At 46.5% G+C, this 144,179-nt stretch overlaps 1 protein-coding gene across 1 annotated transcript; it reads left to right on the forward strand.

Moving 5' to 3' along the window:
* Nucleotides 1–28,472: 28,472 nt before the first annotated feature.
* On the forward strand, nt 28,473–95,097 carry ZNF831 (zinc finger protein 831). The gene is made up of 5 exons (XM_021677841.1): nt 28,473–32,168; nt 33,250–33,371; nt 49,741–49,892; nt 93,367–93,530; nt 94,258–95,097. The coding sequence occupies exons 1-5, from the start codon at nt 28,473–28,475 to the stop codon at nt 95,095–95,097; spliced, it is 4,974 nt and encodes a 1,657-aa protein (XP_021533516.1).
* Nucleotides 95,098–144,179: the final 49,082 nt, after the last annotated feature.

Genomic DNA, 144,179 nt, shown 5'->3' on the forward strand with positions numbered 1-144,179 from the left:
GAGGACGTTATCTCAGTGAAGTTCTGCCTGGTATCTTTCGAAAGACCCCTTTAAGAAAGCATAATGCTTAGGGAGTTATTTTAATGGACACCACAAAAATAGATGAGGCCCGTGTCCATTAGGAGTATTATTATTATAGTAATGATACTGTTTGCGACACATTAAGTGGTAAAAGCAAGTCAATCTGAAGAAATGTGTTGTACCTATAAATAAAGGTGCCATACAGCTTGGTGCTGAGGTGCGCTGCTGTCCAGCCCCCTCCCATCACAGCCCCCTCCCGTCACAGCCCCCCTTGAAGGGAAGGGCGTTGTTCCACGCCCCCCAGAAAGCCAGTCACAAAGTCCTGGCCAGGGCCGGGATGCGGCCTCCAGCCCAGCGCCCCTTCCACAGTCCCACAGCGCCTCTCTCCTCTGCGGAAGGAAGGAAGGAGGTGGGGGAGAGGGAAACTCTCGGTAGGAATCAAGTTTCCATTTCAATTATTCAGCTGATCCTTGACCCCCATTACCATGGATAATCAAAAACTGGCTGGATGCATCATGTTTTAAATAAAAACATTGTTTAAGTGGCCCCGAGGACGTGCAGACAGATAATTGCATGGGGCACTCACACAGTTACCCTTCGGGGGGGCCCTTTTCTATCTGCACAGAAATGAGAACCGCAGCCATCAGCATGAGGTCACACATCTGTGGAGTGCTCCTTTCTGAAGGGGCTTGACAGGTGCACCTCATTTCCCAGCCCACATGGGTTGTGATTACAAACCTCTTCTGACAGTGAGGACAGCGTGTGGAGGATACGGAGGGAGCTGACCCCCCAGACGACCGGACTTGAATGCAAATCTGAGTGCGTGTGTCGCTGAGGTGACTCGTTGTAGAGCTCCAGAGCTGCCTGTCCCACCGTGCCCCCTGCCCCCGGAGAGGCCAGCCTCGCGCTTCCCATGTCAGGCGGGTTCCGCCTGGTTTGTACGTTTGTAAGGCTCTTGGTGCGAGGTCTGCGTTTGGTCCAGGGAGCGAGGATTTGACAGGGCTCGTCACTCAGCAGACGCTGCCTGAGGGCTGCCTCCGTGCCCAGCACTGCGCGGGCTGTACGGCAAGGCGTGCGTGAAGGCCTGGCAGGGAGGCTGTGCTGGCGACACATGGGGCACGCGGCCAGAGAAGGGCTGCACGTGCAGAGCAGGAGGTGGGCCGTGCGTGTCCATCTTGGGAGATTCTGCAGAGAGGAAGGGGTGGTATCTGTCTTGCTCGGCCTTGTGTGGCCTTGGTTCTTCACGTACTGTGTCCAAACAAACAAACAATCATGGATTGGGTGCATACTTTTGGGACTGTGACACTGTGCTAGGTGGGCACTGTTCTAGGTCCATCCAGTGCTTTGAAGAGGGCCACCGGAGGTGGGGCTGGAAAGGCAGGTGGCAGGACGTGGGGACCGGTCTGGCAGCTGCTATTGACTTGACTCAGGAGGCAGCGGGAATGACTTCTTTGTGCCCTGCTTGCTGGCGAGGCCGGGCCAGCCCCCAGGCAGTCTGGGGTGGCGGGCGGCTGACTGCAGCCAGTGCCTCTCCCTTCCTCTTTCTGCCACCGGATGGCACACTCGGGGACTGGGGAGGGTCCCGGGGCCGAACCCCAGAGGCAGGGGCTCATTCTGCTCCTGGCTGCGGCTTCTCAGCAGGAATGTATGTGTGTGTGTGTGTGTGTGATTCTTCCCGGCCCAGTCTCACTGGGACCCCCAGGGCGCCTGGCGTCTCCTCCTGGTTCTGCTGCCGCTGCTCTGTACCTGCACAAGCTCGCTTTGTCGCAAGAACAGCCGTGGGAGACTGTGGCGTTGCCAGGTGAAACTAGCTCCCGGCAAGGGAGTGATAGATCTTTTCTATTTGTTTCCTTGGGAAAAAAAAGGCTGGAGAAAGGAAGTTCACCATTCTTTGGAAATTATGTTTCTTTTCTTTTTTTGGTGACTATAGCCAATGCTGAGCTCCTGGGCTATCTGTTGTACCCGCTCTGGAGAGTTATGTTCTGGCGCTCAAGAACTTGGCCGGGGACTGATTATTGTTACATCGAGGTAGGAGTCGCACACCATAAAATCCATCCTCTGAAGTGTACAATTGAGTGTTTTTTAACATAATCACACATTTGTGCAGTCACCACTATGATCTAGTTCTAGAACATTTTCAGCACCCCCCAAATAAACCTTGTACCCATTAGCAGTCCTTCCCCCCCCAGCTCTCCCAGCCCGTGGTGGCCACAAATCCACTTTCTGTCTCTGTGGGGGTGCCTGTTCTGGACATTTCCTAGAGATGGAAGCCTGCAATGTGGGGCCTTGTGTGTCTGGCTTCTCTCACTTAGCATAACGTTTTCAAGGGTCCTCCATGTGATGGCAGGTATCAGGACTTCATTTCCTTTCTGTTGCCTAATGACGGTCCATTGTATGGATGTTTGGATGTTTATCAGTTCATTGTCGACATACTTATTTTCAATCAACTCCAAAAGTTGTTTTTTTTTTTTTGTTTGTTTGCTGTTACTGTTTTTTAATCAATGTTTTAGCTCTTGTACAGGAAACTTCTTCACTAATTTATCTTAATGAAGTGTGTTCAGACTGTAACTTTGGAGAAAAAAGGCAAATCAAAGTCCTTTTAGGATATAGAGACAAATTTGTCCTTGAGGACCTTCTTAGCCAAGCTTTTGGACCAGGCCTCTCAGAGAATGGGGGTGGCAGTGTCCCAGGGAGCCTCACCCCTTTCTGCTTTGGTCCTTCCTTTTCCACAGCACTCAAGCTGCCGGGGCCCTCCCCCGCCATGGCCGGCAAAGCCCTTGTCTTCACCATGAGAGCTTGGGTGTCTATTGGCTCATGCCAGCTTGTGTTTCCAGTAGCCCCCATGCCCCCCTTGTCCATGGCTGCCCGTGGCCCTCTCCCTGTTGAGGCGGTGGAGCATGCAGAAGTCTGGCCTTCGTGAACTTTCCGGCCTTCCCAGCTTGCCTCTTGCTGCCACTTCTGCCCATCAAACTTTTCCACATCCGGCAGTGCCCAGCTCATCTGTCATTTTCTCCAGGAAGGCTCCTGAAACCTTCTTCCTCTGGGCTCTGGCAAAGTTTTGTTTGTATGTCTGTTGGGGCCAGGGGTGTTTCTGACAGTATTTAACAACGGAAGAGGTGCAAGCACCAACAAATCAGAACGGATGGTGTCAGAGCCAGGCAGGTATTTACTCCTGGCTTCTGGGTTCTGGGGATGTCCGGGGGGCTTGGGGGACAGGAGGGGACTCTGAGGTGTGGCTGTGCCACACATGCCAGCTGAGTTCTGTCTCACGCACATGGACCGGTTGCATCAAAGCTGGCTCTGCATCAGTCACTTTCCCATTTTCAACTGCACGTTCCCTGTGGCCTCTGGCACAGCCAGTGAGGTGCCTGCTCACTGATGCTGGGGGGACAGGGAGTGGAAGCCACGTGAATCTGCATCATTTGGTTCTTCCAAAGCCTAGATCACTCAGCCAGATGAAATTTGCCCCCAAACCCAACCTAGCTGAACATGAGTCTTAGATACTTGACCAGCTGGACATTACTGATGGCAAAGTGGGGCAAGGAAGCCTCCCTCTCCCAGTGAAAAACTAGCACAGTCAGAGCAATGGGACACCGGTCTAAAGGAGTTGATATGCCCCCAGTCCGCATGGCCAGAGTCGCATCTGGTCAACCCTGTCTTTCTCTTGAATGCACTTCTTCCCAGTAGCGCACCCCGTTTTGCTCTCAGCCTCCACCACTTAGAACAACTGTATTTTTCCCCCTCTATCGCTGTCATGTTTGCTCCTTCCAAAGTTGTAGGGAGAGAGGGCGACTCTGGGTGCACAACTTAAGGGGCACCTGAAATGCAGTCATCGGGATAATAGTTCACTGCAATGTGTTACAAATAAAAATGAATGGAAACAGTTCCAGGTTGGACAAACTATCAAAGTTGTAAGTGGGGACAGCACCCCAGAGATCCTTGTGAGGTCTCCCGCCATATCACCCATAGTGGAAATGCTCATTCTGGGCCCTCGGGAAGCTCCGGGTATGCATGTGAAGGCTGTGCCCATGCTCTTTCCAACCCCACAGCCAGGAAGAGGACCACACTGGCTCTACTTCTTACCAGCCTGCCCAGAAAAACTTCCCCTGTGGTGCAGGGGGCTGAACACCCTCATTTCCAGGGGGCAGGCTCTGTTTATGGGTTGTTAGATCAATAGTCACAATTATTAGACTCGAGCTGTGGCTCTGTTTTTTTCCCCTGTCTGTGTCTAGCTCTTCCTCTTTTCTAAGGGCTGCTACTGTGACATTAAGTAATGTATAGAAAATAACATACTTCCTATTTCTGAGCCAGCTTGGGTTTCGTCTCTGCTTGAGTCTCCTCCATGCTGCTCAGAATGGTGCTTTTCCCAGTTAAACACAGAGTTGCCTCAAAGGCCAAGCAATGGGGGAGCCATCCTCTTTTGCTTTATTTTCTAAGATGCAGGGAGCATCTCTCTGTGCTTTGAGATGCTGCCTGCAGAGTGGGGATGGTGGAAGATGCCTCAGACACCTTCTCAGCAAAGAGTTGCAAACTCCCTACGTGGAGTGGGAGGAGGGTGTGTGAGCCCCCTCTGTCCTTGGTGGGGGGGGGGGGGGGGGGGGGCCCCGGGGGTTCTTTCGGAAACTATGGATATCTTCTCAGTTTCTGGCCAGGTCATTTGTGTTTGAGTTGGAGCATCATTGGCTGAAAATCATCACGCTTCATAAAGGTATGTAACATGTCCCATGAGATAAACATATAGAAGAAGTCAGCTTAAAAAAAAACAACCTTTTTTTTCTTTTTACCCTGTGTTCTTAATGATATATTTATTTTCAAGCATGCAGTTAAAAAGAAATACCACGTAAAACTGGGTCTGACCCAGTTCAGTAATTCTCTTGTGTGCTTAACAGCACTGTTGCTTTTGTAAAAATATTTATTGCAATTCATAATGGCTGTCAGAAACCAGGTCCACAATCCATGTTTGACTAAACATAAAAACAACCTATAGGAAATTTGTGGCATTGTAAGCAGTTTTTTCCAATGATAGACCTAATTAAAATGGAGGTATGAATTGTTTAGAAATATTAGTTATGTTAGCCTAAGAGTTTGCAAAACTAAATGTACAGTAGATTCTAAAATGGTATTTGATACAGATCCTATTTATAGCACTTGTACTGATCACCCAAGGGTAGCATTTTTCAATGAGATTTACAAGGGACCATGGACCCTGGGCCACGTATTTACATACATATTTGGCTTCCCAGTGTCCAAAATAGCTGAGAGCTGCAGGGTCTGTCAGATAAGCCATGGAGCCATGCTCTGAGAGGTAACGTGCCTCTCTGTTCCCGTAGCAAATCTTTCTGTAAGAATGAAACCAGAGATGTTATCTGCCAAAATGCAGCGAGGGACAGGATGCGAGCTAGAAAAATGATAGCGTTGGGTGGCTGGGAAAAGCAGAATCAACGTCAGGGCCAGTTTAAAATAATGTGCCTAATTCTACTGCCCCAGATAAGAGCAGGCATTTTGGACCACAAGGCTAATGTCAGAGTGAGTGTGGAGGTTCTGCAGCCATCTTTGGGGCTGTGGGAAGATCCTGAGAAGCCATGGGATGAAGATGGGCTTCCTCAGTTGCACTTCGGCTGAGAAGTCGGGAAAGGGGTACGGTCACGGAGGAGGAGATCCACGTGATCGGGGTCATCCAGAAGAACCTAAATGATCACTTTGTGGTGACCTATGGGAAATGAGGCCACCACAAGAGGCAAGAGACCAGGCAGAGACTTTTCTCCTGGTAGAAATTGTAAACATGTACGCAGAGAACCAAGCTTGCAGAAGGGAGGTGGGGGAGTTCTGTTTGATTCAGAGGGAAAATCCTAACACGTGGAGTACCTGCTGTGCACACACCAATCACATCTATTGTGTTTCCAGTCTTTTGAGAAAGTGGACATGAGCCCCACTTCTTACATCAGGAACGCTCGGCTTGGAGAAGTTGGGTGGCTTATTCGAAGTCACAGAGTGTGTCAGTAGCAGCAGACTCAGAGGCAGGTGTTGTGTCTGGAGTCTGGGGATCCCAGCACCCCCATGGCCCTCTGGGTGTGGTGCTGTGGTGGTGGCTGAGCGGCCCTGGGATGGCTGCACTGGGGGAGTTTCTGCAGGGTCTGTTTGGGACGTCAGGAGGTAGCCTTTTCTCTGCCTTGGCTTGCAACCAAGTGAGCGCGGTCTTTGCAGACCTTCATTGCTCTAGCTGTGGTTTCATGATGACCACTCGGTATTCATAGCCATGGCGGAGCTTTTCTGTATATGGTAGTGATGTCCTGTGTCCTTCGAATATAAGAGTACATAAGGACAGACCTGTACCTGTGAAACAAATAATACATTATATGTTAAAAAAGAAAAAAAAAAAGAAAAAGAAGATAGTAGGAAGGGAAAAATGAAGAGGGGGAACTCGGAGGAGGAGACAACCCATGAGAGACTATGGACTCTGAGAAACAAACTGAGGGTTCTAGAGGGGAGGGGGGTGGGAGGATGGGTTAGCCTGGTGATGGGTATTAAAGAGGGCACGTTCTGCATGGAGCACTGGGTGTTATACGCAAACAATGAATCGTGGGACACTACATCAAAAACTAATGATGTGATGTATGGTGATTAACATAACATAATAAAATAAAATTAAAAAAAAAGAGTACATAAGGAAAAGGGGTTGGTACAAAGAAGACCACGTCAAGGAAAATGATGCACGTTGAGTCCGTTTCTCCAAGGGGAGCCTTGCGGCACTCCCGACTAGTGACCTGGTTTTAGTTTAGGGAAACTACGGGTGCTGCATCAAATACATTGACTCACGCACTGGAAAGGTGGTTCCTATTTCAGTTATTTCTTTATTTACTATTTTAATAAATTAGCCTTTTGTTTTGAGATAATTGTAGATTCTCATGTGGTTGTAAGAAAACCAGAAAGATCCCCTGTAGCTTTTATCCAGTTTCCCCCAATGGTAATGTCTTGCAGATCACAACTAGGATATTGATGTTGGTATGGTCAATTTGCAGACCATTTCCATCATCACAAGTATCCCACTCTCACAGTCATGCTCACTTTTCTCCTGCCCTCCTCCTCTTAACTCCTAGTAACCACCAATCTATCTTCCAGTTCTAGAATTTGTCACTTTAAGAATGTTATATGGAGGGGCGCCTGGGTGGCTCAGTCGTTGGGCGTCTGCCTTCAGCTCGGGTCATGGTCCCTGGGTCCTGGGATCGAGCCCCGCGTCGGGCTCCCTGCTCGGCCGGGAGCCTGCTTCTCCCTCTTCCGCTCCCCCTGCTCGTGTTCCCTCTCTCGTTGTGTCTCTCTCTCTCAAATAAATAAATCTTTAAAAAAAAAAAAAGAATGTTATATGGATAGAATCACACAGCATGTAGCCTTTAGGGATTAACTTTCCTTGCTCAGCATAATTCTCTGGAGAGTCATCCGAATTGTTCTGTATATTAATAGTTCACCCCTTCGGGATGCCTGGGTGGCTCAGTCAGTTAAGCCGTTGCCTTCGGCGGAGGTCATGATCTCAGGGTCCTGGGATAAAGCCCCACATCAGCTCCTTGCTCAGCAGGGAGCCTGCTTCTCCGTCTCCCCCCCCACTTGTGCTCTCTCTCGCTATCTCTGTCTCTCTCAAATAAATAAATAAATAAATAAATAAATAAATAAATAAAGTCTTAAAAAAAATAGTTCACCCCTTCTTATTGCCGAGTAGTATTCTATGATGTGGATGTACCACAGTTGGTTTAAACATTCATCTGTTGAAGGACTTCTGGGCTGATTCCAGTTTTTTGCTCTTATAAATAAAGCTGCTATGAATATTTGTGTACAGGGTTTTGTGTGGACAGAACTTTTCCTTTCTCTGGGATAAATGCCCAGGAGTGCAATCCCTAGATTGAGCGGTAGTTGTATGTTTGACTTTTTTTTTTTTGAAACTGCCCAACTCTTTTCTAGAATGGCTGTACCACTCCACACTCACACCGCCAGTGTATCTAGTGAATCCACACCCTCACCCGTGTTTGGTGGTGTCACCGTTTTGGGTTTTTGCCATTCTGATAGGTGAGCAGTGATATCTCACTGTGCTTTTAATTTGCATTCCTCTGATGGCTAATAATGTTGAACATCTCACGAGCTTGTGAGTCTGTAGGTACTCTTTTCACTTATAAATAGGGGCTTTCACAGAGCAAGGATTTTTCATCTTCAGCTCAGGTCTGAAAACTTTTTTTTTTTTTTAAGAGAGAGAGAGCACAAACAGGAGGAGGGGCAGAGGGAGAGGGAGAAGCAGACTCCCCATTGAGCAGGGAGCCCGATATGGGGCTGCATCCCAGGACCCCAGGATCATGACCCGAGCCAAATGCAGGTGCTTAACTGACTGAGCCATCTAGGTATCCCTGAAAACTCTCCTATGCCCTAGATCCTGAAGATTTTCTCCAGTGTTTTTTTCTAGAGCTTTCTGATTTTACATTTTACATTCAAGTCTGTCTCACATTTTGAGTTAATTTTTGTCTACATAAGGTGTGAGGTTGAGGCTGACCTTTATTTTTTGTGCCTATGTATGTCAGTTGCTGAAAAAGTTACATACTCCCTCCATTGAACTGCCTTTGAACCTTTGTTCACAATCAGTTGGGTATATTCGTGTGGGTCTAATTCTGTTTTTTAAGAAAATTCTTTTGATCTGTGTGTCTGTTCCTCTGTGAATACAACACAGTCTTGATTACTGTAGCTGTGTAATCCATTTTCAGATCAGGTAGACTGATTTGATTCTTTCCATTTTATTATCCTTTTTCAAAACTGAGTTATTCCAGTTCTTTTACCTTTCTATATAAATTTTAGAATAGTCTTGTCTCTGCCCATAAAAAGTCTTGCTGGGATTTTGATAGGAACTGACTTGAGCCTGCGTGTCAGTCTGGAGAGAATGGACATCTTTACTAAGGTCAGTTTTCCAATCTGTGGACACAATGTCTCCTTCATTTAGACCTTCTTTGAGTTCTTCCATTAGTGCTTTGCACTTTTCAGCAAATAGGTCCTGTACAGGTTTCATTAGATTTATACCTAAGTATTTCAATACTGTTGAGTGATTGTAAATGGCATTGTATTTTAAGCTTTGGTTTCCAGTTGCTCATTGCTAGTTATAAAAGTAGAATTGACTTTTGTATGTTGAACTTGTATCATGTGACTTTGATGAATTTATTCTAGGAATTTTTTTTTGTAGATTTCTTGGAATTTTCTACATAAACAATCATGTCATCTGCAAAAAAGGGACAGTTTTATTTCTTCCTTTCCTATCCATATGTCTTTCATTTCCTTTCTTGCTTTATCACACTGGCTGGAACTTCCAGTACTGTGTTGAATGAAAATGATAAGAGAGGCATCATTGTCTTGTTCCCGAACTTAAGGAGGAAGTATTTCAGTTTTTTGCCATTAAGTGTAATATCAGCTGTAGATGTTTTGTAGATGCTCCTCATCAAGTTGAGAAACTTTCCCTCTATTTCTGTGTTCTGAGAGATTTTATCACGTGTAGGTTTTGACTTTTGTCGAAAGCTTTTTCTACATCAGTTGGTGTGATCATGCGACTTTCCTCCTTTACTGTGTTACCGTGGTGGATCCCATCGGTATATCCTTGGAACCCTTGGCCATGGTGTATAGTTCTTTTTATGTTGTAGAGTCTGTTTGCTAATATTTTTGTGAAGGATTCTCCCTCTATATCCAAGAGGGATGTTGCTCCGTAGTTTTCTGTTTTGTGCTGTCTTTGGTTTTGGTGTCAGGGTAACGCGTAGATTCCTAAAATTAGTTAGGAAGTCTTCCCTTCCCTTCTATTTTCTGGAAGAGGTTGTATAGAATTGGCATTGATTCTTTTTTAAACATTATGTAGAATTCTTCAGTGAAACCATCAGGGCCTGGAGACTTCTTTTTTGGGAGTTTTAAAATTACAAAGTCAGTCTACTTAATAGAGTGCTATACAAATGATCTCTTTCACATTTGGCAAATTGTGGTAGTTTGTGCTTTTTGAGGAATTTGTCCATTTTATCCAGGTTATCAAGTTTATCTGAGTATCACACTTATTCACAGAATTCCCTTTTTATCCATTTGGTATCCACAAGGTCTGTAGTGATATCCCTGCTTCTTGCCTGATACTGCTAATGCATATCTTCTCTCATTTTTCCTTTCTCAATATTTGTAGAGATTCCAAAGATCAATTTATTTATTTTCTGGAAGAACAAGATTTTTCCTTTCATTGACTATATTATTTTTCTCTTCCAACTTTATTGATTGCTTTCCTTTTCCTTATTATCTCCTTCCTTCTGCTTGCTTTGGGTTTATGATGCTTTTCTTTCACTAGGTTCTTGAAGTAGGAGCTTAGATTATTGCTTTGTGGCTCTCTTGTCTAATACAAGCCTTTAGTGCTCTACATTTCCCTCTGAGCACTGTGTTAGCTACACCCCACAAATTCTGAGATGCTGTATTTTCATTGTCATTCATTCAGTGTTTGTTGTTGTTGTTCCTACCCTTGATATTTCGTCTTTAAACACATGGGTTACTTAGTGGTATGCTGATTCATTCCAAGTGTTTGGAGATTTTCCTGTTACCTTTCTGTTATTGACGTCCAGTTTGATTTTATTCTAGGCAGAGAACACACTTTGTATGATTTCAGTTCTTACTAAGGTTTGTGTTATGGCCTGGGAGATGGTCTCTCTTGGTGTGGCATTCTGGATCCCGGCAGGAAGTAGAAATTATACAGGTTAAACAAGAGAAGGTTAAAACAAGAAGTAATACCTTTGTAGAGAGTGACTATAAGATGTAAGGAAACTTTATAAGGTACTTTAGGATTGAGAAGAAGGACAAACTTGGAAGAGGTTCCTACCTCATTGGAGAGGCTATGGCCTGACTCTCGAACAGCAGAGAAACTGGCTGGTTTAGCCAGACTGGAGCTTGCCTGGAGTTACTGGGTGAATGATAGGCCACATTCCAGAGTGTAGGCAGTCAGCAGGTGATGGACAATAGGAGACATGGGTCTACACTGGGAATCTGGGCACCAGTGGGGACAGAGGCCTTTGGAACTAATGGGCTGCATGGGTGGGAGGTGGAGTGGTTCTCTGTGGATGCCCACCCCAGCCACAGGTGGGCTGTGCATAGGATACAGAAGGAGCTACACAACCATATGACTCTCTGGCCATAGGCAGGCTATACACAGTCCGAACAGGAGCTTTGGTTTCCATGTGTGGGGCTGCAGACAGCTTAGTGTCAGGCTGAGGTTGCAAGATTGCAGGGGGAGTATATCTGGGGACTTTGGCAGGGGTAGGCTCCAGCAGATGTCCTTGCACCCACACCACTGACCCTCTCCTTGGCCCCTGCTGAAAATTGCAGGAAGCCTCTCCTTCCTGGAACGTCCCTTAACATTGTGCCCTCTTTAAAATCTTAAAGGAATTGCACTGTTTATCCTATAGCATATGTTGAAGGGTGCATTTGGCTCTGACAAGCAATAAATTAATAACTGACATGGCCTGCCCCTGTGGCCACTCAGCTTCCATGTACATATTGGGACTTCCTTAACACAATGAAACAACTCCATATTTCTGCCTAACAAGATACATCTTTCCTTCCTACAATTGAAGAAGTTTTAACTCTTTCAAAATGAGAACAAACAGTCATTATATCTGTCATGGGCTATATTAATTACTACTCAAATTCAGTCAAGGGCTTCCTGAATGTTCTCTTCCCTAAAGGCCAAGTTGTAAAGTTAACCTCCAATAAGTCATGCATAAAATCTAAAAGTATGAAGAAGGAGAAAGAAGTAGAGGATGATTAGTATATGTAAACAGGCCCATCGGTACAGTATGCATAGAGATCACACATAAAGCTATTCTAGTCCTCATTTCTGCAGTTTGCCATGAAGTTGTGGTTCATTCCAGAGTTTCCTTGCCCTCAGGGCAGGACCTCAGCCTGCTCTGGGTTCTTTACCCTTGGATTATATAGTATTCCCTGGAAAAGTTCGAGTATTTACTTTTTTCTCCATCACTCTAGTATGTGGCCAAAGGTCCCTCTGGGGGGAAGGCTTAGAAGGAAGATCGAGAGTGTGTCTTTGTGGCAATAGCAGGGGGTCCTCTTTCAGGAGACCTGGCACCTCTGTCATTCAGGGGCTTCTGGCCTGTGAACTGACTTAGGTCTGAGAACTGGATGAAAGGCCATGATTCTCCGTTTGGTGACTCGAGTCAGGTTGTTTGCTACCACACTTAGAGTGTTTCTTGCCACGTAGACCAAACAATGTCCTAGTAGGCTGACTACCTTTTTGACTCCTTTTTTTTTTTTTAAAGATTTTATTTATTTGACAGAGAGAGAGAGCACAAGCAGGGGGAGTGGCAGGCAGAGGGAGAGGGAGAAACAGACTCTCTGCTGAGCAGGGAGCCCGACACGGGGCTCCATCCCAGCACCCTGGGATCATGACCTGAGCCGAAGGCAGACACTTAACTGACTGAGCCACCCAGGCGCCCCTACCTTTTTCACTCTTAGGGACACCAGGATTAGGCAGCCACTGCTAAAGATCTCTGAGGCTCAGAGAGTTCTGATTACTGACACGTCCCTACTGCTATGTGGTTGACATGCCTACTTTGCCTTTGACAATTAAGTGCTGCCGCTTGGCCTCTGCAATACTGGGATTCAGACATCACATTGAAATAAGGAGCCTATCCCAAGGGTGGCATCCCCTACAGTCATACTTGGCCTGAATAAACAGCAACCACAAAGGCCTCCAGTTTTTTTGGTGGATAAACTGTTTCCTCCTGGGTCACAGTGTATACCTGTCCACCCAATCGTGCTGAGACTTGATTCTCGTTAGGGGTCTTCTGGCAACAGGGGGTAGTTAGGGTGGGTTCAGAGAAGAAAGAGCATCCCCTTTCAAGGTGTCTTCCCCAAATGAGGGTATCACAGGGCTTTTAAGCTGGCAGAGACAGGTCTTGGACATTGGAGGGGAATCTGTTGCTGCTGCTAAGAGAGACTCAGGATGACCCAGATGTCAACATTGTCAATTTCTTGAGGTCCAATAAGATGTCCTTATTCCACGTTTCAAGGATCTCATTTTTTCCCCATTAGTGACCTAATTTTTACATGAGAAACTTGGCAAGACTGTGAATTCAGCTGCCATTTTAATTCAGCAACTTACACCATTCCATTTTGTGTTTGATTTTCAGCAATGTCAGCCCTGCGGCTATGAGAAAGAAGAGATTCTTTTAGGGCTGTCGTGGAAGCTGTCTGCTTCTTAGACCATGACTTGAGGTGGGAGTTAACAGACCTGAGCTTGTCATTTTCTCTCCATAAGCACTCAAGGGCACTCAGAAACATTCGTCCCACACCACAGCCCTTGTAGTCATCATTACTGCCAACGCGGCAAGAGCAGAAGCTACTTGAGCTCCCAAGGCACGTGCTGCACTTGGCACTTTATCACAGTCAACCACAGATGATAGCTTGATTAATTGTGATGCCACTGCATGTCAGGGGTTACAAGCAACACATTTCTCATTGGCAAGGAGCTCCGCATCACACTCAAGTCCAGGGGCATGATCAAATCAGTCCCTAGATCCCATCTTTAGGGATCTGTGTCCCGGGACCATTCCTAGAATTCTGTAGTAGTCTGTGTCTAATCAGGAGACAGAAACCACAGTAGTTGACACTCTAGAAGTTTAACATAAGAATGATGAACTGTAATAAAAGACCAACTATAAGATATAAGGCAACTGTGTGTGGTACCCTAGGGTAGAGAGATTACCCAAGAAAGGGCATACTTGGAAGGGGTTCAGACCTCATTGGAGAAGCTGTGGTTTTGCCACTGAACAGCAGAGAAGTTGACTGGGTTAACCAGACTGGAGCTTGTCTGGAGTTGCTGGGTAAACAGTAGGTAAATACCCTGGAGTGCAGGCAGGAAGCAGGAAATGTGGGTGTGCACTGGGAGTTTGGACACCAGTAGGGACAGAGCTCTTCAGAGCTCATGGACTGTGTGGAGGGAAGTAGGTCTTGCTGAGGGAGCAGCCACTTTGTGTAGATCCCCCCAGCCACAGATAGGCTGTGCTCTGACTGCTGGGCCCCTAGTTTCTCTGTCAAGAAGGCTACAGACACACCATCTCTGGTCTTAGGCTGTATAGTTGCAGAGAGACCACCTTTGTGGCCCATGGTTTAGGCAGACTCCATTGGTTATCCCCATATTGAGTATGTGGTTGCTCTCTGTATGACATCGTAGACATGTAGTTCATCAGAGTCCATTGATGTCATTATTTTACCATTGGGACTGAAGTGTAACAACTTTATCTCCACTTACCCTCTCCCACTTATGGTTATCTTATATATTCTACATGCATTTAGAACCATATCAGACAGTGTTGTTTTTGTTTCAACCATCAAACATCATTTTAAAAGTTCTAAGGGAAATTTAGAATTTACCTATATTTTTATAGGTATACTAATATTACCTGTATTTACCTATATTTTTACTCTGTTACTCTTTTTCCTTCTTTTTTTTTTTTAAGATTTTATTTATTTATTTGACAGAAAGACAGTGAGAGAGGGAATACAAGCAGGGGGACTGGGAGAGGGAGAGGATGGCCTCCCTCCAAGCAGAGAGTCCGATGCTGGGCTCGATCCCAGGACCCTGGGACCACGACCCGAGCTGATGACAGACCCAATTACTGAGTCACCCAGGCGCTCCCTCTTTTTCCTTCTTGATGTTCCAAGTTTCCTTCTTTTATTATTTTCTTTCTGTTTAGAGAACTTCCTTTAGCTATTCCTTTAGGGTAGGTCTGCTGGTGACAAATTCTCTTGGTTCTCTTTTATTTGAGAATGTTTTGATTTCCCCTTCATTCAAGGAGGGTATTTTTTTCTGGATATAGAATTTGGGTTGACAGTTCTTTTATTTCAGCCCTTTCAAAATGTACCATTTTCTTCTGGCCTCCAAGTTTCTGATGAGAAATTTGCTATCATTAGAATGGTTTTTCCCCTTTAGGTAAGGTATCATTTCTTTCTCATTGTTTTCAAGATTTTTTTCTTTGTCTTTAGAGGTCAGAAGTTTGACTCTGGTGTATTTTGGTGAGGGTTTCTTTGGCTTTATCTTGTTTGGGGTTCACTAGCTTCCTGAGTCTGTAGGTTTTATGTCTTTTGCCAAATTGGAGTTTTCAGCCATTATTTCAGTACTGTTTGAGCTCAGTACCCTTTTACTTCTCCTGCCAGGACTCTGATGACATGAATGTTACACTTTTTGTTAGTCCCACAGGTTCCTGAGACTCTGTTCATTTTTTCAGCCTGTTTTCTCTCTGTAGTTCAGACTGGGAATTTATTTTATTTTATTTTCAAATACATTGATTCTTTTTTCTGTCCCTTCCATCCTGTTCTTGAGCCCATCCATTGAGTTTTTAAAATTTTGGTTATAGCCTTTTTCAGTTCTAAAATTTCCATTTGGTTATTCTTGTCTTTCTTTTCTTTTTTTTTTTTTTTGCTGAAACTTTCTATTTTTTAAATTTGTTTTAAGCATATTCGTAAGTGTTCATTGAAACATTTTTATGATAGCTGCTCTAAAATCTTTGTCAGATAATTCCAACATTTCTTGCATCTTGGTGTTAGCATCTGTGGATTTTGTTTTTTCAGTTAGTTTCTTCCTGTTTCTTGGGTATGGCAAATGAGTTTTGATTGAAATGTAGACTTTTTCGGTACTGTGTTATGAGAGCCTGGATTGATTAAACCTTCTATTTTAGCTGGCTTTCTTTGATACTGCTCAGCAGGAGAAGCAGGTAGATAGACGACCAGGTTGCTCACTCCGTCTCAACCCCCAAGGAGGAGCTTCTCATTAGTCCTTGGGGAGGGTGGTAGTTTGGCTCCCCACTGGGCCATCACTGATACCTCCCTGGGAGATAGCAGTGCCTGGAAGACATCGGATGCCTTGTCATTTACTCCCCACATGGCTTCCACTGCCACCGTGGACAGGGGTGGCCTCCTTGCTGTTAGGCAGTGTGAATGTCCTGACTTTCTCTGGGGCTTCCTCAGACACCACCCAGTAGGTGGGGAAAGTAAATAAACAAACTGTGGCCCACCCACATACTGGAATACAACCCAGCAATAACAAGGATGAACTAATGAAGCACGCAACAACCTGGATGCATCTCAGAGGCATTATGGTGAGTGAAAGAAGTCCGACTAGTAAAGTTACGTACTCTGCAGTTCATTTGTATCACATCTGGACAAGGCAAACCAACAGGGACAGAAATAGATCTGTGGTTACCCGACTAGGGGAGGGGAAGGGGGTGATCAGAAGAGGTGTAGGGTAACTGGGAGGAGGAGGTATTCTTCTGTATCTCCATTCTTATGGTGGCTACACTACTGTGTCTGCTTATCAAAATTCATAGAACCATATACTAAAAAGGTAAACAGTACTGTATGTAAATTGTAGCTTAATTGAAAAAACAAAGTTCAGTACAGCCTGGCACTGCCAAAAGATGGAGAAGTTGGAGGAGTACCATCGCTTGTCAGCCAAAGCATCATCTTTGTGGGTCCTAATTGACATGCCTTTAACAAGTAGAGCCCACAGGCCCCTGTAATGTGGATCCGTGCATTGCATTCAGTGCACACAAGGTGCATATGTACAAAGAATGCCTACCCATATGCGGCATTCCCAGAGTGGGCAGTTGAATAGGTAGGGGTTAACTCTTGTAATCTTCTGAATTCCATCAATATTTGGGACCCTCTGTCCTACTCTGCTTTGAATTCAGCACCACATCTGTTTGCAGTTTTCCTGCCTAATTAGTATAATCATAGATAACAATAACCATCTCCAATACCATATTCTGAATTATGTTATTTCATACCATAAACACACAAATCTGTTTATAGCCTGCCAAGCGATTATGAATTATGGTGTTATGTACCATTTTATTTTATGTGTCCTGAGCTGCAAGAGGTCATGATAAGCCTCCAGCATGGCCAGGCCTGTGGTGCGGAGAACTGGTGTTGGGATGCACAACAGCTAGCAAAGGTGACCTTCAAACTCATGTTCTGTGGATAAAGGGAGGTGGTCCTGGAGGATGGTTCTCCCCTTTGGGTTATCCCCATCTCTTGGCCAAAAAGAGAGCTCTAAGCTGTGCTTTCTCCGTCTGCCATAGAGGAGAGTAATAGTGACAGTGGTGATAGGGACAGGCCTCTTGTCATCTAACTGGGAAGAGTACCTCTATAGCTACAATTGTAGGTCACTTGGTACCTAGACATTTTTCTCCCTGCTTTGCAGTTGAGGAAACAAAGGTCCAGGGAAATAGACTTTCCCTGAAAGAATCACAAAATATAGTTGGGCAGGTTGGTATCTGTGAATGAATTTCCTTTTCATTTAGTGTATCATGTCTCAAGCATGCCGAACACATTCCCACCTCAGGGCCTTGGCCTTGATACCCCTGTGCCTCACTCCATCACTAGCTTCCTGTGTTTGTTTAGACATCCTGACCCGTCCCATTTAAAATGGCAACCCTCCCTCCTTGCCTGCCTCCTCCCACACCCCCCCACCTCACTCCTACCCTTCCTTACCATGCTCTATTTTTTTTCCATGACACTTATTTTCTGATGCATTATATAATTTATTTTAAAAAAAAGCTCTCTCACCTGTCTGTGTACTGGTGTATCATAAGGGAAACCAGCACATGAAATAGCACCTGACACGGAGTACATGCTCCATAAACATTCGAATGGATGAAAAAATGTATTTTCAATATGTGAAAGCTAAATTGGACTCCTCTATTTAATGTCATCCTGAGCAGTGCTAATAATGTACATTCTACCACTTCTTGTTTGAAATATTTTACTAAATAAATTGAGTGCTTTGTTAATGTGAATGCCCCCATCATTTTGGCATAGCATCCAGCTGATGAGACCGAGTGTGGCAGAACCTACAGTATTTTCTAAGCCAGGTAGAGTGGGATATCCATGCTGCCAACTCTCTCGGCCAGTGAGAGCTCTCCTGTGTGTCCTGTGGCCTCTCTCCTAGCTGTTTCTTTTGCATTCTAACAAGCAGTGTTGATCTCAAATGGATGTCAAAAAGCATGCGAGTACTTGAGCTGGATTGCCTTAAGAACCGGTGGAAGGTAATCTTGCTATGGGTTAAAATGCTAATTTTAGCTATCGAGGCCCTTCAGAGAAGTGGGCGAGAAAACAGAGGGCAAGGATCAGACACAGAGGCCATCGTCAAAGCTAAGTTAGCCTGGAGGGTGACCAATGATGGGAGAAGGGAAGCTGAAGAAACTCTTTGTCAAGACCTTTCAATATTTGAAGAAAACAGAAAGTACAATGCCACTACCAGAGGACCTCATCAATTCTGACCCCTTTCAATGCTGGTTCAGTTGTCTATCCCAGCAGCGGATCCTGGGAAAAGTGGGTTATCGTGGAGTTACAGCCTATGAGGGATATGGTAAGGCAAAAATCACCACTGGTCAAAATTACCCTTCAAATTCCTCAGGTAGGCACCATGTTGCTATCAAACTACTCAGTTAGCTCTTATTACCTAACAACCCCAAACATAGTGGCTTAAAATGACAGCCATTTGTTGAGCTTATGATGCTGAGGGTCAGTATCTTAGGCTGGCCTCAGTCTAGTGGGTCTTGTCTTGGCTGGGCTCACTCAGGTGTCTGTGGGCAGCAGCCAGCTCTGCTGGGCACTAGCTGGACTAAGGTGGCCTCGCCAGGAAGGCTTGTCTTGGCTCCACGCGGTCTCTCGTCCTCCAGGCAGCTAGCTGGGGCTTGTTCTCATGGCTGAGGCAGAGCAGAAGCATACGGAGTTCTTGAGTGCTAGGCACGGAACCAGCTCATGGTCATTAATGCCACCCTGTCACCCAGAGTCGAGGGGTAGAGAAAAAGTCCCCTGATCTTAATGGGAAGAGCAGCAAAGTCCCCTTGCAAATGCTGTGGAAACAGGGAGGTGTGAGGGATTGAGGCCGGTTTTTGCAGCCTGCTAACAGTATTTCTCAGTACCTCAAACTCAGTCAGTTTTTCCTTTGGTGTTAAAGCTTATCTTATTTCTTTGTTTGATCACCACATGCAGCAGGGGACTTGTCTAGTCGATGCACGGTGCATGAAAAATACTGCTAGCACTGGGATTATGCTCAGCAGTGAGGTGCTCATGGCATGAGAACCAAGTGGGCTTCAAGTCCGCTCATTTTACCCTGCTGTTTGCTTATGGAGTTGACTAGGGGCATTGCCAATATATTGAAATGATCATTTTCATTTTTGCTCAACCTCCCCACACGTTGTGGCTCTGTTGTATAAACCTTTGGGGTTTCTGAGAGATGAGAGACTGGAGCAGCACGGCTTGGTCCATGTCAAGTGAGGAGTCTCTTTACACTGGAGTTTCATGGACACGAGTCTCACCTGCCCCTCACGCCTGACTGTGTGGGGACATAGGAGCTGGGGGTGTCCTCTGCTTTCATTGGGATCTGATTACGGTTGACTTCTTTCTTGTGGGGGGGACAGGGTGGGCAGTCACTGGATGGGTCACCAAATCTGCCATGGGGCTGACATAGCTCCTCATCCAAGTTAGGCCATTTCTTTATCTTCTCCAATGCTGCACTGATTCAACAGTTAATTTATTGAATACCTACTATGTGCTGGGCCATGTTTGGGACACTGGGCCATCTGGGCCAATGGTTAATAATATACAGCCAGTAAATGTAATGATTCTGGGAGAGTTTCATGGCATGAAGAAACAGAGCTCACCCTGCCGCTCGGACACACATAGAACAGAGCGCTCCTTTCCTTTGCCTGTGGTTGACTGGCTCTTCTCTAAAGCCCTATTCTTGGTTAGCGGGAGGCAAGAAGAAAAGTTAACATGTATTTATTGACTCTTGAGCTGGTACTTTAGGCCAGGCGCACTTACAATCCATGTAACTCTCACACCACCCTATGGGGGCGGTATTACTGTTTCCCCGTTTTACAGTGAGGAAACTGAGTCACAAGGAGGTTGTGCAGGTCATGTGAGGTCACAGCACAAATAAGTGCAGGGTGGGATTTGGACACTGCCTCTCAAGCCCACTCTCTAACCACTCTGCAGAGCAAATTAAAATAAATGTCCAGTTCCTTTGTGTCCCCTCATCTGGTATCTTTTTGCCCCTCCTCCACCCACAGCATCTCCAAGATGGCATCTGTCAGTCTGCTCAGTCTGTTCGGGGGTTTTGTCACAGAGCTGTTCTTCCTACCAGGTGCCCCCCTTCCCAGCACCATGTGAGCCCCAAGCCAGACCCTGTCCAGCCTCCAGGAAGATCTGTGACAGCTCAGGATGGCTCAGCCCCAGGGTCCTCCCTCTGCCCAGCCTTGCCTTACTCCGGCCACCTCCTTGCAGAGGGCTTCAACAGAGAGATGGGGGACAGCCTGGTGTTGCCCAGGCTTACACCTTCTCTTGTCCTGCTTGCCTTCCTCTTCTGGGCCCATGCCCTCCTCACCGTCTTCCAGGGCCAGGATTTGGAGCATTTTCTTCTGTTTCCCATATGAGTGTCCTGGAGCTGCTGTAACCAAGTTCCCCTGGGACACTGGGAGGTTTAAAACAATGGCAGTGTGGTCTCCCATGGTCCAGAGGCTAGAAGTCTGAAATCCAGGTGTGAGCAGGGCTGGGCTCGCTTTGCTGGCTCTTGGGAGGCTCCTTCCCGACTCTTGGACTCTTGCTGCTTCTGGTGGCTCCAGGTGCCCCTTGGCTTTTGGCTGCACCCCTCTGTCTCTGCCTAGTCGCATGGTCTTCACGTTGGCTGTGTGTGCCTCTGCATCCTCCCTCTTCTTACACAGACACAGATCATTGGACTTAGGGCCCACTCACCTCCAGGTGCAGGTCCTCTTGTCTTGGAGCCCGAAACGTCAAATGAAGATAGAAGGTAATTGTGAAAAACCTTTTGCCCTCAACAGCAGTGTCTGCTCTCAAGATTATTGTCTTACCAGAAATCCTGTTGTGCAAGCGGGAAGCTGAAGCTTACTTACCTTGTTTCTCTGTCTGTCTTCCTTTGGGAGGGAGCACGCTTCCCGGCAGCTTGCCTTGGGAGAGCAAGTCTCTCCCTCCCTCAACATCCCCCTCCCCTGGAACCGCAGCAGCACCTTCTGAAGCGGAAGCCTGGTGTGTACTGGGCAGCTCAGAGCCTGTAAAGCACCGGGGCTGCTGACTAGCACATGGCAGGCACTAAATAAGGCTCAGCTGTGCCTGCTACCAACCTGTAAAGATTCTCCTCTCTTTAGGCTGATAGACATAGATGCCTTAGGCTGACCAAAGCGAAACTGATTAACTTGGAAAAGGAAAAAAGAGAGAAATGTCAGTAACTGTTAGCGGATTGTTCCCCTTTTGCACTTATGCTGTGATAAGAGCCTGTGGGGAGTATCTCTCTTATCCTCCATGTTGATCCCCATTTTACAAATGAGAATCCTAAAGTGAGAGGAACTTGCTGCAACCAGACAGTGGGTAAGTGGCAGAACTGGAATTTGAGCCAGGAAAATAGGTCTTTCTTCAGCCGGGGACCCCGGGCCCCAGGGATAGCTGACCAGAGATGCCACCTGGCAAACGTGCAGCCTTCAGCAGAGGGACAGAGCTCCCTCAGAACCAGTTCTGGCCTGGCTCTCTTCCTTCTTGCTCTGGGAGCCGTGGCTACTCCCTTGGGGACACAGGGCAGAGGGAAGAAGATCTGCTTTATCTGGAGGGTCTAGCTGAAGTTGTCCCAGGTCAAGATCTTAAATTAGAGGTACGTTCCCCAAAGCATGGGACCATACCACTTGGTTGTGCAAGATCATCTGAGGGCCCCACAGATACACGTTTAAAAAGACTGTTACATATTTTAATAATAGTTCGAAGAAGAAATACTCTTTTTTCTCCAGTTATTACAAGACTGTATTTATTCATTTAATTTACTCTGATAGGCAAAACATGGCATCATGTATACACCTTGGATTTCTTGGCTGATAAGGGTAAACGTCTTTTCACGTGTCTTTTTAAACACTGTTCTGATTTTTTTAATTTTAAAAATGAATAGCCTTAGTTTTTTTAGAGCATTGTTAGGTTTATGGAGAAATGAAGGGAGAATACAGAGAGCTCCCGCATAGCACTCACCCCCAGCCTCCTGTCCACTTTGGCCTCCGTTTAACGTCTTGCATTAGTGTGGGATGTTGTTATAGTTGACGAGCCAGTATTAATATGTCATTATTAACTGAAGTTCAGAGTTGACGTTAGGATCACTCTTGGTGTTCTGCATTCTGTGGGTTTGGACAAATGTATAATGATACATACCTGCCATCACAGCTTGATAGCTCATTTTGTTTTAGTGCTGGATGATACTCCGTTGTCTGGATAGACCACAGTTTATCCATTCACCTGCTGAAGGACATTTTGGTTGCTTCCAAGTTTTAGCAATTATGATGAAAGCTGCTATAAATATCCGTGGGCAGGTTTTTGTGTGAGTGTAAGGTTTTGGCTTGTTGGGTAATGATATAGCACTCCCCCTACCCCGTACCTTTTTTTTTTCTACCTTTTGAAAGTTGTAAGATACGCATAACATACAGTTTATCATTTCAACCATTTTTAAGTGTGCAGTTTAATGGCACTGAGTACATTCACATTGTTGTGCACACAGCTCCCCTTTAAAGTAACCATATTCCACGGGCCCCTGGCTGGCTCAGTTGGAAGAGCATGCAGCTCTTGATCTCAGGGTCATGAGTTCAAGCCCCATGTTGGGTGTAGAGATTACTCAAATAAATAAACAAACTTAAAAAAAAGAGAGAGAGAAACTTAAAAAAAAAAAGTAACCATATTCCAGCAAACCCCAGTTACCCAGGGATGGGGAGGAAGTAAGGGCCTGAGGGGTCCCCACATGGCACAGCAGGTGACACACTGTGGCTTGGGAAACTTTTCGCTAAAACAGTGGACTTAGCACCAGGTTCTTCCTGAAAAGTTCAATGTGTTTAACACGTTGGGTACATTTCTCCATAGCCTTCTCTTTCAGGGCCCCAAACATGCATTTTTTAGAAGCTGTTTGTGGCATTTCCATGCTCTTTCTTTGCCCAGGCCCCGTTATGGGTTGTTTTTGAAAAAAGGGATCTTTGGAAATAGTCACTTTCTTACAACTTTCTGCCGCCTCTCCCTGTAAAGCTGCACATTCACACCAAAGAGTATTACGAGCTTGGGGGGCTCAGAGGAGGTGGGGGGTTGCACATGTGGCAGAATGGAGGCGGTGAGGGGTACTTCAAGCTCTCTGCGTGGTAGACCCTCAGGATGGCAAGGAGGCGAGCACCTGGCAATGAGTCTTGCCAACCAGGTGGTCTTCCCAGAGCCTTCCCTGACATGCCTGCCTTTGCCACCTTGTGCCTCAGTTTCCCCATTAGTCCAGTGGGGATAATAGGACCTGCTACCGCCTTGATTCAGAGTGAGAAAAATCAGTGGCGGCCCTTTGAGGTTTCCCTGAGAAAAGTGCCATCTCCCTGGAGGAAGGTGTTAGTTGGCTCATTATCTTGCCGGCAGGGATCAGCTGCCCCTAAAGGGTGTCGATTTTACTGTGGTCACAGAACAGGCTGCAGAGAGAGCAAAATAATCATCGTGGCGGGTGTGTCAGAGATGTAGCACTCTTTTTCTGGAATTTCTATCTTGAAGCCCTGTGCTTCCCTGAGGCAGTCTGGGCTGCTTTTCTCCTTCCCCCAAGGGTGGGCTGATTTCAGGGGGCATATGGTGCTCAGCCCTCAGCTCCCCATGCAGGACCCCCAGGGCCCAACTGGAATTTTCCTGGTCCCTCCAGGGCCCCTCTCTGGGGCTCTGGTATTCACTCTGGAGCATGGGAACCCCCCAGGCTTCCTCCATCCTGCTAGCCTGGACACGCACAGTGGGCTGTTTTTGCTCTGCCCTGGGCCCTCACCTGATTGCCCCAGGGAGTGGGGTCCAGGTCGCACCTCCACCCAACTCCCCCTGAAGCCAACTTTGGAAGGCTTCTTCCTTTTCCTCCCACCTCTCCTCCTTCCCACCTCCTCCTAACTCAGGGACCATCATAACTGAGGACTGGGAAATGGATTTCCGACTTAGGGTTTAGGCTCTGGAATCCGGAAGACTTTACTCTTTTTCTGCCACAACAACTCCAGCAAAGCCCTGCCTACCCATCTCCCCCTGCATTTGTAGGAGCCAGCTTCGGGCAGCACTGCGGGCCTGACGGCGCTGTGGGACCCCCAGAGCTGCCCGGTGTGTGCGCTTGCCCAGCTGCACAGCCAGCATCTCACTGCTCTCAGGAGGACCCTCGGTGCATGACAGCTTCCTCACTATGTGGGGTTGCTGAGATATGTGTTCTGTATGGTCTCTGTATTCCCCCTCGGGGTCAAGCTCTACCTGCCCTGTGACACACACTTTGTAGCTTCCTTCACCTCGTCTTTCTCTCTCCCTTATGACTGTTTCCTAGGGTCACGTCCCAAATAGAATCCTTGTGATGACATCTCTTTTTGGGGGACCCAACACGAGACAGTCTCTCTTCTCAGGAGCAATGAATGGGGCCTGCTGACTGATGGGGGAAGAGACGGGGTAGGAGGGAAGAGAGGGTGGAGGAGGATTCACTAGTTAATAGTTCAAAATACCGAGGCATATGTTTGGAAACCCAAATAAGTGGAGCGCTTACTCCATGCCTGGCGCCGCGCTCCATATTCTCACAGACTGTTTCAGGAGATCTCCCTGTAGCTCTGCCCAAGTGACCTGTTCTCAGAGCTGAGGGATCTGGGTCTCAGGGATACCCACCAGCAAGCCAAGTAAGCAGGGACAGAAACTCAGTCCGATGGTTCCACTGGGAAGCATCTCAAAATTCTTCAGCTAGCAGGAGGTACGCAGTGCCTTGAGGTAAGCCATTGTCTTTCCTTGACGTCAGCTCTGAGGAATTCCAGTACCTTCTTCTGATCTCTAAAGATTTTTGTCTTTAAATCTTCCCTTAAAAAAATTATAACCTGTCAAATGTTTTGAGGCAGCTGGCATGGTGGCATGAGATCTGTAACGTTAAATAGGTCTACGAGGAGCAGAGAATGGGAGAGTTGGTTTCAGGATTGAAAAAAAAAAGACTGGCTTGTGGCATTTGCTGATTTCTGTGGTGTGAATAGCCCCACCATGGCCAGTCCCAGGCTATGAACATGACATCACTGAACCCAAAGTCGGGACGATACCAGGATATGGAGTGCTGCACCATCATATGGCATTTCCATCATGCCGACGCAGTCAACAAAAAGAACCCCTAGAGTACCGATAGTGGTAAGATGAAATAAAATGATTAGCAAGTGATGAGCTTTAAGTATTTAGTACCTTTTTATTTTTTTAAAGATTTTATTTATTTATTCATGAGAGACAGAGAGAGAGAGAGAGGCAGAGGGAGAAGCAGGCTCCCAAGGAGCAGGGAGCCCGATGCGGGACTCGATCCCAGGACCCTGAGATCATGACCTGAGCCGAAGGCAGACGCTTAACCATCTGAGCCACCCAGGCGCCCTTTAGTACCTTTTTTATTGAGGTAAAATTCACATAACATCAAACTCACCATTTTAACTATTTTAAAGTGGACATCTTGGCAGCGTTCAGGTACACTGATAATGTCGTACCACTGCCAGAACGTTCTCATCACTGCAAGAGGAAGCCCTGTGCCCAATCAAGTGGCCACCCCGTATTCTCCCTCTCTATCCCTCACAACCATTGTAACCCGCTTTCTGTGCCTGTGAACTTGCCTCATCTGGGTTTTTCATATAAATGGAATCACACAGGATGTGACCTCTTTGGTCTGGCTTCTTTCACTCAGCATCGTGTGTTCAAGGTTTGTCCTGTGGTAGTGTGTGTCAGCACTTTGCTCTCGTTATGGCTGAAGAATATCCCATTGTATGGATGGCCTGCATCTTGTTTATCCATTCATCCGCCAGTGGACATTTGGGTTGTTCCCACCTTTTGGCTGTGTTGAATTGTGCTGCTGTAAACATTCATGTACCAGTTTTTATATGAATTCTATTTTCAGTTCTTTGGGGTGTATACCTAGAAGTTGAATTGCTGGGTTGCATCATAGTTCTATGTCTGACTTTCTGAGGAGCCTCCAAAATGTTCACCATCTTATATTCCCATAAGCAGTGCTCATTTGTTATTTCCAGCTTGTTGTTATTGCTAAAGACATGCTGGTGTGAATTCATATCTCATTGTGTTTTTGATTTACATTTTTCTAATGACTGATGGTATCGAGCATCTTTGCCTGTGCTTTTGGCTCTTTGTAGATCTCCCTTGGAGAAATGTGTATTCAAGTCCTTTGTTTATTTTTTAGTTGAGTTGGTTGTCTTTATTGAGTTGTGAGAATTCTTTATGTATTTTGGACATACCAGATACATGATTTGCAAATACTTTCTTCCATTCTGTGAGTTGTCTTTTCACTTTTTTTTTATTATGTTCGGTTAGCCAACATATAGTACATCTTGGTATCCTTTGATGCACAAAAGTTTAATTTTGGTAAAAAAATTTTTTTAAATTGGTATAGGGGTGCCTGGGTGGCTCATTCGGTTAAGTGTCTGCCTTCAGCTCACGTCATGATCCCAGGGTGCTGGATTGGAGTCCCGCATCGGGCTCCTTGCTCAGTGGGGAGTCTGCTTCTCCCTCTCTGCCTGCCACTCCCCCTGCTTGTGCTTTCTCTCCCTCTGTCAAATAAATAAAATCTTTTAAAAAAAATAAAAAGTTGGTATAAAGTTAGATTTAAAAAGTTAGTATAAAATTACATAAAACGTGATTAAAAATTTTTTTTAATTGTTCGTGCTTTTGACGTCATATCTAAGAATTCATTGCCAAATCCAAGGTCATGAAGATTTACTCCTACATTTTCTTCTAAGAGTTTTGTAGTTTTAGCTCTTACATTTAGATCTTTGGTCAATTTAGAGTTAATTTTCGTATATGAAGTGAGATAGGGAGTTCAACTTTATTCTTTTACACGTGAATGTCCAGTTGTATACTTTTGTTTTTAATATAACTTATAAGTTTATATGATTTAACTCTTAATTAGTCCACGTTTAACTGGCTTGCAAAATTCCTGAAAATCAGCTCTCATGAGCCGGCGTGAACTGATGTGAGCCGTTAGGAGCCGGTTCCCGCATATGCCAGTGCTTCTACCTTACCCAGCTTGCTGCAAAAGCCTGCAGTGTGCATTGTTTTTCGGAAGGAGCTGAGCTGGAGGATGATCAAAGCGTGCTTATGGAGCTCCTAGGGGATGGGTGTCTGAGCAAGAAACCTCTGGAGACCCCGTTCCTGTAACCATGGGCCTGTCCTGCCTCTTCCCATTGTATTTTTTTTTTTTTTTAAGACTTTATTTATTATTTGACAGAGAGGGAACACAAGCAGGGGGAGTGGGAGAGGGAGAAGCAGGCTCCCTACTGAGCAGGGAGCCCGACGCGGGGCTCGATCCCAGGACCCTGGGATCATGACCCGAGCTGAAGGCAGACGCTTAACGACTGAACCACCCAGGTGCCCCCGTCCCCCGTTGTATTTGGCTTTCCCTCCCATGGTTTGAAGAACATGGCTGGGTCTCTCTTGCTGTCTTGCCTCATATTTGCCCAGCTCTTCCCTCTGGCTGAGAGGGAACGGATTGTGTCCCAGTTGGATCTGGAGGGGTTTTGGAAGCCCCACCTTTGAGCAGAGACCCAAGCCTGATCCTGAGGTTGAGGAAGTGCTCCTTATCCTGGTGGGGTAACCAGATAAAGTACAGCCTGCCATTACATTTGGATTTCAGGTAAATAATACATAATTTTAGTGTAAGCATGACCTGTGCCAGATTGGGATATACTCATACTAAAGAATTATGTATCGTTTCTCTGAAATGAGTTTAGCAGGGAGTCTTCTATTTTCATTTGCTGAATCTGTTAGACTTCCCTTCAGGTCAGTCTTCTTCCTTATTGCCTCCATCCAATAGCAGAGGCTAAGAACTCCAGAGTGAAAAAGGTCCTAGGGAGGTGCTGATTCTCTTCCTCTTTTATAGATCTGGAAACCAAGTCCCAGCATGGAATCACTGTGGACTTTGAGGACCTTGCTAAGCTCCGTGACTTTTCTTTTTCATGAAGGCAGCACATTTTCTAAGTGTCCCCTCTGCACAGGGCACTGTGCTGGGTGTTGAGGGATGACAGTAACAAGCGTACCGTGTGTAGAGGGCAAGGGTCAAGAGTTCCCTTAAGGCATGTGAAATAAGAGGCAGGATTCAGACAGACCTGGGTCCAAATCCTGCTTTGCCATGTATTAGCTGCATGACAAGTCACTTCTCTCTGAGCCTCTGTCTCCCCTTTAATAATGTGGGGATTACTATTTCTATTGGGGGATTGTTACCAAGGCTCCAGTGGGGTGATGAAATGCCAGGTGGGGGCAGGGAAGGGTTTACTGCATGATGAGAGAAGAGAGGTGCCCCCAGTAAAGTTTGGTGTTGCCCACAGGTCGCCAGGCATCCTGAACCACCCAGATGATGCAGGATGGAGGTGCCAGAACTCACTCGTGCTTTCTCGCCCACCGGGGGCCAGCTGGCTCCAGCTCCTGGACACCCAGGAGCCCTAGGTGGGCAGGTCTCACCTCACCTGACCCTGGGCCCTGTCATTCTGCCACCGGAGCAGGGTCTGGCCTCTACCGTGTTCCTGAAGGCCCTGCCCATCCCATTGTACCACACAGTGCCTCCGGGGGGCCTCCAGCCACGTGCCCCCCTAGTGACACACAGCCTGGACGGGGGCAGTGTGCCCTTTATTCTCAGCCCCCTGCTGCGGCCTGAAGGACCTGGCCCTACCCAGACGGGGAAGCCAGCGGCCCCAGCACTCACCATGAACATTGTGGGCACTCTGCCTGTCCTGTCGCCGGGCCCGGGGCCCACGCTGGGGAGCCCGGGCAAGGTACGGAATGCCGGCAAGTACCTTTGCCCACACTGTGGCCGGGATTGCCTGAAGCCCAGTGTTTTGGAGAAGCACATCCGGTCCCACACGGGTGAGAGGCCCTTTCCGTGTGCTACCTGTGGTGTCGCCTTTAAGACCCAGAGCAACCTGTATAAGCACAGACGCACCCAGACCCACCTCAACCACTCTCGGCTGTCCTCGGAGTCTGATGGCGGTGGGGGCAGCCTCCCGGAGGAGGGGGACAAGGCTGGAGAGAGCTCCAGAGCGGATGGCGTGGGGGACGGCAGCAGCCAGAGGGTGGGTGGTGGGGCCCGATGGGAGAGACCCCTCTCTCTAGGCGCCCAGGGTGCTGGGCAGTGCCCAGCGCCTGCCATGCCCCTGTCTTCTATTGCCAAGACCCTGGCTCTGAAGTTGGAAGCTGTTCCCTGTCCAGGGTCCGCATTTGCTGACAGAGAGACCCCCGTGGACTCTGCCCGCACGGCCTCCCCTGGGCTTGCCCTGGCTGGCTCCCAGCCGAGGAGGAAGCTGCCAGAGCAGATGTCCCCGACTGCCGGCCGGCTGTGCTCCCTGCAGCAGCAGCAAGCGGCCACGTCCTCGGAGAAGCCCTGGGACGCCAAGGCCTTGGAGGGCCGGCTGCGGAAGTGTGAGAGCACCGACTCGGGCTACCTGTCCCGCTCTGACAGCGCAGAGCAGCCGCCGGCCCCCGGCAGCCCCTTGCACAGCCTGTCGGAGCACAGTGCCGAGTCTGAGGCGGAGGTGGCCCTGGGGCCCGGGGGGCCTAGCCTGCAGCTGGAGAAGAAGCAGCTGGAGGAGCGCATCACCTGGCTCATCTCCCACAATCAGGCCGTGGTGGATGATTCCCAGCTGGACAATGTGCGGCCCCGCAAGACTGTCCTGTGCAAGCAAGGCAGCATCGACCTGCCCATGCCCTACACCTACAAGGACTCCTTCCACTTTGACATCCGGGCGCTGCAGCCAGGCCAGAGGAAACCCGCTGCCCTCAGCTCGGCCCGTTCCACCTTCACCCCCCCAGACAAGGCACGGCCACTCTTCTTTCACTCTGTCCCCGCTCAGCTCTCCACCACCGTGGCATGTGTGCCCATCACCAGGAGCAACTCACTGCCCTTTGTCGAGGGCACCAGGATATGGCAGGAGCCCTCGGGCCCCCGGGCCACCTGCCCCAGGAGGCAGAAGCCTCTAAGCCCCAGGCCTGCCCCCGCCCGACTGGTGGATGTCCCCAGCGGCCACCCCCGGGCCCTGGTCAGACAGGCTGCCGTGGAGGATCTGCCATGCCCCCCCACTGGAGACAGCCTGGTGCCTGCAGAGGACACGGATAGAAACAGAGCTGCTGCTGGGGAGGGGACAGCCAGCAAGGGCAGAGCAGGCAGTAAGAAGTGTAGCCAGAGGAAGCTGAAGATGTTCTCCCAGGACAAGTGGCAGGTGTATGGGAATGAGACATTCAAGAGAATCTACCAGAAAATGAAAACCAGTTGCCACAGAGGGAAGAAGGCAAGGGAGATGACCCTGGGTAGTGGGACAGAGCTGGCCTTTCCTCTCCAGGAAGAGTTAGCAGGGAATGAGGGCACAGTCCCGTCCCAGGACAGGAGGACCCCTGTCCATGGGGACACAGCTGTGGGGGTCAAGCCAGGGCCTTGCCAAAGTCCACTGGCCCCGGAGGGCTTCTTGGTGATGGAGTCCCCCAAGCAGAGGGAGATGGTGGCCAGAGCAGGAGGCAGTGACCAGCCTAGGGTGAACAGGGCCACCTCGCCCCCCACCCTCAGCTGCAGAGAACCCCCCTGTTTGGGCAGCAAGAGCCCCCTGCTTTCTCCAAATGGGAGGCTGGAGCTGGGGTGTCAGCTGCCTGCAGCACCTGGTCCCCTCAGGGGAGGTGACCTAGAGGCTCCCAAGCTGATTTTGCCAGACCCTAAGATGGAAGAAGGCACCCGTGGTGGTGGGGACAAGAAGGAGACCTGTCAGTGGACCCAAACTGTGCCGAGGCGGCCCAGTGGTAGCTCTGGGGAGTCCCAGCCCTCAGAGGACAAGCTCCCCTCAGAGAGGAAGAAGCTGAAGGTGGAGAAGCTGAGCTGCCAGGAGCAATCAGAGCCTCTGGGAACAGAAAGAGAGGCCCCAGGTGGCCCCGTGCAGGCCACCTCCCCGCCATCTCAGAACCAGGACTGTGACCCTGGGGATAAGCCAGGGGAGCTGCATGAGAGTGCTGATGGCGTGGCCAGGGGCAGGGCTGGGCAGCCGGGCAGGCCCTTGGAGCTTTCCGGCGCCCCCTCTGCTGCTCCTTCTGTGGCCCTGAGGCAGGTGGGGCTGAGGGAAGAGATCTTGCTGTGTCCTAGAGCCGCGTCCCGTGGGCATCAGTCCCCCCTGGCCACTCAGGCTCCTGGTGTCTTCGCTGCCCTGGCAGACACTGCCTTCCCTCCCAAGTACCTCCTCAGGCTGCCTCAGGAAGAGACCCACCCACCACCTCCCGTCGCCCTGGGGCCGGGACAAGGCCAGGACCCTGTCTGCAGGAGAAGCTGGCCCGAGGAACAGGCATCCTTTGTCGGGTCAGGGCTGGGGACCCTCCTGCCTCCCTGCCCGGCTTCAGGCTTGGCCCCCGGTGGGGCAGACACCTTCCAGGAGGACCCCAGCTACTCTAGGCCATGGGGCAGGAGAAAAGGGGTGCAGGGAGAGGAGAAAGGATACTTGGACCCTGGCACCCCAGCAGCGGGGCAGTCCTGTGGCTCATCCACCAGCAGCCCCAGGGAGACAGCCTCCTTCTTGCCCACCCCAACGTGTGCCACCTGGAAGAGTGGGCCCCCTGACACCCGACACCTCTGCACGGGCAGCACTGTGGTGGGGTCCAAGCCATCTGGGGGTGTCCTGAGTCCCTGTGCACTTAGCAGGGAGTTGGGACCTCCTGAGAATGCCCCGGAAGACCCTCCCTCGGGGCCTCTGGCTGGGCTCAGTTCCAGCCGCTCCTTCCTCACAGCCCCCACGCCCCCCGGCTGGCTGGAGCTGGCCTCGTGTACCCACTCAGAGACCCTGTGGAGCTTCAGGGCCCACGGCCCTTTCCCGTCATTGAGGGCCGAGCCCCGACTCACATGGTGTTGCTTGAGCCGAAGCCTGCCTCTGCCCACGGAGCAGAAGGAAAAGGCTGCTTCTGTGTACTTGGCACTGCACTTCCTTGGTGGCAGCGCCCAGGACAAGGGTCCAGACGCCCGGCCCGTGAGCAGGGCGGTGGTGGGAGGATGGACGAAGACAGGCCTGGGAGAAGGAGGGCAGGTCCAGACACCAAAGGTAAAATCCTCCTTTGCCTAGGGCCCCAGGGCTGGGGGAGTGTGCTTGGTACACTCGTAATGATGGAGAGGGGGCGTGAAGCCACCCCGGGGAACACCTGCTCTTTGTGCTACAGTCTTCTCAGCCTGCTCCCAAGGGAAGTGGGGCTGCCACATACACGGCGGGATAGGATAAAGGCCAAAAATGCAACACAAAACAAAATAATGAAAAAGTACATTTCAGAGGAAAGAATTATTGTACCAAGACCCTAGATGAGATACTTTTCATCACTAGATGTTAAATTTAGCTCTGAGCTTCCCGGTAACAGCAGCAAAAAGTGAAATGAACACTGCCCAGGAAAGCTCTGTGGGTGACAGAGGATTATAAACTGGAAATTGTTACTGAGAGACTCCAGGTGAAACATAATCTCTTAGAAGGAGAGAATTATTGAGGCACCTGGCTGGCTCAGATGGTAGAGCATAGGACCCATGATCTCGAGGTTGTGAGTTTGAGCCCCACATCGGGTGTAGAGATTATTTAAAAAAAAGGGAGGGAGGAAGAGTTATTATACCTGGAACTCGGGAAACAATTACTATGATCAGATAACTTAACGTCCGAGTTCCCTGGGAGCGGCCAAAAGGGAAGGGGCCGAGTGCTCTGGAGCTCTCACTTGGTGACTAGTAGTAAGTTTGTGGTCCCATCTCGAGAGCGAGTCTGTGCATCTGGATTGTGTCCTGCTCTGGGAAGTCTTGGGCCAGGGCAGCTGAAGAGGGTCCCGGAGCCTCTGTTCTGACATAACCGTAGGCAACAGTGGCAGAGCCGGGACTCCAGAGCCTTACAGGCTGTTCTTTGTCCCGAGAGTGGTGATTAATAAGGAATGTGCTGAGTCTCAGACGGGGGTGGGGGGGTGGGTGGGATCTGAGACCCAGTTGGGCCTTCCTTCCTCCAAAGACAATTAGGTACCAGGTGCGGGGGTTCCTGGAGAGGTGGAGTTGGGGGCTGGGGGTGGGGGTGGGGAAGACCTGGCCGCAGTGTTCCCTGGGCCTCCAGTTAACACCATAGGGCTTTGACAATATGATGCCAACATGCCTGGTATTTTCAGCTCTTCTGCCCAGTGGCCTCAGGGATGGTGTCCCAGCCTGAATGGAAGAAAGGACCACCGTGGAGGAAGGCGAAGATGTTTCGGGGGAGTGGCAAACAGAAGCTGAGCATCCGCTCCAGAAGGTAGGGGTTGTGGCCACCTCTGTCTGGCCCATGTGTGCTCATCCTGTCAGGAGCTGCCAGGGGCGATTTGCTAACCCCAGGAAAACTTCACAGGGGTTCCAGAGGGTCTGTGTAGGAGTGAGGGTCTGGAGGTTCATGGGCAAGGGAATCGGTTTGTTCCCCATCAGCCCATCTGCACAGCATCCTCCCCCGACTGTGTGCTTTGCGGGGGCACCTCTCCAAGGCCAGGAATCCAGTAAATATTTGAAATAACTGAGTTGAGAACACATCCACCCGTTTAAGTCCCGAGGAGAGAGTGCATTTATTATTTACAGCTTTTATTGCTTTTTTATTTATGCAAGTGGTACATGTCCTTTGCAGAAAAGTTCGGAAATACAGGCCAGCAAAGAGGAGATGATAAAGCATCCTGGTACTTCCTCTGTTCTGGGGAGCACTACTGGTGTGCAGGGCGCTCCCTTCCAGACTTTTCTCTGTGACACGTGCATGCACAGCATCTCCTGACAGACGGGACACACAGGTTTTACTAATACCACTCTTTCATCGTTGACGGTCTTGCCCGTTTGCTCAAAACCCTTTAGCTGCTGGGGACGAGGGGGCAAGGCCACTCTTTCACCAGGCCCCACCCCTCTGTGCCGCCCGAGAAGCTGTTGGGTCTGATTTTCCCGTGGCCTTCTGTCCTGCTCAGGGTGACTTCGTGTTGCCTCCCTGCCTCCTGTTCTCAGATTCACACGCTGAAGCCAGAGCCCTGATGCTTTCCCGAATCCCCCCTCCACATCTAGGCCCTCTAATCTCCCCTTCCTGGAACACGCCTGCCTTCTCCCCTCATTGTTGGTATTTGACCCAAAGCTGAGATAGTCTTCAAGAGGCAGTGCAGATTCCTAATTCTTCCCTACAGCTGCTCAGCACCTCCGTGGCTAGAGGTGATGTGCCCTCTGGACAGGCTTCGAGATGAGGCCCCCGCCCGTTTCAGCTGTCTGCCGGACCACGTGTCCAGAGCTGGCATCACTGAGGGCTTGCTATGTGCCAGGCACTGTACAGTGGCCCCCATTTTTCCCCTGAGGAACCTGAGACACAGATAGGGCAGCCTCTCCAAGGACCCAGATGTGAATTAGCAAGTCTTTTTTTTTTTCAAGATTTTATTTTATTTATTCCAGAGAGAGAGAGAGTGAGAGAGAGAGAGCACAAGCAGGGGGAGCAGCAGAGGGAGAGGCAGAAGCAGGCTTCCCGCTGAGCAGGGGGCCCGATGCGGGGCTCGATCCCAGGACCCTGGGATCATGACCTGAGCCGAAGGCAGACGCTTAACGACTGAGCCACCCAGGTGCCCCTGAATCAGCAAGTCTTACTGCAGAGCCTGTGTGTAGATAGCAGCTTGCCCTGTGCCCCCCAGCCCGTGACGGGCATGAGAGTCACCTGGAGTTGTGTGGGTTTTCTTGGGATGCTGAGACACATTCCTCAGGTCTGGGGTGGGGCCTGAGACTCTGCATTTCTAACAGGCTCCCAGGTGATGCTCAGTGTGCCAGGCCCCGGGAGCACTCTTGCAGGAGCTGTTCTTCATGCTGTCCCAAACCACATTTCATCCTTCCCCAAAGAAGCCTAGCTGTTCATAGCTGAATGAAAGAAGGGTCACTGCCTGTGTGACAGGGACATCCAGTCCTACTGCAAACCCCTGAGCCATGCAGAGTGGGGGAGGGATGGCTCCCTCAGGGAGAATTTGCGTGCTGTTCTCAGATGGAATGAATGCTAGCCACACCAAAGAGAAGCTGCTCATGGATTCAGAGAGCACAGGGATGTTGGCAGGTGGCCATGTGCCCCGTCAGTATCTCCCACATTGGACTGATGTGGAAGAAGCACTAAATTGCATGGACTGACAGCTGCAAGCCTGTTTCTGGGCCTCAGTCATGGTCCCAGGAGAGGTGGGGTGAGGGACAAGTGTGCGTGCCTCCTTGACTGCTCCCACCTTCCCCAGACTTCAGCTTAGCTGATACAACAGATCATCACCATGCACCTGCGAGGTGCCAGGTGCCACCATGGACACCAGAGGGGAAACTTCCCCAAACCAGGCTGGTGGTGCCTGGCTGATGCTCCAGGAAGCCTGGAGAGGCGTCTGCAACAACTCCTGGGCAAGCATAGCCTGGGTGAGACTCTCTTTAGGTCTGACCATATTTACAAGTTTTGACTCTTAGTAGCCAAATAAGCACCAGGAGATTTCACATAAAAGTCTGCATTTCTAGCTTGTCTTGAAATACCTGAAGCTCTGGAGAATCTGGGCCTGCCCTCCGGCATGGCAGCAGCTAGCTGGAGCTGAGCAGTGGCCGCCCCTGTGGCCAGCACCTGTGCTCTGCCCCTTGCCTCAGTCCCCGCCCCTCCCTGTGGTCTTACACTGAGCTCGTCACACTGAGCTCAGTCTTACCATCTGGCTTTGCGGGAGCTAAAAACTGCCTCCGCCATCAGCGAGCTTCTCAGCAAGAGCCCGTGGGTGGGAAGGTAGGTGAGGGGGCATTGGCTCAGGGGTAGAGCAAGGAGGGGTCTGAATCCTGGATGAGGATGAGGCCACTGAGATTTTTATATCCATCGAGCATTTATCGGGCGACCATGACTGAGCCATCATTTGTGCCTTTATTGGCTTGTGACTGTCCTTTGAGTTCATTCCAGCTGCCTGGAGCTTCCAGCGTTGGCACGTGCAGATCCTCCACCTCCTCCTACACAGCTCACCTCTGGCTCATCAGACAGCTGGCTCCCCCGTCTCAGCAGAGACAGCACCATTGCAGTGGGACCTCCCTGACCTTTGTACGTCAATGTTCGCCCTCCCGTCATTTCCCTCCCACCATCTGGTTTTATTACCTTCATGGCGTGTTGGCAGAATTCGGTTTTTTGAGGCACAGAGTTCATGGTAGCTTGCTTCTTCCACACCGGCAATGGAGAGAGAATGTGCCTCTGCTGCCTTAATAAGTCTCTGACTTCGAGGTCTTCTTCTGAAGGACTTGCCTGATTAGATCACGTCCACCCAGGATAATCTACTTGATTAGAAACCTTCATCGCATCAGCAAAAATACCTTTACCTTTGCCTTATTTTGTTAGTTAGGAGCGAGTCACAGTCTCCACCACACTCACACGAGGAGAGGATTATACAAAGGTGTGACTTACAGGATCACCCTAGGGTGTGTCTGCCAGAAATGGGTTTCCCTGGCTCACCCAGCTTACGGAATTAGGGCTGCAATCTGAGTTTTCTGATCCAGTGTCTTCCATTGTACCACTCATGGTGAGTGGTTGCTAAGACTTGTCCTTTTAATGAAGGACACACATCTCTGGGGAGGTGTTCAGAAGGGAATACGATGCTGGGCTTATAAGAAAAGAGTTCCCTTTAATGGCATATTCCTTACTAAGCCACTGGTTCGATAGCATTTGGCCTGCAAAGATTTGATAAAGGAGATGACTGATTTGTTTGACTCACATGAGGTCTCAAACTCAGTTCATTTTCTGGTGGTGGATGGCATAGTTGGATGATAGAGCTTCTTGGAGAAGTGTCCTCTCCATTTCTTTCATATTTAGTCCATCTTCAGAAACAGGGATGTAGTGCCCAGTCTGAGGGGCAGTGTTGGGAAAATGCTGAAAGGTAGTGCCTAGTCTAAAGGGGCTTCATGTTCACTGTTCAGGAGGCCATTTCACACAGCTTATTTTTTCTCTTTAGTATATTGAAATCCATCCATTTTTCACATAGTAACTTATGGCCAATTTACAACGGAAGTTAATAGTAACATAGGATTTGTTTAACATATATTTACTTTGCAGATAACCAAACAGGAAAACTTTTGATGAAGGGTTTATCTATCATCTATCATCCATCATCCATCCATCTATATCTATATCTATATCTATATCTATATCTGTATCTATATCATCTATTTATATATCTGTCTACCCACCCACCTACATATGTACCATCTACCTAATTAGTTTTCTGTTGCTGCTATAACAAATTACCAGTTTCATGTAAATTTTGTTGTGAACAACACCAATTTATTATTTTCTAGTTCTGTAGATCAGAATTCAATATGTGTCTCCCCTGACAAAACTCAAGGTGTCAGCAGGGCTGCATTCCTTCTGGAGGCTGCAGTGGAGAATCAGTTTCCTGCTCACTTGGGTGGTTGGCAGAATTTGGCTCCTGGCGAGTGGCTCCTCTTCCATATCGCAAACCAGCAAGGGCAGGCTGGGTCTCTTTCACACCTCAAGTCTCTGCTCCTTCTTGTTCAGTCTCACTTTTCAGACCCAGTCTTCTGCCTCTTCTTTCATTTTTAAGGACTCATGTGTTTAGATTGGGTTTACCTGGATAATCCAGGATACCTCATCATCTTGGGGACTATGCCCTTAATTATATTCATGAAGTCCCTTTTGCTGGGGATGTCACATAGTTACAGCTCTGGGGATTAGGGCACGGACATCTTTGAGGGTAGGGGGCATTATTCCACACCATCTATCTGTCCATCCGTCTGTCCACCCACATGTGTATGATGTATATGTACACGTATGCATCAATTTACGTATCTGTCTACGCTCACGTGTGTATTTGTGTGTGTGTGCGTCTCTCTGTCATTCATCCACTCGTGTGCTCTCTCCTTGAGAGAGGCCTGTTTTCTTATTCACGTTCCCATTTCACTTCAGTTGTCTTCACATTCCCCAGAAAATGAAATTCTGTAGCAGAGAATTCTCCATAGGCCTTAGCTCCCAGCGCATGTGGTAAAACCTATGTAGCGGAGTATCTTTTCTCTTTTACTCTTGTTTTGAAAAACACTTAAAAATGCAGAACAGTTCAGAAAATATGTAACAGACTCTTGGGTAATGATCCAGAATTAGTAATTATTAACATTTTGTCATATTTGTTTCTGAGCCTTTAAAAAAATGAAATAAAATATTACTTTATATTTTATATATGAAGTGTATATTTATATTATACATATATATTATATATATATACACATATACATATATGTTATGTAGTTTTACATATTTGGCACTGATTCAGTCTGTGTTTTCATACTTTGCAAGTCAATGTACACACTAATAATATATATAATTATTTTGAGTCTTTAAAGCATGTGTGTAAATACCATACTGAATTAATCTTCAGTTTTATTTTTATTTTTATTTTTTAATTTTTTTAAAAGATTTTATTTATTTGACAGAGAGAGACACAGCGAGAGAGGGAACACAAACAGGGGGAGTGGGAGAGGGAGAAGCAGGCTTCCCGCTGAGCCGGGAGCCCGGTGTGGGGCTCGATCCCAGGACCCTAGGATCACGACCTGAGTGGAAGGCAGACGCTTATCAGCTGAGCCACCCAGGCGCCCCGTCAGTTTGATTTTTAAACTCAGTATCGTGTTTTTGAATATCTAGCCATGTTGGTCAAATTCATTGATTGTAAGTGCTGTAGAGTGCTCCTTCCCATGAGGATAGCACATTTTATTGTCCATTCCCCTGTTTATGGGCATTGAAATTGGCTCCAATTTTTTTTTTTTTTGCTGGTTTGCAGTGAATGAATGCTTATACATACATGCCTCCTTAGGCACAATGCGAGAGGTTTTCTCAGAACTATACCCAAAGTGGAATTGCTGGGTTATAAGGTAATCACATTTTCAACTTTACACATTATTTCTGAATCGCTCTTCAGAGCGGATGTGTCACTTTACATTTCCTCCAGCTGTGAGTGAAAATATGCCCTGCTCCCATATTTCTTCGAAGGCTTGTTATTAGCAGATTTGTGTGCTGTGCCCATCCAGAATTTGTAGGTTTTGGTATGTATTCTAGGTTTGTGTATGTGCTTTGCCATTACACACGCTGCAGATATTTTCCCAAGTCTGTTCTTTTGTCTTTTTAAGCCCATTTCTGTATACTTTACCCACATAATTGCAAATGTCTGTCTCTTCTTTCTTTTTTGCATATCAGAGCTTACTTCTGGGATTGTTTTCTTCTGTCTGAAGCATATTTTTAAGAACTTCTCTAAAAGAAAAAAAGTCTCCATTCTCATTAGCCTGAAAATACATTGATTTCTTCCTTGTTGTTGAAAAATGTTTTTGCTGGGTATATAGCCTTAGGCTGAGAGTTACTTTCTCTCCACAAATCAAAGCCATTACTGCACTCATTTGGCTTCTATTTTGTGGCAGAAAAATCAGCTATTAGTGTACTCATCTGTCTTTCGAAGGTCTCTTATCTCTGGCTACTTTTAAGATCTTCTTTTAATTTTTGGTGTTCCATAGTTTTACTTTGATGTATACAGGTGTATGTTACCTTTATTTATTCCATTAGGAATCCATTGGGCTTTTATGATTCTTGGATTGATGTCTACCTAGAAAATTCTCAGCCATCATTCTTCAAACATTGTCTCTATCCCATTCTTGGTCTTCTCTTTCTGGAGCACTAAAGTAATGTATCTTAGATCTTCTCTTTTATGTGTCTTAACCTCTATTTTCAGTAACTTTGTCTTTCTGTGCTAAAATCTAGATACTTTGTTCAGATCTATCTTTACTAATTTTCTAAACCCCCTGAGTTATTCTTTTTAAAGCTCTATTAAGGTATACTGAATGTAATGCCTATTTAAAGTATACAATTTAATAAGTTTGGGTGTATGTACACACCTGTGAAACCAATAGCAGCATCAAGGTAATGTATCAAAAATCCCTCAAATTTCCATGTGTCCTCCTCCCTCCTGCCATCCCCCAGGTAGCCAATGATGTGCTTTCTGTAACTATACAGTAGTTCCCTTTTTCTAGCATTTTATAGAAATGGAATCACACAATATAGGCTCTTTTTTGCGGCCGGGAGGTCTGGCTTTTTTTTACTCAGCAAGATTATTTTGAGGTTCATCCATGTTGTTGCATCATTCCTTTTTTTTTTTAAAGATTGATTTATTTATTTTAGAGAGTGTGAGAATGGGGGGAGGGGCAGAGAGAGAGGGAGAGAGAGAGAAGCAGACCTCCCAGTGAGTGCGGAGCCCAACACCAGGCTCCATCTCACCACCCTGAGATCATGACTGAGCCAAAATCAAGAGTCACATACTTAACTAACTGAGCCACCCAGGCACCCCAATAATTCATTCCTTTTTATTGCTAAGTACTAGGCCATTGGGTGGATATGTCATAATTTGTTTATACATTTACTTGTTGGTAGACATTAATGGTTTGTTTCAGTTACGGGCTGTTACAAATAAAAACTACTATAAATATCCATACACAAGTCTTTGCATGGATATATACTTTATTTTCTAAAATTCTGAGTTGGTTATTTCTGTTGTTGTTCAAGTATAAGTAACATACAGTGTTATATTAGTTTCAGGGGTCCATACAGGGATTCAACAATTCTATACCTTTCTCAGTGCTCATCAAGATAACTGTGCTCTTCACCCGCTTCACCTATTTCACCCATCCCCCACCCAAAATGAACAAACAGAAGAAAAGAGACAAAGGAACAGACTCTGAAATGTTTGGATATATACTTTAAATTCTCTTGAGCAAATAAGAGTGTGACGTCTGGACTGTGTAGTAGATGCCAGACTGTTTCCCAGAGTGACTGTGTTATTTCATGCCCTTGCTGGCACTGTGTGAAAGTCCCATCTTCTCCACGACCTGCCGGCACTTAGCATGGCCGTTCTTTTTACTTCAGGCATTCTAATAGGTGTGTGGTGCTGTCCCACAAGCTGGAATTTGCATTTCCCTCACAACTAATGATATGAAGCATCTCTTTTTGTGCTTATTTGCCTTTCATGTATCTTCTTTGGTGAAGTATCTGTTTGAATCTTTTGGCCATTATAAAAATGGGTTGTTTTCTTATTATGGAGTTTTGAGAATTCCTTATGCATTCTGGTTTTAAGTCCTCTATCAGATACGTGGTTTGTAAATATTTTCTTCCAGTCTGTGCCTTGTTTTCTAACTCTCTTAACAGGATCTTTTAAAGAGCATATATTTTTAATTTTGGTGAAGTCCAACTATCATTCTTTTCTCTGGATTGTGCTTTTGGCGTCATAACCACAAAATCTTCGCCCAACTCATGGCCACAAAGGTTTCTCTCCTAGGTTTTTTTCGGAAGTTTTATACGCTTAGGTTTAACGTTACAGCCTGTGATCCATTTTCACCTAATTTTTCTGTATTGAGTGATGTAGAGATGAAAGTTCTTATGTTTGCATGTGGACATGTAATTGTGTCCGTACCCTTTGTCCGTCTATTTGTCTCTTTTGATGCAAGCACCACACCATCTTGATTACACAGCCCGACTTTAAGACTTACTATAAAGCTAAAATGTTTAAGACAGAATGGTATTTGCATCAAAGTAGACAAATAGATCAATGGAACAGAACAGATAGTACAGAAATAGGCCACTTGTATTTGGTCAATTGATTTTCACCAAAGGTTCAAAGGAAAGTATAATCTTTTCAACAGATGGTGCTGGACCTGGTAAATTCCTTCACCAGGAAGCTGAGCAATTACAGGGTTTACCTCATTTGTTTCTCTACTCTCAAGGGATCACTGCTTTCATTACTTGATGTCTCCTGTCCTGAAAACCATTGTTTTATATATTTACCTAGTTTTTTCTTTGGGAGAATAAATCCAGTTACTGTTAAACCATCTTGGTCAGGAGAAAAAGTCCCTGGACTATGGCAGTGGCCTCTTAATTGCCCTCCCTTAACTATCCCCCTATTATTTATCGAGCGTTAAATTTGATTGTTAATGTATATTATGCTTTATTTCCAAAAAGTTCCACTTAAATATTTTTCAAATCTGCTTGATCATTTATATAATCTCTTGCTCTTTAGTCTTTTCTTTATTGAATTATGATTGACATACATAAAAGCTGTGCATATTTAATGTATACATCTTGAGTTTGAGGATAAGGATGCACCCATGAAACCATCCTCACATATGATGTCCTAATCTTATCTGTAATTTCTAGAAGCTTCCTCCTTTTTTTTTTATCAGAACACTGACAGAAGATTACCCTCTTAAATTTTTAAGTATACAATACAGCATTGTTAACTATATGCATTGTGGTGTTCAGTAATTCTCTAGGATTCATTCATTTTGCATAAGTGAAACTTTGTACCCTTTAATCAACACCTCCTGATCCCCCTTCCTCTGGTCCCTGTGGCAACCACCATTCTCCTTTCTGTTTTTTTTTTTTTTTTTTTTTTTTAAAGATTTTATTTATTTATTTGAGAGAGAGAGAATGAGAGAGAGCACATGAGAGGGGGGAGGGTCAGAGGGAGAAGCAGACTCCCTGCCGAGCAGGGAGCCCGATGTGGGACTCGATCCAGGGACTCCAGGATCATGACCTGAGCCGAAGGCAGTCGCTTAACCAACTGAGCCACCCAGGCGCCCCTCCATTCTGTTTTTATGAGTTGACTGTGTTCGATTTCTGCTATCATTGGGGTCAGGTAGTCTTTGTTCTGTATCTGGCTTATTCTACTTCCAAGTTCATGTACATTGCAGCAAATGGCAAGATTTCCTTCTTTTTTAAGGCTGAGTAATATTCTGTTGTGTATATACCGTATCTTCTTTATCCATTCATCCATTGATGGACATTTGGGTTGATTCCATATCTTGGCTATTGTAAACAATGCTGCATTGAACATGGGTGTGCAGTTGTCTCTTTGAGATTCTAATTTCAGTTTGTTTGGGTATGTACCCAAGGGTGTGATTGTTGGATCATAGGGTAGCTCTATTTTTAATTTTTTGAGGAACCTCTATACTGTTTTCCATAGTGGACATACCAATATACATTCCCACCAACACAATACAAGGATTCCTTTTTCTCCACATTCTTGTCAATACTTACTATCTTTTATTTTTATTTTTTGATAATAGCTATCCTAACAGATTCATGTGAGGTGATCTTTCATTGTGGTTTTGATGTGCATTTCCCTGATGATCAGTGATATTGAGCACCTTTTCATGTGTCTGTTGGCCATTTCTATGTCTTCTATGGAGAAAGGTTTACTCAGGTCTTTTACCCATTTTTTTAAAGTTGGGGTTTTTGTTTTTGTTTTGTTTTGTTTTTTGCTATTGAGTTACATGAGTTCCTTAGGTATTTTGGGTATTCACCTCTTATCAGATAAATGATTTGCAGGTATTTTCTCTCATTCTGTAGCTTGCCTTTTCATTTTGTTGATAGTTTCCTTCACCGTGCAGAAGCTTTTTAGTTTGATGCGGTCCCAGCTGTTTATTTTTGCTTCTGTTGCCTTTGGTGTCATATCCAAGAAATCACTGCCAAGGCCAATATCGAGAAGCTTTTCCCCTGTGTTTTCTTTTAAGAGTTTTACAGTTTCAGATCTTATGTTTAAGTCTTTAAACCATTTGGATTTGATTTTTGTGTGTGGTATAAAATAAGGGTCCAATTTCACTGTTTTGCATGTGGATATCCAGTTTTCCCAATGTCATTTTCTCATTGCGTATTCTTGCCCCTCTTGTTGAAAATCAGTTTATAATAAATGAGTGGTTTTATTTCTGGCCTCTCTATTGCTCTGTGTTCTGTCCCATTAGTTGATATGTCTATTTTTATGCCAGTGCCATAATATTTTTATTACTATAGTTTTGTAATATATTTTAAAATCAGTAAGTGTGATGCTGCCTGCTCTGTTGTTCTTGCTCAAGATTGCTTTGGTTATTTGGAGTCTCTTGTGGTTTCATATGAATTTTAAGATTGTTTTTTAAAATTTCTGTAATCTTTACTCTTGTTCTCAACCTTTTCTAAAAACACACTTAATATTTTACATCTGATGATGCCAACATAGGAAGTCATGGCACATCTGACTCTATTTTATGTATTATTAGCTCTCACTTGTAGTAACCTATTTCCTTGTTTGTTTTTGGATTTTTGATGGTAAGCTCAGATTTTTGGAACTTTGAGACTTGTGTTGGAGGTGGGTTTCTCCAGTAATGATTTGTTTTGCTTCTGCTAGGTGCCTGAGGGCATGCACTGGGCACTATTTTAAATAAAATTCTTAGTTTTAGGCTTTTTCGTGTCATGTGTATTGTGAATTCAGATTACAAACCCATGAGAAGACTGCCTTATTGTTTTTTTTTTTAAAGATTTTATTTATTTATTTGAGACAGAGAGAATGAGAGAGACAGAGAGCACATGAGAGGGGGGAGGGTCAGAGGGAGAAGCAGGCTCCCTGCCGAGCAGGGAGCCCGATGCAGGACTCGATCCAGGGACTCCAGGATCATGACCTGAGCCGAAGGCAGTCGCTTAACCAACTGAGCCACCCAGGCGCCCTAGACTGCCTTATTGTTATAAAATTAACAGAAGAGACTTTTGCCTCCTTCACTGAGTGATAAGATTGGAGTTTTTGAGTGTCCCCTGGGAAGGTGGTGGGGGTAGGGTGTATTATTTCTAGTTCACCTATATATTGAGGGTCCTTCTGAGGTCTCAGCTTTTGCAGGAGTAGAGGTTCGGTCTCCCACTTGATTTGCACCTAGGGTAGATTCTGGGTTTGAATCCTGCTCCCTGCACCCCACCAGACCATAAAAATGGAAGATCAAGCTCACTTGGTTTGACAAATGCTCTCAAAATGGAAAGCCCTCTTACCTTTTCAGGTTTCAGTTTTCACTTGGTTTTTTATTTTAAATATATCTCACTTTCTAATCAGAACATCAATACATTTATGTAGAAGTATTGAACATTTTTATATTTTAATCTGTATTTTTAGTTGTTTTCAATATAAGGGTGAGTACAGTGGTAGACAACCAGAGTAACTAGTCAACTGTTGGAAATGGACTTTTTTATCATCAAGAAGGTGTATATTTTGATGTTGTCAAGTGGAGCTGCCTTTTCCTTTATGATTATTACTTTTTGGTCTTGTCTAAGAGATCTTTCCTTACTCTCAGTCTCCCAGTGTCACAAACACAAAAACATATTCTCTTATGTTCTGTGTATATTAATGTAAGGAAAGATTTATTTTTACTTTTGTCCATATGGAAAACTATGGACCATGGATCAGATTTGACTTTTGACCTGTTTTTATATGCCCTTGTGAGCTAGACAGGGTTTTTACATTTTTAAAAGGTTATATATATATATATATATATATATATATATATATATATGAAATATGTGGTAGAGATGGTATATGGCCTGTAAAATCTAAAATATTTATTATCTGGACCTTTATACAAAAAGCTTAACTTCCCAGTTATACCTGGAGTTTATTTCTGGGCCCTCCATCTGATTTCATTTGTCTCTTCATTTGTTGCCAACTCCGAATACCACACTGTAATGAAAATGGCTGTTTTCATTGATGAAAGTACATGAGCTAAAGGAGAGGGATTAGAAAATGCAGGATCCATTTTCAGAGTGGAAATGGAAAAATGTAGAAAATTCATACTTGGATGCCTATTTGCCCTGACATTAACTAGAGGCGTGGAGATTCAGAGTGCCCACGGACCACGCCTCTGTGTGCCCAGAGCAAGCGCCGGACCGTGGAATTGGATTTTATTGATTAATTTGTAACTGTGTACAGCGCTGTATGAGGCATGAAACTTGTGACACATGGAACAATGAGTTGTGAAGTCCCAAGTGGATCAGAATGAGCAAGGAAGAGATTGGGGGTCACATGGGAGAAGCCTGCGTGGTAAACCCTAAAATATATGTTAGTCTTTGAAAGTGGGGGAAGGAGGGTAAACCGGGTCCTGGGAATAAAATCTTTCCCTCTAAAGTGGATGTCTGTCTGAGGTATGTGTCTGCTTACTTTGGTCATGACACGGTTTACCAAATGTTCAGTGAGGTAGCATTCTCAGGGATGACGTCACAATCTCTGAGGTGAGGTGGAGACACACATAAGAGAGACGGTGGCTGCCACCACACCTGGCTGAGACATTTGTCACATTCACCAAGGCACTAGAGGCTTTGACCATAGTCCTACATCCTGCTTAGTGGGATACTGAAGGTCTGCATGCCTCCACTTTGCTTCCTTTTGCTTTCTTATTCCCTGTAGGATCAAATGGGAGGAACAGTATAACAGCACATGTCGTTCCCCCCACCCCCCCCACCCCAGAATAAGCATATGTGAAGGGGCCTGACCCTCTCCTTGGATCCACCTTCTTCCCTCAGACTTGGCTGATAAAAGGAGGAGTGAGTGTGTGTGGGGTGGGGAGGGTGCGGCTGGAGTAGGCAGGGTGGCCAGTGGCTTTCTGCCAGCCTCAAAATACAGGACAAAAACTTCACCCTGCCTCCCTTCAAGAGCTGCTCACGAGCTCTAGTTAAAACCAGTGTCTCCTGAGTCCTTGACCTTGGCCAGCCAGTCACTGGTGCTGAAGCTCCTGTGCGGTAAGAAGGCTTTGTTCTGAGCAGTTTTCCATGAGGCCTATCAACAAAAACACTGTGCTGATCTTACGTAAGTGTCGATAACGCAGGCTCTTAAAGGAAGACCTCTGGAGAGATACGGAGAGTGCAGGGGGTCCACTGAGTGTAGGAGTTAAATTTAAAAATCTGGACTTTCAGTGGCAGTTATTAAAAACCCTGTGAACCACTCTACAGGTCAGCTCACAGTGAATTAGACATAAACACGGAAACCTAGATTGATTGTAAAGGTAACCTCCAGTAAAACTACCGTGAGAAAAAGGACGGCTCTGTGGGCCAATGTCACACACAAAGGACACCACGTATTTATAAGGATCCTTGCATTTAAGGGTGTTTGTCAGACATATCTGAGGGAGCGTCTCTGGGGAAGATAGGCCAATGGGACTCAGAGGAGAAGGGAAGCACTTGAATCGTGTGTCTGGGGTCGGGCTCCCCAGAAGCAGAGCCTGAGATGGGCATTCTTGGACAGGTGATTTACAGAGGGAGGGCTCTCAGGAGTGAGGGAAGCAGACCAGGGCACAGAAAGGACTAAGCACAATTTGGCATTGAGTATCCAGTCCTGCCTGATCCCGTGGGAAGGTCTGGAGTGTGAGACGCACCCGAGATTGTCCTGCTCAGAGAGAAAGGGGCTGAGCTGTCACCCCCTGCAATTGTCAGTCAGTGGCTAAGGGCCCTTCCTGGGGGTATGTACAAGTTCCCCCAGGCCTCTTCAGACAGGATGGCTCCCATCAGCCAAGAGCAATCCTCTTGAGAAGGGGATAAATATGAGTCATTAGCATGCAACACCCCAGTATCTGGAACACAACATCCAGCCGGGTGAAGGCAGTTGAGACGGGTCTTCGTGGCATCTGCTAAACTGCAGGAGGCCTTGTTTGGCTGGTGACGGTGACAGACTTTCCTCCCCTGCCACACCCTGTGTGTTCGTGCCCAGAGGAGGATCTTCCAGGAGGGGCTGCATACAGAATGTTCTCAGAGAACCCAGGAGAGGCAGCAACAGACCCTGCCCATGACTCAACAAAACACTGCTTTGAAGGCAAGGCCAGGATCCACTTGGGCTCCCCCAAAGGCAAAAGGGCCCAGATTCCACCTTCCTAAGACCTGAATTCAGGGGCTGGGACTCTCCTACAGTCTCCTAGCGGTTTTCATTGAGTAGAGTCCCTCACTAGGCCATTTTCCAAAAGCAAAACCTCCCAGCAGTTCAAACTGCGCCGTTCTTAACACCTGCAAGCTTGTGGCAGTCACCCACTGACTTGGGGGTAAAGGTGACCCAGCAGCACATAGAGAAGAATTCTCCCCATACCCCCCTCCCCCTTTGTCTCTACACTTTGAAATCACTCTCTGCCCAGGCTCAGCAGGAGCCCTGACTGGTTCAGGGGCTTGTGATTAGCTCCCTACCCTGGCTCAGATAGCTCTTTCAGGAACCTGTGGACTTGACAAGCAGGGACGACTGCTTCAAAGAATAAAGCAGGCACCCCTGGGGAATGACAGCGCCTGCCCCAGGCTGGGGAGGCAGCAGGGCCATGTGAGTGGGGCCTCTCCCAAACACGGACTCCAGAAGAGATGAACACAAAGTCACTTTCTCATTGTTTTGATGCCATAAAAATCAACGCATAAGAGAATAGAGCATTCTGCAGATCTTATTTAAAATTCTGTGAGCAGCCCTGGTGATTAGGGGACTGCAGCTGGAGGCTGGCGGCGGCTCAGACAAATGAGAAAGGAAAATGGCCAAGCAGGTCGCCTCACCTTACCCCCAGGCTGAAGAGCGTCTGGGAGTAGAATTCTTGTAAACTGAGGTTTGTAAAAGAAAGGGCGTCCTTGTGGCTTGACTAGGCAGAGAGAAGCAGTGCAAAGGTCTCTTCAAAGAGCTGACCGCTGGTGGTGGCCTGTCGCAAAATGGTACAGAGCACTGGACCGAGGGTCTAGCTCCACCTGGCTGCACGGTCTAATGTGTCTTAGGGCTCTAGCAGCTGCTCTGTGTCTTGGTTCTTTGGCCACAGCATGGTGGTACTAGAGCAGCTCGCTGGTCTGTCCTCGGAGGCACGTTTGGTTGCATATCCTAGTAAGTGCGTAATTGTTTACTCAGAAATTGTACACACGTTCTACTCTGCTAATGTGTTATGTATATTATAAAGGGCATACAGCAATAGATACAAGAAAGTCTAGAAGAAAGTAAATATAAATATAAGCTCCAGTATTTTCCTTCTCAACTTTGCCATGCCTTCGCACTGGGATGTGAATACTGTTTCGGAGGTTAGACCAGATGATCTGGAAGGTCCTCTCTAGATGGAGAAGACCCCCCCTTTTTTTTTAAAGATTTTATTTATTTATTTATTTATTTATTTATTTGAGAGAGTGAGAGAAAGAGAGAGCACGAGAAGGGGGAGGGTCAGAGGGGAGCCCGACGCGGGACTTGATCCCAGGACTCCAGGATCATGACCTGAGCCAAAGGCAGTCGCTTAACCAACTGAGCCAGCCAGGCACCCGGAGAAGCCCTTTTTTTCAAAGTAGATCCTCTAAGCCTGCAGTGTCCAATACAGTAGCCATTGGCCACATGTAGCTATTTAAACTCATTAAAATGAAATAAAGTAAAACTCAGTTCCTCAGAAACCCTAACTCTGTTTCAAATGCTCAATAGCTGCACATGGTCAGTGCAGATTATAGAACGTTCCTGTCATTGCCGGAAGTTGTATGGGGCAGCATGTTTATAAGTGGCCAGGAGCGTATGATTCAGGATTTCATTACAGCCGCCAGCCTTTAGGGAACATGCAGCACGCGCGAAGTAGCACGGAGAGCCCTTCCTGTGCACCATCTCATGTCGTCCCTCCAGCGGCCTTGCGGGTTAGGTCCCACTATTGTCTCCATGTCCTAGAGGGGAAAAGGAGGATAGGAAGTATGAGGAGTTTCTAGGCTGACCCAAGGGGACTCGGGGGTTTATTGTCTGAGTGTTGCCTTTGTAAACGTGTGTGTGTATGGGCTTCTGGGCACATATTCTCCAGGCAGGTGACTGCATACGTGCTTCTCTGCCCCACAGGTACAAAGGGAGTTTCTTACAGAGCCGCGTCCAGCCGAGAGGGGGTGGACCGCGCAGGCCTCCCAGAGTGCTGAGAAAAGACCGCCACCTACCCCCACTCGAGGGGCTGGGCTCACGCGGGACCTGCAGGCAGCCTTCTTCAGAAATGGCAGGTAATGTTCTTCTTGTAACCAAATCCAAACTGGGCACACCAAGGCACCGGGCCCCTCATAGAGGCTGGGGATGCAGGATGGGCGGGAGCCAGCCATCCTTGCCCTCAGGAGCCTGAAAGTAGGGTGACAAAGGTGGGACATCTATGGGACAGTGTGACCCCAAACTAGTGGGGAGAATACTGGGTGAGAATATGGAGAAGTCAGGACACATCCTTCAGTCCTGGCCACGTGTGCTGGGCCATGTGCTGGGCCCTGCGCCAGGTACAGATTTCCTCCAGGACCTCGGGAACATGAGTCAGAACTCTTGGTGCCTCCACTCTCCCCCATCTTTAAAAAGGAAGTTCACTTGATTCTTTCCACAGGGCCATTGCGAGGCTGCAGTGGGTCAGTGCGGGGCTTGAGAGTCAGTGTTGGAATAGAAAGATGAGCAGTTAGTGCGCGTGGGAGCTGCAGGGAACATTGCTTACATGGAAGGCGTCAGAGGTGCATGCTTTGTCATGCTCAGAAATAAATCAAGGATGAACTAATGCAGAGCGCTTCCTGGAAAAAGGACTATTTTCAGCTGTAATCACTGGGCAACCAGGGCAAATCGCTGTACTTCTCCGGACCTCCATTCTCTCCCTCCGTTTCTTCTCCTCCCCAGCAGCAGTGGGCTCAGCCTTAGCCTCCTTTGCAAGGTGTTGACTGGGAAAAATGAAGAGCATCCGTGGAGAGGCTACAGGGTCCCATCTGGCCAGCGGTGACTGAATTACCATCCTTTTGTGGCTGATTATTGTCTGTTTGGCTCAAGGGCTGACCCTGGGCTGTGTCTGATGGCTGAGGTTTGGGTCCCTGGGGATGGTTGGCTAGGGCACCTCGCCCTCCACCTTTATGTAGCTCCAGTGCCCCCTGCAGGCAGATGGCTCTTCCATGCTCCCCCTCCCCACCCCTCCCCCACCCCCTTCCCTCCCTCCCCCCACTCCTGTAGGCATGGACAGGGATTTGTCTTTTGTTTCTCAGTGAGAATTTAAATCAAGGTAAGTATTTGCTCTGCGGGTTGGCCAGGAAAAGCATTGTTTTTGCTAGGACCCTGGAGGTTTAAGATGGTGTCGGGGAGGCTGGGATGAGATGGAGGGTGGTAGCCTGCAGGCCCCAGGGAGCCCAGCTGATCCTTTCTTCACTTCTGTGGCCCACATCCTCAACTCCATGACTTTCCTTCTTCTCAAATAGATACAGCCAAGGGAACTGCCCAAGGGGTTGCATGGGTGATACCCGCCCCCCAGCAGAACCAACTGGAAAGCTTCCAGTTGTCCCAAATGGCAGAACCTTCCCACCAGCTCTCTCCCCAGTGCCTTAAAGAGGGCTAAATAAGGCTGCTGGAAGCTCACGGCAGCTGCCATGTTTATATTCCTAAGCATTGTGCTGTGCACTGAAGAGGAGAGAAATAATCCTGCTGTGGTACAGGGTGAAGTCCGGACCGGTGGACTATCTCTTCACCCTTTGCTCAATCACAGCAGGTCAGGTGGCTGCCCCCTCGGGATCTGTGTCCCCACAGCGAGGCTGTGGATAAAGGTTTTACCTGCCCAGGGGCTCAGTGTGCGTGTGCAGATGCCAGGAGACCCTACTGCAGATGATAGATGTTGATTGTTACTATCTGTGGAGCTCGATAAGCATACCTGCATAAAGACAGGCAGGTGCTGAGTGCCAAGTGAGTGTGGGGCATGTGGTAATAAGTGTTTCTGTTGTTGGCAGAGGACGAGGTCAGTGTTTGGGGAGGGACCCCTGGGGGAGTTTTCTTGAGCGACATAGGGCTTCGTCTGGATGTGCAGAGGGGGGGAGAATAGAACTGAGGCTTGCTGGATTGGGCAGTGGTGAGGAGGGGCTCAGGGGCAAGAATGCAGACTCTGGAGCAGGCAGCTGGAGCCCAGATGGGCCAGTGTGCACTGGGACCAGTGAGGGACAGGGGACAGCCACTGAAGCCGGTGCCCCACTTGGCCACCACTGGTACTAGTTCCCTGTGGCTGTGGAAGAAATTGCCACAAACTTGGTCGTTTAAAACAACAAAAATTAATTTTCTCATGGTAATGGAGGCCAGTTGTCTCACACTCTCTCCAAAGGCTTTAGGGAAGGAGCCTTCCTGCCACTTCCAGCTTTTGGTGGCTCCAGCCATCCCCTGGCTGGTGGCTGCATCTCTCCAGCTTCTGCCTCCTGCACATGGACTTCTCTGTGTATTTCTGTGAATCAGATCTCCCCCTCTTTTTCCCTTACAAGTATACTTGTCACTGGATTTAGGGTGATCCTAAATCCAGGCTGATCTCATTTTCAGTCTTAATTTAATGACATCTGCAAAGACTCTTTGTCCAGGTACGGCCACAGCCACAGGTTGTGCAAACTAGGACTTGGACATAGCATTTTGGGGGTCACAGTCCAATCACTGTACCACTTTTACAATTTTTCCCCTCTCTGTGAACCAACAGAAGTGACCTAAAAACGTGTTTCTAAGTGAGAAAAGCAGTGGCACACGTGGACATTCAGTGTTTGACGAGGCACATTCTCTGTGCTCTTATTGTGTGCACACAGTTTGGGTAGGAAAGTTCTATTTGAAACCAAACCAATACATAATCATTAAGAGTCACCTGGCCCACCACCAGCAGGACATGTTCCACACTTGCAGCAAGAGTTTACGAGTAGCTTCAACACCAGGATGGGTGTGTTGGGCTAGGGGACCCATTAGCTTCTCTTTAGGGAGAAGCCCAGGGGCAGGTGGGGTAGGGCCCACTTGGGCCCTTGAAGGTATGGCTGTGTGGGATTGTTTCCCCTGGGCCTGTGGTCCAGTTCCCATCTGGTTTGTCCAGCCTTGCCCTCCGACTATGGGGCTGTCAGCCCAAAGCAGGGAGCCCTGGCTCTTCTCTCCTTTCACTCTCCACTGTGCGGCCTTCCGGAAGTGGAAGTGGGTGCCTCTTCCTAATGTGCACAGGTGACCCGTGTGAGCAGAGACCAGGCGGGAAGACCTCTCACCTGTCACTGTCCTTTGCACCCCCTTCTTCCCTTTGAAAGCGTCTCTTGGCCTCAGGGGGGTGGTCCTGCTCCCACCCACATGGATTATGGAGGACATCTGGAGACCCCCTCCATGTTGGGAGAAATCCCACTTCCATCTACTTTGTATCTCAGCAGCAGCCTTTCATACCAAAGCCTCAGAGCAAACTGGGGCACAGTGGATGGTGGATAAAAACAGACCCAAACAAACAAAAAAATCAGAAACACAATCTGAATGTGGAGCTAAGAAAGGAGAGGCTATCCGTAGTTCAAATGCCCCCTGGGATGTGGCCCCACACAGGGGTATTATAATGCCCGAGGAACAGCAGCCCAAGTGGTGACAAATGTCTCTGCTTTCGTGTTTATTATTTGAGAAGCGGATTGAGCCAGAGGCTTGGGTCACTGGTGCCCATTTTCAAAAGGCTCTCTCCCCCGCAATTAGGAAGAACATGGAGGATGTCCATTAAGAGCAGGTGTGAGCCTGCGGGATGTGGGCTAAGCATTGGCCCAGGAAGTATTAATCACCCCTGTCCCTTACTGAAGTGTCAGAGTGGGAATAGGCTGGCTGGTTGGGTAAACCAGCCAGCCCAGGGTGGACAGGTCATGATGGACACCAAGTCGGAGGGTGGTAGAGTGCATTAAAATAAATTCCTCCTGGAAATCAAAGGGGCTCGGGGATTTTATTGCCACTGCTTGCCCATACCAGTATTTCACAGTGGAGTGACAGGCACTCTGAGTGTTGGGTGATTGAAGACAAAGTGCTGTTACTTCAAAGGAACCTAACAATGGGCCTCGGTCACCCACCATCTACAAACAACTTTCTTATATCCTTTGACCTGGCAGGTCCTACATGGAGAGATCAGGGCTGGCTTCTGAGTGAGGGAGCTGACCTCGCCATGGTGTGGTGCGCGGGCCTGTGCATGAGTGTGCCTGTGAAGGCATGCAGCTGTGTATATTTTTTTTGTGAGGGATGTTTGTGGGGGGAGGGCCTGTTTTCCACAGCAGGACAATGATAGAATCATCTATTTTGGGTGACCTGAGGGGCTGTAACTTTGGGGGAACTTGACGAAATGCAACAAAGAAATTGAGAGTGGTCTTTGGGAGGAACTTCCCAATTAAGATAGGGAAATCCTTTGTCCCTGATCCTTAGAAGTCAACTAGAATCAGTAACACCTCTTCAAATAAGTAGGCATGAATGCTTGTGTCTGGGGGCTGAAAGAGGGTATCATAACTGATTCTTTGTCCTCTTCAGTTTTGGTGAATCTTCCTGTCAACAATTTATAAAGATGAGAGGAAGAAGATGTTTCTGAAAAATATTTTTTAAAAGGCTGCTTAATTTCCCTCTTCTTTAAACTATTCTGATAGCTTGGTACTAATCATTGCAGTTAACAGATGGCTTGGCAGTGAAGTCATCTGCAAGCAGAAGGCCAGAGGAGTTAGGAAGGATAAAGACCTAATTTATAAGATTTTAGAGTGATTGGAGTCTTTGAGACTCTCCTGAGAACTGGGTCTGTTTTTAAACCTGAATCCAGTGGTCCATCCCATCCGAGTTTCCAGCGAGGGGGTCGGAGAAGCTGGAAGTCTCTTTTTAAATATCAAGTAGCAATGAATTCCCCATAGCAATGGTGACTATCCGTCGGCAGGAGTGTTGCTATTCTGGAGAACTTCCTTCCTCATTCATGCACTTCAGGATCACGGGGGAGGTATGGTGTTAGGTGGCTTTAATCTCAGAAGTTCAGGGTTCTTCATTGAAGGGATTCATAAGAAGATGCTTTTTAAGATACCAGTCATTGAATATCCCAAGGAGAGCACACATCTACTTGAGGGAAGACCTTGTAATCCAAACTTTCTTTATGGGACACCCCAGTCAGCCATTGCCCGGGGAGGCGATGATTGTCACAGGATGAGAACATTCTCCAATAAACTGACGGCTTATAAATTTAGACCCCTTTTAAACACCACTTTATCTCTGTCTCTCTCTCTCCTTAGCTTTAGCTTTCATTCCTGCCCTTCAGATTAATTTTCACAATATAATGTAAATTGATTGCCAAGTGAAACCACAAATCATGCTCAGGCCATAGAATTTCATGAAGTTGATGGAAGTGACCACTGCGTTGATTGAAACTCATTGACAGAATCTGACTAGGTGACAAATAGATGGAAGAAATCCAAGGGGGCTTATTCCAAGAGAGCAAGGTGCTTATTAGAGAGTTAGGAGAAGCCCCTTGGGAAAATTGAGGAGGCCCTATAATATTGGGGAAGGGGAGTCCCTCTTGATCTTCCTGTGAGAGTAAATGTAAACTGAAGAATAGCTCACAGAACAGCTCTACAATTTTGTGTAAAAATGTACTCTCCCTCCATCAGCACTGGATTAACCTTTGTTGATTTCAACAATTAGCTCACAGTTTGCCATGAAGGCTTATTTTTATTTTATCTTTGTTGGTTTATCAGCTTACTTTCACAGCTTTCGGTTTCAAGATAAATTCTCAGAGTCCTTAATTCCCCACTATTTACTGTGCAATTTTGGTCCCCATGGTGAATGGATTCATTTTAGGTGGCCTTTCCCCAGTGGCAGTGATCTCAGTTAATAAGGGCCCTATTTACCAAGCTGATGGGTCATCTCTGCTTTGTACCCATGCCTCGCATGGTGTCAAGTTCTTAGTAAGCATTTATTGAATGAACAACTGAACGAACAGAAGGAAGTCGCCTTGAAGCTCAGCCCAGTTGAAAGGATGATCAAAATCAACCCCCAAGGCTTCTTTGAGAATGAAGGAAGGGGCAGACAACCGATAGATTTCATTTCTGATTGTATTTTGGAAGGGCATCAACAGAAGAGTCCAGTGGGTGTCTAGTTTAGATGGCAGTGAGCTAAGCAGCATAAAAGAAACCTTATCTTTATTTTTCTTCATAAAAGAAACTTCTTCATCAAAAAGAAACTTCCATCTTCCCCTACCTTTGCTGGACTCAGTTTTGTGGCACCACTGTCTTCAACCTTAAGGATCATCTGTCTGTCTAATGCCACCTCAGGTGTACAGATGGAAGCTCCGGAGAGGTACAGACAGTGACTTTGAACCTGAGGATGCTCACTTTGATGTTTTTTAACCTGGGATCCTCTCTTACACAGTGCTGGGACCAAATCTTGAGTGGGAGATTTGCCAAAGCCAGCACTTTAGTTAAAACAACCTGTGGGCAACATTATCTTTGAAAATTCTATAACTCAGTTACAAGAGTGTGCTTGGTATCTATAGTTCTGAGCAGAAATTCTCATGCACAAGATGTTTAAGGACCACTGAGGTAAAGGAAGGAAAGAAAAGAGGCAGTCTGTCTGTCCCGGCTGTTCTAAGATCAACAACAAACCCTCCCTCTAAGGAGGGGAATGAGGAACTCTCTAGTGTCCTTGCTTTGCCATGCAGTGTACACCATTTGGTTTTAGCATTAAGCCTCTAAAACTGTTATACAACATCTTGATGGAGTGGTTTGTTGTGGTGGGGATTAAGATATTGGAGTTGTGTCCTCTGGGCGGTGTGGAGAGCAGCGTCTCAGAATTCAGGGTGTAGGTGAAATGTGTGGTGGGACCCTGCTGCGGGGGGTGGGTGGGTGTTCTCATCTGGTGCCGGCTTAGGACTTGGGGGCAGTTCTCTGTTTGGCAACTACTCCATGCCAACTTGAACCAGCTGGTGTAGGTCAGCCAAAGACCATCTCTTCTGGTGTAAGGGGAAGTTCGCCACCAGCCCTTTTCACGACAATGGTTTCTTTACTTCCCGAGCTGGGGTCTTATTTAAGAGAAGTTTCACAGGTGCGTGTGCGCACGTGTGCATGCACGTGTGTGCAGACATGTGTGCACGTGCTTGCACTCGGAGGTCATTTTTCCATTAGAAAAAGCAATCGAGAAACCCACACATCCATATAAAGTGGATGACACCACCTGAGCGAAAGCAGCTACTGATTCTCTTTTGTTATGGTTACCCAGTTCCTGATGCCTTTCTCCTGATGAGGTCACTGCTCTGAAATGAATACTTTTCTTTTCAGAATGGGGGGCACAGTGGAGATGAACACATCATTGAATTCTGTTTGCATTTCAAGTGGGACTTTCTAGTCTCTGGGAGCTTAAAACCCATGAGCATGCAGCCCTATTACTGGTTTCCTAATACCACAGTTATTGACCCTGGGCTGCAAAAAAGAATCTCATAATTAGGTTTGCCCTGTTTTCATGTTTATATGCACATCCCTTTCTCTCTAGCCGATGACATATCAGTTTTTATTTTTTTATTATTAAAATCTTTTGTGTTAAAAGGACCTGCTCCATTAACTGAGACCTCTTCTATTTACTCTGATGCTGGGATACATTAAAACATTCCGTGGTATAAAGAGTGCTCTTACATATTTCCTTAGAAATGCATTTTGCAGAACTGAATGGGGAACATCGATGTGGTTGAGGTTAATTATTCGGGTTTTGCTGGGCACGTTGGCAGTCGTGCCACTTCTGCTGGTACACAGACTAAAATTGGGACACTGAAGAGGGGCCGAGCATGGCTCTGTGCCTGGATGACACATCTGAAGTCATATTGATTGAGGGGGATGTTTTATTGAGCCATAAGAACTATACCGTGTTTCTGGTTTTGCAATCTCCTGCAGCTGGCATGGCTTCAAACCATAAACACGGAGGAGTTTGGGGCTATGTTTCACAGTGAGATTTTAGAAACTCTCCCAGTAAGCTAGTGATAAGGGACTCTTCATGTCCTTTGCAACTGGAGAAACGAAGACCCAGACAGGCATCAGTAACTTGCCCGGGGCCGCCCGCGTGATAAAGCTGGTGGTCAGCAGTGTTCCCTACATTCACATGGTTCACGTGCCGCCTCTAGAAATGTTGCGTCTGCATGTCGCCTGTGTGAATGTTTGCTCATGTTATCCTTTAAACTCACTCGCCAAAAACACAAATACATTTATTTTAAGGAGAAGCTGTTTCTCCCCACTGAAAATGGAAAGCCAACATCATGTGCCATTAAGAGAGTGCCACAGGATAAAAACACTCTAATGTTCTATGGTAAATAAATTCTAGCTCCAGTCTGCTGTGGGCAGAAGGCCAGGAGACCTAGGAAGGCCCCCTCTGCTGGAAAGAGAGTGTGAAGTCTTGAGGGGCATTAGAGTTCCATTAGCACCCAGTTGCGACTTTCTTCTTTCCTTGATTAGAGGGATTCCAAGGGCACTGCTCTCTCACTGTGTGATGCAGTTTTATTTAACTCTAAGCTGTGAATCCCCTCTCCCTAGGACTTTGCTGGCTGCCACACCCTTTTCTTGATAAAAGGAAAGACCTCCGTCGGCTTGTGTTGCCCTAATCTAGTGTTTTCTTAACTTTTATAAGGCCTTGACCTGTATAGATTTAAACTCTGTGTTCACCAGAGTTGGCTGCAGAGGCTATGGGATGACCTTCTGCACAGACCCTCCTTGAAGCCCCTACCTTCTCTGCCTCCTTGGGGGTGGGAGGCAGGGGCTGCCTGGGGCCTCCCAGGCAGCTTCCAACTCTGCATTTCTGAGATTCCCAGACAGCCTCCCAGAAGCTGCCCTGGCGCTGTCTGCTGAGCAAGGGGGTGGTGAGAAAGGCCTGGGAGCCCAGGTACCATGAGAGGACGTGGGAGAGGCTGGGTGCCCTTTCGGGCTTTGCGGACATTCGGGTGGGGGTTGATCTTGCTTCTGAGGAAGATGGGGACCCGCTGAAGGATTTGGGTGCAGAGAGGAGGGCAGCGGGGAGACCGTTCACTGGAGGCGTTAAAAAGATCACTAAAGGCGCAGAGTGGAGCAAGGATTGTGGTAGATGGGGTGGACCCCAGGAGACTGATTGGAAGGCCCTGGAGACAGGCTGGGCACATTTGTGTTTAAAAAGATCTTGGGAAAGTTGATGCTCCACCTAGAGGTATAAAATAGTGAATTATTAATTTTTAATTATGTGTGTGAGCATGAATGATACTTCCTTTAATGCATCAAAGTACAGTAGATAAGGCTAATGTTTGCTTTGACCACCTCCCCCCCATTCCCAGTACCCCCTCAGATGAAACTGCTGTTTGGAGTGCATCTGCCAGATGGTTATCTGTGCACGTGCGTGCATGTGTGCTTAATGCAACGGCCACACGTACGTCTCATTGTGCAACTTGCTGCTTGTTTTACTCAACCACATTTCATAGTTTTCCATACCGTTAATAAATACACAGAGCCCTATGTCAACCTTGCAGATAGGGACAGAGCCTCTCTGGGTGGAAGTGCTCTGAGTTATGGAGCCATGCTAACCGGGGGGGCTGGCATTGCTAGCCTTACCTGCTGTATCCCGCTCCTGGGACCTGCTGTTCAAACTCCTTGACCTGAGCAGGGGATTTCTCTAGGTTTCTGGGTGTTGTGTTGCACATTTCTGATCGATCTCTCCAGATTGCTTCCCCATTTACATTCCCAGCTGTAGCATTTTAGAGTACATCTTCTTTTCCTTGATATTCTCCAACTTCAAAAAAAAGTCCCTCTGATGGGTAAAAGATGCTACCTCCGGCGCCCGTGGACAGTGTGGCCTTCCCACCCCACCCAGCAACTCACTGGGGGGCCACTGCCCAGATGGGTCATGTGGAAGGCTGGCCTTATCCAGTGGGGGAAAAACATGGAGGGATGACAAGACTGTTTTTGTTTTTGTTTTGTTTTGTTTTAAATCACAGAGAAGTGAGTTTCTCTTGACCAAACTTTAAGTCTACTGGGTACGATTTGATGTTCTCTCCCAATATTAATAGATTTGTTCCTCAGTCAAGGCACGACGTCTCAGTCTGCTCTGAGAGAGCTCTGTCACTGCAAAGGACACAAAGCCACGCAGGACTTCCTCTGTGCCTAGCCAATTCATTAGACCCGGTTAGCAATTTGCAGAAGAGATTAATTGATTTGCAGGCTGCTGAGCCCTGAGTGTTATACTCAGCTACCTCCCAGAAAGCTCAGGCCGCCCGGGAGCTCAAGAGAGCAAACAGTAATATGTGAGGGCTTTAGTGAGGGGCCGAGCAGCGTCTTTGCTCTGCATTATAAACAGAAGGCAGAGATGGATTTCTCAGTCCTTTCTGGTTTAGTGTGGGATTTGGGGCCACAGTCCAGACTCCCAGGATAAAATGAGAAGGCTCACAGAACTGCGTCTGCCAATGTGATAGCGATGTTTCTCTTTGCAAGCTTTTATTATCCCCAAACAGACACCCTGGCTGTCTTATTCTGAAATGTTGCCACTGGAGGTGGAGCTCTACACTCTGCATGCGGTGCTCGGAAGGACTCTGGGTGTAGGGAAAAGGGACTCCATTGAAACTGGCCTGAGCAAAAACCTTCATTATCTCATGTAAGACAATGGCTGCAGGCTTGGCCGGGTCCAGAGGTATGGGTGATGGCATCAGGACGTCGTTTCTCTCCATCACTTGGCCCCTCTTACCTTTTGGTCCTCAGCTCCCCTGGGAGCTGCCCAGCCTGTCCACACTTTGCCTGACTCCTAGCCCAAGTCCCCATACTGAATTTTGCTGGCCTGGCTGGGGCCGTGTCTCTCTCCTGAGCTAATCACTGGGGATTTGAGAGGCCAGGTCTGGATCACGTACCTGACCTTGTACGGAGGGACGGGCAGGGGCCTCCTTTGCCACAGCAGTTAAGGGTCAAGGAGAGCTGGTCTCCCCAAAGAAGAGGGGGCACGGCAGGTAAACTGTACAGATGTCCAGATGATCTCTTAATCATGGTTTAATGCAGTTCAGCATATGCTTGTGAGCAGTTGAGTCCCCTTATGCCCCTTGAGGGGGGAGGGGGCAGGTGACGTGTGCCCTCTTCTCAAGATGCTTGGGGACTGTGTGGTGGACGGAGACACCTTTGTGGCACAGCCTGAGGTTCACATGCAATTACTGGGGCCTGCTCTGTGCCAGGCAGTGTGTGGGAGCAGGAAGAGAGGCGAATAAGAACATGACGCGGCCCTTGTCCTTAGGGAGAGCCCAGTCTGGCAGAGGGAGCCGGCACAGACTGGTAAACAAGTCATTACAAATGCAATGCGGTAAGCTCGCTGATATGATTAAGCTTCCAAATGAGGGACTCTGACAAGGCCGGCTGGAGCGAGAAGGGAGAGTAGGCTAGCATAAACAGGAACATAATGAGGAGGGGCCGCCACGCTTCCGACACCCATCCCGAAGGCCCCTCCATCCGGGCCCCCACCGCAGAGGGGAGGGATGGCAACACACGGCCGACTCAAAGGCTGGCACTCTCTATCATCCCTCTTTTCCTCCTTGGATCATAAAGAAATTTTGCCATATACACTAAACTGCTGGAAATGGAGGCGCACAGCACTTAACTACTATTTACTTATTTATCTAAAATGCTAAGTGTTTCCCTCGGCAGTTACTAATAGATTCCTGTAGGAACGGAGTGACACGTTCTGAATTCTGATTTCTGCGCCAATGGAAGGTGAGAAGGCAAAAGTGGCTCATGCACTCATGGTTGGTTGGTTCAGTCAGGGAGGTGGGAGGGCAGGATGATATAGTCATTTAAGGAGAGGTTGAAATATGGGGTATTCGAAAGATAAATGTGTGTTTATATTGAGAGTTTGAGAGAGAGAGAGAGAGAAACATACCTTCAGTCCCAAACCTGAAATGGAAACTGTTCTGCTTTTGAAGGAACTTCTGAAAACCATTCTCAACCTTGAGTTGGAAGAGTCCCTTCTTAGCAGATCCCACAAAAAGAGTCTGAGTCTTGTTCTAGAATTTTCTATGTGAAGTGCTGAAGCCAGTAGCCAAATGGAGTCAGAGGATGAGGCAGAATGAGAAGTGATGATCTCTGGCATGGTGTTCAACAGACCTCCAAATGGGGTACAAAATTATCAAGGATTCAGAGCTCACCTTGTTGGGTCTTTCCCTTCCCACTTCCACGTCATACCTGCTTTTCAGGAGGGGTGGGTTTTGGAGACCGGTGATCCTTTAGGATTAATTCTAACTAAGGTGTTAGTGGCAAATTGAGGCACCAATGGTGAACCTAGAGGAGGAATAATCCTAAGTGATATGTAGAGTAACATTAAAATACATCAATCTTAATGAGAAGGTAATTCTCTTCTTAATTCCCAAGTCTCTTGATTACATCATGGAGAAAGTCTTGTTTTGATGCTACTACTTAATACTTGCCTAACCAACTCTTTACTAATCTCCCCTTTAAACAGAGAGAGGTTAGGTTTCAGATCTAGCTAGAATTTGAGAACACAGTTCTGTTTTTATTTTATTTATATTTTATTTATACTTACAGGTACCCTTTTATGCCAGACATCTCCTCTTACCCAGCTGCCTTGTACAAAAGACCTTAGAAAGCCAATAATCCCAATACCCTCTTCTTAGCCTTTTTTAGACCAAGACTGGTACAGGGGAAGAGATTTTGGTTTTGGATTCAGAAGAATTTGTTTGAGTCCTGACTTTTCCTCTTACTGCCTTCTTGGGCAAGGGTCATCCCTCCTCTTTGCTTCAGATCCTCATCTGTAAAATGGGGGTGTAGATAGATCTCAGAGGTGTTCACCAGTACTGATTCATTTCACCTGACCCTTGAAAACCCCATGAACCTGGTCTGGGAATCTGCCCACGGGGCTGTTGAGAGGCTCAAACTCTATGTGATGGTGAGTAGAAGGGTGCTTTGTCAACCATAAAGGACTTTGTAGGTATGGTGGCTACCATGACCGACAGTGGGGGGCTGTGTGCTAAATTTCCACCCCAGATCTGGAGAAGACCTCTACAAGTCACATGAGTCAGTGAATGGTGAATTTCATTGGTATTGGGGAGATATTTGGGGGCACTTTATGCCACAAGGTGCTCCCTCCTGCCCCAGGTGAGACCCTTTGAAGGTAGAAAAGCAAGAAGGATCAGAAAAACCCTCTGTGCCCCAGCCCTACCCCATCTCCCTGGCAACCCCCAGCTCTGCTTAGGGGTGCCGCCTCCTTCCGAAGAAGTGCATCCACACTGGCCTTCACCCCAACATTGGATGCTGGCAGGGAGCACAGGAAATCTGCTCCAGCAACAAGCATTGCTTTCTGCCTGAGCATTTGGAGAGTTTCCTCCAAGTGTTTTTCCTCATCTTATTTTCAGTATGGCCCCTTGGGGTCAGGAGGGGGGCGTTGTGGCTGTTCTCCATCCCAATTAGGAGTCCTGCCCAAGTTCAGACATCGAGGACAAGAAATACAAGTTTAGCTCCAAGGTTTTTCCTTTGCTAAAACTCTAAAAATTTTGGCTTCTTTATTTCCATAAACTTCCAGAGACGTGAAAAAGTAATTGTTGTACCCCTCCACATAGACATTAGTGATCATTTTCAGTCATTGTCAGCTCTCCCTTTTCTGCTACAAGGCACCTGGCGTGCCAGGAATGGACAAAAGCCATTTTTCTAAGTACTTGCATTTGAAATTATTAAGTGTTCATTAAGCACCCCTGGGTGCAAAGCACTCTCGGAGATGTTTGTTTCTCAATTTTCTATAATTTCCTTATTTTTTTCCCCCAGCTAAAGGCAGATTGAAAAATGAACTCAGAGCATTTGAGTCTCTGAATCATAGATAATGTGCGACGCCCCCTCCCTTAACTGCTCTGTTTTCCTTCTGCCTCCTCTTGTCTCCTTTGATTTCTTATGAATCCGATAAAGTTCTTATTCTTTTTAACCCCTACTCGGGGACTGGAACTTTTGCTTTATTCCTGACTACCTGCCAGGAAGAAACGAGTGCAAAAGCCCCAACCAGCCCTTGCCCTGGATTGCGGGCGAGAGCAGTGGAAAAATCAGGAAGGCGGCACCAGCAGCCTTGGATGGGCAGTCTGGGCTGCAGGGGCTCGTGGCGGTCTGAGCCCTGGTGCAGGATGAGCTCAGCTAGTCTCCTGCCTCTGCTCCCCCCCTACCCCCCCTCCTCACTGATTGGTATTAGAGGGCGGGGGGCCCCACATCTCTCCGTGGACCCTTCTAGAAGGAACAAGAAAGCCCAAAGCCCCCCTCCTGTCCGCCCTCTCAGGCTCCGTGATTCGGGTTCTCACATGAGCAGAGAGAAAGGCTCTGTTTTTTCTTTTTCTTTCTTTTTTTTTCTTTTGACGACAACCTCATATAACCTCCAAAGTTACCCATGAATTTACCAAAACTTTTTATGAAACTATTTTAACCTCTGGTGGGGGTTAAAAAACAAGCTCTGCGAATTTATTACCCGGAAGAAGCGAAGCACGACTTTTTATTTGATGTGAAACCGTCTTCCAAACTTCAAGGGAGCCCCCTAGCGCTGGTCTGCGAGGAACAGGCAGGCACAGCAAAGGTTTGCAGCTCTGCTTCTGCCCCGGCACCCAGCGCCCGATGGCACCCAGGTGCAGGTCTGGACGTGGACCAGACTTCGCTTCACTGGGGGGCCTGGGCACACGGAGGGCTGCTCTGAATACCAGGGGGCCCCTTACCACAATTTGTCTCATGCTCTTAGGAGTTTAGGTGGCTCAACTAACGTGCAAGGCTGCAGCCAGAAAAAGGGAGAGGGGGGTTTAGAGACAGGAAGCCCTGGTGCTTCTGGAAACAGGTTGGACCCCTGCTGGAGAAAGACTCCTGCCATTGTCAGAGCAGGAAGACCCCCGTTCTTCTATGTGGTTCTGTGTGTGCAAGAACAAAAATGATTGCCAGAGGAGAGGAAGCAGAAGCCCCAGCTGAGAATGGGAGGGTTAGAGAGGGGAGGAAAGGGAGAGCATGAGAAGATGGGGGTAAGGACCACACTGGGCACTCAAGCACCGAAAGGTCCTATTCAGGGCTCAAGGACCATCCTGAGGCATGTGATGCAGAATCCAGGATTCTGCTGTGAGCTCAAGCTCCCTGTCTTTGTATACTGAGCAGGACCTCCAAAGTTTTCTGTGCCAAGTAGGAGACGTTTCTATCCTTCCCAACTAGGAAACACACCAGCTCTCTTTCAGAGTTGGCCGTGTTTTTAAAAAGCACATGCAATAATGTTAAAAGCAAACCTTCTAAAACAAGAGATGCAGGAGAGGAGAGAGGCTGCAGCTGCCTGCCTAGCAGGGGCCACAGTGCCAGAGCAATCAGGAGGGCAACCTAGGGGCGGGGGTGGAGACGCCCTTGGTCACATCTGGTGGCCACTGCCCCCCTGCCCCCCCCCCCCCCCCCGGTGTTGTCTGCTTTCTGGAATGGGTCTTAGCTCCTCCATATCTCAGTTTACCCATCCATAACATGAAGCTCAGAATAACAGTAACTGTTTGCTGTTGAGTTACCATTTATATCATATATATAATTTAAAATTTAATAATTATGATTTATAATTTAATCATATAATTTAAAATGGAGCTGTATGGTGAGCATGCCAGCTCAATATTACTAATCTATCTTCACAGAGAAGCCAGAGACACAGAATTTTCCATTAAAGAAAATCTCCCAATTTTTACATGGTGGTAATGAATTCACATTCAAACACATGGGCATGCTGGTTTGGACGCCACATGTCCTCAGGTAGTTTGAGACCTTTACCATACAGGCTGCCAGGAGGAACAGGGAGAGTGGGGAGGAAAGGAGGGGAGGCTGGCTTCCATCTACCGCTCTGGGCATCCAGGACCCTTGAACCAAATGCTGAACCCAGTGTGGTCACACTTCTATTGGGGTGAATGGATTTTGAGGAAGTGGGCCCACTCCACTCCCCCGGGGAGAATATGGAGGGCACCCACTGTGAGTACAAGAGCATAAGGAAATCTTCAGGAGCCACTATGGAAATGCGATGGTATGACCTCGTCCTCGTCCCTGGAGACTCTACTCCCTCCTGACAGGTGCATGCTTTTTGCCAGCCCACACACCTTGGTGCTTCAAGGCTCCTCTTGGCTTCCGTCAGTGGTATCTCTTCCCAGGCCGGCTTCCCTAAGTTCCATGGGGCAACACTGTCCTCCACCTTGAGAGAACACGGGGGCCGCCCCTTCTGCCTGCAGTCCCTTCTGGGTTTCTTTTGTCCCTTCCTGATTCTTTATTGCCCATCCACTCTTGCTGCCCTGTCGTTGTGATAAGTCTTGCTGCTCTTGTACCTGGCCTGGCCCTGGCAGAGGCAGCTCCCTTCACTCGGGCGTCCACGCGCTCGTGGCTGTTTACTGAGCATCTACTGTGCATCCAACATCGTTTCCCGAAGGGCCGATCAAGCACACTTCACTGCGTTCCCACAGTCTCCTAAAGCGTTGAGACTTGCAAGCTTTTCCAAGTTGAATAGAGGAAACAACAGAAATTGCATGCTCTGGTGATTCCAAAGAGCATTCTAGTGAGCACTACTGAGAACCAAGGACACGCATTCTCATTTATCTTCATTCAACTGGATTAAATGTAATACATTATTGATTTTTAAAAATCCACACATTAGTGGTTCAAAAGAAATCAGTTTTGTATGTTTTAATATGAAAACAATTATTTTCCTTTTAAAACTGCTTCCTGTGTCTGCAGGGCTCCCCACCCTTTCCACTCTGTAGACCACTGCTTTGCGCTGCTGGGGGGCGGGGGGGCATGTATTTCCACTTATTAATCTTGATCCGCTTTGCCTTTTAAAGTCTGTGTTGTCTTTAATTTCAACTAATTTGGATTCATTTAAGTAACATTTCATTCTAGATCAATGCATAAATAGTTTTTTTAATTTATTTTTTTATTTTTTTTTTAAGATTTTATTTATTTATTTGGCAGAGAGAGACACAGCGAGAGAGGGAACACAAGCAAGGGGAGTGGGAGAGGGAGAAGCAGATTCCCCGCTGAGCCAGGAGCCCGATGTGGGGCTCGATCCCAGGACCCTGGGATCATGACCTGAGCCGAAGGCAGATGCTTAACCATCTGGGCCACCCAGGCGCCCCTAAATAGTTTTTTTTTAAATTAAGAAATGGGGAACGTTTTAAGTGAATTCTAAGTAATTTCTGCATTAATGCTAAGAAAACCTGCTTAGCCTGGTTTTCTCTAGAGCCTCCTTGAGGAGGAAGAGGCTCTTTCCAATGTTGTGTTTGCCTGTCCCTGCCTCTGCTTGGATGTACCTCAACTGGCGTAGCCCCGCTTGCTTTGGTCCTGACACCTTGAGGCTCTCGATGCTTTTGAGGACACAGGACATATTTCTTCTTTGCTTCCAGTTTTGCCCCTCAAATTTGAGGAGTCACTAAGCAGTCATCTGTGTAGTTAGATAAGGAAGAAAATGATGATTTCTCTATTATTTTGCTTAGAAGAATGGGAAACTAGATTAATCAATGTCTGTTGGAAATGTCTCTTTATAAAAAAGACTGGCTTCTTTCATCAAAGTCATGATTGCGGCTCTTAGGCGAACACATTAGATGGTTTTCCAGGGGCTGGGAGCAGACAATCAAGGTTTGAATTTTAAATCTGTCATTAGGTAACGTGAAGTAAATCTGTAATCCCACCTTTAATATGGTTAAGAGGGTGTTCAGGGTCAGCGGGTATTCATGGCACCCGCCGTTCTCATCCTCTGGGGCACAAAGAAGGTGAATAAGTCTGTACGAGTCAGGAGGACGTTTGGGTATGGGTCACAGTTCTTTGTAATAAAGGACTGAAATCCCAACTCAGAAAGGTTTAAGCACCAGAAAGGCTTGCCTTGCTCACATAATGCAAAGCCTTGGCTGGGACTCCAGGGATGTCACCTGGGCTCTGATTCTCCATCTTCCTATCAGAGTTGGCTTTTCTCTGGGTTGCTTTCATCCCATTTCATCCCATTTGCTGGCCTCCAGGTGCCCTAGCTTCCATCCTCCCCACTTAATGCTCGTGGTAGAAAAAAGAGCACTCAGACTGAAGCCCCGGCATTGACTCTAATTTAGCGAGGTTTGGGTCCCGCGCCTGGCCCTGAACCTTCTGTTTGGTCAGATGGGTAGAACATGCCCGTAGCTGGAGATGGGAGAGGTGGTAATAAGCCAGCTGACTTCTATTGGGAAGGGATGTTTCCAAAGGAGAATTGAGGTGGCTGAACTGGCCGCTGAACTCAGAATGAGCTCAGATATTTGTCACAGCTTCTCTTGCTTCCTTGGTGCGGGAGGTCAGAACCAAGAAGTCAGCTTTGTTCTCTGTGAGGGGAGCTACAAGTTAATGGTGGTGGCAGTGGTGGTGGGTGCCGGTGGTGGCCTGCCCAGGTCCCCCTTTAGGCCAGGCACCCACCCATCACCACATGCTCCTTCCTGCTCTTATCTATGCCCTTCTGCAGAGGATTGCCCTTGGCTGATGGGACCGCCTTCCTGTCAACAAACACACGGCACTGCCTGATGGGGGTCAGGCCACGCAGCCCTTGGCCCCCCGCTGGGACACACTACAAATGCAGTTCACACTGCAGAGCTCCCTGTGGGCTCAGGCAGAGGCTAGTCTTCTCCAGAAGTCACAGTGCTGTCTAACTTCTTCCTGCTTCTCCAGCTCCCTGTCAAGTTTCTCCTGGGAGCACCCTCTCCAGAAATCACTTACGCAAGAACCCAAGATAGCAGTCACCCACAAATCATGTGATGCATGTCCCCACCACTCATGCCCTAATGTCAGGCCACCCTGTTTTCTCAACACAAAGATCAAAAGAAGTTTGGGACCCAACCTGAAATATAATAAGTAAAGATGTAGATGAAGCAGGTAGTTTGTCTTTACCATACTCAGTTTAAACCACCCATGCCGTGAGCTATTAACTTAGCCGTCTGTGTCTTCTGCTCCCATTGCACGAGCCATTCTAGCCAGGCTTGCGGCATGCGTCTTTGTGTGGCCGTTGTCACTGCCAGAGCCAGGCAGGAGTTTCCAGGGTGCAGCACCTGCACTTTCACCCGGGCCCCTGGTGACTTGGTGCTTCCAGAATCAGAGCACGATGCTGTCCCAGCCGTCTGCCCACCGCCCCTTTCGTTTCTCCTGGCCCATGACATTTGCGGTTTCCACTAAATCAGTGGGGCCTGTTTTGCTTTTTAAGGCAGTCCTCAAGAGACTTATTTATAACCATATCCAGTGCTTATAACTCTGTCCCAAGTGCCCAAGAATAACGACTAGATTGGTGTTAAAGTTCTGTCCTCCCATGGCCTTCGTCACCAGTTTTATCAGTGCTCCTGTCAGGGACCCAGACTGCCGGGGGCCGGCACGGTGTCAGGCCAGTGCGCCTTCCTAAACAGTATTTTGTAATAAAACATGAAGTAACTGGGTGAGCTCTTCATATAGTGAGAGATTCCATAAGGATTTGATCATAAGGCAGCTCCATCTTTTCTGAAGGATGAGCTGGGGGCAGCCTCTACTAGTCAGGCCTGCGCAGTCCTCAGCATAACGTGTCCTCTGTGTGTTCAGCAAGGGGCTGAGGTGGGACCAGTGGGTCTTGCTTGACTCAGATGTGACATTCTGAAGGCACAGTATTTCAGTACAAACAGATACAGAAGAATACCCAACATCTGAGTGATGAGTCAGTCAGATGGGGACATTCGCGTCAATTCTAGCTTCCCATGCACTATCGTGGAGAGTCACTCGCTTTTTAGCCTTCTCTAGGGTGAACATCTCTATTCCCAGTCTCTGGTTCTGCTCAGTGCTTGGTCACATTGTGATTTGCTCATAAAGTCTTATGTTATCTAATAATCATCATAGGGGTAATCGTAGCTTGTATCACTGGGGCACTTACCGTGGACTAGTCATTATTCTGAGCCATTTTATCATCTCCTGGAAGCTTCTGGACAGAAACACAGGTGCTGTAATTATCCTCATTTCACAGATGAGGAAGTAGGCACAGAGACGGTAACTGACTGGTTGGCGGTCATATGACAAACAAGCAGCAGGAATGTAGGTGGTCTGACCCTCATCCCAGGTCATGAACTACTGTGCTGCTCATTCTAAACTTCACTAGTTGTCACTGGAAGCCCCGAAGTATAGTGTGTTTACCTCTGTGATTTATAAACAAATATTCCAAAAGAATTTTAGTTGTCAAAAAATATGCATATCAATCATAAATATATACATATATCTTATTTTTGTCAGTTATGCATCTTTTAAAAAAACTTTTTATTTAAATTTTGCTTAGTTAACATACAGTACAATATTGGTTTCCAGGGTAGAATTCAGTGATTCGTCACTTACATACAACACCCAGTGTTCATCACAAGTGCCCTCCTTAACGCCCATCACCCATCTAGCCCACCCCCCAGCCACCTCCCTCCTGCAACCCTCAGTTTGTTCTCTATCATTAAGAGTCTCTTATGGTTTGTTTCCCTCTCTTTTTTTTTCCCCTTCTTTTCCCCATTCCCATGTGTTTGTCTGTTTTGTTGCTTAAATTCCACATATGAGTGAATTCATATGTAATTTTCTTGCTCTGACTGACTTATTTCACTCAGCATAATAACTCTAGCTCCATCCACATCATTGCAAATGGCAGTATTTCATTTTGATGGCCGAGTAATAGTCCACCACACACACACACACACACACACACACACACACACACACACCCCATAACTTCTTTATCCATTCATCAGTTGATGGATATTTGGGCTCTCTCTGTAATTTGGCTATTGTAGATAATGCTGCTGTAAACATCGCGGTGCTTATGCCCCTTCGAATCTGTATTTTTGTATCCTTTGGGTAAAATACCTAATAGTGCAATTGGTAGATTGTAGGTTATTTCTCTCTGTATGTTACATCAGAGGTAACCATACATATATTTACTGTACAGCAGTAGCTAACTTATATCAAATATGTTTACCTGTGATTTAAGTTAGCTATTGCTGTGTAACAAAACACCCCAAACTCAGTGGCTCATAGCAGTGAGTCTTTGGGTTAGCTGGGCATTCTGCTGACTTGATCGTGCCTGGGCCAGCTTTGCCAGGTTTGCTCACACATCTGTGGGGTCAGCTGGGGGAATGTCTAGGAGATTGGAGGGCTTCACTCACATGCATGGAAGTTGGTTGGGTGTCAGCCTGGGGAATGAGGGTGAAGGAAAGAATATGTCTCCAGACCTGCATTGATTTCAGAGAGAGCAAGAGAAAGAGAGCAGATTCATACCAACCTCTGGGGACCTAGGTTTGGAACCAGCACAGTACTTCTGTTGTATCCTACTGGCCAAGGAGAATCACAAGACCAGCCTAGATTTAAGCATGAGGAAATTGACCCTACCTCCCATGAAAGACCTTAAAAATCACATTGCAAAGGGTGTGGATACAGGAAATGGTGAAGAATTAGGCTGTTTTTTTGTGTTTTGTTATCAGCCAACCATACCTTCTATTTAGAACACATGTAGCAATTTAGAACACATTTGTCAGGAGCTCTGGAAAAAAATGGTTCATCTTTTCATATAACAAGTAGGCTAAGGATAGGAGGTCTGAGCTAGTACAGCTGGCCGGGGTGCCCACCAGTGACTCAGGATCCTTCTGTTTTTCTGCCAACCTGTGCCTTTATTCTGTGGGTAGCATGATCTCTGCAGTGCCTGATCTGATTGCACTGCAGGCAGGGAAAGGGCCTAAAGCCCGAAGGGGAATGCCTCCAAAACTTTCTTGAGGGCTGCCAGCAGTCCTTACCTACGTCTCATTGTCTCCGGGTGGCTGGGTCACAAGGCCACCCCTGGCTGCAGGGAGTCCAGGAAAAGAGTATTTTAGAGGTGCACTAAACAGCTTTGGGCTTCCATGGGTAAGAGAGAATGGAGAATAATAGTGGATAGACAACACACAGTGCCTGCCCAAATGATACCAACATCCCATCTGAGGCAGTAATATAGTTTATTTTAAAAAATAATCTAGTTTAAGTGAAAAAGGGAGTTAACCAAACATTTTTATGTAATTAATAGTGTAGGTTGGGAGTCTGCAAACTTTTCTCTATAAAAGGCCAGATAAATTTTTTTTGTAATTTTTTAAAATTTTGCTAGCCACGCAAGCCCTGTTGCAACTACACAACTCTGACACTATAGGGCAGAAACAGCCGTAGATATTAGGTAAATACATGGGCGTGGCTGTGTTCTGATCAAACTTTATTTATAAAAATAAGTGGAGGGCCAAATTGGCCTGCAGGCTGTGGTTTGCTGACCCCTGGTCCAGATAATCTGCAGATATGGCAAAATGATGAAGGCTTAATCCTTTCTGCAGTCTGCAGACATGGCAGATTCACCAAGGTTGTATGTGGACAATCAAAGTTTAGACTTCTGCACTATAGTGTTTTTCATCACCATAGTATTAGCACAATAAAGCTTTGGCTTCTCTCATGAATACTGAAAGTAACAATGACTTTAGAAGATACGTAGTTTATTTCTCTCACAGACAACCATCGGTGTAGGTAGTCTGGTCTCGCAGGGTGGCTCCGTGGTGTTCTGGAGACCCAGGTTGCTCTGCTCTCCTCGCCATAGGTTTTCCTTCTGTTGTGGCATAGGATGGCTGCTCCAGCTCCTGCCATTAGGTCTGCACTCCAGCCAACAGTAAAGGGAAAAGAGAAAGGAGAAGGTATTTTACCCCCCTCCCCCCACTTTAAGGGCATGCCTTGCAAATTCCATGGATCATGTCCTCTCACATCTCTTTGGCCAGAGCTTAATTACCTGGTCGTACTTGTCTGCAAGAAAAACTTAGAAATGTAGTTTTTAAGCGGAGCGGCAATGCACCTCACCTAGAAAGTGGGTTCTTGTTACTAAGTAAAAGGATAAGGAATAAGGAGGCAACTTCCATGCTCTGCCACATGAGCTAGAGATACAGACAGGCTGAAAGTCCAAAAATCTTTTCTTTGTAAAGAGAAATTTCAGTTAACATTCATGTAGTAATGCCATTTTCCATGTTCTATTTACAGGGTTAGATTTCCCTCTGTGCCCTGACCATGTGCCTCCCTAGGCAGGAGTAAGGTCTTGTTCGTGATTATATTCTCTATCACAATAACAAGTTGAGTTAGAAAAAAAAATTACAGATAGAACTTTGAAATGCTCATTAGAGAAGAGCATGTTTTTGTCTGTTTATCTGCAGAAGGCAAGCGATCCTGCTCAAGAGTCTTGTTACTAAACAGCCATGTGCATGTTTACAAGCTTGGGGATGTGCCTTTCTTTCCTGAGCGTACAAACAGAAGCGTAAATGCTTCTGTTTTGAACCCTTTTTGCATGCTCCCCCCCGCCCCCCGATTGTAAAACAGGGAACGTTTTCCTCCTTTATCCCCAAGATTCTAGGCACCTGATGGTGGTTGGTTTCATCCTTGTCACTTCCATTCAGTCCTTGCTGTTTCCCACTGTCGCCCACTGAAGAAATCCCAAATTATATGGTGAGCTTCAGCAGTAGCTCAGAGTAGTGGAAACACCTTGCTGTTATTTACACAGAACAAGGCGTGAGCCTGTCATAACTGCAGGAGAGTGTCCCATTATCTGTACATATTCCACTGTTCCTTCCTGGTGCCCCCCACCAATCACCCAGGGAGAGCCCATGGGTACACCTGTATACCCTCTAAAAGAAAATTAATATCACGTGTAACTGGGAGGAGGGAGACGCTCTGGAGCTGGCTCGTAACCAAGGATGCTGTGCTTCCCCGCATGGCTAGGCTCCTTGTGGGAACATGGCTGAAAAACATGGACACCTTTAATCTTCTTCAAGCTCCCTTCAGACATAGGGCCTGTCACCTTCGAAATTCAGATTTAGCTGTTAAAGAGCACTACCCCTTTAAAGAAAAACCCTTGATGAATGCAAATTGACACTAAATGGAGTTTAAGAAAATGATCAGGGTTTTTAAATATGATTATAATCAGTGAGAATAGTAGAGCAGAGTCAAATCATTATTGATCTCACTCGTGGGGGTGGGAGGGAAGAACTGCTGTGAATTAATCAGACGAGATTTTCTGGAAAGCCTATCCAACTGTGAGTCCTCCCTGGGGTCCGCCTCCGCTGTAGGCCCTTCCCCCCTTCCCCCAGGATGCTGGACACTTAGTTAACCCTTGATGAGCCTCCCCCAGGATCTGCAGTCACATCAGAGGGGCAAGTCTGTGCAGATTTATATTTGTGATCTTGAAGAATGAAGTGAAAAAGCAGGGTATGGTTTGAGTTTGCAGTCAGACTAGTTTTCACTCAGCAAGTTTATATTACAGATTGTTTATTGAGCACCTTTTATGAGACGCTCACAGTGTTTTAGGTGCTGGAAAAACCTATGATTGGAACAGACCAGGTGCTGTCACTCATTGAGCTGACTGTACCGGAGGGAGATGGGCCCAGGCCACAAAGCTGTGAGTCGGATGACACACACACACAGATGTCCCAGTGGTGCGGTGTTGGCAGCGCTAAGGGCCCCAGCAGCCCCACATGGTTGAGGTGTGATGTCCCAGGCCTGAGCATGGTGTGTGTGCTGTCGACTCATTGAATTCTCTCCACCACCCTTGCAGGAAGGGCTAGAATCGTCCCATCACATACGCGAGGACCCTGAGGCACAGAGTGGAAGTGGGAGCTGACACCTTCCTTCACAGCTCTGAGGGGCCAGGCTCACTGGCTGTCACCTCCTCCTTCCTCCCTCTGGGCACGGGCAGTGGCTTTCTCAGTGAGCTGCCATTTTGGCCAGGGGTCTCCCCCCAGCATTGGCCATTGAGCCCCTCTGCTGCAGTGGGGGCCACGTGCGTAGCAAGGACACGGGAACTCAGGTGGCGTCTGCCTGCACAATGGACAATGGGAGAGCCAAACAGCCAAAACCAAAACCAAACCAAGCCAAACAAAAAACCCCCCAAATCTGATCAGGAAACAGCCAAGAATTTAAATTCTACCAAAGCCAAGGCCTCGAAAACAATCCTTTCTGAGGAAGAAGAGCGGCTACCCATGCCTCGCTTCCACCCAGATCCCTCCGGTTCAGTAACTGCTAAAGTACCATGTGCCCCTTTGGGGCCTTGGGTTGGATGAGAGGTTTATTTATCAGACCTAAGCCACTCCTCTCTTTTATCCCAAAGACATGACAGGAATCGGGGAGACACCTTGAGCGATTCTCTGAAGCCCCTTTCTAATGTGAGCCCAACACCCCCGCCCCCCACTCCACTCCCACCTTCTGGGAAAGAGTAAGAGAGAAAACAACCCAGATCACCATCCCACCCTCACTGCCACCTCTGGTCATGAGTGGCTTTTCCCACTGTGGGCTCTCCAGTTCCTTCCTGAGGTCAGCTGGGGGTCTAGGGGTCCCTGGGGAGTTACAGGACACACAGGTATGTGGCTCCTTCAGCTGGTATACCCCCTTCCTTACACATCAGGCTTTATAAGACTCCATTCTTCCTCTCTTCTGTCCTCCAGGCACTGTTCTGTGGGTTGTCAGTGCTGGTACTAAGAACAGCTTCATGACAAGCTGTGAATACCTTCTACCACGGCCCTCACTGTGTGTGACCCATGCGGCCACTCAGAGGGCCCCACGCTGCGACCCGGGCTCTGCTAGGAGGCTTGAAAGGTTCAATCCTTTTGAACAAGAGCCTGCATTTTCATTTGCATGAGGCCTGCAAATGAGGCCATGTGTCTGGACAGCATAGTACCATGAATTCTGCTGAGGAAAGTGGTTGGACAGGAGAATGGCGGCAAGGCATATGTTTGCTTCAAGGCCCATCTGGGAGGAAAGAGGCCCTCGTGTCAAGTTGTACAAGCCCTGGAGAGTAAGGGAGAAGGTGCAGACTTCCAGAAGGTTCTCAGATTTTGTCTAGGTCGTGAGACATCTAGAGCAGTGGAAGGGAAGACCACCCCTTCTGCCACAAAGCTCTGCCCCCAGGAGACAACACCTGGCACACTGGCCTTTTCTTTTGTTCCCAGTAAACCTTTTATTTTAGAATAGTTTCAGATTTACAGAAAAGTCGTAAAGATCATTCAGAGATTTCCATATAGCCCACACCCAGTTTCCCGTTTTTAACGCCTTACATTAGTATGGCATATTGGTTACAACTAGTGATATATTAACTATGGGTAAAGAATTATTAACCAAACTGTATAGTTTATTCAGATTTCCCTATTTTTTTTTCTCATGTTCTTTTTCCGGCCCAGGATCCCACCCGGCACCACATGGCATTTATCATCATGTCTCCTTAGGCTCCCCTTGGCTGTAACAGTCTGCCAGACCCTCCTGTATTTGATGACCTTGACAGTTCGGAGGAGGACTGGCTAGGTATATTGTAGGATGTCCCTCTATTGAGGTTTGTCTGATGTTTTCCCCATAATTAGACTGGGGAGATGGTTTGGGGAGCAAGACTCCAGGGGTGAAGTGCCCTTCTCAACCCATTGTATCAAGGGTGCATGCTCTTGGCATCACTCACCGCCATTAATGTTGACCTTGACCCTCAGGCTGAGGTCTGTCAAGCTCTCCACTGCAACATCACCTGGCCCCTATGCCCACCCTTCGACTTTTTACCTGCAGGAACTTGGCTTCTCTCTCCCATTCCCTCATTTTCCCATGGGTTTCCTTTCATTGCAGACTCTGCCCTCTGCCCTCAAGAGTCTCCCCATTCACCATATTCTGTCTCCTGTGATGCATGGTGTAATTAGGATTTCTTGAACAAAGATAACCCAGAGCTGCTCTGTGAGACCAAGTTCACATAGTCTTTACCTGAACCCAAACATTATTGGAAAAGTAAACTACTTTTATTTTCCTTGAAAATATTGGATAGGAACTGCATTAGAATCCTCACTGAGAAAACATATACAAGACCTATAATCAGAGGAGAGATACTAACTATAAAATAAATAACCGTAGGGTACATTTCCACACTGAAACCTACTTTAAATTCTGTTATTTACCCTTTGCTATTTCATGGACTCCCATTTCTACTCCTTGAATTTATTAGCAGGTGGGCAGAACCCTCTTGGCCTCAGTGACCTTCATGATCCTGGAGTGCGCACTTCCGATTCCCTTCCAGGGAGCGCACGGCAGGCAAGTAGGGCGATGTTCAGTGAGAAAAATGGATAGCCTTGGGTCCTCATATATGGGGGAGAAATATTTCTGAGGTAAATAGACTAATAATTTTTTAAAATAGAATTTTTGAAGGCTGTTTTTGCGCAGTACGGTTAAAAATGTCTTGAACTGACAGGAAGCCTATGAGATACTGATTTTTCAGCCTGGCCATCCATCAATCCCTTACTTTCTGTCTGTGTATTTTGGCCTTCTGGGTCCATTTGAAGTCCTTGTAAATTCATTCCTCCTTCCGGGCCTGCCCAGATCCCTGCAGCATCAAGATGTTTTCATGAAGTGGCTGGTGCCTTTCTGTGCTGCGTGTAACCATGTGATGAACCCAAAAGCGAATGCTTGGATCAGACATTCCATTGTGTCATTTTGCTTCCTTCTCCCTCTTCCAGCAGGTGCAGGAGAGGAAAAGAATACCCAAGCGTCTCTCTGGGGTGCTCGGTTTGTCCCTTCAGGGAGCCCTCCTTGAGGGCAGAGTCCCCTCTGGATGGGGCTCGTTTTCCTATGAGCCCTTTGCCCTCAGGGGAAAAGAGATGTTCCTGGCAGAAAAAAGCCAATTCTTGTCCTTTTCTGAAGGCAAGTTTACTAATAAGAGCCAAAGTTTGTAATTTCTTTCCCTTCTGGCTTAAAAAAGAGAAGAGAAAGAGTTTTACTCTTTTTCTCTCCCCTCCCCTTGAGTTAAAGCTCTTGCGGGAGAAGTTATGAGCACAAGATGACTCTCGTCTGGAAAGTGTCCCCACACCAGCCAATACTGGAGTGTGGCCACCTGGCTGGGAACTCTAGAGTGCCTTTCTGCAGAATGCCCCTTCCCCGTGCTGTTATCTGCATCATGCCATTTCTGCTCAGCTTGTCCTTCCCTCTCGTGTTTGTTAGAGGCCAGCCACGGTCTCTCACCCAGAAAACCTGATAACCAGCTCCACTCAATGGCTTTTCTAGTGAGTGTGGGTTAGGGGACCTTCTAGGGAGGAAAATGAATGGCTTGGGATCCTTGGATACACAAGAATGGGGGAAATAATGAGATCAGAGAGACTAATAATTTTCCAAAATAGACTGAAGGTTGTTTTCTCGTGGTGATGTTAAAAAATTCTTAAAATTCGGGGAAGGGCTGTGGGATGTTGGCTCTCTCCACGCCAGACCCTGCTTTGGCCTTTCCTGTGGGCTTGGCTCCTGAGTGTTTTGGACCCATAAGCAGTTTCTCCATCAAGAGCAGTTGGGGCTAAGATGCCTGGGTGGCTCCCTCGGTTAAGCATCTGCCTTTGGCTCAGGTCATGATCCCTGGGTCCTGGGATTGAGCCCCATGTCAGGCTTCCCTGCTCAGTGAGGAGTCTGCTTCTCCCTCTCCCTCTGCCCCTCCCCCCAAACTCGTGTGCTCTCTCTATCTCTCTCAAATAAGTAAATAAATAAATAAAATCTTAAAAAAAAAAAAGAGCAGTTGGGGCCATCTGACTGTCAGGACGTTCGTGGTGTGCCCCGTCACAAGATGTCTTGCTTGATAATAATTGCTCAATCCAGACTCTGCAGCCATCCCTGGATTAACAGCGTGTGGTGCCTGGAGCAGGTCAGGGGAAGAGGTGGCTTCCCAACCCCACACCTTCAGTGAGATGTTTCTGAGCACAGTCAGCCCCTAGCCAGCTCCCCCTTTCCCACACCCTACGGCAGGGTGGCCAGAGTTGGCAAATGGAAATACAGGGCACCCAGTTAAAGTTGATTTCAGATGATGAGTATATTTTTTCAGCATAAGTATGTCCCAAACATGGCATAAGACACACTTATGCTAAAAATGATCCTTTGCTGCCCTGAGATTCAGATTTAACTGGGCATCCCCATTTTGTCTGGCAACCCTTCCCTAAGACCCTCAGAGCACTCTTTCTGGCTTCGGCCTCCCTGGGGGATTCCATGTATTTCGAAATTTTACCCTCAACTTTCTTTCAAATCTGATTTCACTTCTGAATTGTCATCAGTTTGGGGGTTCCAGCTCAGTCCTGCCCTGTCTGCCTGGAGCCCTTCTTGTAGCTGGGTTGATTTCAGGGTGGTGGAACTCTTACTTGATTACGTTGTCAGAGGAGTGGGAGGCTGGTTCCAGTCCTGGGCATCTGGACCCTCTGGAGTCCCCCGTAATCAGTCCATTTTGATCCCTCTCGGTCTCTTTGCTTCTCTGAGTGTCCCTGCCGGTCTTCCCTCTGGGTCCTTGGCTCTAATATACGGGGTTTCCTCCTTCTCAGGGCCTGAGGCCTCCAAGCCACACACCCCAACCAGAGTACAGATAGGTGGAGAGGTTTTCCCGGGCCCCGCTTCCTCCATTACTTCGCCACCTTCACTTCCTTTCTTTGCAAAGCTAAACCATGGAAGGAAAGGGGTTAATTTTCTCTTCTCTTTGAAATTTGTGAGGGAAAAATCAAAGCTGCGCCATTCTGGCTCAGAAGATGTACTGGGAAGCAGTAATCGGTGGCAAGCTATGGTCTTGTGTACCGGGTAATATTTCTACACTAGAACCTATTTTAAATTTTATTATCTACCTCATGCTATTTCACCTCCTCATGTCCTCTCCCCCTTGTATTTATTAGAGGCTGGGTATGGATTTCTCTCCCTGAGAGAACTTTCATAATAATGAAGTGTACTTGGAAGCTGCTCACAGTGAATACAGGATTGGAGGGTATTCTGCAAGGAAAATGGATAGCCTCGTTTTCCTCTGTATGAGAGAAATATTTGAGGTGAAATAGACTAATAATTTCTCAAGATAGAAGTTTTGAAGGTTGCTCTTGCATAGAGAAGTTGAAAACTCCTTGAAGTGATAGAATGCGTGTGGGACATCATAATCACACGTCTCTCTCTCCCTGGCAGGCTGCTGTGGGCTCTCTGTCTCTGTGTAGCCGTGTCCTTTGGGGCTGGAGCCCACTTGCCATTTTTCTTCTGCTTTCTCCTCACTGACTTTTTTCAATTTTCATGAGGGGCCTGAGTGAGCAAGTCTACCAGAACCCACTCTTGGTGCTTCCAGCCCGCATTCTTTGATGGATGTTCATGCAATTTTCTCATTATTTTCCTGTCAGCATTCACAGAAACAGTGTAAACTACTTTATTTCAAAACCATTATGTTAGTTTACTCCATGATAATTTAAGCTGTGTATTCTTTCTCTGATTTGAATTTAGTAATAACGTATTTTTAAAGACAAGTCAAAAGGCTTTCTTGAATGATTTTTCAGTGACAACGCCCCCCCCCCTTGAGTCTCCTTTCATTGGACCCTTGTTTTCTGTACTTAATTGAATTTTCATCTCATTCTGTGCACATTCTAAACAGACCCTGTGCCTTCTATGGGGAGAAGATTTTGGAGAGCTAATCTTACCAACCTAGCTGTCTTTCCTTCAAGAGAATGAGCAAGTGGACAGCTATGTGGTAAGGGGTGCCAATGCCCTCACCCCACGCCTGCCCAGGGCTGCTACTGGGGAGCATTCTGGGAGCTGCTCCAAGGCAGGAGCTCCCACAGATTGTCCCCTCTCCCTCTAGCGGGTTTGAGTGTTTTAAATTCCATTCTTGCCACACACCCCTCAGCTCCTGTAGGTCATTATTGCAGAACTGTGTATCTGCCTCAAGATTCATCTCCCACTCCACTCTCCACCCCTTCTCCAGGTGGAATTTCTGGGTGCACGATGTTGTTTACAGTCTTTTCCAGACAGAAGTTGAAGGGCACCTCCCATTTTCTGTCAGACCACGGATTTCCTTTCCTATATTGCTTTAGAACTACAAACAAACACCTTTTTGGGGGGTGGTGGAGTAGAAGTCTTCAGGAAAGGTATAAAGATTTTTAAAATGCCTCACAGTTTGGACTTTCTAGATGGTTCCACTATGTCAATGGCTACCTAAAAAAAAATCTAGAAATTTGATTTCTTGATTATTTGGGATTCAGAATGATTTCTGGGGCAGTTTTCTCTCTTTTGTATTCTCTGTCTTTCCTTCCTGTTACATTGGTGGTCTTACCCCTATTTCTAGGTAGTCTTTTGGTTGCACGTGCACCTGAGCTTTTGAATTTCCAGACTGATCAAGTTCAGAGGAGGCTAAAGGCTCTACTCTGAGTCTGGGAGAGAGTTTCTGAAGTAAAAAAAAAAAAAAAAAAAAAAGTACCTCAAGTTTCACATCATAAAAGGGAGGATTTCTAAAGCTGGTGTGAGGACAAAAGAGTGACTTCATATAATTCTGTGAGAATTTGGCCCATGTCTTCCTATTGTTCCTCCTTCCCTCTTTGTTGCTTGCGTCTCAGCTTCCGAGGTACAAGGAACCTGTGAGTGCAAGTGTCCGTGGTCTTCCCAAGCAGAGCACGGGCAACTCTTGACATTTCATTCCCCGCTGGCGTCTGAAAAAACTTGTGACCATCCCCCTGTATTTTTGTGTCAGGATCCACAGAAACCATGTAGAGGCTTTTGCTCAAAAAACACTACTTGAGCTGCATCGCTGCAGGATTGCAGTGACAGGAGTTCTGTTTCTTTTGAGGTGGGGTTCTTGAGAAAAGATCAAGCCAAGTTACAAGTATTTCAATGACTGGCATAGTCCACTCAGTCGGGGTTCTGCCATTATTAAGAAAACCACACATTCTTGAGTAAACTTTGGTATGAAAGTTTTTAAAGAGTATTTGGATGTCACTTCTCTTCTTTCCCTTTATCCTGGTCCCCTTGCCCTCAAATAGTATGTAAGAAATGCTATTGAATTCTGTCCGTGTGCGGGACTTTACATTACTGGAATATTTTAAACAGGCTCTCCCACTAATGTTTAGAAAAAGTATCTGAGTGGAAGAGGGTTTCCAGCTTTCCAAACACTTGCCTTTCCTCAAGAAAGCAAAGAGCACCGCACTGGCAGGTGTTCCGAAGTAAGAAATGACCTCTGTGCCACACAAGGTAGCGTATCTAAACATGCCATGGAAACAGAAGAGTGTTCCCTCCTCCTCTTTACCTGATTTTCTCGTCAAATTAGGTTTTATTCGTCTACAATTTAGGATTGAGGGAAGAGCTAGATTCTCCCTGACCATTTATCTTTTCACAGAGACTGGGCTGAGAATGTTTTCTTTCCTAAGGTGATTGGAAAACCAAAATTGATGAGGCCAACTCCAATATTTTCTTTCTTGTCTTTGTTTCTAGTTTGAAATTAGTCCATTTTCCCCCCTTATCAGGATTAATGAAGTAGAAAAGGGAAGATCTTTCTTCCCAGCTATTATCATTGAAATGGATCAATTTCTTCTTTTTAAGGATGCAAATCTTGAGGAAAAATGAGCTCTTTCAAATACCTCAATTATATTTCGAGAAATGGACTGTCTTTTATAGACTCATTTAGTAATGAGTAGCATTGAAAATAATAATTCAAAGAGTAGATACTCTTGATTTCAATCTTGGCATTATAGATTTCAAATGGTATTTCCAATAATTGTATTTTTTCCCCCTTCACCTCATTGTCTGCATTTGCTCTGTAAATTTTAGGTACATGATTATGATCTGGGCATTAACTTTTAACTTAAGGATTGATCTTTTTTTTTTTTTAAAGACTTTATTTATTTATTTGAGAGAGAGAGAGAATGAGAGAGAGCACATGAGACGGGGGAGGGTCAGAGGGAGAAGCAGACCCCCTGCTGAGCAGGGAGCCCGATGCGGGACTCGATCCAGGGACTCCAGGATCATGACCTGAGCCGAAGGCAGTCGCTTAACCAACTGAGCCACCCAGGCGCCCAAGGATTGATCTTAAACATGACTTTCCACTAAACATCTTTCAGGGAAAGAAAAATTCTCTGAGATGAAAATCTTAAATTGATTGCATTTCATCAAAGAAACAAAAAAGAAATGAGTACCACTAAGAAAAGTAGTTTCTGAAATAAAATATATGATTACTTGGAAGAGACAAACTTTCAGAAAATCACATTAGGAGAGGGAAATACTCAGGCATGTCGTGAGGTTTTCAGTAAATGCGTTTTCCTGTCCCTCTGATGGGTCCTTCAGCCATGTTCTCTCTGAAGAACCAGGTTGAGGCTTCTTTATCACGTTGGCTCCTTGGATGGTTTTGTGAGGTGACATTTTAGTGGGTCTGTAGGCTGGTCGCTCCTGAGGCTCAAGCCAGACTAGATGTCCTTGTGGTATGATTCATAACTCATCTCCTTTGTGGCATTTACCACAATACCAATCATTGTGTAATTATGTTTTAATTTTCTTTTCTTCAGCTACGCGTATGCTGCATCAACTAGGTAGAATTGAGCTTCTTCAATCATTGACAATAAACCTGTATTTAATTCCAAGGTGAGGGAGCCACTCTATTCTTTCTCTTTGTCTCATTTACTTTCTTTCTCACTGGAATCTCATCCTTTGAATTCTGCACCTAACTAAGCTTTTAAGTGACTGAAATATTTTAAGTAGATTTTTTTTTCCCATGAACATAGTTTAGGGAAAATGCCTCTGAGGCTAACATTATCAAAGCAGCTGTCTTTCATTGAAAAAACAGAAAAGGTAAAGAGAACTTCTCTGACAGGTACTTTCTGAGATAAAAGGTTTACCTAATCGTGTTGAAGAGGTAGAATAGCTAAATATTAAGTGGGCATGGTGATGTAATTCTCTGAAATTAAGCAGATTCAATTTTTTTTCCCTTTTTAGCCTTTAAACTTTTGTTAGTCTGCCATGAGTGGGATGGGAGAGGTAGGGCTCCCTTGGTGTTGGTCGTGCCCTGCTCCCTCTGTCACAAATCACCTCAAAGTGTTTTCCTAAGAGAAACAAAATGGCAGCCTGAACGCCAGGGTTCCAAATCCACGAACTCCCTCCCCACCTCCCTGACGAGAGCTAATGGCTCTGTACCATTATTTTTCCTGTCAGAATTAATGGGGAGATATTCTTTTCCTAAAGCCATTAGTTAAGTAATATTGCTTACAGAATTGCTGAAACAGGATAACACCTCCTTCTCCAGGGTGTAAATCTTAAGAAATGATGAGACAATTGCTTAAACACATCAATTATATTCCAAAGCCTGAACTTTTTTCTCTACAGTTTCATTTAGAATTAAGAAACTTTGAAAGTAATGGTCCATAAAGTGGATTCTCTTGACTCAATTTTGGCACTAAATAATTCAAATAATATTAGCAATTTTTTGTTCTCCATTTAGTTTTCCTTTTCCCCCACAATTTGTCCTCTCTTCATTTTAGAGCATTCTCTTATTGTCTGAGTGTGATTAAAGTTTCAACCTACCAAAAGATTTTAAGCATACTTTCCCAGTAAATATGTTTTTTTTGGAGAAAATGGTAAGTGAAGTGTTCTCAAACTGATTGCCTTTCATCAGAAAGAGAAGAGAAATTCGAACCATAGAGAAAAGTGGTTTCTGAAAAAAAGAGATTGAAAAATGATTGCTCAGAAGAGGCGAAATTTCAAAAAAAATTAAGGTAGTGCAGAAATGTTCCAGATTTGATTAGAGATGGAAAAATGTATTTTTCTCTTCTTTGGTGAGTCTCCCCTGTTCTTTGTCTGAGAAGCAGAACTTTCATTACACACCAGAGGGTGAGGCTTTCAATCCCTCTATCAGCAGTTGTGTTGTATTCTGACTGAACTGACCTGACCCTTAGCTTTGCCCGAACACGCCAGGCACACCCGGGGGCTTTTCCTTATTATGTTCAGTGTGAATTTTAGGGCCAGTGCCATCATTTGTCTCTTATTTTTCTTTCAAGTGAATAAAGCAATACCATGCTTGTTGCAACAAAGAGAGCAACATCGACATATCTGAGTAGAGCTTGATTGTCCCCAGCCTCGTGGCTCCCTGAGGCTACCAGAGTTCAGCTCATGTTCCTTGCACACCTTCCTCCGTGTACATACAAATAAGAACAGACACTTCAGTCTCTTGTTTTTTTCACAAATAGAGTCATCCCATATGTAGAAATCTGCAACTCTTTTTTCTTCATCTATCTTGTATAAAATTCTAGGCCTATATTATAGATTGATTGATCATTTTAATAATGGCATAAAATCCCACGGTATAGCTGTATCATAATTTTTGAATTCAACCCTTCCCATATCCATGGATGTTCCTGTTGATTGCTGTTGTTTTTCTACCACAACTATTGCTGCAGGAAATATTCTGGCTCAGTTTTATATTTTATATATTTCACTATATAAGGTACTACCAAAGTACTTTCAAAAAACATTTATTCTTCCATAGTTTTCAACAGCATTTTTATTATTTATTTATTTATTTTTTTAAAAAGATTTTATTTATTTATTTGACAGAGAGAGAGATAGCGGGAGCAGGAACACAAGCAGGGGGAGTGGGAGAGGGAGAAGCAGGCTTCCCGCGGAGCAGGGAGCCCAATGCGGGGCTCAATCCCAGGACCCTGGGATCATGAACTGAGCTGAAGGCAGACACTTAACGACTGAGCCACCCAGGCGCCCCTCAACAGCATTTTTTTTTTTTTTAAGATTTTATCCATTCATTTTGACAGACAGAGACACAGCGAGAGAGGGAACACAAGCAGGGGGGAGCGGGAGAGGGAGAAGCAGGCTTCCTGCCAAACAGGGAGCCCGATGTGGGGCTCGATCCCAGGACCCCGGGATCATGACCTGAGCCAAAGGCAGATGCTTAACGACTGAGCCACCCAGGCGGCGCCCCCCCCCCAACAGCATTTTTAAAAAGAAACTTGGCTCCCGTTAAATGTGAGGCCTGGGGGCGCCTGGGTGGCTCAGTCATTAAGCATCTGCCTTCGGCTCAGGTCATGATCCCGGGGTCCTGGGATCGAGCCCCGCATCGGGCTCCCTGCTCCACGGGGAAGCCTGCTTCTCCCTCTCCCACTCCCCCTGCTTGTGTTCCCTCTCTCTCTGTGTCTCTCTCTGTCAAATAAATGAATAAAATCTTTAAAAAAAAAAAAAGAGGAAGGCCTTGGTGAGGCCTCAAGCCTTACCATCACTGTTGGAGTACTTGAGCTTTGTAACTAACAAGGGGTCACAAACTGACCCCTCCTTGGCCAAATTCGGGCCGTGGGCACATTGGTTAGCACAGTGTTATTGTTTGAAAATTAATTCATTATCAGTGTTTACAAACACATAGAATCCAGTTTTTTGGTTTCTCTTGGAAAATGGACAGATGTGGTGAACTTGGTCCTTCCCAGTCTCAGTCAGCAGAGCTGGGAGTCAGCTGTGCCTCAAACCTGGGCATGCCCTCCATTCACCACAGTCCCCAGCCCCAGGCAGCATCTCTTGTTTATGTTATTTGCCTGACCCTACAGCATTTGCGTTTGTGACTCTTGGTTTAAAGTGGGGCATCTGCAGTGTGACTCTGCTGACCGGGGGGCTGGGTCCCTCCCTGTGGGGCCATCCTGGGCACCAGCTCTCTGGCTGCCTCCTCCTTGTATGAGATGCCAGGGCCATGCCCCACTCGAGTCAGGATGACCACCGAAAGTCTCGGCACATCACCCCCAGTTAAGAACCACTGCTTCAGACAGATCACAAAGCCCATCTTCCTCAGCCAGTTTTGAGGTGAACTTTTCAAAGCGTGGGCCTGAGCCATTTTTATTATGTTTCTCTATTCTGTAGGCCTATGTTTCACTTTATGAAGGCACATTGTTGAATTCTGTACACGACCAAGCTTTAAAGTCCCTGAAATGTTTCAAACCAGCCCCATGCACCGAGTTTGGAGAAAATATCTGAGAGGAGAAAGTGATCAAAACACATTCCTTTCATCTCAGGAACAGAAATGTAGAGATGCCGTGATTACAGGTGGTTTCTGAAGTAAAAGCTTTACCTAATTACACACACATAAAAGGTACAATTTCTAACTAGTGTATGAAGAGGCTGAATAAGTCCCTAGAATAAAGGTAGATGCTGCCTTTGTTCACTGGGCGCTTGGCAGTGGTTTCCTTTTGTGAGTTCATGGTGGCATCTCGGGAGCTAACCTCTCCCCTCCCTGTTCTCACCTGGGTGCCCCTTGGAAAGCAATTCGAGTGTCAGGAAGACACAGGAGGGTTTGGAGAGGGGTCTCTCCAGGGCCCTTCTCCCCCGGTGCCTTCGCTCTCCTTCTCTGACAGGAGCTAATGACTTCTCTACATCTTTTCTCGTTAGAATTAATAGAGAAGTATTCTTTCCCGAAAGCCATTAGTTAAGTCTTAGTGCTCTGAAATTGCTGAAACAGAAGAATTCCTCCTTCATTCTAGGGTGTAAATCTTGAGAAAAGATGAGGGATGTTGCAGGTATATGTCCTAGGGAAGAGAGTTGTGTAGACAATTGTGTAGACAATTCTCATTTGGCAACAAGAAAATTCTGGAATAACAATACATGAAGTAGATCAGCTAGGTGCAGCCTTGGCATTTATAATGTTCCAAATGGCATTTCTTTTATAATCTTTATTTTTCCTTATGTGATTTCATAATCCTATTTTTGCTGTGTGTCTTAAAGTCATGCTCCTGCCTGGACATGATAAAACTTTTAACTGAAAGTAAGATTTTTTTTAAAGATTTTATTTATTTATTCATGAGAGACAGAGAGAGAGAGAGAGAGAGGGAGAGGGAGAAGCAGACTCCCCAGTGAGCCCGATGTGGGGCTCAATCCCAGGACACTGGGATCATGACCTGAGCTGAAGGCAGACGCCCAACTGACTGAGCCACCCAGGCGCCCCCGAAAGCAAGATTTTAAACCACACTTTGCACTAAACACAGTTTAAGTGAAGAATTTCCATGTGGGGAGAATTCTTGTCCTGATTGATTGCCTTTCACCAAATATATAGACAAGAGGGACACCTGTGTGGCTCAGTTGGTTAAGTGTCCGACTCTTGATTTCAGCTCAGGTAATGATCTCAGGGTCGTTGCATTGAGCCCTACGTTGGGCTCTGTGCTGGGCATGGAGTCTGCTTAAGGTTCTCTCTCTCCCTCTGCCCCTCCCCCCTTCTAAAAAAAAAGATATAGGCAAGAGATGAAAACCACAAGGAAAAGCAGTTTCTGAAGTAAAAGATTTGTTTGTGATTACTTAGAGGCAAACTCCCACCAGACTGCATTAGGGTGGCACAGAGACACTGAGACGCTCCCTGATGAAGGCGTCCCTGTGGTCCTTCCTCCCATCCCCCTTGTCCATGGAGCTCAGGTCTCCGCTGCCGCCTGCTGGCTCGTGATCACTTTCCGATTAGGACCGAAGCCCCCCAGGCTCTGCCTGAGAGGAAGAAGTCCTGTCTTCCATCACCCTTCCACAGAGTCCTTACCAATGAAGCTTATAGTAGGATCAAGGAAGCAGACGAATTTACCTGCAAAAATACTTTAGTACAATGTCTGGCATGAAACAGAGCCTTAAAAATTTTGGCTGAATAATAACATGAGTGAACGGTTGAGACTTAGTGGAGAGAGAACCAGCCCACAGGTGCAGTGTCCACACATTCTTGCAGAGTGTACGCTTCTCCTATCCTCCACGGGTCTAGGTGGAGTCAGGGCCCCATTTTCACCATCTCATGGCTCCTTCCACTTTTCCCTTCATAGTGTTTACCACGTTTGCTTGGCGAATTTTCTGCGTCATTATTTGCTGGCTGCATCTCTCCCCCATTAGATGGTAATGGGTGCCTCGTTTGCCACTCAGTGAATTGCCTGTGTTCACCACGGTTCTTGGCACAGAGTATTGGCTGTACTCAGTGCTCAGTAAATATGGGCTCAGTGGATAGTTAGGCTTAAAAATATGGGCTCATAAATGGGCTCAACAAATAGGGACTCAGAAAAATGGGTTCAGCAAACATTTGAACAAATGAGCAAACATCTGCCAATATAGTGACTACTTTTCAAGTTCTACCCAGCCTTTCTTAAATAACTGCAAATTTTTCTCGCTCACACATTGTGCATCTTTCAATGGCAGGGATGCTCCTAAACAATTTAATCTCAGATCAGTTCATAGTCTAGGAGATCACTCCTGTGTTCTTATTTATGCTTGTAGCTTTCTTAGAAGGCCAACATGGTAGACTCATTTTTACCCCTTCCTTTTATATAATTCAGAGTCTCTAGTCTCCAAATTAATGGAGTTTTTGGTGTATTGGGGCAACCGAAGGAAATGTATCCATTTACTTACATTTTCTGATAATGATATTTGAGTAATATGTCTATTAGCATTTCCGTAAAGCCCAGGAGGGGCTTTGGCTTGGGAGGAGGCTTGGCTCTGAAGAAGTTGACAGTTCTGTGAGTTTCATCAGCCTGCTTCACTCCATTTTCTAATTATTTTACAGTTTCTGGTAGCCTTTTCAAGATGGCTAAATTTAAATTTGCTCCAACGTTTTAAGCAGTCTCTTCCTCTCAATGTGGCTTGGCAATTATTTCTGAGGGAAATGATTAAAAGCGCAGCCTTTCATCAGGGGGAGAACAGAATGGCATGCGGAGCTCAGATGAGAGGTGCTTTCTTTTTTTTTTTAAAGATTTTATTTATTTATTTGACAGAGAGAGACACAGCGACAGAGGGAACACAAGCAGAGGGAGTGGGGGAGGGAGAAGCAGGCTTCCCGCGGAGCAGGGAGCCCGATGCGGGGCTCGATCCCAGGACCCCGGGATCATGACCTGAGCCGAAGGCAGACACTTAACGACTGAGCCACCCAGGCGCCCCGAGAGGTGCTTTCTTAAGAAGATTCACGTAATTGTGCGAGAGCGGTCGAATTTCTGAAGATTGCGTGAAGATGGCAGAGTCCATCATTTCTGAAGATGTAGGAAGTGATTCACAGAGGGACACTGTGCCGTAAACAGGATCACATTCTGTGCTTTAACATTTGGCCAGGGCGCCACTTACTTTTTGAAAAGGGCCATTCATTTAAAAGCGAGTTAGCATCTTTCTTCAATAATCCAAATTAGTTTAACACACTTCAGTGACATTATTTGGGCATTTTTCACAATTATTAAAGATAACTCACTTTTCTCTGTAGACTGTAGGTCAAAAGCAAATTAAATCAATGGATTTTCTCCCTTCGTGCTCTCAGATGAGTCAGAAAGTATTGGTCAAATGTGCACATGGCCTTTCCGTTAAGCTTCAAAACCCAAACAACCTGCTGAGAAGACATTTGGCCAATCTGATTATTTTCTCTATACTAATTGGTTTTCCTTCTTCATTGAATTGAATGAATTGCCTGGTTGTTTTGTCACTGTGGGGACCCAGCTTAATCCACTTAGAGTGAGGTGCTTGTGCTTGGTAAGCCAGGGGGCTATAGAAACGTTTATCGTCATTATTATCTTTTGGTGATTTTTCTTGGGGGGTGGGAATGAAGATATAGCTTGAATCCATCCATTTTCTCTGTTTTGATGTCCACTGCCTTTGCTTGCCATCTCATCTGGCCACTGGATTGCCCTGGTAAGCCCCAGGGTCCAGACCGCAGTCATCTATGCATTTTGAGAAGATGGGGACCCTCCGCTGGAAACAATGGTTGCTTCACAGTGAATGTGGAAAAAATCTAAGCCCCTTTCTGCAGCTGTCTGCACCCGATAAGATCTGAGCCCCTGCTGGCTTCCCCACCTTCATTTTGTGTCCTGCCCCCTTGCTCGCCACCCTTCCTCCATCATGGCCTCCCACCGGGTTCCTCAACACCCCCAGTCTCCTTCCCGCCGCAGGGTCTCTGCATCTGTTCCTCCTTCACCTGGAATGGCCTTCCTGGGCTGGTTCTTTCTCACCCTGAAAGTTTCATTTCAGATTTTGCTTCTTCAGCCTTCCTCGGTATAGGCAGCAGTCACGTGCCTGCCACTCCATGTCATGTGCCCCATATCGACTGCGACTCTCTGGAAGAGCCCCTGTTTACAGTGACGGGAACGTGCTCCCCTCCCTGCTTACCATCAGTCTCTGTCTGCAGCCCCCTGCTGCTATTTACCCTCTGTGATAGCCCCACCCTGTGCTCATTTCCTTCACGACCCCTGGCACAACTGGAAATGATCTTATCAGTTGACTGGTCTTCATCTCTCTTCCCTACTGAAGCAGAGGCTCTCGAGGGCCAGGGCACCTCCATCTTGTTCTCCAGTGTTTGGGGGGCCAGCAGCATGGCACCTGCCTCACTGAACGGGCCCAAGTCATGTTTGTCGAGCAAATGAATGGAATACCAAAAGCCTGGTTCTGTGTCGATACGCAGGTGCTCAAGTGAAAATTGTATTAAAGGTAAAATGACTACTTCCTTTCCCAAACCGTTGCACTTTCCTATAGATTTTCAGAGTTGATTTGCTCAGGATTAATGCACTTGTTAATCTAGTCACCTACCCCTCGAGATATAAGAAGTAGGTCTGTACTTTCCAGGCAGGAGATTGGAGGACTCCTCACACAGAAGCTGTCTAGTCCTTCTAGTCCTCGTGGAAGACCCAGAGAATTATTTCAGGGCTTCCCACTTAAACACGGCAAGCAGATAACCCCGCAGGGTGGTCCCAGTTGACAAAGTGCACATGTAAAGAGCTCCCAGTCTGTTGTGTAGTGCCTGTTTCCTAGACGTGGGTGGATATTTAAGATTGCTGGATACCGCAGGACAGTCTTTAATATGAAAGGGAAAGATGAAAACAAATGAGAACAAAAGGAACTTGGAAGAAAGACCATGTAGGGAGAGGCAAACTTAAGCAAGAACAACGGTGGCCACAAACCGTTATTAATATTGCCAGAGACACAATGGAAGATACTGGAGCCAGGAAGTAACAACAGGGTGCTCTAAAGAGGAAAATAATAATAGGCTTTTAGAAATTAAAGACATGATAGCAGAAATAGGAAATTATGAGTTGGAATAGAAAATCCCAAAAATAAAATAAAAAGACAAGTAGGAGATAGGAGAGAAAAGATAAAAAAAAAGAGGATTAGACAAGGAAGCCCAATAACTTACCAAGAGCAGTTCTAGAAAGAGAGAAAAGATGAAACAGGAGAATAAATATCAAAGAAACAGCACCATGTTTTCCCAAAACCGAAGGACATGATTCAGATTGAAAGGGCACATTGAATGCCCAGACAATGAATGAAAATAAACCCAGGACCATGGAGACACTGAACAAAGAAGAGTCTAGGAGTTTCCAGAGAGACAAAACACAAAAAGGTTTTGCCCAAAGGATCATGAATCATAAATCATGTTGGCTCCAGACTTCCTAACAACTAGAACTCAACAGAGCTGTGTCTTTGGTTCTGAAAGCAAATGATTTCTAAATCAGAAAGTTATACCCTAACAAGTGGCAGACTGAAGTCTAAATTTTATTTCACACACCCGTTCTCACGAAGCTGCGGGAAGCTTTGCATTAGGAAAGCAAGGAAACAGAAGTGGGGGGCTCCAGGACCAAGGAGGTGAGGAGAATCGCCACAGTGGGGTGAAGGGGATCCGGGGGCACAGCCACACAGTGGGCCCAGGGAGCAGCGGGCCCCTGGGGGCAGGTCAGAGAATTTGAAGAGCGATCCTTCTAAGGAAAGGAAACAAAACCTCAGACAATTGAGAAGGAGGTGGGAGGCTAGTTTTAGTGCTAGGTCTACGGACAACCAAGCAAAATTTAAAAACGAGGTAGTTGTTAACTCCAGGGAAAACAGTGTTGGCCAGAAAGACCGTGTAGTCACAGCACATTACGTGGCTCAGCAGTGAGAGACATGGTCCTAAACATGTAAACACTATTCTCCTAAACAAAATTATGACATCATAGTTACAGAACTGTTGTGAGGAGATGGGGTGGAAAGTGTGCATACGTGGTGGGTCGGGGGGGGAATGAAGGTTCTGGATCCAGGGGTGCTGGAGAAAGAGGTGAATGCCCCTCTCTCCTCGTGAGAAGTTACAGGCTCTCCTCCAAACTGAAAAAAAAAAAAGATCAAGAAGTAGTGCTATAAGCATGTTATTAAAAGTGAAGGAGATAAATATCAAAAGAATCCAAAGCAGGAAAAGGTGAGTGGGTTGGCAAGCATTGCTATTTTTCTTAATAAGTAGAAAGATTCAACTTTTTGAAACTCTGTGCATATGTAACTTTAATCAAAATGAAAGCAAATTTGAAAGGGGATCTAATGCTTTTCTCTGGTGGCACAGCCATGCTAGAATTTTTTCTGATTTCATTTCATGATGTAATCCATCCTCTCTGCAATTCCATGGGCCTTCTGACCCGTATCCCAGGCCACTGTGACAAAAGGAGAGCGAGTATGGGTGAGGCAGGAGGGGAAGCCGCTGCTCCCTTGAGAGGGTGCTGCTGTTTGGTGGATGCTGTCAAGGTTCCCTCTTTGGCGCCCCCCTCCCCTCCCAGATCACAACCATAACCACCACCAAACAACAGCAACACCAAAACCAACCTGGCTTCCTGCTCCAATGGAGACAAAACCTCATTTCCATAGAGACGGAAATGTCCACCCTTGACCCTGGTTGAATGGCCAGAGAATTCACGCTAACCTGAAATGAACCTAACCTGGCCTAAACGTGCCAGGAAGATGGCTCTGATGAAAAATAGCCACGTGACATATTTTTAAAAAAATGTATGTGATTTAGGGATTTTTCTGCCTTGGGAATTGGTTTTACCATTTCTTAGCGGAAGTGGAGACGTTTTATTGAGCTGTGTGAAGTGGGTTCAAGATAAGCGGGGTTCCCATACACATTGTGGGAGACGCGGGTTAATGAGCCCCAAGCTGTGGAGGAAGACAAAGTCCTAGGGAACTCCCATTTGCTGATATCACTTCCGGTGTGTGTAAGCGTGCCTCCCCGTTTTAGGTCTGAATCTGCAAGAGGAACCGTCTCGTGCCTCTTCAGAATCACCTGTTGGTTGTGGGCACAGAGAGAAGGAAGAGGATGATGGCTCCAGACAAACTTCGGGAAGCTTCTCTCCCAGCACAAGTTCAAGGGCCGGGAGTGGAATAGACCAAGTAATTGTGAAGGTGGGGACCAGGGTTCTGAGCCGTCTCTGTCCGTGGGTTGTCTAGATTAATGGCTCTCTTTTGCTTGTTGTTGGTGTCCCAGGTGGCAGAACTCGCCCCACCACCCAGCACGCAAAGCCCAGTAGGTACACAAACACCTCCAGACATCGTGTGCTGAAAGAATGGGGGTGATTACTAAAAATCCTAAATACGCTTTTAATTCATACCTGAGTAGGATAGAGATGCTCTCATGCTGCAGACATCACTGTGACATGACTTCACTGCCAGGCAGGACTGGGGGGAGAGCGGGGGCGGGGCGCGTCGGTTGAAAAGCACAAAAATGCTAATCCAGACCACACTTCAAAAAGTGCTCCTCTGGAAAAACTTAAGTTCGAGGTAACTATAAAGTAGCCCATCTGTCTACCTCATGAGCAGTGGTAATTTAACACTGGACACTCAGAACTGGGTGGATAATTGAGTGATTGGGTTTTTCACAAAGCCAGGTAAAAACACATAGCAATCTCAGCAACCTCTTTTGTGGCAACAAGTTTTCCTCGAGTTAATGCACCAATTAGTTATTAATGAGAACTGATTGAGGGCATCCTGTTGAAGTTCATGCTTGGTAAAGAATCATTAAGAACTCAAGACCTAGTTTTACTGAGGACCACGTTTCTGACCACAGGTTTTTTTTTATTTGTACCAATTAACCTTTCTTCCCCCATGTGTTTTCCTTTGCCCTTTTTTGCAGGTAATTTCTCCAGCTGCCGGTGGGCGCGGTGACCGCCACCGTCGGAACACTGCTGCCGGGTCAGGACAGTCTGAGTGGCCGGGCTCCTGCATGGCCGTGGCTACCGACAGCCTTCTGTCTCCAGGCAGAAGTCTCAGCCCGGGATTGCTGGAGACCCGGCCGTTGCCCTCCCAGGAGCAAGTCTCAGTAGATATGAAACCATACATTTCCTCCGATGCTCAGGAGCCTTCTTCCTTTGAGTCCAAAGGAGCCTCTCCCTGCCAGGATGTTGCTCCTTCTGTGGCTGCCATTTGTGCTGTGGGGGAGAGAGCAGGTCACACAACCCTGGGAATTGACGGTGCGGAGCCGCAAGACCACAGAGCTGCAGGGGAGGCTCTGACACAAAGCTCCCCAGACAGAAAAGCTGAAGCAGAGGGCATGTCACCACCAGCCCTGCCAGGGAGACCTTCATCTGAGCAAAGAATTTCAGGTTTGGTTTTGTTGGAGTCAACTGGAAAAACTCATCTTGAAATACCAGCATCAGGACCAGGCTCAGCTAGTTCATACCAAGAGGAAGGGGAACACAAGATGTTTTTTCCTACTGGGGGACAGGAGGGGCGTGGAGAGATGGTAGTGCCCTGCCCTCCTTTAGGAAATGAGAGTGGGAAATGTCGAGGCTCTGGATTAACTGCTCTAAAAGATTGTGGGGTTCCTTCTAAGCCAGGGCAGCCCAGAGAATCCCCTGAATCCCCTTCAAAATCTGTCAAAAGGAGGGGTCTGGAAGGACTGAGAAAGCAGACTCGAGTGGAGGTCAGTGACACCAGCAGTGACGATGAAGACCGGTTAGTGATAGAGATGTGAAGTTTCTGAGCCTGCGGTTGGAGACCAGATGCTGTCAGGCTGGCAGACAGCTGAACTCTCTTTCACCAAGCACCTACCTATGAGGAAAGCCATCTGGGGATCTTTCCAAGGCATCCCCAGCGAACTCCAGCCCCTATTCCCCAGATCCCCCTGCGGTATACCAGGTGCCAGGCGGGCAAAGTCAGAAACGGAGGCCAGTCTAAGAATGCTTGGCGCACAGTGATTGCACTCACCTTCCAACCATGTCTTCTACATCGGCCCCCACTGCCTCCTCTGTAAGATGGCATTGCCCAGGACAGCCACCGTCGACGTAGTTATGTGCAAGCGAACCCATAGTGTCAAGTCGACCGGCTTCCTCCATCAGTAAGCTGAGGGTTTGCTTCAAAGGTGGTAAGCACACTTGGGTAATTGGGGTAGCTTGCAGAGGAGATGGGGCATCAAGATACATCTGTTCATTCTGGAAACCAAATCCAGATTCATTAAAAACTGCAGTTTGGTTAGAATAACTTGCGTCCTTAGTGGAAGTTGTAAATATACTTCAGAATGCCTATGATCTAGTAAAATGCTGATTATCTTTAAATGTTACACCAGTGGTCAGTGCTTACGGATGATCCAACAACACAAGCATGTACTGCTCTTGGGCCCCGTGCCTTTTCTCTTGAGACCTCTGAAACCCTTGGTTTTTTTAGCTCTTGCAAAGGAATGCTGTGTTAAAAGTTAATAGAACAGTCTCTGTAATGAGTCATTTTTTGAGGGGGAAAAATTCACTTATTTTTCTCTGATTCTTTCTGTCATATTGTGCTCTGAGCAATTTCAATTAGAGGGTTACATTTTAGTAATCTCTACAGCTTAAATTGATGCCTGCTCATCGTGACGGGAGCCTTTTAGATTTCCTCCAGAAGCTTCAAGGATACAAAACTAATTGGAGTTTTGACGCTGTTTTACATCTCAGTAATTTTATTTTGGGGGCTTGGTGTTACTTTGCTGTCAAATTAAATCAGCCTCTGTATTGTGCAAGTCAGAACAGTACAGATAAAATTCCCCCGTATTCCAAGCCAGTGCGCCCCTGTGCAGAAGAAAATAGCTGATCGACGTCAGCCAACTCAGTGAGCGAAGCCTCAGATTTACTGCGTTCTTCTCCTTCTCCTTAAATGGGAGAGGAAAAACTTACAGAGATTTACACTGCTGCATTTCGATAAAATTTTATACTTGCTTTTGGTAGATTTTGTACAATTTGAAATTTATAGCCGAGCTCTTTTGGCTTAGCTTTTGACGTGATGATGTTCATATGACATCTTGTACCTTCAGAAGCAGCAGCAATGCACAGCATCTCACACACATGAACACATTTAACGTGTCCTTGCCTGGGACTAAGGATGGGCAAGTTTCAGGTATCGTCATGTGAGTTTTCCAATTTTGGAGTTATTCACAGGGAACTTCAATGCAAGACCAGCTTCCCCTGGTGACTTAGCATATATGAGATGTGCTCATAAATATTCAAGTGATTTCAAGCCCAGCCAAATAAAACATAAGGAGGGAGGTAAAAGGATGATAGGTATTCACTTTGTGTACTTTTGTTTTCATTGTGTACTTTTTAAACCAAACAAAAGTGATGTGGTGATTATCTACCTTTGAATGACCCATGCCCCTGTAATGAGAGAGGAGGTCTAGGAAAGTGGCTGAGTCTTGGAGGAAGAGTGAAGTCCTGACTGGGTCCTTACTGAGCTGGGAAATCTTGGTAAGACACATGCCCTCTACACCTCAGTTTCTCCAGCTGAGAATCAGAGTTGGACTAGATGAACTGGATGCATCTCCAGGCTCTAATCCTTGTCAGATGAGCTCCCTGTCCTTTACCTGAGGAGGTTTGGGGGCTCTGAGGTGGCCCCCATGGGGAGGGGCCCCCCACAGAAGACATTTCGGGGGAACCATGGAGAACTGAAGCATGAACATCTTCAGCCAAGTATTGCCATGAAGAACGTGAGCTCAGAGCTCTGTATGATTTTTTTTCTTCAGAGTTCCAGATTTTGGGGGTACAGTCATCCAGTTTATACATTTGGCTCATAATTCAAAAATTGAAAGCAAAACCAGAACACTACCGTGTGAGGTGAAGACAACATGTCTGTGGGCTGAATTGACTACTTTGTCTGGGGATGCACTGGTTAGGGGAAGAAAACTATCTTCCAGATACTTCTTTCCTGGTGGCTACTAAGCTGTCAGCAGGATCACTGATCTAAATCAGTAAGTCACAGCTCCAAATAGCACTGACCTCCAGATGGTGGTGGAAGTTCTGTCCTTCTAAGAGCCACCATTGCTGGCTCCCACATCCCAACCTGGATCCAATATGGTGGAACATTGATTCCATCTCTTTGACTCCCTGTGTCTCTTACCAAGGCAAGCAGGTTGCCAAGCCATCCTGTCAGCTGGTCATTTAGCAACGGGTAGCAATGTTTACAAGGGTACCTTACTTTATATCAGCATGAATTTGTGAAAAGCTATATTTTGGTGGATTTTTAAAAAAACAAAGTATTTTGAGTGACTCTTGGGGAGTTGGCTATTGGAAATCATCCTAAGGTATAATTTTTTTTTTTTATGAAGAATCCTTTTATAAAGCAACAAATACTCTCTGATTTTATAAATCTTAATTTTCCTGTGGGGCTTCTTAAAGAGAAATGCAGTCCCAGGGCTATGTTTATCAGCAATCTATAACCCAGTTTGGGTTATTGAAAATGAAATTTCAATATTATCAATTGATAATTGCTGCAGCTTTTACTCTTCAGGTGTGCACTGTGTAGTGGTTAAGGGAAAACAAATTTATTTCAGAACAAGACAAACTGGAGTTTACCGATTAGGGATTCCTCCCTCTCCTTAGGGCTGTTAATTTTATTGTACCTTCAGGTAAGGGTCTTAACCAATTGGTGCTCAGCTTCTTCCACTCTAGGGATGCTGGCATAGACTAAAGTCAAGTGCACTTTGAATTCTTTGCTGTTCTCTCAGGGCAAGGTATACAAGTGCCATGACCAGTAATGCTCAAGGCTCACCACCTGGTTTATCTCTCCAGCTGTACCTACACCTGGCCAGACATCCCTTGTTAAAGATGCGTGGAGGAAAGAGGTTTCACCTCCCCCCTTGGCAACCTATACTGTTAAGTGACTTTTGAAGTCACATGGTGTTTAACAGACAACCTGGATCCTGTTTGTTGTAAGGCATGATGGAGGACAACTCATCCCTTCTGTTATGTATAACCTTGGAGATTCTGGATGAACTGAATATCCCTTTGATTCACAACCCAAGAGAACCTATGGTTCATTTGCTGAGAGATTAAAAAAAGATGGGTGAGGGGTGCCTCTGGACTCTAATCAAACCCTGCCAATAGCATGATGGGTAACTGAGGGCAAGTTACACTTTCTCTTCCTAAAATCCCTCTTCTAAGGCTCAGATGGAAAGAGTAGCCTTGCAAGAATGCATTGTGACCACAGTTCTTGGCATGAAAGATGAACGAGTTGCAGCCTTATGCCAAAAAGTATTTCCTTGCATTTACATTCATTACTTAGAATGATCACATTATTCATTTTTTCCCCAGCATAGAAATTTGCATTTTGCACAAAATTTGCCTGGTGCAGCAGATTTTTATAGTTAGAGAAACTGTCATCATTATTGAAACGTGCTGCTGCTCAGCTCCCCAGACATAATTTAATATGGTGAGGAGAAAATGGTCTGCCTGGCTCCATGGCGATCAGATTTCTACAACTGCAGCAAAGAGAACCTGTGTATTTTCCTCACTTCAGTTGTGATTCCCAGAGTTCTCTTTGGCTTTTGAAACACTACATTTCTTGATATTTAAGCACAATTTCATGTCTTTATCTTTCAGAACTCATTAAATATAGGTGTCAGGACCCAGAAAATCTTGTGTGCTAGATTTGCACCTGTATAGTTCTCTTCACCCATGCTTTTATACTTATGTGGGTACATACATAATTTGACGTGAAGAAGTCTAGGAACATTTGAGCATATTGCTTCACCATTGGAAGAAAAGGAGCCAGGAAAATAATGCATCTCTGTCACTTGGAGCCCTAGAGGATGACTCAACATCTATATGCAGCCAACTGTTCAGAACTTACTACTCTCTTGATTGTTCATGATCAGGAAAGCTATTGGCCTCTTGGTTGTTTGTTGAAATTTATCTCCTTCTTTATATGGTTAAATTATTTTGTTTTGATAAAAATAAAACTGAAAAGAAAAATGTCTTGTGTGATTTGTTAACATTTTAACTAAAACTATCACAGGCAGTATCCTGTATGAATACGATACCTGATCATTCCCAAGTAGTGAACCAGACTCCTGTCCGCCATATTGATATCCCATTCCACTCAACAAAAAGATTGGGTAATGGCAAATTACCACATTTTCTTGTGCTGTTTCCATTCCCCACGTGTCTCATTTGTCATTGTCTGCCATATTTTAGACTTCTTAACTTAAAAATGTGTTTTTAAATTCTTAAATGTAGCTGAGTTTTGAAGCCACATGAGGGCACTATCCACAGTGCAATAATCTAAAACTTTTCCCCTTAGAATTGATGTCTCTTGGATATTTAATATTATTCATCAACAGAAAAAACATTCTTAATTCAAAACAGTGCCTCCTTATGAAGATAGTTCACGTATTCTTCATGAGAATAAGCAGAGTTCTTTTACATACCAATACAATACTAGTCTTCTACATCTAAACCTCTTGAAGGCACTTGAAGTCAATGGAGACACAATGCATTGGGAGAAAAAGTATGAGTGGAAATATGTAAGGCACAGACATACTTACTGATGGGTCTGAGATGTGTTTTTGCTAACTCGTCAAACTCTAACAGTAATAAATTAACCCGTTACTTCCAAACTTCAGTCATTTGAAAATCATCCTAATGCCTTTTGCCATATATGTCCACATATGGGTGTATTATTTACTTAATACTTCTGTTTAACTCATCTTGTTTTCCACATGCTTTTATTTAAGAAAATTTTTATTATTGAAATATAGTTGACATGCAATGTTTTATTAGTTTTAGGTATACAACATAGTGATTAAACAGTTTTAAACAATTCTCAATGTTAAGTGTAGTCATCATCTGTCACCATACAACATTATAATAATACTGTTGACTGTATCCCCTATGCTGTACTTTTTAGCTCTGTGACTTACTCTTTTATAACTGGAAGTTTATACCTCCCGATCCCCTTATTTCTCCCTCCCCCTACCCACTTCCCCTCTGGCAACCACCAGTTTGTTCTCTGCATTTTAGAGTATCTGTTTTTGCTTTTTAGATTCTGTATGTAAGTGAAATCATATGGTGTTTGTCTTTCTTTGTCTGACTTATTTCACTTAGCATTATATCCTCTAGGTCCATCCATGTTGTCTCAGGTGGCAAGATTTCATTTCTTTTTTATGGCTGAGTAATATTCCACTGTGTATATATACTACATCTTTATCATCCCTGTCTTAAAGAAGTGATTATTGCCCTAAATAATGATATCTGTGAAATCTCAACCTGAATGTGATAGTTTTGTTTATTTTCTGATCCGCGGTAAACTAAACTGTTAAAAGTCATTCATCCATGTACCAGTTAAATATCATCTTTACACTACCAGTGGTAAATCCCTCACACTTGCAGAAGCATTGAGTGAATCTGAAAGGTACATGCATTGTTAGTTTCTTTAATTATTCTAGTTCCTGGTAAGCACAGCTCTCTCCCCATTTTTTCTCCAAGCCAAAAGAACTGGTGACCAGAAGTAGAATTGTAGGTTTATCAGGTAAGTTTCACCAGTCAAACATCATAGGTGAGTAATTAACATTCCAAGTCAAAGGATTATCACATCCTTCAGTCGCAAAGGATAGTCACATAATGTCTTGTGGTACAAGCACATTTTTTGTTGTTTTGGCGTTTGGTTGGTGGGTTGGTTGATCGGTTGGTTGGCTGGTGAGTACCAGGTGATATAGAGGAAAGCACAGTTAAGGATTCATGCCCAACCGCAAGGACTATCATCAATTCTGCTTCTGCTGAAGGACCTGCTTCCATACTTTTGGATTTGAAGTGAATGGATTTGGCTGCACCAAGAACCATGGAGAGCAGCTTTCCAGTCTGCTGCTTGGTGACAGCCTGTTGATCTTCAGGCTGTGAATGCAGAAGGATTTGCTATGTGGCGTCTAGGACCCTTGTCTCCAGCTGTGACAGACATCTGCTTTCAGTCTCCCTCCCAGAGGCAAGTTCAACACCCTTTATGATTGAGCATTTGGTGATTTTTGCCCAGAAGTAAGTGAATTGTTTTTCTGTGTAAATGCATGAGTGAATGGATTCCTGTAAGAAATTAGTGGTTTTGTACATGTAGCATCTGAGGCAGAGTGACCCAGTCTTGTCTCTGGCCACAGTGGAAATCTGGTTGTCTTCTGTGTGTACGTAGTGTGAAATGGGATATAATTCAGTAGAAATGAGGCCTCAACTCCCTTATAAATGAAAGGCTGGCTATCCAGGCTTGTTTTTTCTATATGCTAGTGTTCCAGTCAGACACGTTTGCTCTACGGATTCCTGCACACATGTAGAGGCCATACATTGAGGACCCATGCAAAAAGTCCTCTTCTTGTTCGAGAACTGAGTGGAGCGGGGCCAGTGAGCTAGGAAATGAGATGGCCACATATATAGTCCAGGAGGGATCTCCTTGGAGCTGGGCCCATAGTGTCTTCATCTGGGTGTTCTCAGCAGCTGGAACAGTGTCTGGCTCCCAGCAGGTATTAATGCACATTTGTTAAGTAAGCGGTTGAAGTGGCTCACTGCTAGTTAAGGAGAGGAAAGAAAGACTCTAAGGTGAATGATTTGGCCCAGCCCTGTTCCTTATTATCAGAGATGAGCAAAAGCATATAGTGAAGTTTCTGTCCACCAATTTCAGAATGTATCAACACTTTCCCATTGTGTCCTCCCTCCTGTTTGTTCAACCAATATTTACTGAGTGTTAAGTATGTAGTAGGCATATGAGGATACAGGATTGAAAAAGACAGGATCCATGGAGCTTTTATTTGGGAGGAGGGAGTGTCCATTCATTAACCAACCAGACAGACAAATATGTAAAAAGTATAATATCAGATGGTGCTAAGGGGGTATTAGAGAGTATCTATCTCACCCTAATTCAAAACGTCTAATGCAAATAAACATTTTTCTCTTACTGTCCTCAGTAAAGCAGGAGAAATCATCCTCTGCATTAAGATCTATCCCACTTTGTGCCAACCACCCCAGTTCTTCTCAGACGAAGCAGAGAATATTGCAGAGTGATCTCGTGTCTTGTGCTTATAAGTTTCCTCACTTTCTTGGTCGCTTCAGTAAGTGTTAGTGGCATATCCTGACCCAAGCATGGTGACTTCATGCTGATTTATAGGGAGCCCAGCACTTAGGGGTGAATGCCTCTTGGACCCCGCAGTAGCAGGTGGGCACTGTTTTAACCTAATTCCCTTGACAGAAGCCATCAAATATTTGATGCCTTGGTGATCTCAGTCCTGGATTCTTTTTCTCAGGAGAGGTTAAGCAATCACCCTTAAAGGCAGTGGTTCTCAAAAGAGGGTGATTGGACGAAAGGGGAACATTGGACAGTATCTGAAAGACAGTTCTGATGTCTCAACTTTGGGTGAGGGGTGCTGCTGGCCTCTGTAGGTGAAAGTCAGGAATGCTGCGTGGCATCCTGCAATGCATATCCTCCCGTGTGCACAGGCTGGCCCCACACAAAAATGTCCAGTCCACCAAGCCACTGGTCCTGAGGTCGAGAGCCTGGGGCTCAGGAGGTGAGGTTACAGTCCATGAGAGACCCAAGAACAGCTCGCTCCTCATACTGGTGATGACAGTGGACCCGAAGTAGAGTCCAGGCTCCATGTCCCAGGCCAGCACACTTTACACAGCATCACAGGTTCAAGAGGACATGCTTCCAGAGTCTGCACACAGTAGGCCATCTGTTGGTTATGGTTTAGTTTACCCTGAATCTCATTTGCTTTTTCTACTCTTCATTCCACCTTGAGAAAGAACCAGGACATGGGAAGGTAAATCCATGTGAACAGGTGTTTGGGTATTGAGTAGATATTCAGGAAATATTTCTAGATCAAAAGCTTGGATTTTACTGTGAGGGTGAATGCAACCCAAACTCTCATACAGTCTCCTTGGACCTCCAGATCCAAAAGGAAGGAAAGAGAATGGATACTGATTTAGGCACCAGGAAACTTTCGGATTTGACTAAGCTGAGTGGTTTGTTGGCTTGTGCTTTCTTCTTTTTAGGGGAAACTGAGAACCAGAGCATTTTGTCCTGGCTTGAGTCAGAGTTAGCCATGACTAACACCTGGGCTTCAGCCCTGAAGTCCAACATTCTTGCCATGACACGATCACCTTCTGCCTCTGACATGTTCCATTATGTTCTACCATCCTTGCTAAAAGTGCAAAGAAGAACAATACATTTTATAAAGATTCTCTGCATCAGGGTTTGAAAATATTGATGAATTTGTGGTTAACTGGGAATTACCCAGACAATTAAATTATCCAGAATATCCCATTCCCCAAATGTTCTGGTTAATCAAGGTTTGATTGTGTTTGTTTTGCAAAAAGAAAACTTCTGTCCTAAGACATTTAGACTCAGAGATGTGAGCAGCGCCTATGTGGTCTTATAATTTATGCACTTGAGTTGCTGTTCCGTGGGCAATTTGGCAGGGATCACAAACGTAGACAAAGAAGATGCTAACAGCAGAAAGACATCACCAGAAAGCCTGTGGAAGACAAACACTTCACATCTTCAATTACAAGACAACCTGATGCAGAGAGAGAATAAATTAATTTAAAAACCTCCTGCACAAAGAAAATAATGGAAAAATACATCACAAGTAGTTATCCCTTTTGTGCTAAAAACAAGTGATTTGAAGAAAATAACTGCATGGGGCTGAATGTGTTAGTCTTATTATCTTTTTCTGGTTTTAAATTCTTAGGGGAGAAACAGAGAACAAGGGGAAAAAAAAGAAGCTTTCATTGTTTCAACAAACATTTATTGGGTATTTGGTATGTTGCCAGGCACCAGGCTACACTTTCTGTGACTTTTTCTACTTTTAAAATTACTTTCAATCAGGTAAAAGAAACCTCTAGATGCCTCATCGCTGATTCCAGGGGTGGTTCCAGAAAGGCCATTTCTTCTAAGGTTTTTGCCAAAACTGTTATGGTTCAACTTAGAGGTACAGCTGGGGAAAATCTGGGGAATATCACCCAGGATTTTCCCCACTGGAACCTGAGTTTTAGGGATTGGCTCCTCCTAGGCTTTGGGGGGCATCCATTTGCAAGGAGAGTTTTATCAGAGTTTCAGATTGGCTTTCCCTGGAAGCAGATTCTGAAACAGAGTTTAGTGTTGGAGGTTGGTTTGGGATGGCCCTTGGGATGACCATCACCTGTGTAAAGTAGCATAGGGGAGCAGCAAGGGCAGGGGGAGGGGCTGAGCTCTAATACAAAGACAGCCTTAGCTAACCCATGGGGTGCATTGGAGAAGGGCTGTGCCCTTGGGGGAGGCAGCTCTCTGTGGCCCAGGCAGGCCTTGGAGGGGCCAGTAGCTAAAGGCTGCCTGCAGACAGCACTCCAGCAGCTGGGGCAGCAGCCCTTCACTAGGAGGATTGGGGTGGCACATCGCAGTCTCTACTCCAGGGAGGCTCTGCTGCAGGCCCATCTTCCTCCTTCCCTTCCCTTCCTGCTTTCTTCCCTCCCTCTCTCCCTCCCTCCTTCACCCCCTCCCCTCCCTTCTTTCCTTCCTTCCTCCCTTCCTCCCTTTCTTCCTTCCTCCCTTCCTATCCAACAAATATGTACTGAGCATCTGCCATCTGCCCAGCACAGCCTGGTAGAGAAGATGTCAAACAAAATATTATATATTATTTACTTACAACTTAACAAATGCTAACAAGGGACTATGCCAGGTGAGAAAAGAGAAAATAATCTGGGGGAGCCAACAGAATCAAGGAGCCTTTAGGCTGAACCCAGAAGGCTGAGCTGGGATAAGGGTAACAGTGCCCCTGGTGAAGGAACTCTGAGCTGGAGGAGGAGAGGACAGGTGTGGCCTGTGGGCCACAGGGAAGCAGGAATGAAACTGTGGGGCGAGGCTGGATCTGGAGGATTCTATGGGTAGAGTTAAGCAGTGTGCTTTTATCCTGAACAGTATGACCTAAAATTCCACACCATGTTTGGGGATCCAGGAAAGTTCTTCTGGGACTGGAAAGCTGGAAATTGGTTTAAAATGTGAATGGCAGTCCTGCCCAGAAAGTTTGTATTGTTTTTCAGAATGGGAGGTACCTAAGATTAAATTAGCTTCTCTCAGTGTGGCCTAAGGGGACACTGTGCAGAGCTGTGCAAAATTCCATACAGACCTATATAGGTTTTTGTCATCCCATTGAACCTGGCCACTGCAATTTTCACAACAGACCATCTACATGGGATCATCTAAGCTATAAAATAAAATACTTAAAGGGTCAGTCAACCATGGGATTTGAGAACTGCAGTCTGTAAACCTTGTAATGAAAGAGTAGGTGGCTTGAATCGCCTTGCAATTTTTGTGTTCATCTGGTTGAAAAGATGAAAGAAAAAGGTCACTTTAACATCCAGAAGATTCCAGATGTCTGCCATCCAGTGTTGTGTCTTGTGGGATTCATGGAGTAAGAAGTTTCTCTTCTGACTTAATGTAGGAACAGAATCAAAATCAATTAGAATCTGATAAAATTCCAGAAGGGCCTCATGTTCGGAGTCTGTGGCTCCCTCTCAGTCCCTCATTCTCTCTTCATTCAGAGAGAAGGGTGGAGAAGCATTTGAAAAACAAGCCTATTTTGGGCTTGAGGAAGAACAGGCTGTAAGAATTTGTGGTCTTGCTCAGGGTTCTCTGGGAGCAACTCCTCCCCCTCCCCTGCCAAACGGGGCTGCTTTATTGCGTGCGTTCAGCAGGCTGAGTCCTTATTTAACATAAAGTTTGAAAAGCTTAACCTTTTCAATTAGTAGCTGAGCTCTCCCCCGTAGAGATCATCCAATTAAAAAAAAACAATTCTTGGGTCAGTGTAGATGAGTCGTCTTTTATTTGGCACTTACAAAAGTGGTCCACATCGGCCAAGGAGTGCATCAGGGAAAAGCACTTCAAAATGCGCTGTCTTCAAAGTGTCAGATCCCACATCAGGCTGGGAGCCTGGGAACAGAAGGTGCATATTGGTCTTTAATTAAGGAAACTGTTGAGAATGAAGAACATTTAACTTCTTAAACCACCGGTGGCTTAAAGGCCGCATGGATCCCCTGGGTCACAAAGATGGGCTTGTCCCAGCTGTCCCGGTATCTGCCTTGGTCTGTGCCGCTGACCCAAAGCTAAATGCCGCCCAGCAGGGGGGATTAGAACCAAGACACAGTAGGCTCCTCATGCTGTGACAACTCAATTTTCACAAGTGGCCAAGAAAGTAAAGCTGCAGTCCCCTCTCGGGGTCACGTCTGCCACAAAACATGAACAGGGCTGGAGAAGTAAGAGCCCTCTGCCAGGAGAAGCCCATAGCCTTGGGAATGTGCGAGGGCCACGCACGACCAAGGATCAGAGCCTCATTGTGCAGGTTTCATCACTATTTCATCTGGGGGAGAAAGAACCTATAGGAGGATGGATGGAGGGGAAAAAAAGCCCTACAGATTGTACTTTGATTTTATAACCAGATTGTTGGAAATTACTGACAGATTGAATAAAATAATATGCTTTAGAGCAGCAGGGAACTTAAAGGTGGAAATCTAATTGACTTCTACCCTAAACCTAGGAGCTTTGGAGGGGGGGTGGTGGGAGAGGCTATATTATTAATCACCACTGTGGTCACTGCTTGGTGGTTTCCTGTGCTGCAGGAGGAAACGTAGCTTTCAATTACATACATACGAATTTCAAATGACTACCTGGTGTACCAGAGAGGGGAATTCTCGTGGATTGGGAGCTGCAACCCATGTGTGTATGCATTTGAGCAGAACCACGCCACCCCATAAAACGATGCAATTAGGGTGTTAGGGGTGAGCACTGTGGGGGTGTAAAGCCCCAATCTGTAAGGGCCCCACCTTGCCAGCCCTCTGCTGAAGCATGTGTTACTTTCCTTCCTGCAAAGCCCTTGCAATGGCCCTGGCCTGAATAGATTTCAGATTGGCCTTGAATTAGAAATACCTCTGGATGCATTTAGCCATTTTCTACCCTGAAAGAGAGACAAAAGGAAGATTGTATCTGACTTCCAGTGATATTTCAGGAGTTCACTAATGCTGAAATAAAATGAGGGACAGACAGGAAGGCTTTTCTGAATTAATATGAATTCTTTAGCATCCAAGTTTAGAAGGCCCTCTTCTGTTAAGCTTCGGGGGTTTTCCTCTAGTATTCAAACAAAAGACAAGGTTTTTGTGGTGGGGTTTATTGTTAGTATGGACGCTGGTTTCCTTTAACAAGAAAGTCTTTTGCTTCTGTGGAGAATAGACCCCCCCAAAATTCACCTGGGCTTGCTGATTTGCATAGCGAATAGCTACTGTGAGCCCACTGGTGTGGGACATCGAAGACTCAGATCAAGACAGGCTTCTTCCTGCTCTGGGGAAACCTGTCTTAGCCCCGGTACACGGCTGGCATGTGGTGGGCTCAAAACAAGACGTGTTTGGTTGTACTGTGTAAACTGGGAGGCTCATTCATGGATTCATTCATTCGACAAGACTTTCCAGAGTGACTACAACGTCAACTAGTCACTAGATAACACGGAAGATTGAATGAGAGTAAGCTCAACATCTGGCCAAACACACAGTCTTTGGACTCAGACAAACCTGGGCTAGAGTCTGCCTCTGCTCTGAACCTCTGTCTGGCTTGGAGGCCTCTCTGTCCCTCAGTTTCCCCTTCTATAAAACAGGGACAGGAGGGAGCACCACTCAGACTGATTACATTAGGTGAGCGCTTTACTTGTATTAGTGGTCCTGGTCTTGGGACTCCTTGACACCCTTAAAAATGATGGAGAACCCTAAAGAGCTTTTGTTACAAAATCCCTATTATAGAACAGTGATAGATATTTATTGTATTATAAATTAACACTGAACACATGCAGAATTATTTATTAACTCATTTAAAAATAGCAATAATAAACCCATTATGTATTTTTTAATGGAAACTAGTGATATTTTCCAGAATATTTAGGGAAAAGAGGGGCATTATTCATCATTTTTGCACATCTCTTTTAATGTCTGTTGCAATATCACACTCCATGTAATCTCCAGAGAACTGCCCTATGTGGTCCTAACAGAATCTGAGTTTTGTTGTTTATTTATTATTTATTTTTTTAAATTTTATTTATTTATTTGAAAGAGAGAGTGCACACGAGTTGGGGGGAAGGGTCAGAGGGAAAAGCAGACTCCCCGCTGAGCAGGGAGCCGGACTCAGGGCTCGATCTCAGGACCCTGAGATCATGACCTGAGCTGAAGGTAGACTGAGCCACCCAGGCACCCCTGAGTCTTACTGTTAAAATAGGGTCAGAGCCTTGAAAGGGTCTGGGGGACCCCAGACCACACCATGGGCACAAAGGTGGGAAGTCATTAGACTTTCACTGCAACCCTCCAGGACAAGGGCTATTTTCATCCCCATTCTACAGATGAGGAAACTGAGGCACAGAAGGGTTAAGGGGCCTCCCCGATGCCACACAAGGGAAGCAGCAGACTGGCATTTACACCCAGCTGTCTGCCCCCAGGGACTTCCCACTACCACCTCTGGGGCAGAAAGCCCAGAGCAATGCCTGGCGCAGGGTGCTTCAGGGAAATGGGGTCACTGGGACAGCCCTGAAGCATGTGACATTCTTCTGTGGCATGGACGATCCCACCCCATCCCCCAAGAGCCAGTTCATCTCAGCGCTCAAGAGAAGCAGACAGAGCAAGGCCACTGGAATCTCGAGATGCGAGGCTTTGGAAAATAGTAAGATTCTGACCATCCCTGAAACACCTGAATCCTTTCTAGAATATCTCCAGGGACCAGAAGTCGCTCACAGAGGAAGAGTCTGTCAGATCATCTGGAAAGTTTTAGAAATCCTCAGCCATCCGAGCAGCTCTCTCCCACCGTGGTTTACCTGGTGGTGGGGCCGACCTACCCCACTCATTCGTGGAGGACAAACGAGGCAGGCACATTTACGGGCAGGGGCAAAAATGTCACATCAGCTCAAGTCTCTCACACTTTAACCAAAAAGGTGGGTCGTTGATCAAAGGGCTTGCAGCTGAGGGGAGGCCCAGAGCCCTTGCAGCTCTGAGGCCAAGCAAATGCAGGGGAATGTTTCTCACACTCCCCCCCCCCCTTTTTTTAAATGCATGGATCATTTACTCTTTGTGGCTCAAAATACCCCCGAAGACTTTGCAACTCACCTGTTTCCATTTGCCAGTTAAACAGAAAAAAAGACGAGGGGGAAACAAAACCCAGCCACATTAGAATTCATGGGAAGAAATAAGATTGTTTTTGAGACACTGGCAACTGGATTTCTTTGTTTTATTAGCATAAGTGAATTATTAATTCAGCACAGAAAAAGCATAGATCTTTGTCATATAAAAAATCATCAATACCACAGGGACCTTCACAACCCAGGATAATAATGATATCTTACTTACATTTGCATAATGCTTTACAATTTACGAGGCCCTGTCATATACCCCATGGATTTCACTTTGATAGCTGCGTGGAATGGAGATTCTGCCCTGGGTGGAACTGGCGGGAGAGGACAGGGATTTTACTTCATTACTGTCATGCTCCAAATCATGGATAAACACTCCAGATCCAAAGTGCCTGCAGGGGTAGGTAGGGGTGGAGGGAGTCGGGGGGGGAGGAAATCATTAATAGTTAACTTTTTTTTTTTTATTGTATTCTTAAACTCAACAAAACTTTCCAGAACTTGCTTTCCAGAACCAAGAGGTCCGGGCCCCGCTTTGGGGAGTGGTTCAGGCTAAGCTCCGTTCTCCCAGTGCTAACTGGATGGAGCCTTTTGCCATGGGGGCCACCTTGTCCTGGTTCTCCTGGGGGCTTTCCTGGTTGGGAGTGCTAAAAGCCCAGCGTCCAGAACCCCCTCGGGCCTGGGCACAGCAGCACAGCTGGGCACCCTACATTGGACAGTCCCACATAGCGGCACACACTCTGAGCCTACCTCCGCCCTCTCCTCTCTGTGGTTTTTCTCCCGGCATCTGCTTGCTCAGAACTTAATGTTCTAGAAGTGCCCTTGGTCTTACAGGCCGGAACTGGCCTCACAGCCTGAACGGAGAACTGCTCTTCTCCTCTTCCCCCTCCTCTGCTGTGTCAGAGCAGAGAGGCAGGAGTGGGTACTTGCAACGGGAGCACCGGCTTTCTCTGGGGGAGTCCCCTTAGTGTGGCCTTCCTCATCACTACAGGAGCAAAAAGGCGATGGAGAAGCTGGTTCCTTTTCCCCGCCCCACATGACTCTGGCTCTGGCCCATGTCCTCGCTTGTCCAGCTGTATGCTCTCCACCAGGACTCTGAGTCTTGAAGGAGACACACAGAGTCTCCAGGATTATTAAAACCTGCCTGCTCGAGACCCGGCATCCAGGTCGTCTTTGTGGCAAACTGTCTGTGGCTTCTCAGCTCCCTTTGGGCTGGCCTGCTTTCTGAGCCCGATTCCCCAGTTCTGTGAGCTAACCAATGTCCTTCTGATCAATTTGTTCAATGCTTAAGCTAGCTGGAGTCAACTTCCGATGTCTGCTACTTGTGTCTACTGTGGTAGATCAAGAAGGATAACATTATACCTCCCCACCAACAGCTTTATCTGTCAGTTTATCCCCGTCCATCCATCCGTCCATCCATCCATCTGTCCGCACATCCATTCATCCCTTTATCTCTCTCAGTTCTCCCATTTTTGTAGCCATCTCTTTAGCTATCAGTCCTCCCTTCCATCTATCCACTCATCTATCCAAATCCATCCCTGTATCTTTCTCTTAATTCTCCTGCCCACCCCTCCATCCATCTAGCCATTTGTCCTCTTTTACCACTCCACTCTACTCCCCTTCATTTCGACCCCACTGACCAACATACAAATGTATTAATCATTTTGTCTGTATTATTTGCAAAATACATATTATTACTTTATATGCATACACGCATATAAATACAAGTCTGAAGTGTATTCCTCAATGGACTTCATATACTTCTATACTCATAGCCACCACCTGGATCAAGGTACAGAAGACCTCCAGCACCCAGCAGGCTCTCCCACGCTCCTCCCAGTCAATTACTGCCCCACCCTGCATCCCAAGGAAACCACTATTCTAACTCCTATTACCATAAATAAATTTGGTGGTGCATGTATTTCCAATTTATAGAAATGATCTTTTTATATACCTTGTCCTGTTTCTTGATTTTTAAAATTAAGTCCTATGTTGTTAAGATCCATCCATGTTGCTAGGTATTCACCTTACCCATCACTTTTTTTAAAAGATTTTTTTATTTATTTTTGATAGAGTGAGAGTGTGTGAGTGGGGGGAGAAGGAGAAGCAGACTCCCCGCTGAGTAGGGAGTCCGACACGGGACTCAATCCCAGGACCCTGGGATCATGACCTGAGCTGAAGGCAGATGCTTAACCGACTGAACCACCCAGGAGCTCCTATCCATCACTTTTAACTCATATATTTACTTAATGGGATGGCCCTACCTGCCTATCCCTACCCACTCTTCCAGGTTGCCTCAACTCCCAGGGCTGGCACTGTAAATGGCTCCATTGTGTTTATGCATGGGAATGTACTGGGTTTCTTAGTTAGCTGATACTTTAGAAGGTCAAGTTTTAAAACCCTGGGATGGGAGGATGAGGGTTTACAAGGTCAACCTTTTATATATGTTATGTCCTTGATGCCTTTGCTAAATTTGTCAGTGCCTCCCTCCCGACAGACAAGATTTTGTTGGGAGATGTGGCCATCCTTTCTAGGTGTAGGACCTCCCTCTCCTCACCCCCCTGATGGACTCACCTCCTTCTCTGAGCTACACCAAAGTGGCACTGGTGATTGTGGTGATCCCACAGTCATTCCATGAGACCCACCCTTCTTGCCTGCCAGCCCAGAAATTCTAAGTGAAGTCTTTGGAGGAAGCCATGGGAGGGAAGCAAGAGTGAGAGGACAGTAAAGCTAGTTTGTCCATGGAGTCTTCGGCTGTTACCCACCGTGTTATGTCCAACCAGCAGCCAAGGAACATGGCAGCCCCAGCCCTGCAAGACACAACTTGCTTTCATTTGGCTTCCGATGTGTTCCATTTGGAAAGAGTTTATGTAGGTTTGTAGATGGGGTGTTGAAGAAACGTGTTTTCCCTGCGGAAACCAAAAGTTTATGGACAAAAGAGCCCAAAAGACAAAGACCTTGGAAGCACCCTTCTGCCTGTGGGGCCGCCTGACCCACCCTACGGAGCAGACTTGCTTAGGACACAGTAAAGCCTCCTCATCCTGTGCAATTTTGGGAAGATCCGGAAGGTTATACTGAGGCGGATTTAGTCACTGAAGCTGATAGAAAAAGAAAATAAATGAATAAAAGAAAATAATCACTCTCCTCCGGGATGTAGCATGAAAAATATCAACATAATCCTGATTTCATAATAATTCAAACCAGATGAAGAGAACTTCATATCCAACCCCACCCCAATCGCTCTGATTTCTAATCGATTATTGTGGAAACAGCATTAACAGAGTTCAGGAAGCAGAGCAGACTAGGAAAATGTTCCCAGCTCCAAGACACACAGTCACTGGGAGGGAGCAGGGAGGGTGACAAGCACAGGCTCCAGAGCTAGGCAGGATTGCAGCCAAATCCGTACTTTTTATTTTTTTAATTTTTTAATTGTTATGTTAATCCCCATACATTACATCATTAGTTTTAGATGTAGTGTTCCATGATTCATTGTTTGTGCATAACACCCAGTGCTCCATGCAGAACGTGCCCTCCTCAATACCCATCACCAGGCTAACCCATCCTCCCACCCCCCTCCCCTCTAGAACCCTCAGTTTGTTTTTCAGAGTCCATCGTCTCTCATGGTTCGTCTACCCCTCCGATTTCCCCCCTTCATTCTTCCCCTCCTGCTACATTCTTCTTCTTCTTCTTCTTTTTTTTCTTTCTTAACATATATTGCATTATTTCTTTCAGAGATACAGATCTGAGATTCAACAGTCTTGCACAATTCACAGCGCTTACCAGAGCACATACCCTCCCCAGTATCCATCACCCAGTCACCCCATCCCTCCCCCCCACCCCCCACTCCAGCAACCCTCAGTTTGCTTCCTGAGATCAAGAATTCCTCATATCAGTGAGGTCATATGATACATGTCTTTCTCTGTTTGACTTATTTCGCTCAGCATAACACCCTCCAGTTCCATCCACGTCGTTGCAAATGGCAAGATCTCATTCCTTTTGATGGCTGCATAATATTCCATTGTATATATATACCACATCTTCTTTATCCATTCATCTGTTGATGGACATCTTGGCTCTTTCCACAGTTTGGCTATTGTGGACATTGCTGCTATAAACATCGGGGTGCACGTACCCTTTCGGATCCCTACTTTTGTATCTTTGGGGTAAATACCCAGTAGTGCAATTGCTGGATCATATGGTAGCTCTATTTTCAACTTTTTGAGGAACCTCCATACTGTTTTCCAGAGTGGCTGCACCAGCTTGCATTCCCACCAACAGTGTAGGAGAGTTCCCCTTTCTCTGCATCCCCGCCAACATCTGTCATTTCCTGACTTGTTAATTTTAGCCATTCTGACTGGTGTGAGGTGGTATCTCATTGAGGTTTTGATTTGGGTTTCCCTGATGCCGAGCGATATTGAGCACTTTTTCATGTGTCTGTTGGCCATTTGGATGTCTTCTTTGGAAAAATGTCTGTTCATGTCTTCTGCCCATTTCTTGATTGGATTCTTTGTTCTTTGGGTGTTGAGTTTGATGAGTTCTTTATAGATTTTGGATACTAGCCCTTTATCTGATATGTCATTTGCAAATATCTTCTCCCATTCTGTCGGTTGTCTTTTGGTTTTGTTGACTGTTCCCTTTGCTTTGCAAAAGCTTTTTATCTTGATGAAGTCCCAATAGTTCATTTTTGCCCTTGCTTCCCTTGCCTTTGGCGATGTTTCTAGGAAGAAGTTGCTGCGTCTGAGGTCGAAGAGGTTGCTGCCTGTGTTCTCCTTTAGGATTTTGATGGACTCCTGTCTCACATTGAGGTCTTTCAACCATTTGGAGTCTATTTTTGTGTGTGGTGTAAGGAAATGGTCCAGTTTCATTCTTCTGCATGTGGCTTTCCAATTTTCCCAACACCATTTGTTGAAGAGACTGTCTTTTCCATTGGACATTCTTTCCTGCTTTGTCAAAGATTAGTTGACCATAGAGTTGAGGGTCCATTTCTGGGCTCTCTATTCTGTTCCATTGATCTATGTGCCTGTTTTTGTGCCAGTACCATACTGTCTTGATGATGACAGCTTTGTAATAGACTAATATTGACATCTTCACAATATTTGTAATAGAGCTGGAAGTCCGGAATTGTGATGCCGCCAGCTTTGCTTTTCTTTTTCAACATTCCCCTGGCTATTTGGGGTCTTTTCTGGTTCCATACAAATTTTAGGATTATTTGTTCCATTTCTTTGAAAAAAGTGGATGGTATTTTGATGGGGATTGCATTAAATGTGTAGATTGCTCTAGGTAGCATTGACATCTTCACAATACTTGTTCTTCCAATCCATGAGCATGGAACGTTTTTCCATTTCTTTGTGTCTTCCTCAATTTCTTTCATGAGTATTTTATAGTTTTCTAGTACAGATCCTTTGCCTCTTTGGTTAGATTTATTCCTAGGTATCTTATGGTTTTGGGTGCAGTTGTAAATGGGATTGATTCCTTAATTTCTCTTTCTTCTGTCTTGTTGTTGGTGTATAGGAATGCCACTGATTTCTGTGCATTGATTTTATATCCTGCCACTTTACTGGATTCCTGCATGAGATCTAGCAGTTTTGGGGTGGAGTCTTTTGGGTTTTCCACATAAGGTATCATATCATCTGCAAAGAGTGAGAGTTTGACTTCTTCTTTGCCGATTTGGATGCCTTTTATTTCTTTTTGTTGTCTGATTGCTGTGGCTAGGACTTCCAATACTATGTTGAATAGCAGTGGTGATAGTGGACATCCCTGCCGCGTTCCTGACCTTAGGGGGAAAGCTCTCAGTTTTTCCCCATTGAGAATGATATTCGCTGTAGGTTTTTCATAGATGGCTTTTATGATATTGAGGTATGTACCCTCTATGCCTATACTCCGAAGAGTTTTGATCAAGAAAGGATGCTGTACTTTGTCAAATGCCTTTTCTGCATCTATTGAGAGGATCATATGATTCTTGTTCTTTCTTTTGTTAATGTATTGTATCACGTTGATTGATTTGTGGATGTTGAACCAACCTTGCAGCCCAGGGATAAATCCCACTTGGTCGTGGTGAATAATCCTTTTAATGTACTGTTGAATCCTATTGGCTAGTATTTTGGTGAGAATTTTTGCATCCGTGTTCATCAGGGATATTGGTCTGTAATTCTCCTTTTTGATGGGGTCTTTGTCTGGTTTTGGGATCAAGGTAATGCTGGCTTATAAAATGAGTTTGGAAGTTTTCCTTCCATTTCTATTTTTTGGAACAGTTTCAGAAGAATAGGTATTAATTCTTCTTTAAATGTTTGGTAGAATTCCCCTGGGAAGCCATCTGGCCCTGGGCTTTTGTGTTTTGGGAGATTTTTGATGACTGCTTCAATTTCCTTAGTGGTTATAGGTCTGTTCAGGTTTTCTATTTCTTCCTGGTTCATTTTTGTTGGTTGATACATCTCTAGGAATGCATCCATTTCTTCCAGGTTATCTAATTTGCTGGCATAGAGTTGCTCATAATATGTTCTTATAATTGTTTGTATTTCTTTGGTGTTGGTTGTGATCTCTCCTCTTTCATTCATGATTTTGTTGATTTGGGTCATTTCTCTTCTCTTTTTGATAAGTCTGGCCAGGGGTTTATCAATCTTGTTAATTCTTTCAAAGAACCAGCTCCTAGTTTCGTTGATCTGTTCTACTGTTCTTTTAGTTTCTATTTCATTGATTTCTGCTCTGATCTTTATTATTTCTCTTCTCCTGCTGGGTTTAGGCTTTATTTGCTGTTCCTTCTCCAGCTCCTTTAGGTGTAGGGTTAGGCTGTGTACTTGAGACCTTTCTTGTTTCTTGAGAAAGGCTTGTATTGCTATATACTTTCCTCTTAGGACTGCCTTTGCTGCATCCCAAAGATTTTGAATAGTTGTGTTTTCATTTTCATTGGTTTCCATGAATTTTTTAAATTCTTCTTTAATTTCCTGGTTGACCCATTCATTCTTCAGTAGGATGCTCTTTAGCCTCCATGTATTTGAGTTCTTTCCGACTTTCCTCTTGTGATTGAGTTCTAGTTTCAAAGCATTGTGGTCTGAAAATAGGCAGGGAATTATCCCAATCTTTTGGTACCGGTTGAGACCTGATTTATGACCTAGGATGTGATCGATTCTGGAGAATGTTCCATGGGCACTAGAGAAGAATGTGTATTCCTTTGCTTTGGGATGGAATGTTCTGAATATGTCTGTGAAGTCCATTTGGTCCAGTGTGTCATTTAAAGTCTTTATTTCCTTGTTGATCTTTTGCTTAGACGATCTATCCATTTCAGTGAGGGGGTTGTTAAAGTCCCCCACTATTATTGTATTGTTGTTGATGTGTTTCTTTGCTTTTGTTATTAATTGCCTTATATAATTGGCTGCTCCCATGTTAGGGGCATAGATATTTACAATTGTTAGATCTTCTTGTTGGATAGACCCTTTAAGTAGGATATAGTGTCCTTCCTCATCTCTTATTACAGTCTTTGGTTTAAAATTTAATTTGTCTGATATAAGGATTGCCACCCCAGCTTTCTTTTGGTGTCCATTAGTATGATAAATGGTTTTCCACCCCCTCACTTTAAATCTGGGGCTGTCTTTGGGTCGAAAATGAGTCTCTTGCAGACAGCATATCGATGGGTCTTGTTTTTTAATCCAATCTGATAGCCTGTGTCTTTTGATTGGGGCATTTAGCCCATTTACATTCAGGGTAACTATTGAAAGATAGGAATTTAGTGCCATTGTATTGCCTGTAAGGTGACTGTTACTGTATATTGTCTGTATTCCTTTCTGGTCTATGTTGCTTTTAGGCTCTCTCTTTGCTTAGAGGACCCCTTTCAAGATTTCTTGTAGGGCTGGTTTCGTGTTTGCAAATTCCTTTAGTTTTTGTTTGTCCTGGAAGCTTTTTATCTCTCCTTCAATTTTCAATGACAGCCTAGCTGGATATAGTATTCTTGGCTGCATATTTTTCTCATTTAGTGCTCTAAATATATCCTGCCAGTCCTTTCTGGCCTGCCAGGTCTCTGTGGATAGGTCTGTTGCCAATCTAATGTTTCTACCATTGTAGGTTACATATCTCTTCTCCCGAGGTGCTTTCAGGATTTTCTCTTTATCTCTGAGACTCTAAGTTTTACTATTAGATGTCGGGGTGTTGACCTATTTTTATTGATTTTGAGAGGGGTTCTCTGTGCCTCCTGGATTTTGATGCCTCTTTCCTTCTCCAAACTAGGGAAGTTCTCTGCTATAATTTGCTCCATTATACCTTCTGCCCCTCTCTCTCTTTCTTCTTCTTCTGGGATCCCAATTATTCTAATGTTGTTTCATCTTATGGTATCACTTATCTCTCGAATTCTGCCCTCGTGATCCAATAGTTGTTTATCTCTTTTTCTCAGCTTCTTTATTTTCCATCATTTGGTCTTCTATATCACTGATTCTCTCTTCTGCCTCATTTATCCTAGCAGTTAGTGCCCCCATATTTGATTGCACCTCATTAATAGCCTTTTTGATTTCTACTTGGTTAGATTTTAGTTCTTTTACTTCTCCAGAAAGGGTTTCTCTAATAACTTCCATGCTTTTTTCAAGCCCAGCTAGTATCTTTAAAGTGATGATTCTGAACTCTAGATCTGACATTGTACTAATGTCCGTATTGAGTAGGTCCCTGGCAGTCGGTACTACCTCTTGTTCTTTTTGTTGAGGTGATTTTTTCCATCTTGTCATTTTGTGCAGAGGAGAATAGATTAATGAGAGAACAAAATGCTAGCAGGGTAACAACGTCCCCAGAAAATATACTCTAAACAAATCAGAAAAGACCTGAAGCAGTGGGAAAAGAAAGGGAAAGAGAGAAAAAAGAAAAAGAAAAAGATAAAGATAAAAACAAACAAAAACAGAACAAAACAAAACAAAACAAAAACAGAATGTGATCAAATATGATCAGGCTGGTATATAGATCAGTGCCACACACTAGATTTTGGCTGTATTTTGGTCTGTTAAAAGAAAGTGCCTCCCAAATTTTTAAAGAAAGAAAAATTTATATATGTACAAAAATAAGGGTTGATATGATGAAGGGATGGAATATGACTGTAAAGATGGAAAGTATAAAAAATTTTATAAAAGGAATTGATAAGTTGTTTGAAAAAAGAAAGAAGAGGATTTAAAAAAAAAAGAAAAAAAAAGGGAGAGAATGTGATCAGGTAGGGGAGTAGAAAAAAACCATACACTAGAGATTTAGAGTATATTTTGATCTGTTAGAAGAAACTATCTCAAAATTTTAAAGAGAGAACAACTTATATATATATGCCAAAAATACGGGTAACTACTATGAAGGGATAGAATATGACTCTAAAAATGAAAAATAAAAATGTTTTTTAAAAAAGGGATTGATAAGATGTTGGTTGAAAAAGGGAAAAAGAAAAATTCAAAAAAAAAGAAAAAGTTAAAAAAAATTACCTTTGAAAGACTACAGAATCATGGTAAAAAAGCCATGAATTCTATGTGCAGTATTCCCCTAGCGCTGGAGTTCTGCCGTTCTCATTGATCAGTAAACTTGGTCTTGGCTGGCTGTTCTCGCTGATCTTCTGGGGGAGGGGCCTGTTGCCGTGGTTCCCAAATGTCTTTGCCGGAGGGGGAACTGCCCTGCCCTTGCCCCCTCCCGGCTAAGTAATCTGTTCGGGTTTGCTCTCCGGGGCTTTTGTTCCCTGCGAGCTTTCCGTACAGCTTTGGAGGCGGAGAGTGAAAATGGCGGCCTCCCAATATCCGCCCAGAGGAGCCGAGAACTCGGGGCCCGCTCCTCAGTGAGCCCCCAGAGAAGAGCCGTCAGTCACTCCCGTCTCCCCGGTCTCCAGCCGCACTCCGTGCTCACCCGGCCTGTGACCGCGCGTTTCTATCTCTGGCACCCGACCCGGGTGGAGTCTCCAAACCCAGCAGATCCCTGCGGCGCACTCCCGCGCGGCTCCTCCCCGGGGAGGAAGGTGAGTCTCCCCGGATCTGCCGCTTGTTGGGTCCCTGCTGGAGGAGCAGGGGCCCGACTGTGCCGCGGATCACGGTTTATGGCCACCCCGAGCTGAGAGCCCGCGCCTGGGCTCCGCCTCTGCAGCCGGCTTCCCCGCTCCGTTACCTGGGAGCTCTGCCGCACTCAGGCACCCCCGGTCTTCCTGTGAGCCCGAGGGTCCTGAGACCACACTGTCCCGGAGGGTTCCACCCCCCGCTTAGCCACCAGAGTGACGTCCCTCAGCGGAGCAGACTTTTAAAAGTTCCGATTTTGTGCTCCGCGGCTCTATCACTTGCCAGAAGCGGCCGCCGGAGGCCCCTCCCCCGCCGTCTAGCCTCCCGAATATCGCCTCGGATTCACTTCTCCGCACGTCCTACCTTCCAGAAAGTGGTCGCTTTTCTGATGAGAGAGTTGTTGCTATTCCTTTCTTCGACCTCCTGTTGGGTTCGTAGGTGTTCAGAATGGTTTGATCCCTATCCAGCTGAATTCCTGAGAGGAGACGAAATCCAGGTCTCCTACTCCTCCACCATCTTGCTCTGCCCCCCTCCAAATCCGTACTTTTTGTGTGTGTATCAATTATGCAATTTTAGGCAAATTCCTTACTTTCCCCAAGATTTAGTTTTCTCATCTGTGAAGTGGGGGTAGGAACTGCTCCTGCTTCTCAGGGTTAAATGAACAGAAAAATTCTAAATGGTGACAGATGCATCAGAAACCAACCCCCAGAAGGTGCTCGCTAAAGATGAGCCCTCTGCTCAGGTGGTAGCTTGCCACAGAGAATGGGGCCACGGTGAGCAACGATGAGCCATTGAGGTCAGCCCATGGTGTGGTCATTACCCGCATTCCCTTTCAATTAATGTGTCCACTGCTAGATGTTTGTCCTATAAAAACACGTTTATGAGGCCACCAAGGCATTTTTATGAGAAGGCAGTGCTGTCTGCAGCAGCGACATAGTGGGACCAACCTCCATGCCCGTCAGCAGGTCAGTGTGAAGTACACCATAGTACAAGCATTTGGTCGATTTCCACAGCATTGAAGAGAAGCTGTAGGTGGGTAAGTATGACAGGAAAGGGTAACTGAGTCCTAAAAGGAAAGGCTATAACAGTGTTTATAGGATGCCTGCATTTGCATAAGAATGAGCAAGAAGCAGCACTGTCCTCGAGTTGAGTGTAGAAAAAAATAGTGAGAGGAATGTGACTCAGACAGTTGATGGTGACTTTCTCAGTGGGAAGGTGGCACCATAAGTAACGTAGTCATATAACTAATTGGCCAACATGGGTGATGTGAGGGGGAAAGGGATGCTGACCCGAAGCCGTGCAAGCCACCTGGAGCACCACCTAGGAGTTGTCCTCCATGACGGAGAGCACTCAAGACTCTCGGTTGCAGGGGCGCCTGGGTGGCTCAGTTGGTTGGGCGACTGCCTTCGGCTCAGGTCATGATCCTGGAGTCCCGGGATCGAGTCCCGCATCGGGCTCCCTGCTCGGCAGGGAGTCTGCTTCTCCCTCTGACCCTCCTCCCTCTCATGCTCTCTGTCTCTCATTCTGTCTGTCTCAAATAAATAAATAAATAAAATCTTTAAAAAAAAAAAAAAACTCTCGGTTGCTGGAGACAAAATTTAGGTCAAGCCCCCTGGGTTTGTGTTCCCTTCCTGGAGCCCGCCATTCACTGCGACCATGATTAAGCCAGGCCTGGATGAGGGAGGTGGGGACCTCTTCTATCAGAAGCTCGAGGACAAGAGCCAGTGCTTGGGGACATAGCCCTGTCTGGACTCTTCTGGGAGGAAGGGAGTGTGGAGGCTGGGACTGTGAAACCAGCAGGCTCCGTTGCAGCCCACTGCCTATCTGCAACACTGGAGTCTACGTGCCTGCGTGTTGTTGGGGGAAATCCAGTGGCAGATTGAAAAGCCTGGAAGACAGAGTGCCTTCTGGGAAATCCCTGTGGGGGATGCTGGAGGCCACCGAGGACTCAGCAAACAGCCTGTGTTCTCCAGGAGAGCAGGAGGAAGGGAACGCTGGGTCTGCATCTTGAGAGGGTGTGTGTTCCCTTCCTTGCGCTGGGGTGAGGGGGCGGTGCTTTGAGGAGCCAGCAATGGGAATGTGCAAGAGCGTGGTGCTCCAGGATGGAAAGTTTGCTTTTCCTGATTGGAAGCAGCTGTGGGCCTTTGACTCTGTAGAGAGGCAGAAAGTTTGGTGTCTTGATGGTGTTAGAGGTTACTCCAGATGATTTCCTGCCGCCTGGGCCTGCTGAATTGGAACTATTTTTCAACCACCTCGACATCTAAGACTTATAGGGTTTCTGAGGAGGTCTCGGAGCATCCCTCTAAATCAATCTTGCAGTGTTTTTCCCTGGGAGTGCTTGAACGATTCAATTATTGTGTGAGCCCCCAGCACCCAGACTATGCAGACTCATTCACCAGCTTACCCTCAGAGCAATTTGGGTTGCTCATGCTTCCTAGCAGAGAAATTATCCCTTCGAGATCCCCTCCCATGATCTAATTCTCAGGAGCCCTGGGAGGGTTTCTGTGGTGTAAATAGGAGCCTAGAGCAGGGTCTGAGAAGTTGCTAGAATGATAATCAGGTTAGGAGACAATGATTTGTAACCCCTCTGGACAATACCCTCGCCCATCCAACTGGGCAATTAATAGTGCCTATGTTGAAGGGTTAGATTTTTTAGCAAGTTTTCTAATTTAAGTGATTTTTTAAAAATTTTAAAATTATTTTAGATTTACAGAAAAGCTGCAGAGTGAGTACAGAAATTCCTGTAACCCTTTCACCCAGTTTCCCCATTTCTAACACCTTACATTTCCATGACACACCTAGGACGACACTGTCCGTGTTGGTGCATTACTAGTAACTAACTCCATGGTTCAATCAGATCTCAGCACTCTTCTCAGGTCCTCAGGACCCAGGTACCTGGGACCCAGGTACCCAGGACCCAGGACACCACATGACATTGAGTTGTCATGCCTCCTTAGGCTCCTCTGGGCCGTGCCAATTTCTCAGACTGCCCGTGGTTTTGATGACCTTGGCAGTTGGTGGAGAACTGGCTAGGTGTTTGGTAAAGTTTCCTCCATTTGGGTTCATCTGATGTTTTCCTCGTGATTAGGCTGTGGTGGTGGGTTTGGGGGAAGAAGACCACAAAGCTGAAGTGCCCTTCTCATCCTATCCTCTCAAGAGTGCACACCATCATTTACCTTCGTCACACAGGGTCATTTGGGGATTCAATGATACGCCTGCGGGAAGCTTAGGAGAATCCCTGGCCCATAGCAGGTACACGACGATTAGACACGTGGGTTAACTGAACAACTGGTTATTCAGGATTTTCACTTTATCAGGTTGTGTGTCTGTTTCACATAAAGGTGAATCAGCCCTAATTCCTGCCCTCCGGGACCCCAAGTCTGGGGGTTGGACAGGGGCCTCCACCCCCAATCCATAATGCTTTGTTCGCTTTGCTTTGTTCTGCTGCTTCTGAATTAGGGCTGTGGCTGCCGGCGGCTGGGGTCTGTGGGAAACCCGAATATGAACCAGCACAGCAGTATCTGGCCCGGGATGAAGAGCCCAGACAGACAAAGGGACAGAGGCTCACAAGCCACAGCTTAGCATGTAGTGGGGACAGTGAGCCGAGAGAAGGAGGAGATTCTTTCTGAACAGCTCCCAGGAGAACCTAGTGGCCACAAGGAACACTTTTGGTGGCTCTTCCACAAACTTCCCATGTAACCTCAGAAGAATCCCTCCAAAGTGGCCTGCTGTTGGCCTCCTTGTATGTACAGTGTGGACCGCACTAGCTGGCTGGCCTTTCTCCCCAGGTTCTCCTCGAGTACAGCCCATCAGCCTTGGGCACATGTAGATAGACGAAAAAGTCCCAGTCCCCAAAAAGCCCAGTCTTAGAATCCTGTGAGACTCAAAGGTACAAAACACATCACAGGTGCTTTTAAATAGGAAATGCAACACAGAGGTGAGGGTCTCAAATTATAGGTTGGAAGGACCTCATCTGTCTTTGTGTCGCTTTGCCCCGCGTGCCCGGGGACACCGCCGCCAGGGTCATCTCTGGGCAGAAAGAGCAATGCTATGGAAGTTCTTGCCTCTGAGTGGCCAGCCACACAGCGTGAGGGAAAATCTCCATCTTTCACCAGAAACAGGCAATTTTTAAATGACAAGCTTTCAGCCAAATCACAACCTGGTGAGTGGGACTCAGCGAAACTCAATCCATCCACTCTTCCCTATTGAAAATCTTGTGGGAGATGGCTCAGCAACTTTGTTTCAAGTCTGCAAGCTTGATGGCTTTAAAAGGGATATGAAAAATACCCTAGCATGGGTTTTCTTGGGTTCTTTAGTTGCTGTAAATGTCCAGCTGAACCCAAATGAGTTTTTAAGTTTTTGGTTGAGGAAGAAGCAGTGATGGGCTTGTGTGTGATTTGCCTTTTGCTCTTTACAGCTATCAGAACATTTTAATCATATTGCCCTAATTGTTAAAGAGCTCATGGCACTTTTGAGATCATGGGTGAAAAAATGGATACTGGGGAAAACAAGTTTTGTTTTGTTTTGTTTTGTTTTGTTTTTTGAGGGCAAGGGGAAGATGCTAGCTTAGCATGAGGCTTGGCCCCCTTCCTTAGGATTTATAAATGCTCCAGAACTTACCAGATACCCTCACTACAGTGCTGATGGGCAAAGCTGCACAAAACATCTTGAGGTGGCGTTATATTGCACAAGGCATGTGCTTAAGCTCCAGCTATGTATAAATTACATTTATTTTCACCACTCTTTTCCAGGGAAAGTCCAGACCCCAGAGAGATGCCAACCAGTTCTATAGGAAGTCTAGAAGACAACAGAAAATCAAAGGTCTGTGGGCTCCCCTCTCCTGCACCCCCACTGACAAGGAACAGACGCTCTGCCTGGGTCAGGCAGGTGGCCTCAGAAGGACAAAGCAGGTGCAGTGAACATACACTTGATGTTTGGTTTGCTGACACGTTGGTCCGTCTGATCAGAGTTTGTGTGAAGGCACCAAGTGCACTCAATCCATTAAATGTTCCAACTGGAGATTTGAGTTACTACAGCCTGTTCTTCCTGAGTGTATCTGAGCTGGGTTTTGCCTCTTATAATCTAAAGAGTTCTCTGATTTCTAAATGCAGAGCCTAGTGTGCAAAGGAATGCTCAATAAGGGTCTGTTGTCCGACCGACTGAATTCTTTAAAATGTGTGGTCTGCTGGATCGGGGTTTCCCAGCCCTGGCGTGTTGGTATTTGGGACCAGGGGATTCTTGGTAGGGGCTGCTCTGTACCTTGTAGGATGTTCCTGGGCTTCACCGACTTGATGCCAGTAGCCAACGTCCCTCCCCCCAACCTGTGGCAATCAAAAGTCTCCAGACACTGCCAGATGTCCCCTGGGGGCGCAAATCGCTCCTGACTGAGAACCACCGATGCAGACAAACCTGCAATGCCTCGTTCTGAAGAATTCATTGAACGTCTCCTATAAAAAGTACCACGTGGATTGGGCAAGAACACCAAACAATAAAATAAGATAAGGTGAAATGAAACGAAACGGGTTACTTAAGGTTTAGAAGAGGCTTGCCATCTCCAAATGCAGGTGCTGAAGCCGATCCAGGCCATTTACATTCCGGGAGGTTCTGGGAGATAAATGGGTGTCCTTCGCCTGCGGCGGCCCACCACCACCACTCACCCGCTGGTCTCTTGGGCACTCATTTAATTTCTTGCTGAACACTCCCTGTCTTGCTCAAATTTACACCCTCTCTGTCTTTCTCTCTCTTCATAATGAAGGGGTTTCAAGTGGGTAGAAGTTTGCTTATCATCCTAATCACGCTTATTTATTTACAATGTCAGATTCCCCTCGAGATGACAAATTTGCTTTCTGTCAAAGTTACGCAGCTGAATGTTTATAGCAGAGCCTGTAATTAATTGGGTTCTGTCACTAGAGTGCATGTTTCCCTTTCCTTTGGTTTGCAGGTGTGAAAAATCTCTGAAATGGTCTTGTAAGGTGAAGCTTCAGTGCGCGTCAGCCCGAGGGGACCGGGCCTTGTAGGCCAGCCCCCGGCCCCCCAGCTTCTGACATTGGGCGGCCCCCTGAGGATGCAGTCTTCTCCTCTGTTGAATCTGGACAGCTTTGGACATCCATTATACCACAGAATTGGTCTCGGCTTATTTCAGAATTATTCTTTTCCAAAGCTTATTTAGACAACCTCTGGCCTCCTGTTTGGTTTATGTAAAAGTATTTTCTCCAGAGACCCGTCCATGGCCTGTTTCCCTGGGTGTTTCAGGCTACTTCTAACCGTGAAATCTCATTCACGACTCTATTGTGACGCAGAACAAAGGCGCCAAGTCTAGGAGACCTCATCAGAGGTAAGAGGCAACACTGCCCTCAGCCAACCTTTCCCCATAATGTTTCCCAGAAAAAGTGTCAGACTTCCTAACTCTGTTGTGGAGATTCACCCACAGCAAAAACCAAATCGAGGAATCTCATAGCGAATTGCGGTCTTCCTCAGTTTTGCCTTTAATTTCATGACCTCTTCTTTGCCCTTTGATTTTTTTTTTTTTTCTGAATCCCCTGAGACAATTTCAGGGATTTCCCCCCACTGATCTCCCTCCCCAAACACACAGACTTTAGGGCAGGAGGAGGGCGGTGGTCATGAGGTTATATCAGGCATTAAGAGGAGACAATCGTATATTCCTCAATGACACAGAAGAAGGTTGAATTCAAATCAATTTAATTAGCCAATGCGGGAAAACAAAAAACCAAGTAAGACCGATTGTTCAATAAGATATGCTAGGTTTTTAAACTGATTTGATCAAATCGATGGATGATCCAGATGTCCTGCCTGGATGAACCCATGTAAACATGGATCTAAAAACTGATTTTTTAAAGAAAATCTAAGAGACTGATACAGAATAAATATTGAAGGCAAACAAACAAACGAGCAAAACCTGTGCAAATAGTGAATAATCTTGTTTCCTGTCACTGATGACTCTGTAGGGCAATTTACTCTTTATTCTATCTGAACATCACAAGAATCTTTAATTTGAAATATTTTCCAAAATGTCATTAAATAGTGCATCTCTTTCCAAACAAAGCCCAGGCTGGAATGGAAGCCTTCATTTATCTAACTATTGGGATCTGACATCAAAACTCCTCTCGGTAGAGAAACTGGTCCAAAAGAGCCTGGTTCTGTTCAAGGGCCAGGCAAGTTTGTACATTGTAATTCGGGTGACCCCGCGCAAAGGAGAGAATCTCCATCACAAATGGGCATGGACGCTGCTCTTTTCAAGGCATGGGGGGCAATGAGAGCGCTTCCTCACCTCCGTGTACAGAGACCCCTCCTCCCAGGGAGCCAGCCTCTGAGCATCGTTGAGACATGACCCAGGCTTTTGATGTTCTGCCCAGAGGAAGGAAGAGTTTATTCTATAGAAAAATTGTGTCATTCAGACCGTCTGGGTCGCAGCCACGTCTGGGCCGCCTCCGCCCTCATTTCCGGAGTGCCGATGCTGGCTGTCCAGCCTGCGGCCACACCCGGCTTCATCCCTGCTCATGTCATTGTCGTGTGACTGCCCTTCCTGATCCTTTCTCCTAGTATATGTTATAAGGGATTCAGAGCACCTCTTTCCCTCGAAACTTTTATTATCTTGAAGCCCCCAGCTCCGTCCGACCTCCCTGCAGGTGACTTTGGAGAAACTGCAGCCAACCCGGCCCATCGCTCACAGGGGTTACTGTCACCTTCCAAGTGTCCCGCTCCACACCGGGCACCCTGTGGCCAGATCACAGTGGCAGCAGTCTGTGGATCGTGTTTCAGGGCCCCTCCCAGGTCACACGCTGGGCTTCACTGCCCTTCCAAGAGTGGATGGGAGGAAGACTCGGAGCGGGTCACTGCAGACCAGCTATGCTTTGTAGAGGGGCTAGGAGAAGAAGGAATGATGGGCCTTTGCCCCTTCTTTCAAAGACTCATGGGAGTTCCCTCTCTGCCCTTCTGGTCTAGACTAAAGGGTTCCCACCCCCTCACTTGGTCACTACTGACAGCAGGAACTTGTTTTGTGGGGGAGGGGAGCTTTTTTCCTCCTCTTTAAAAAACGTATTTCTTTAAACTGTGGTGAAAACGACAGAACATAAAATCTATCATTTTTAAGTGTACAGGTCAATTGAGTACATCGATGTCGCTGTACGACCATCCCCAACCCCCATCTCTGGGACTGTTTCGTCTTGCAAAACTGAAACTCTGCCCCCTTTAAACCACTAACTCCCCCTCCCCCACAGCATCCCAACCCCCGCCCCCCCTACCCAGCACCCACCATTCCACTCTTGTCTGCAGGAATCTGACGACCCCAAGGAGTTCATGATAACAGAATCCTACAGTATTTGCCCTTATGTGACCGGCTTGTTTCTCTCAGTGCTATGTCCTCAGAGTTCATCCTGTTGCAGAGGGGTGAGTACCCTTCCCCCATTAAGGCTGAGTAATCTTCCTTTGTGTAGACCACATTTTGTTCATCCATTCAGCCACCCGTGGACATTAGAGTTGCTTCCATCGCTTGGCTCTTCTCTTGTGAACAGTGTTGCTATGAACGTGGGCGTGCAAATATCTGTATGCATCCCTGCTTCTGATCCTTATTTCCTGGTTTTTCTGATAGTAACCATCCTAATGGGCATGAATTGATATTTCGTGAGTTTGGTTTGCATTTCTCTAATGATTAGTGATGTTGAGCATCTTGGCACGTGCTTATGGACCATGTGTATATTTGCTTGGAGAAATGTCTCTTCAAGTCCTTTGCCTATTTTTGAATCTGTTTGCTTTTTTGTTGTAGAGTTGAGGATTCTCTGCATGTTTTGGATGTTAATCTCTTATCAGAGACATGACTCGCGGATCTTTCCTCCCTTTTTTCTGTGTCGTGTGTTCTGTGTGTTGCCTTTGCACTCTGTTGGTGGTGTCTTCTGACGCACAAATGTTTTTAATTGTGATGAAGTCCAAATTGTCTGCTTTTTCGTTGTTGCTTGAGCCTTTGGTGTCATATCCAAGAGATCATTGCCAAACCCAATGCTATGAAGCGTTTCCCTCATATTTTCTTCTAAGAATTTTACAGTTTTAGCTCTTCTGTTTGGGTCTTCAGACCATCTTGAGTTCGTTTTTGTACGTGGTGATACATAAGGGTCCAGCTTTATTCCCTTGCACCCGATTTTTCCAGCATTGTTGAAAAAACTCTTTTGCCCATTAAATGGTCTTAGTGCCCTTGCCAAAAATCACTTTAGTATATATAGGAGGTTTTTCCCCCTGGGCTTGTCATTAGTAACTTTTACCGTATTTATGTATGATTTGAATTTGCCATGTTTTCACAGCGTCTGGGTGATTTTGGTTCTTGCCTAGCTGTTCCACTAGATTAGAAACTTCTCCAGAACAGTGCCCAGATTTTCTTATTGTTTTGTGTCTTGGTGTTGCCTGGTGGCCTTCTTTTTTATTTATTGGGATTCTCTGACCAATGTTGTCAGGTGTGCATATACCTGAGTGACATGGTGGGTGGGTCTACCTTGATCCCTTTTTGAAACTTGCTGCTCTTGGGCATGTTGAAGGCCGGCTTTGCAATATCCTATTGACTTGGTACAGCCAGCCTCCTTCTCTGGCCTGTAGGCACCTTGGTAGTGCCCTGCCCACTGCTTACTTCTCAAGTGTTGAGCAAACAGGTGAGCCAGTGGATAAATGGTGTTGGGAATATGGGAATGACCACTGGTCTCTGGACCCTCCCCCCAATTATCAGTGGGGGTCAGTGGCCCGGTGGGGGATCACAGTTGGGCTCTGTTTTCAGTCCCTTCTTCTGAATCTCCTTCCTCTTTCCAGCTCTAAACTCTGGATCACCTCACATCTCAGTCTCCAGGTGTCTTCTCAATCCACATTTATTTCCAAGGTGAGCTTATCCCCAAAGCTATAAATGCAACCCATCAGCTGACAACTCCCAAGTTCAAATCTCCAGACCCAACCATCCCCTTTGTAAGACCATGGCTAAATCTCTGAGCCTTTCTGTGCCTCAGTTTGCTCATCTGTAAAATGGGGATAAAATGACCTTTCTTACTGCTGTGTATTATAGATACTACATGTCAATGTCTAGCAGGTGCCCAGGAAGTGGAAAGTTTATCTTATTAAGGTTCTGCTATAGGACGCTCCTGAGATCACTTATATTATCAGACATCCCTAATAAGGAATATTTGGGGAGAAAATGAAAGCAAGAACTAAACTATGGTAGATCCCAGCATCTCCTGGCTGTTCTACATGCAGGGAAGGCAGCCCAGAGCCACCCCTGGTCTCCTTGAAGTGTGAAGTATGTGTACTGTTTGTACTTTTTCTTGTTAATCTGTTTTTCCAAAGGTTTTCATTTGTCATTTCCTTTTGTCTTCAATCGGTTCAGAGCAGGGATGTTAACAGACTCCAGGATTGTTTTGAGTCGTTAACGACCGAGGTGTTGTTGGGAGACAGTGCTGGTGAGAACGAGGGGGTCACAGAGCTGATGCCTGGGGCCCGTGTGGGGGGCTTTCGGAGGGGGGCTGCGGCGGCCCAGCCTAACGCAGTGCCTCCACCAGAGGGTGGGGGTGGGCAGAGCTGGAGGTAGGCCCTCTCAGGACTCAGAGTTACGGGGTCAGCCTTCAAGAAGAACTTTTCTCTCTTTCATCCCCAGGACTCTTGTCTGGGAAACGTGCTTTGAGTTTGAAACCGAGTTGAAGTGTGGAATAAAAGAGGACGTGGTTGAGCACTCAAGGAAAGGCCTTATGGTCTGAGGGCACCAGGGGCTGCCGGCCCTCCAGTTCCCTCTGTGGACTGTGTGTGTGGCGTCCCCTTTGCTCCGAACTCCCTGGATCCCCAGGACTCCCACCCCCGTCCCCTTGGACTGGGTTTCAAGCCAAAATCCTGGAAGGCATTTTGTGTCCTCTTCATCATGCTTCTGCCTCCCTCTCACATTGAGAACAGCAGAGCCTCTATCCGCGGTCTAGCTTTTCGAGGGGCCGGTGACCTGTGGGCGATCCCTGTGCAGTGGTCAGAAGCCCCGCACGCGTCACATGCCTGCATCACTCACCTCGCTCCATCTCATCATGGAGGCAGGTCCTTGTCTCACATCCTTGCAAGAAGAGGGGACAACAGCACAGGAGGATGATGAGAGAAGCCACATACACATAAATGCTGTTCCAGTATGTTGTTGTTATTGGTCCATTTCCTTACCGATGCCGTTCGTCTCTTACCATGCCTGGTTTGTAAGTTACACTTTATTGTAGGTATGTATGTATGGGAAAAAGTGGGGATAGGATTCGGTGCTATCTGCGGTTTCAGGCACCCAGCGGGGCTCTTGGAACACATCCCCCACAGATAAGGGGGGATTTCTATATCACAAAATCCAGTGGCTCTGCCCCCAAAACATTTTCTGAATCTGATCACGATTCTTTACTCCTGCCACCATGATCCCCATTAAACCACCAGCATGTCCTGTTTGGTCTATACAAGCATCCCAACTGATCTCCCTGCTTGATCTTGGTCCCTACGGTCTATTCTCTACATGCCGCTAGAGGGCCCAGGGGCAGAGCCCAGATCCCCAGAGGGTTACTTTCCAGCCTTAAAACCGAATGGTCTTGGCACTGCTGGGTTTCTAACCTGCATGCAGTCAGCGACCCCTGTACTTCTCACCATCTCTCCCTTGTGAAGTGGCAATGTCTACCTCGTGCCTATCCCACCATTGTGTTCAGGGAGCGGATAACCGGTTTCCTGGGGCACCATCTGCAGGTGGAAAGTAATTTTGCCCCAGGATGGATCATAGCCAATGTCTCACCCATCCCTGATTTAGATGATGTAGATCATGAGATTGGGGACTTTTGAACTGATGATATTTAGATGAGGTTTTTTTTTTTCTTAAAGATTTTATTTATTTATTTGACAGAGAGACAGAGAGAGGGAACACAAGCAGGGGGAGCAGCGGAGGGAGAGGGAGAAGCAGGCTCCCTGCTGAGCAAGGAGCCTGATGCAGGACTCGATCCCAGGACCCTGGGATCATGACCTGAGCTGAAGGCAGATGCTTAACGACTGAGCCACCCAGGTGCCCCTAGATGAGGTTTCAGACATAGAGTTGATGCTGTAATGGGCTGAGACTTTGGGGAATTTGGGTTGGGGTGAGTGTGCTTTGCGTATAGGACAGATGTGAATTTGGGGAGCCGGGGGCCAGACTGTAGTGGGTTCCATGGTGACCCTCCCCTAAATATAGGTCCACATGAAACCTGTGGATGTGACCTTATTTGGAAAAAGGATCTTTGCAGATATACTTAAGAGATGAGCTCATTCTGGATTAGGTTGGGCCCTAAATCCAATGCTGCATGTCCTTATAAGAGGAGAGGGAGGAGTGGACAGGGAAGAGAAGGGCAGAGTGAGGGCCGAGCCAATGGGAGCTACACTGCCCCATTCTGGAGCTGCCAGAATCTGGAAGGCACCAGAAGGAGTCTCCCCTAGAGCCTTCAGAGCTTCATTTCAGACTTCTGTGAGATAATAAATTCCTGTTGTTTTATGCCACTAATTTTGTGGTAATTGGTTACAGCAGCTACAGAAACCTAGTGCGCTCTCCTTCATCCTTCTGTCCCTCCTTCTGTTTGTCAAATGCCAAGCTCGATTCCACCCCTCTGGGAGCTTTGCACTGGCTCTTTTCTTTCCCGGAACACCCTTCCCCCAGATCTGTAAGTATCTGCCTCCCCCCCCATCCGGGGGTCCACTCCAAAATCAGCTAGCTACCAAGAGTGGCCTTTGGCAGCACCAATGTGAATGGTCTCCCTAGCTACTCAGTATCGCCTCACAATTGCTTCCAGTTTATTCCACAGTCTAATTATGTTCTTCCCTGTTATTGATCTCTTTCTTCCCTGTCTTCCCCCAACAGAACTACAAGTGTCTTGAGGGCTGGGACTTCGTTCCTTAGTGCCAAAGACAGTCCCTGTGTCCTGGATGGTCTTTAGTAGATTTGCTGAACAAACAAATGGGTAGATGGATGGATAAAAGGCAGAGAAGGCCTCTGGTCTTGCAGGCCTCATATTTTCTCACCTTGTGAACAGAGGAGAAAATGGGGGGCTCCAGGCCACCAGCAAGCCTATGACAGCACTCAGAGTGCACCCTCTGAGACCCTGGGAGCTGGCAAGACTTCTGCCCTTTTCCGTTCTTTCTTCTTCTGTCTGGAGACTCTTTTTCAGGGGTCTGGGGTTTCTGTCTTGCTTGATCTCTGGCTGTCCTGTGCCCCCATCACCCACCGATGCCTGGATGCCGTTGGCTGGGACCTGTGAGCTCACACTTCCTTGGTCTGCTCCTTGCCCCATCCTGGCCTCTGCCCTTCCCTTTCCTGTTTTCCTTCTCTTCTTTCCAGTCCAGAGCATCTTACTTAACAAGCCCACAGTGATCAAGGAACATTCTCTCCCAGGCCGTGTAGCTCCAAAGAGGGTAGGCTGCTCTTAGGCATCTGTGTTGAACACACACGTGCGTATTAGATGAACCAACAGGCCCACCAGCCCCAGCAAATAACATGGCTGTTTGCAGAGAACATGTGCATGCTTTTTAAGTATCTAAAGTTGTGACTCACCCACCTTCTATCTCCTGGAGAGACCTCAGTCTGGGGAGGTGGTTGAGAACCCTCGGGCTTACATGGAAACCAGTGGCATCTCAGCTTTCCCCATTGGCTCCCAGCCTTGTGGCTGCCCCCTGGGTGGCCTGCCTCGCTTCTGAGCAAATAGGGGAACTGAGGAGGAGGTGGAAGCTGGAGAGCCCTCATAAAGTCTGGTGGCCTTGCCAAAGGGTCCTGTTGATCCCATCTGGCATGTTCCCAGCCTCTGCTCCCAAGATGGTGAACATGGCAAGTCAGCTCCTGGTGGAAACAGGCACACAGGTCCCCAAGGCCAGAGAATTCCTTCCTTCTCCTCTAGAGAACAGGTTGGGTTCCCTTCCCTTTGACATAAACCCTCAATATTAGAGCACATTCCCAAACCAGCCATTCCTGGTTGCCATATTGGTAGATGTCAGCTCACTTCAGCAAACTCATTTGATGAGCTTTAGTTGGATGCCAACACCAGCCAGGTACTGAGAGAGGCTGAGGATATGAAGGTGATAATGACATGGACCTCACCTTCTCATCTTCAGGGAGCCTCCCCTTCTATCACAGGGGACACGCCAGGGCAAGGACGTGCTACCATAGACAAGGAAGCATGAGATGTGATGGGAAACCTGGATGTGGTGTCAGAGCTCAGTTCTGGCCCAGGACCTCCATTTGTTTTGAGCTTTAGGCCCTAAGGCCAGTTACTTAATCTCTCCGTGCCTCAGTTTCCCTGATGGTGAAAAGGGATCATGAGGGTACCTACTCCCTGGTTGACAGAAAGATTAAATGAGATGAGATATGGAAAGAGCTTAGCGTGGTGCCTGGCACATAGCGGAGACAATAAATGATAGCTTTTAATCATAACAAATGATTTGTATAGAATTCTGTAGACACCCACACACTGGGGTTCATATTTGGCCACGTGGAGGGTAAATTGCATCCCTCCCGTGTTTGCACCACAGTTAGTATTGTGGTGGTAAGCTGCTCCAAACTGCATTTGGGGAGCCGAAGTAGTTGGTTTTGAGCTGGACTGTCTTCCAGAATTGTCTCCAGACTGTCTCCTGCAGTGGCCCCAAGTCTCCTTGAAGCAGACATGATATATCAAAGTTTTCACGTTATCAGTAATTCCTACACTTGGCAAAAGGAGTGACTCTGGGGCTGCATTATGGTCCGTGTCTGGGAGTTCCTGGCCTCAGGTTCTGTTGCTGAGCAGTAGTGAGGAGCCATGGAGGGGGAAGCAAGGTTCGCGGGGTGAGGGGAGTGGAGGGTAGAGGCAGCACCTCTCCTGGGCAACCGCTGGGTGACACCCAGGCAGCCCTTTGGGATGAACAGCCCGCAGGCCGGTCTGGCCACACCCTCACCGATGATCAGCCCGCGCTGGGAGGCCCGTCAGCCTTTGCACAGAGGGAGGCTGGGTGGAAATCCCCAGCACCGCTGATGAGACCTAGTTCAGCACGTGCTTGTAGCTGCTTCCCATCGGCTGCCCAGACCTGCTCACTTGCGTGCACTCCCTCCTCCCTGCTCTCCCCTCACCAGCACCAGGGACCTTCTCTGGGGGCTTTCTCAGATTCTCAGGCGTGGGTGGACTGCCCCGTCCCAACACCTTGAGCTCAGCCTTGCGGCCACTGTCACAGCCGTCACCTTACCTTTGTTGGGGCTCATGCTGTCTCCTCTGCTAAAGGATAAGCTGAACCAAAGGGACAGTGGCTATGAGCACAGTGTCTGAGGCCATGGAAGCACTCAGAGTATGTGATGGATAAATAAGCCTCCAGCAAGCTGGGGCCACTCCCCTCGAGGGGCTCCAAGGTCACCCTCGTCATCATCAGAATTGCAGCAAAAATAGTACCAGCACAGAGCTGTTGAGTTAAGATGCGTGTATCATTGCGTAGATAGATGGTCTCACTTAGAATCCTCCCAACAGCACGGTGAGCCAGCTGGGTGTCACTGCTGTCACTGTTTCTCCAAGGAGGACAGAGATTTGGAGAGCTGAGCAGGTGCTCACAGCCAGGGTGCTGAGCGGCATCTGAACCTGAGCTGGGAGGCTGGTGCCCTCCCTTGCGCGTAGCAACCATGCAGGTGTGTTCCAGTGCCGCACGGGGGACGATTCAGGAGGTGCGGGGCCACCGCATGGACACTAATCCCACCATGATAAGGCCACTCCCTAGTTCTGCCCTGATCCCGATCGCCTCCAGGACAGTCTCTCTGCAGACCACATACCTTGAACACCTTCTTAATGATGACTAACTTTTTTTTTTTTTGCATAAAGGGAGGGAGAGCCAAGAGCTCAGAGCCTTCGGCACACAATCATACCTGGTTAGATTCTGATGAGGGTGTTTTGCGCTTTCCTTTATTTAAATTTATAGTGACTTTCTCTTTATGGCACTTGAAACTGGTTTCCATTTGTTTACTGGCATCGTCTCTTTCTAAAGTAAGAATTTTGAGGAGAAAAGGTATGGAGTAAAAGACATTAAGTGAGTGGTGGCAGAGGAGTGCCGGGCTCTGGGCTGAAGGATGTGTGTGAGGGGTCCGCTGTACTGCAGGTCCGCAGGCCGTGCTCGGACTTGGCCTCACCTCTTGTGAATGCCCGCCACCCTACAGACCGCAGGACACCCCTAGCCCTTCATCACCCCTGTCTGGCTTTGTGCTCTAGCGATTCCCCGCCTCTTTCTTCATCTCCTCGGCAAGTCACAGGTTTCTAAAGTGCAAAGACTACGTTGCATTTCTGCGTGTTCCTAGACACCAAGCATACTGCTCCCTGGTTGCTGGTGATTGATGGTCTCAATCTTGTGGATGTCACTGCTATCGCTCGACAGTACCTGGCTTGAGCATTTGGCATGAATTAGCCGCTTATTCACACATTTGAGAAAACAGGCCAACACGACTCAGAATTTTCCTATTATACGCATCTCTCGGCATCTCATTCCTTCTGGGGCCGTGGTGGCCTCAGCAGGGAGTGAGGATGGCTGCTCTACCCTGGGGAACTTTGGGCTGCTGAGGTTGGAGAACATGGGAGGGGATGCAAGCAGTAGTGACCTTTCTAGAAAAAATGAAGTGTAACCAGCTCTGACAAAATGTATGCATATTTATGTCTTAGTTTTTTCTGTGAAACAATAACCCAGTAGTGATAGTGATGACCAATCAGAAAATGTTGATGTTGTAAGTGAAAGACACAGACTGGTGTTGTCTTAGAACATAAAGACTTGGTTGTCCAGATGCATGTCTGATTCAGGTGGGGCTTGATCCAGTGCTTCAGATGATGTCACTGTGGACCTGATTCTCTCAGTCTGTCTCCATTCTGTCTTCCGTGGCATTGCCTTCAACCTCAGTCTCTGCAGCGGGGGATGATGGCTCTTCTTTCCAGAAGCCGAGGCAAATGTTGCCTGGCACGTTGCCAGCTCTGATGGGGTGCCATGCCCATCCCTGAACAAATTAGAGTCAGACAGGCTGGAATTAAAGTTCTGAATCTCCCCACCCTAACTATGTGACCTTTGGAATGTCATTTCCCCTCCCTGAGTCTCATCTGTGCGATGGGGATAATGATAGTACCCGCTGGGTAGGGGTGTTGTGAGATTTAAATGAGAGAATGGAGGGAAGGCCTGAGTATGCCTGTGGAGCATCTCCTAAGTGTTCAGGGACTGGGCCACAGCAGTGAGCAGGGAGACCTGGTCAGTGCCTTCTGGCAATGTCATGGTTCTGGGGCACAGACACTCACTGGATCATCCCAGAAATAGGCATTTTGTCACAATTCTGGAGAACGCTGTAAAGGATCAGTCCTGGGTCTTCCCAGCCTGAGAGGCCAGGAGAGCGAACCGGCCTTGGTCTGGGGTCTAAGGGAGGTCAGATGACTCCATGAAGAGTAACCGATAGACTGGCCTTGTCGCTGTCCCTGGGCCTCGCCACGTTCATCCTGCACGCGGTTGCCTCTGTCTGGAACCCTCCACCATCTTTGTGCGGGTTGGCCGCCTTCAGCTCCTTGGGCCTCGGCTAACCTCCCTCTGCATTCCGTTCACAATGGGGCCCCTCGCCCTGCCCTTCTTGTCACTCTCGAGCCCTCCCTTCATGCATTTTTCCTCCTGGCGCTTGTCCCAGCCCCCAGTCACACTAGTTAATTATTTTTGTTTTTATTACTTATTGTCTTGCCCGCCAACCGCATGTGGGCATCACGGAGGCGCGCCCCTTGCTCGCAGTGCTGGCAGCCGTGTCTGGGGTAGAGTCGGGCTCCTCCTGATGGGGGCTCGTCAGAAAGTTGTGGTGCGAATAAAGGAACAAACTGAGAACCCTTCTAAATGTATTCTCTCTGTGCTACCAGTTGACATTCCTGGAAACTAAGAGTTGAATCCTAAGGTTGAAAAAAAAAAGTCCCACGATTTCTTTCTTCCCCCACCCATGCCCGCGTTTGGGCAGGAGAGCTGGCTGCTCTCTGGCTCTGGGAAGGTATCAGGTCAAACCCTGCCCTCTGTGCATTTCTGAACTTGAGTTATGACTTCCAGACCCCACAGCATTGCTCTTTTGTTTAACTGGTGTCCTGCTGAGGGGCTTCTCTTGTCTTTTAGAAAGAAACCTCGCCTACATGAGAAAATGTGGAGCTCATTAAAAACCCAGATTGTGAAATTTCTTTCAGAAGGAAATGCATCTGAGCTATAACCCGGGAGGTTCTGAGGAATCCATTCCTTGTTCTAACTTCTGGAAAGTTCTGGAATTGGGGAATCCTGAGTAGGATTCTGTCCTGCCCTTCCCCACTCCCTGACCGTCGCCCCTCCTTCACACCATGTGTTTTCACTTCTCTCCTGCACTTCGTTTCTGTACTTCTCCCCCGAGTCTGGACGGTCCCCAGGTGTGATGGAGACCGAGATAGGGAGGAACAAGGAGGGACACATCACAAAATGTAGGCAAACCCAACAGATATTTTTTCTCTGACCCTGGGAACAAAAGCTTAAATATTTCCATGTAAGGGAACGAAGCAAGTCGCGTGAGGAAACTGCACCCCCCCCCCCCCCCCCGCCGCAAACTTCAATGACAATGAATTGATTGCTGCAGATTCTGATGTTTTGCCACTTCGGTTTGGGGCCCCAGTTCCTATTCAAGTCAGCCAAGGTGTACAGATTCCTCAGGATCAAGGTGCCATTTCATGCGCGTTGTAGGATTTCAGTCGCTGCGTGGGGCAGGTTTTAATGGGCCCGGTTCTTTACAGCTCCCTTACCATGCCCTTGACCCCATAACCTTGCTGTGCCCCCCGAGGCCCAAGAGCTTGGCCGTGGGAGTTGCTTTGGCCAATGGGATTTTCTCAGATGCGGTGTGGACAGAGGCCTGAGAAAGGTCTGTGTGTTGGGTGTTCTCTCTCTGGGGCCCCTCCCACTGCCATGGGAAGAACACACCTGGGATGACCTGCTGGAGGATGAGAAATGGAGCAGAGCTGAGTCATTTCTTTGTCCCGCCCAAAGTCGACCGGGATCCCCCAGCAGCCAGCTGATTGCCAGCAAGCCCGGCAAGATCTCAGAGCTGCTGAGCCAACAAATGCTCTCGTTCACCGTCGGTACGGTTTGGGGGATGTTTGTGATGCACACTACTGTGGCTGTAGATAACAAATACACCCCCCTCCCAAAGACTTCCGATCTATCAGGAGAGAAAAGTACGTGTACAATTACAACCACAACCACTACTATAGCTGGGTAATACTTATTCAATGCTTACTGATTTTGTGTCAGGCCCTATAGTCAATACTTCACCTACGTTCTCTCATTTAATCCATACGGCGACCCTACTAGGTAGTTACTACCATTATCCCCATTTCAAAGATAAAAAAATGTAAGGCTCAGAGAGGTGAGGTGACTTGGCCAAGGTCATACAGCTAGCAAGGGTCGGGTAGTCAGGCTTTCCATCCAGGTCTATTTGGCTTCAAAGCCCGTGAGTGTTACCGTCATGCTTTACTACAAGTCTGCAGAGGCTGTAAGCGGCTATAAGAGAGCCAGGAGGTATTTCCTTTAAACAAGCTCAGGTAGAACTTTCTAGAAGGGGCAGCATTTGGGTTTTGAAGTGGCTTTGGATAGGATTCATGCAGAGGTGGAGGGAATGGAGGAGTGCTTTTGTGAATATTTTTATTCTGCAAGCCGATCAAGCTACTATTCGATAGTGGCTGGAACCAAGTCTCCCAAATCCAGCGACTGGTTGCATTTGGTGGGCACAGGAACTCACCACGTTAGGAGCTCTAGAAGGATACACTTTGTGAAAAATTCCTCTGATAAGAGTGAAGGCTACTTCAAGGTGGGTAAAACAAGCAGGTGTGTTGTGGCGTGTTGACTTAACTTGCTCAGAAGCATCTCTCCCATGAATCTGCTGGGATGCCTGGCATTCTCATCTTAGGGAGGCGCAGAAGGCGCCCGCTAAAAGCACACATGTGGGAGATAAGAGGAGAGGGTCTGTGTATGTGTGTGAGTGGTCTGGCTGGGGGATCCTTGGGGAGGGGTACTGGGAAAGGAAGGAGCTGGAGGCATCACTGAAGAAAAACCTGAAAGGCAGGCCCTGAAGTGTAGGACAGAGATTCTCAAACTCAGTCTGCTCCCTCCGAGGGCTGATGCTGTTGAAGACAGAGCCTCTGCGCCCTTCCCTCGGGAACTGGTCCCTCCGTGGCATGTCGCTGTGCCAGGCAACCGTGAGGTCCCATCTGATGGCCGTCTAACATGCTGCTTCAGGACGGCCCTCCCTCCCCTCCATGCTGTGCCGTTTCTGCTGCCACAAGAAATGGTTTTGAAAGAGCACTCGCGTCTTGCCTGTGAGAAGTGTGGAACCTCCGATTTTCTGGACAAGGCTTAAACGTTTATTTTGGTAGCACTTGCCATCCCCTGACCAGGTCAACCGGCATGCCCGTCCTGCCGCTGTTCTGGGGACAACCACCAGCAGACACATCTTTCACTAGTGGATACTGCAACCCCTTACCTCTGCACCAGCCGCCATCATAGTAAGTTGAGCCAAAACATCGGGATGCTTTTGACCGCAGGTGGCAGAATCCTCATTTGAACTGGCTCGGACAAAGATGGGAATGTACTTACTGGTGGGTGGATGTGAAAAGTCCAGGGTGCCATGTTGGATCCAGGGGCTCAACGTTTAGTCTCAGCTCCCTGCTGCTGCTTTCTACCTTTGCTCTCTCTGTGTTGGATGGACTTTCCCCTCATGGGGACAAGATGGCTGCCAGCACCTTTGCAAGTCCCTCTGGTCCTCTCAGCAACTGCATGGAAAAACATTCGGAGTCCCAGAACCGAATCTCTTTGCTCTGATGGGGCCAGGCTTGGCTCACAGCCCGGTCCTCCAACAAATCACTGTATTCAAGGTTGTGTTAATTTCCTTCAGCCGCTGTAATTAACCACCACAAACTCAATGGCTTAAAACCACACAAATTTATTATAATTCTGGAGGTCTGCCTATTTTAAAGGTGATGCGATGCTCTGGTTAGTCCACAGACATAAACCTTGCCCTGGAGCCCCACACAAGCTACACAGAATGTGGGGAGACATAGTTTCTCAAGGGAAGATATAGTCCAGACCTGGAGGAACAGGATGTTGAAGGGGGTAGCAACAGCAAACACAGGAGAAACTCTGCAGCTCTTGTCAACAGTTTTTGCTAGACTCACTGTCAGATTCTTTCTTTTGGGATCAACCCAATTTCTTTTAGCCCTTCAACACATGTAATTGGCAGGGCTGAAGTTTGGAATGCATTGTGATAATTTTATTTCATTGGGAACTTTATATACAATTTATGTCACTCTTAAAGCAAGGAATTTGGAGCCTTGTACCTCCTGCAGTGCGTCTTACAATGAGCCCCATGCTGACCAGAAGGCGCATAGCTAGGACTTGGATGACATAGAAAAGTGCTTAATTATCTGGTTTCTGAGCAAGTCCAGGGTTCCGCTGGGATAGGTTGGGTGGGAGGAGGAAACTCCAGGATAATGGAAAAGTACATAATGTATTATGTTACTCTTACTTAAATCCCTTAAATTTAAAAGAAAACAATCTTCAAAAGAGTCACAAAGCACATGAAGAGGCAACTTGAGGCGATGCTTCTCTAGATAAATCACAATATTCTTAACGGCTGGATTTTGAATCACAATTAAGTGAGAGGCACAAAGAGCCGCACATCTGCCGGTTTGGAAGAAGTAGCTGGAAGATCAGCAGAAGGACCCTGCCATGCACTTGGCAGAGGCCCACACGAGTCCCGATACATCTCTCCTCAGCTGGGTGCGTTTGATGGCAGGGACAGTGAAGGGGGGATCGAGGAGAAGGAGCGAGGCCACTCACTGCCTGCTGCAGAGGGGACACGGTCTTTCAAGTGACCTGGCATCAGCAATTATGGGAATAAGGAAGCTAGACAGATGGAGAGGTGAGCACTCGTCAATGATGCACAGAAGAACATGAGTATCATCATAGACCCAGGGTATGGGTTTGAGAGGCAGCTGCCTACTGGTTGTGAACCTTGTCCCTGGGATCGGAAAATTCTGAATTTGAATCCTGACTTTGTCACTTTAATAGCTGTGAGGCCACGAACCGGTCACTCCAACCTTTTTGAGCCTCTATAATTGTTAACCTTTTTTTTCATCTAGAAAATGGGGATAATGATAGCACAAGATTTTTTGAGTTGTCACAAGGGCAAAACAATGATTAAAACCCTCACCATCAGCTCACCATCAAATCATGTGAACTGTCTGTTTCCTTTGCACACTGCATGGACTAAAGCCCAGGAGGACTGGTAGTGTTCCAGCCAGAATTTTTTCCATCGAAAGTGACAGAATCCCAAAAGAGCTTAAACCAAAAAGAAATTATGAGCTATTACAAATGAAAAACGTAGGGATAGTGTGGATTTCAGGCCCAGATGTATCCAGGGGCTCAAAACAGGACACCAACCCAGTTCTCTCCAGCTCTTGACTCCACTTTCCCCCATGTTGGGTCCAGCCTCAGGCAGGGTCTTTCTTCATGGTGGCAAGGTGGCGACCAGTAGCTTCAGGGACATTTCCTTTCTTCTCCACAATCCCAGTGAATAGAGAACTTCTTTCTCAAGTGTTTTGGCAAAAGTCCTGAGATTGACTGATTTGTCTAACCTTGCCCAGCCCTGAACTGATCGCCGGGGCCAAGCAGACAGGATCTTTGGATTAGCCACATCTCAGTCACAAGCCCACCTTGGAGTCCGAGACCCACTGACCACATGGACAAAGGACGGTGAGTCCTCCAAGAAGAACCAAAAGGCAGGGCAGGGTGGGAACAAATAACCAGTGTTTCCCACAGCGGCCTTCAAAGTCATGGCTAAGGAATCAATCAGTGCACCACGAAGTGAACAAACAACCCAACAGAAACACAGGGAGGCCGCTGAGACCACTCCTGATTTTCTCAAGTCCTCCTTGCTCTGCACACCCAACGAGCTGGATCAAACCATGAGAGCGCTGGGAGCAAGCCCTCGGATTTCCCGAGGCAGCACCATGATGTGGAGAGGTGCATCCTCCTGTGTCTGTTGGCCCTTGTCCCTGTTATAAGAAAAGTGATTTGGATTTTCGAAGTTCCTCTGTACCTTCAAGTTGCCAAAATAGATAACGTTTTATTAATTCCCACAGATTCTTTTAAGAGCTACTTTCAAGAATGATGAGATTTCCCCTTCCCGGTGCAAGGAACAGCTCTCTGCTCATGTCCACGGTCCTCCACCTGAGCGATTTTGCAATCAAAACGCTCTGCTCCTTGTCCTCCTTCCCCTGTCCTCCCTCCCCTCCCCTGCCTCCCTCTCCCCTCCATGTTGCCCCTCCTCCTTGCCCAATTTAATGAGATCCTTCCAGATTTCAGTTATGGGCAAACCAGCTTTGTGAATTTGCCAAGTCTTCAAACCACCTTTACAATGACTACTTCATATTTTAGCTTAGGTTACTTTTTTTAAAATTAAATAAATTAATTAATAAGTTAATTTAGAAAGGAATTCTATTCACCACCACACATGGAAAACCAGTACCACTTGCCATAAATAAAAGATAAATATAAAATTAAATGCAATGAAAAAAATCTTACAAAATCTCAATGACAACAACAAGAACAACCAGATCCAATACCAGGCAAAGAGCTTGAACGGACATGTCTCTGAGGAAGACATACTTAAGGCCAATGAACACATGGAAAGATGCTCGACATCATTAATCATGTGGGAAATGCAATCAAAACCACAGTGAGTAGTTATACCACCTCACCTCACACTCATTAGGATGGCTACTATCAAAAAATTAAAAAATTGAAAAAAAAAGTGCTGGTGAGAATGTGGAGAAGAAGGAATCCTCGTGCACTGTTGGCGGGAATGCAAAATGGTGCCTCTGTGGTGAACAGTATGGAGGTTCCTCAAAAAGTCAAAAACAGAATCACCATGTCATCCAGCAACTCCACTTCTGGATATAAACCTGAAAGGATTGAAAGAAGGCTCTGGAAGAGATATTCACACAGCCGTGTTCATAGCCGAATTCTTCACAACAGCTAAAACATGGAAGCAACCCAGCGTCCATCAACGGAGGATAAGCAAAGTGTGGTCCATACCTACTAGGGAGTACCGGCCTTCGAAGGGAGGGACATTCTGACACCTGCTACAACAGGAATGAATCTTGAGGACATCATGTGAAGTGAAATAAGCCAGACACAAAAGGCTGTTCTGCCGCGGGGAGGGGGAAACGGGGAGTCAGTGTTTAATAGGGACAGCGTTTCGGTCTTACAAGGTGAAAGGGCTATCTGTGGAGAGGGGTCGTGGTGGTGGCTGCGCAAGTGTGAATATATTTAACATCCCTGACCTGGGCACTGAAGAAGGTTAAGAGGGTAAATCTGGTGTTACACATATTTTACCACCATGTTAAAAAAAAAAGAGAGAGAAAGAAAGAAAGAAATCCTATCTGGATTCTGTGGCCGGCCCGAGGCCTCCAAGCCTGTGGCCTGTGTCTCTCAGCGGGAAAAGAAAGATTGTATGAGAGTCATTGCAGACATTCCCAATCCAGGAGCTCTCCTGGGAGCAGTCAGAAGGACCGAGGAAGAGCAGAAAAGGGGAGAACTTTCTCACAGGAGAGCACATGTTGTTGAATGTCCTGGTGAATACCTGCT

The sequence above is a fragment of the Neomonachus schauinslandi genome, chromosome 10 (assembly GCF_002201575.2).
Source record: "Neomonachus schauinslandi chromosome 10, ASM220157v2, whole genome shotgun sequence".
Classification (NCBI taxonomy): Eukaryota; Metazoa; Chordata; class Mammalia; order Carnivora; family Phocidae; genus Neomonachus; species Neomonachus schauinslandi.

What these genes read in the sequence shown, in the direction of transcription:
- ZNF831 (XM_021677841.1), top strand. Translation starts at nt 28,473, where the DNA reads ATGGAGGTGCCAGAACTCACTCGTGCTTTCTCGCCCACCGGGGGCCAG. An exon ending in GGCAGGTCCAGACACCAAAG is followed by an intron (nt 32,169 to 33,249) that starts GTAAAATCCTCC and finishes TGGTATTTTCAG; the next exon opens with CTCTTCTGCCCAGTGGCCTC. An exon ending in CTGAGCATCCGCTCCAGAAG is followed by an intron (nt 33,372 to 49,740) that starts GTAGGGGTTGTG and finishes TCTGCCCCACAG; the next exon opens with GTACAAAGGGAGTTTCTTAC.